General features: G+C 39.7%; 3 protein-coding genes, 1 non-coding gene and 1 pseudogene across 11 annotated transcripts in view; 2 read left to right on the top strand and 3 right to left on the bottom strand.

Annotated features, from left to right (window-relative positions):
• Positions 1–689: 689 nt before the first annotated feature.
• MATR3 (matrin 3) lies at positions 690–44,156 on the bottom strand. Of its 6 annotated transcripts, XM_032476850.1 has the most exons (19): positions 44,059–44,156; positions 42,800–42,837; positions 41,432–41,511; positions 40,570–40,652; positions 37,705–37,869; positions 16,317–17,406; positions 11,332–11,393; positions 10,305–10,346; positions 9,861–9,973; positions 9,416–9,468; positions 8,826–8,951; positions 8,152–8,277; positions 7,801–7,968; positions 6,543–6,674; positions 6,057–6,100; positions 5,569–5,944; positions 3,860–4,226; positions 3,242–3,363; positions 690–2,147 (listed from the first exon to the last, which is right to left on the bottom strand). In XM_032476850.1, exons 6-19 carry the CDS (start codon positions 17,226–17,228, stop codon positions 2,097–2,099), a joined length of 2,694 nt encoding a protein of 897 aa, XP_032332741.1. In that variant the 5' UTR covers positions 17,229–17,406; positions 37,705–37,869; positions 40,570–40,652; positions 41,432–41,511; positions 42,800–42,837; positions 44,059–44,156; the 3' UTR covers positions 690–2,096. The 6 variants fall into 6 exon arrangements, with proteins under 6 accessions (XP_032332741.1, XP_032332742.1, XP_014411052.1 ...); XM_032476851.1 differs by lacking the exons at positions 37,705–37,869; positions 40,570–40,652; positions 41,432–41,511; positions 42,800–42,837; positions 44,059–44,156 and adding exons at positions 25,715–25,812; positions 28,354–28,458; XM_014555566.2 differs by lacking the exons at positions 37,705–37,869; positions 40,570–40,652; positions 41,432–41,511; positions 42,800–42,837; positions 44,059–44,156 and adding an exon at positions 28,354–28,500.
• Positions 40,719–40,918, bottom strand: LOC116662841. The gene has a single exon (XR_004318931.1). It is a non-coding gene; the product is annotated as a small nucleolar RNA SNORA74 (small nucleolar RNA).
• A 24,198-nt stretch (positions 44,157–68,354) lies between the features above and the next one.
• Positions 68,355–68,764, bottom strand: LOC102520354 (annotated as a pseudogene).
• A 17,679-nt stretch (positions 68,765–86,443) lies between these two features.
• The window catches only part of SIL1 (SIL1 nucleotide exchange factor), a 210,392-nt gene continuing 185,872 nt past the window's right edge, over positions 86,444–110,963 (top strand). The window contains exons 1-2 of one of the 3 annotated variants that reach the window (XM_032476848.1): positions 86,544–86,645; positions 88,444–88,561. In XM_032476848.1, coding sequence (XP_032332739.1) covers positions 88,557–88,561 — 5 coding nt within the window. In that variant the 5' untranslated portion in view covers positions 86,544–86,645; positions 88,444–88,556. Of the gene's footprint in view, positions 86,646–88,443; positions 88,562–110,963 lie in introns of all 3 variants that reach the window. The other 2 variants (XR_004318735.1, XM_006180347.3) reach the window with 2 other exon arrangements.
• On the top strand, positions 98,796–99,343 carry LOC102520106 (40S ribosomal protein S13). Its single transcript, XM_006180335.3, has one exon. It carries the CDS (start codon positions 98,836–98,838, stop codon positions 99,289–99,291), a length of 456 nt encoding a protein of 151 aa, XP_006180397.1. The 5' UTR covers positions 98,796–98,835; the 3' UTR covers positions 99,292–99,343.

Here is a 110,963-nt window from a genome sequence, read left to right as displayed (position 1 = left end):
CTTTCACCATTAACAAAATTTTAAGTAAAATTATTTTTAGGATAGTCAGTACTACAGCTAGGCAACTCAAGCCTTAGCAGGGTCACCTTCGATGATGAATTTATCAGCAATGGGTTTAAAAAAAAAAAAAAAAGCTGTAAAATCAACACTAAGATGTTTCTACAAAGTTCCCTTCACCCAGGATTAACATCAGATTAAACTAAACACAGGTCGTGGGAGGAAAAATATCTAAAACTTTGTAGCTGGTTTAAGTGGAAACATTCCTAATAAACAAAGGTTTGGCATAATCTGGGAAACAGCTGTTACAGATTTATCACTAGCAGTTTATGAAAATTTCTTCTTTCTAGACGCTATCAAATGAAGATACTAAACATTCTTTTCTATAACTTGGTAAAGCCAACAAAGTTAAGACCTATGGGAAAAAGCTATCATTGACAGAAAACAATCAGGGATTCCATTGTATACGTAATGCTTTGTGTAACTGCTGTTAGTTAAAAGTTGGGAGTTAAAAGTGGGTAAATTAGTAAAGGCCAAACTTAAATTGCAGAAATAAACTGGCAAGGATTTTTTGTGCATGTTACATTAAAAAAAAGTCATACACCCTTCAGAGATAGAGCATAAAATTATACCCACCAATTTAATATATCCTTTAATACACTCAGACCTAAGAATTCCAAGAGAATCCCAGAAGTTCTTATTTTTTTTAATTAAAAACTCATTTGACAATAATCTCTTATACCAACAATCCCAATGTATTTTGAAAGGCTGGTAGAACTAATTCCTGCTACTCCATGTTATTTCCAACTTTACTGTTAAATACTTGGACATGTCTAAACATGAGCTTTTGCCATTTCTTCACCCTTAGCATTCTAAACTCCCAAGGTTTTAAAAAACCATGACTAGTCCCAGTTTCATTTGTGTAACAGGAACAAGAAATCCACCAGCACCAAAAGCTTTAAAATGCAGATCTTTAGTAGCAATCTTTAGAACACTCCAGATTAAAAATGTAATAATTTGTTAAAGCATGCAAAAAAGTGTAACAGTGAATAAAAACCACAACTGACAAATATTTTGGCTAACATTTCAAACATGTATAACCAATGAACATGGCCTAGGTTTCTTTTTTTATTGGTATTCACTTCAGAAACTTGAATCCACAGATATAAGCAGTATATAACCAGAAAGTTACAAGTAAACACAGATTATACATGCAAATTCCTGTTCACAAAGGTCACATGTGCAAGTATATGAATTAGAAGCGTGCGTCTAAGATTATGGCCAAACTTTTTAAAATGCAGAAATGTAAAATTACATCTTGAAAATAAGAGTCTACACACTTCAAAAATCAGATGTTGCTTATACCAGATGTAGGACAGCTACAGGATTCAAGTGACAATAAGATTTCAAGAAATTAATACTGGTCAAAGAGAATGTGAATATTTTTACATTTCACTGAAATACACTGACTACTAGAATACGAAATCTAGCAGGAACTTAGGGAAAAAATTACAAAATCTAAAGCCAATTACTCAATATTTCTTATTACCTAAACAACTGCATAACATTAAAAGAAAACCGCACCTGCATTTTAATTACTCATATCACATTAACGAAGGTCTCCAAAAATGAAATGAAACCAAAAAAGCTTCAAACTCCAAATGAAGTCTCCAAGGCTCAGAGTAAAATGTGGAATGTTTCAGATGAAAGTAATAAAAATACAACTGGTTTTGTTCTTTATTGAATGGAATCAAAATTTTGACATTTCTTTGAAGCTTGGAACTACTAAATTTCATTTCTCTGAATGGTTCTATGTATTTTTCTTAGTGGTGCGAGTTGTCTTAAGTAGCTTACGAAGTCAGTCTCTACAAAGAACTTCTGTCTGTTAACATTCTGATAAAACAAAAACAATTCTTCATTAACTTAACCGCATATGTATTTTTGCTATAACACTTAACACATGAACAGACATCTATTATTTTTCCACTAAAACAAAAGAGTACAATAGGTTTCTTCTAACTATCAGTATTGTATTTAAAAAAGGTTAACATTTAAAAACAAAACCATTATTTTCTCTGAAATCATTAAGCTTCTTGCACTTAAGCTTCCTTCTTCTGCCTGCGTTCTTCTGCCAATTTATTCAGAAATTTCTGAAAAGAGAAAATAAAATTGCAAGAATTATGTCACCTAAGAGAAATGTAACAAATGGATTAACTCAAATAAAATGCTCTATCCAAGCTTAGGGACTTGAGTCTAACTATAACTTCATCAATTTTAAAGATTCAGTTATTCTTAGTAGGCAGCGTACAAAACTAAATTGGACACCACAGTAAGGCATGGGAAAAAAATGGTAAAATGTGAAAAACGGTTATTTCAATGTGTAATTAAGACTAACTTACAAGATGAGAAAACAAAGACCATAGTCACATAGAAGAACTGCGGCTGCCCCAATGACTTAGTTAAAATGACATGTATTTATTCAATGTCCACTCCATTAAGCCAAACATAGAAAATATTTATATTAAATTGCTGCTACTATTGAAAAGAACCACTGTTCTTAATATTCTAGTAGCTTTATATTATAAATGTGTTATCTCAAGGATAACAAGGAATTACCCTACAAGCAGTTCTTTAATTCCTACTTATAAGTTTTCCCCCATTTTCTATTTTAATACTTAGTTCTTTAGCCACTGAAACACCAAATTTCAAAACATCCAAATAGAAATTTATTCTTAACTATGTTGTGCTTTATTAATTTATCTTTTTATCTTTGTCACAAAACTTTCTGAAGAATGTCATTATTAATAAATAATAATTTGAAGTCAAAGTAAAAATCAGTAAGTATGAAGGAATATGGCATTTTATAAAGTTGAAAAAGCTTTACATTATTCCACTTGGCTTTCAGGCCTCCAGTATCTTCCAAATTCAAGAAATTACCATCTAAAACCCATGTGAAATTCTTAAATAACTTTAATCACATCAATGAATTTATAACATTTAGAATTACAAATTTAGGATTTATCAAATTTATCATTTATTTGGAGTGTATTATAGAAAGAGACTGAATAGATCTTTCTAGAATTCATTAAACTGCTCAAGGCCCATCAATAAAGAGGAATGTTATCTCTAGGATAAAGCATTGTGCTCAGTCCATAAATGGTACTATAAACATTTCACTCTCAATAAATTTACGCAACTTGTTTGTTTTCACAAAAGAACTCTCCTCTTTTAGATTCAGCCTTACCTTTAATTTCTGATAATGAGGAAGGCTGCTGCAATGAGTATTCTTTGCAACTTCTTCATTTGTATAAAAGAGTGAACACAGCTTACAGTAAAACCCTGTTTTAGGTATCACATAGTCTATACCTAGAACACAAACATACATTCTTACAAATTCAATAAACTGAAGATTTTAATAGTGTTCTCAAATCTTTTTCTCCTGTCAATATAATCTGAACGAGATAAGATTTGCGACAAATACAATATGGCCTAAGCTAAACAAAACAAAAACCATGACATTGTTAATAGTTTGCACTTAATTGATGTTTAAGGTCCCACACCTAACTGTTCTCTTAAAAAGGTTGAAATATAACAGATAAACAAAACAAAAAGCAATGTGAAATTCTCAGAAACCTTCATGAGGAGAAAAGAGAACATATTATGGAATGGTAACAAAAGATAATACAAAATCAGGAGACACGGGTAAGAGGAAAAGAGAATATATCAGTTAAGATTTACAAATTGTTCTGCATAGAAATAAATTAAAAATATTATCAGAGCTTATGTAAGACCAATGTAAAAAATCTTATTTAATAAGATCTGGGTGAGGGTCAGAGGGGAATAACAAAGCCTTAAATCTCACCAACAGGAACATTGGGTTGATATGGTCCAATTCTATACTCATCTGGGATTGCATAGTCCTCCTTGTTTTCATCACTTTGGCCATCTGCATTTTCACTTGTATCTTTGTTGGGATCATCAGCATTCTCAGCAGATTCAGCGCCTGGTTCTGTATTTTCCTCATTTTTAATTCCATTTTCCAACGCTGCTTCATTTTCTTGATCAAGTTCCTCGATCTTGTCCACCTTAATTTCAACCAAACCATCATCATTTTTGTCACCAGATTTAAATGTCATGCCCGATTTACGAAGTTTCTGAAGTTCCGAATCTTCCTCATCACCAACCTCATCTAGAGTGACAAAACCTTCCATACTCCCTGGAAAACGACGCTGTTAAGAAAGACAAATTTACTCTGCAACAATTATCCTGCAGCATCCCTTCCATATGCTTTACTTGAAGGGAAAGGGATAGCGTCTTTGTCTTTATTCATTTTCTCAAAAAAACAAAATAAAGCCTAATTTTTTCCTTTCTCCCCCAAAATTACTAATCTTAAAAAAAAAAACCAAATAAACAAAAAACTTAAGCTTGTTTTAGAACTAAATAACTGAAGACTTGCCTCACACAAAAAGCCGAAAATAAACATGGGGACATTCATACTCTACATTTCTGAGACCACTATGCTGCCAGGGAATGTATCAAAGAACTGATTTGATTAAAGCAGCTGAATGCCTTTGGAAGTATCTTACGATGTAACTCTTGTTTAGGAAACATTCAATCTAAAGTAGCATTGTGGTTAAACATTAAGCTCTGGAGCACGACTGCTTAGGTTTAAATTTTGGCTCTGTGATTTAAAGCAGTATAACCACAATTTACTGAACTTCTCCATGCCCCAATCTCCTCATTCTTGAAATGGGGATAACAAAGTATCTATTGCATATGATTATTACACACAAAGACCTTAGGAAAATTTACAGCATGTAATAAATGCTCAATGATTATCAGCTCTTAAGAGTGCAAATATATTATGCAACAATCACCCACTTCAGCCAGAAAAAGGATTTTAAGACTGAATTATTTGAGTATGCCATCAAAATCTGGAGGTAAATATTAGCATTATAGTAGCTAAATATTGCTTAGAAGGAACCAGTGGAATACGATTACAAAAATCTCTTTTCAAGACCCATTTATCATAAGGGACTACAAAGGCATTTTAGTCAGTACACTATGAGTCTTTTGTGTTACTGTTCTTTTACCATGTATGTATTTTTATATTGACATTCTCTTCATACGATCTTATGTTTTAAAAGCTACTGAAGTACCTAAGCTCACAATTCTCAAACAGAAAAATTCTTCAGGCTCAATAATTTTTGTCATAAGCATCCTGGGTCAGTTAACTTATTCACCGCCCATCTTTTTAAAAATAAACTCAACTATAAACGCTGTCTACCAGTACTTACACACTATGACTACAAAACAGGTACAGATAGTTTTAAGTCCTTCTCCTTTATTACTAAGTTTCCTTTGTGAATTGACTCCCAGTTCTACAATTTAGTTCCATTTTATCTATTTTTTGCAGAGTTTAGATTTATATGTTTGTATTATGGTCCACATCCATTTTTTTCTAATATAAATAAATGACTGATTCTCTTTAATGTGACCCTACTAACAAATAATTTAAAACATTTATCTTCGTTTTCTACTAAAACAGGTCAATATACAATCTTCCTTTACCTTTTTAAGCTTCTTCTTCGCAGCTGCTGAAGCACTTGCATTTGCATCTTTTTTCACAGCTTTGTCTGAAGGTTCCTTTTTCCCATCAGAAGCCACATCCCCTAAGTTAGCAAGATCTGTCTCATCTCCCACTGAACTGCCACTTTCTAGCAGTGCTGCTGCCTCTTCTTCATCTACAAGCAGCTCATCTTCAGATTCAAGAAGCATGTTAGGTTCTTGTTCTGTTGGGTCATCCTTTGTATCTTTTTCACCATCGTCACCTGACTTCTCTTCTTGTTCTTTACCTTCGGTTGTACTTTCAGTCTTCTGGGAACCATCAGTTTTGGATTTCTTATCACTTGGAGATTCCTTGCCATCTGGAGAGTAAGATCTCTTTCTAAAAATCAAAAGATACACCTCAATGATTTCTCCTTAGTTAGAAAACAAAAGTTAAATACACTAGTATATATGTGTAGACACATACGCACAAACACACACAATGAAATTACCGGGATTTATCTTTCTTCAGTAAGTCAATTCCTCTGTTGGGAATCTAAAACACAAAATTTTGCAAAGTTAAATAAATGTATTAGAATATATTCATTTGTAGAATATGTAATTATCCAATAAACTAGTAATTAATGACCATCTTTCATATACCAACTAAGTTCAACCTCTGTAACCATACCTAAGAATTGAAGCTGCCTACAATTAACAGTTCATTACAATCAACATTTCAATAAAGAGCAATAAACATTCTGGTAACAAAACTCTGTTGAAATAAATCTTACATAAAATAGATAAAAGTAATACAGGTGCTTTATACAGAATATTAGTTTAAGAACTTCTGCCCTAAAGAAGACCAGAAAAAGAGAAAAAGTTACTCCCTTTTAATAACCAAATCCTATATTCTTAGCAAAAATATTTGTAAGAATGTGTGGCTTGAAAAGCATGAAAACAAAATTTATAATGACAGTGAATCACACGCTACATACCCTCAGTACCAATTTTTTGTATTTTTCAGACAGGTCAACTTTCACACATCTCCCCTGAAACCAAAGAGCCTTTTTCAAACAGTGGTCAACCATTGCCATTGCATCTTCTCTGGTCTCCATCTCAATAAAGGCCTAAAACAAACAAACAAACAAACAAAAACCCAAAAAAACGGACAGACACTATTTTCAGCAAATTGTATAAAACTTCAGTGTTTACTATTTTTTTCCATCTACGTGTTAGGAGAATTTAATCTTTAGCATAGAGTGTTAAGAGCTAAAAATCATCCAGTGAAATAAGGACAACTTATCAGATTTATAAAGTAGTTTGTCCAAATGTTAAGCCACCTACATGCAGTCTTTCTGTATTTAAAAAAAAAGTCCAAAACCAACACATAAAGTACTATGCTTAGAAAATATTACTCAAAATATATTAAGAACAAAAAAACTAATAAAAAAGTCTGGAAGGATACAAACTCATGCTGCTACAAAAGGGTTAACAAAAGAAAGAAAAGATGCTCTCCTTACTGTGAATTTTAAAAATGAAATACAAGTATGAAATAACTTAATCTATCCATTAAATTCATTTAATTTTGAAAAGTCTGTAACATCCAGTGCTTGCGAAGCACTCTCTCAGACAATGCTGCTATGACTATAACTGGGTACTGTTTGAAGAGCAAGCAATCTGACAAAATCAAAGTAAAGAAAGCCAATGTCAGGATGCAAAATTCCAATTCTGAAATTGTATCCTTCAATTATATGCATACAAATATGCATTAATTCACATACTGCAAAGTACATAACAGCATTAATGGCACAGCCAAAAAACTAACTCTCAATATCTATCAACTAAGGAAATTAAATTCATTACAGTACATTCAGGGGAATCATGCATAAAGTGGAAAGCAACAATATAATCCCATCTGAAGTAAGGGGGAAAGTATACCTATGTACACATAGGAAGATCTTTGGAAGCAAACTATGGAAATAAACAGCCATGCAAGAGATCAGATCTTTACTTTTCAACTTTATACTTTTCCATTATTTATTCAATGCTCTTAAGCTTCTACTATGATTTTCAAAAAAAACCCAAAAACTCACCATTTGGCTAGAAAATTTATCTATGAGGAGATAAAGGACCCCCCCCTACTCCCCGAGCACCCAAATTATTTCACTTGTTTTCTTCACTAAAAATGAGGAAATAACAAAAATCTTAAAGCACTTCCAGACATCTCTTTAAAAACTTCTTTATGTATATTACCTGACTTTTCATCCTCATCAGTATATAATTCTTTATTTTCCCATAAGGCTCAGCAAGCTTGAGGACAGCACTGTCAGAATAGCCAGAATGAGGTAAATTGCTGAGATGTATCACACGTCCAAGCTCTTGCTTTTGATCAAACTTCTGGTCTGGCTTCCCTTCAGGTTTCTTTAATTTAATAAACAAGGAGGGGGAGGGTAAGTCAAATGTTGGTAGGTATGCCGCAATTATTAGTTAATAGTTAAGATTATCCTAGTAATTAGTGACAATTCTAAATAGCTATTCAGTTAATAAATATTAAAATGATGTATTAAATGGTAAGTGACACAACTCTGGAAAGATAGGTATTACCTTTATTCTTTTGTACTTCTGGGATAAATGAACTCTCACTGGCTTGCCAAATACTAATGCTGGTGTGGTTGTGTAATAATCCACTGCAGCCTGAGCATCTTCTGTGGTTGCCATTTCAATAAACGCCTGAAATTGCAAAAAAATTATTTCCAAGAAACAACCAAATAAATCCCACATTGCTCAAAGTCTTTCCAGATACATAATCATTAAATAGAAAGCATTTTCAAAAATCTAAAGGCAGAACAAAAAAACCAACATTGCTAACTTACTATTTTACTAAAGATCATCTCAGATTTTATTACCTTCATGATACGAAAACTATCATTTATTATGCATACTGAGTTTGAAATAATAATTTGGCACCAATAAGGTAAAAGTTTGAAATGGCTTTCTAAATAATTATCCTTATATAACCCTCACAATAGTAGTATAGTAATAATAATGGCAATGTTACTGCTCAAGAATCACAATTTATAAAGTTATTAATAAACCATTAGTCCTACAATTTATTAGTTCAGCTATTGGCCTTCTCCTCTATCACATTCCATATTGATGACTTAAGATCGCACTGAGTTCTTTTTCTAATACAAAATTATGTAATCCCTTTCTAATACAGAATTATGTAATCCCTTTAGAATGTATTTCAGTGATGAATAAATACACTTAACTCATACCTCATTAATTTTATTTAGAATCAGATGATTTGAAATAACTCCAAATGGTTCCACCAGCTGTAACAGTTGATATCTCAAATTCTTCCCTCGTTGAAAATCCATGATGTGAACAACTCGGCTAGTTTCCTACCCATTAAGAAAAAATCAAGTCAGTAGGTAGGTCTCTTTAGAAGCAGTATGAAACAGGTTATGCATTAAAACTATTACAGTCTACAGTTAACCAGAACAGAGTAAACATTTAAAATAGTATCTCATATCATTCTAGAGAATTTAAAAAACCACACAGGGAAGGAATTATCACTGGAGTAAATCTCAAACTTTCAGAGAACAGTCTGTACTGATATTTAAAACTGTGTACACAACTGGATAGCAAAGTTCTTAAGACTCTGAAACAAGGTGAGATCTCTAGACCAAGAGCATGTAAAAATACATTTTAATTCTAATCCAAATCATATACAAAAGCCTAACAGTTTTCAAACCATCTTCCTATATTGAGGACTATGACACATACTCAAATTAGCCAGGATTTAGGTCAAACACCATTCTGCCAAATAGCAAATACACTAAAAGCAAGAGCTGTTATTACTGACCACTCTGCCTTTTTGCATGTGTCTTGGTCCTTGCAGGTTTCCATTTCCGGCACCTGTATGGGGAAAAACATGTTTTTCAGTCTTTTAATAAATATACCTGCTTTAACAGGCTATTTTTTCCTGTAGGTTTTGGGGGGGGGGGGTGACTAGGCTTGCTTATTTATTTATTCTTCAAGGAAAGACTGGGGATTGAACCCAGGACCTCATGCATGCTAAGCATGCACTCTTACCACCTGAACTATAGCCTCCTCCCAACAGGCTATTTTAACTGGAAAATGGACAACTTTCAAACACAAATGAAAGGATATTACAGATATCATTCATGTTGTCTATGCAATGCTATTTTTGAGTTAAATTTCAATAACACATCTTTTGCCTACAATTACTGCATTTAATTTTTATGGGAAAAGCTCTTAAGGAAAAGTAATACGAATTTTATAATCACCCAGATTTCCTCTTGGTCCAACTGCTGGTCCCCCAAGATGAAATGAGGGGGGTGGAGGTCCCAGAATTCCTGGTGCTGGGTTTGTAGATTGCTGCAACATGAATGGATCACCCCTAGTAACGTGAAGACATAAGGAAATAAAGCATGATAAGTAGGTCCACCAGAAATAATTAGGATTTATTGTTAAAACATCCCTACTATGACTATGATTTCAATCTTTCGGGGCATTTATGTATGAAGTTGTTAACTAGAGTAAAATCTGTAATTATTAAAAAATTACTACACAAAATAGTTTCTAAAAATTTTTTCACTCACAGTAACTTTTATCCAACTCTCATACTCAATGAAGAAATTAAGAAAATATTTTATGAAATGTTGAAAATTTAACCTGAATTCCTTACATTGATCTCCTTAATAAACAATAGCTTAAAAATTTTAACTTACATTGTGTGTCCTGTATCATTGTCAGGATTCCATTCTGGATAGCTTTAAAAAGACCAGAAAATTAACTTTAAAATAAAACTGTCCTTTTCACAAAGTAGCCTTGTTTGGCCTTTAAAATAGAGATTATTTATTAACAAAGTTATATAAGAGTCTAAGTGTTAGAAATACTATAGTTTAAAACATGTAATACAAAAACTTCAAAAGGAAAATTTCAGAACTTCAAATTAATCCAAATGAATGAAAATAAAGTTTTTCAGTATTGTTTGAAAATGTAGGTAATGTATGTTGCAATTAAAATTTTCCTGTACTTGTTAATTCATACAGAGGAAAAGCACTGCATGAGGGACTGGAAATGTGGGTTGTACAGGGAAACATAGGCCAACCACAGATTTTCTTTCTCCAGCATTAAATACTACGAGCAGAGCTGAGTTGTGGCACAAGACAGAAAGGACAGCCCCAACAGGGCACGGTATATGTAATAACTGCCACTTCAGTGAACAATGGGTATCATGTGATATTTAGGCAGGGAGATTCTTTAGGAATTCAAATTCATTCCAGCAGCTTAAACTCATAATCACAGCTACCTCTAAAAGCAAAAAATACATTCTGAACAGTTCTGCTTGACAACTTACTTGTAACTTTGAATAACTTCCTCTCTTTTCCATGTCTTCTATATTTTTAGAGTATGTATTACTACTGTTACTGAAAATGCTCTTATGAATTTGTTCTGTGTATCAAAGGCCATCTTTAAGTTTATTAAAAATTCTTTCAATCGTATAAAAAGAGCCAATGTTTAGTTACCCTAGAAATAATATTAAGTAACAAAATACCACTCTCATGGCATCTAAAATTCCATACACAACTCCAGATTTAAATATTTTGTTTGTTATTGGTATTGCCTGGACAGTATCAACTATGCAGTAATAACAAAGTGGATATTACAAGTATACGATAAACTCCCCCAAACCAATCAATGGCTGTTTCTGATTCACCATAGGGATGCTTTAAAGGTATTTCAAACTCCTACATTTCAAGAAGAAGCTGGCATCGACGACTGTGACTTGCTCCATTGATATGTTGACTCCACTCCTGCAGCAAAGTAAATTCGTAGAATTAACAAAAATAAAGCCAAGATATTTTCATTTGAACCATTCAAACTCTAGGATGTTAATCTATATGCAATATCATAGGCTGTAATAACACCTGCTCATTCACCAATTGCCCTTAATTAGTTTAAAAGCACTTCTTTTAATCCTTATAACTTGATCCTGCCCTCAAATACGCCATGCACATTCTTGGAAAAACTGGATAACTTGGTTAACTTACTAACAGACCTGACAGGAAAAAGATACAGAGTTAATAAAGATCAAGAGTAATAACTGACCTCAAGATCAGGAGACATATTAATTTCTGCTGTGGACCAAACTGAATTATTATTCATGTCATATTATGAGAACTGCTGTTTTATACAACTCTTAAATGTGATAAAATGTCCATGCTTCTATCTACTTTTCTAGAAAAGTATGTTATAACGTGATTAGGTAAAAATAGTATCTTTAACTTCATCCAGTCTTTGAGGATGTTCCAAGTGTACTATAGCCATAAAAAGCTACTAAGATGATTAAACAGGAATGACTTTTCTAGAAAAGGAGTGGCTCCCCATTTATCAAAAAACTAAGCTCCCATTATGTTTCCCAAAAATACAAAAGCAAATTTCAGGAGTGTTCATTTCTAAATTCTAGGAAGGAAAACATCATATTCCTTCATTATTTGCTCCTTTGTGATTATTTTAAATTTGACATGATTAATTTTTCCTATTTTATTCAATAAACTTTCCTTTCTTTAGTTAAAAATCAACATGTAAGTGATTAACATTTTAGGCAATGTAAGAAAAAGGAGTTAGGGAAAGTAGGCTTTGCTGCCAGACTGCCTGAGTTCAGTTCCCAAGGTGCCACTTACTAAATATGAATTCTTGGTCTAAGTTATTTAAATTCACTATAATTCAATATTCTCCTAGGGCTTTGTGGAAAACAGGTGAATTAATGAAGGTAACCTGCTTAACAGAACACTGCCAGGAACATAGGAAGCATTAATAATAAAATTTTTTTTTAATTAAAAAGAAAAGCAACTATTACTACACTGCTTATAAAGCTATCTTGTTTCTTAATTCCTGCTTTACAAGTATTACTGTTTCACAAACCCTCACAAAATAAGACAACTTTTCCAACATCCACGCTATCTAACACTTGGAATATAAAGCATGGTTAGGCAACGTTTTAAAAAGGGAGTCTCATTTAGAGCTCAACTGAAATAAGAACAAAATTACAAGAGATACCATTCTGAAGCTTTTCAAAAGTTATTTTTTATAAACTAACTTACATTTTACGAGTTTATACACACTTCTATGTCCTTTAAAATTAACTAAATTCCTGTCAAAGAGGTAAAATGGAACACATTCAAACAGAATGGCACTTCTCAGAACTTGGGGAGGAGCTTATTCTCAAAGCTAGATTGCCTTTTAAAAATAATGGCTAATAGCTGAGGAACTCAGAGACCTCTTCAGCTGGCTCTACAACCAGATATCTGGGATATTAAAAGTTTGTACTTGCAAAGACCCACTGACCTGTTGGAGGCCACTTTAAAAATGGCTATAACCAAGAGGCACCATAGATAAAGTTCACAAAATTCAGAAGCGGGATTAAACAAATACCTTAACATAGAATTTTGAACTAAAAATACTTAATTTAAAATATCCTTGAGAATATCCTTGAGTGTGTTGGGAGAGGAGTAAAAGTCACCCTATTAGGCATGCTTCTAGTTAACAGGAGATAGAAAGGGTATCTAGTTAAACAGAAGTAATTTATATCCAATGCCCCATGCTCTAAAGGTTCAAACCTGTGAAAAGTGTGGCTGGTCTTTCAAAGTACTAGAAGGAAGGCCAAGATCAAAGAATCAGTTAGGTACCTCCCAAGCCCACCCATTACTAATCTCCACTACCACACCTGGCCTTTTACTACTATTTGGTCTAAGGTAAGGAGTAAGAGTCAAAAGGATTTTAAAAATACCTTTATCTTTGGATTCTACATTGAGGTAACTCTCAGATCAGATTAACAAAGAAGAATTCACTTTTTGAATTCAGAAGCTCTGTAGGAAAAACTACATTCACTTTAACGTCACTGAGATACCTAAATTATATAAAGGAAGGATAATTTGGAGAAGCACAACTGGAATGGCAGAATAAAGAAAAACCTAACAGTTTCTAGAATAACACTAAAAGGAAAACTATGAACTCAAGTGATGAGACAGTAAAAGGGCTGTAGTGGGCAGTTTTAAGTGAAAGGAATTTTGAGGCAAGTTTAAGGTTGTGCAGAAAAGCAACATGATGTTCTAAAATGATCTAGAAAGAAACAAAAGCAACATCATCACTGAAAGTCACTTAAAATAATGATGAAAATTAGATGTTTTTTTCACTTAAAAGTTTATTTCATAGTAAGTAGAAGTTTTGATCATGTAGGCTATTTAATATAAGTGAAAAGAACAGATTTTCCAAGTTATGCAGCAATACCAGAGAGCAGGATTAAATGTTAAAAAAATTTTTTTCATTATCTATTTTCACACAGAATTTTTCTCTAAAACTCATTGATTTGATATCAGCTATAAATGAGAAAGATCACTACTAAAAGTATTATTTTTTTCAATAATGCAGATACCCAGAAACATCAGCTATGCTAGAAGATACACTGAAAGAATTTGGCTGCTTGAACAACTTAAAATTGGTCCAATTTACACAAATAAATTGTGTATCAATCAGAGGGCCTCTAAAATAATTCTTAAACGTTTCTAATATTTTGTCAAAATACCAAAACTAGCTAGGGCACATGCATTTTTACAGGCTACAAGTACCTCTTGCATTAAGTAGAGTGTCTTACTCTTAAATCCAAAGTTTCAACAAATATTTAAAAACTGTTCTTTTGTCAATTTAGATCCATTTACTATCATTAATCATTTATATCAATGTTCAGGAACTAGATGGTAGCAACATTTGGAGAGAAAAGTATAACTACGCATAAAAATAGAATTTTTTTTCCTGATTAAAGTCTTTCTTGGTTTTCTTTTGTGTTCCTTCACTGTTTTTTTTTTTTTTTTAAATGAGCAAGCAGCAAGGTTAAGTTACTGCTCAAAGTCAGGATAAGGAGACTTTCAACAATAGTTTTTGATTTATGACTCCAGTAGCAAAGATTTTAAGTCCCTCACAATCACTTGCATTTGAGACACTGTAACTAGCTATTTTCCTTGGAATTTAGAGAACCTATCTGAAAATATTAGTCATATTGCCATTTCTGCAAATAGGCAAGAAGTAACGAAATTATTTTGAAGTCACCAAGTTAAATGGACCTTTTCATTAAATCAATTCATACCACACCTAAAACTTGAAATTAAGTACTGAACAAAAACTAAATTCCATGATATACTTAGTGTATCCAACAAATGTGAAAAGTCCAAAACACCTACTAAATACAATTTCCTAACTTTCATGAGTTTGTGGTTCTGTCTTAAATGAAAATTAATCTATGAACATAAATTTACCATTAATTTAATTTGATGTGGATTAAAGATTAAAATATTCCTTGTGTACTTAAACTATGCATTAATTCCAAAGATTTTTGTATTATAGAAATATATATATTTAGCTAGCAATTACTTTTTAAAGTTTTCTTCAAAGTACTCTGTAAATTCAAGTAAGTCTCTTTTCTTAATTATGAGACAAAAATAATGAGATCCAAACACAGAAAAGGGACTGATGGGTAATACTTTTTAAAAGATTAAACACACAATCTCTAATGACCTATATGATTTTGCTTACTCAAAAATCAATACTCACTAAAAAATGCATTTAAGGGGGATAGATATGAAAAGAAAATGACCCTTCCAGATGTTACTGTAAAGAAAAAACCCTGTAACAGTAACCATCAAATCAGTTTCATGGCAGCAACATGTTCTAGTTAAGTATAGCACATCAGGAAAAATGGATGGTCAGATTACAGATCAAGCTAGTGGAGTGCTATAATGTCGACTTTAAGTCAACTGCACTGTATATTGTGGGGAAAAATCAGTGCAAATGATTAATACTGAAAACACTGAAAGAGAAAGGATAATGTACTTAAAAGGGCATTTTGAAAAAGTTCCCATTTTGCCAGATGTGATAATTAAAGCAAAGGAGATTTAGATTTTTTTTCCCTCAAATGACTGTACCAGAAGTCTAAGCCTAAGTCAGAAAAAGAATGTGCTTAGGAGGAACACAGAGCAGGATACTGCAGTAGCTGATTTTTCCAAGTCTCTAAAGGGACAGATGCAATATGGGACAATAAAAAGTGAGTTTTGAAGTATGTTTAAGAAAGTTGTGGAAAAGGAGAAAAAAATGATGAAAAATTTCAGTTACAGCATGAGAATTTGTGTTAAAGGGAAATTAAAAAAAGGAAGAATGAACTAATCTAAAATATGAAATATACTGAAACAAACACCAGGGCTCTACATTAACTCTTTCCCTGTAGCCACAGATAAGGAAAAAAAGAGAATTGTTCAAGAATACATCTTTACTACATACAAATCAGTAATTAAGACAGATGGAGAGCTGAAATCTAGCATCCTGAATGGCAGAGCACATTGACTGCAAAAAAAAAGGAAAAATACTTAAAACAATTCAACAAAGCAGACAAAAAAACCTGCTTAAATATACGATTAAGAAGAACATATTGATGCCAAAAACCAACAAGATAATCCCAGTGGATGACAGCTTTGTGGCCAGAAGTAATCTAGGCAGATTATATTAATGTAAAGCCCTGGTTTAAAATGCTCAAAACAATTACCTTCCAAATTAAGTGTTCTCAAAAGTATAAAAATTCTTGATCAACTCTGTCATCAGACCACAGAATTAGAGTAAAAGATATAGGTAAACACAGAATAGGCACTACAATGTAAAAGAAATTAGAAGTATCTGTTGCATTAACTCACCTTATTAGAATGAACTGGCAAATCACATATAGAGCACAGATGGGGATAACCCTTCGGTAAGAGTCCATGGAAGTCTTCAATATTGCTACTTGGAGGAGCGCCCCTCTTTTTCTCAAAGAGAGATCTCTCTTGTAAGGGGCCAGGACCACGTCCCATTCTCTCATACTCACTGTCAAATTTATGATAGTTATGCGAGGTCTCACCAAAAAAAGAATCATCCCTACACCTTTCTCCATCTCTTAATCTGTCATCTTCATAATCCATTCTGTCATAATAACCAGATTCTTGAGAACGACTTCCATGGTCATAATCAAGCACTGGGTTGAGACTAGGACCACGATCATCAAAACTATCTCTTCTAAAGTGCCTTTTTTCTTCCCAATCGTCCCTAGGTACTCTGTATGGTGGCTCCCGTGTAGCAGATCTGCCATCTCTACCATAACTCAATGTAGGGCCTTCTTCAGTTCTCCTCCTTTTAAGCTGCAGAAGGATTTGGGGCAAATTCTCAGGAGTAATCTTGTCCTCTGGATAACGACTCAGTTCATCTAAGTCTCTAGCAGACAGACCAAAGCTGGCCAAAATGTTACTGGCCTGGTCTGCATCTCCACGGTGTTGAGAAGACAAAGGGAGTGGACCTCTACTTCCAATGTTAAATATAGACTGCAAATTATGGGAAGAAGTACTAGCAGAAGACAGTGCACTATGAGCTCCTTGTTGATTCAATGAAGAACTCATTCCAAGATTCATTAAACTAGCAAGGCGTGCAGTACCCTGGTTCATCCTTCCAAGAGATGCTGGCATACTTAAAGACTGGGTAGCAGCAGCAAGAAGGCCTATTCCTGCTGCAGACAGGTCACGCCCATGACCCTGCGAGTCCCTACCGAGAGATGACTGCTGGAATGACTTGGACATTGTAGAACTATCTCTTGTCTAGTTTATAGATCAAAAAAACCTTTTTTTTAAAAGATGGCCAAAAAGAAAGCTCAAACTAGAAAACTAGGTTAACTTTGCTTCAAAAAATGGTAACGCCAAGAAAAAGGATCAATAAGGACTGTAGAATCTTCTTCAAGCTGAGAACCAGCAGACAACTCTGTAGAAAAATAAGCAATTTTAGTCATAAATCCCTTTAAGTAGATGCCGTTTTTTTTAGAAAAAAAAACTTACGCATCACGTTGATTTAAAAAAAAAACATTTAAGATCTCAAACTTACAAGGAATTACATATCTTAAACAGATTCCAGATGTATGCAGAGCCTGCATATAGATATTTAAAAAGTAGTCTTTCATGCTAAAGTTTAACTATTAAAGGGAATTTCATATTGAATTTAAAAACATATCAATTGAAGGGCTAGATGTCTGAACACATCAAAATTTCAATAAAAATATAGATGGGTCTTTTTGTTTGGAAGAATAAAAATACACCCTATAGTATGATGCTTAAGTTCCAGAAGACTAAAAACAAACAAAAAAATCAAGTCAGCAAGTCAGCAAGATGAATCAGTTGTATTCTACTTTAGAAAAACGAGACCTCTTAGCACTAACAGAAAGAACCAAGTAAAATCACAGGTAAATGAAGCTTAGGTGTCAAGTACCTAGTATAAGATCTAAGACCAAACATAATAGTTGAGACTTTTATGCAGCAAAATCAACTTGAGGTAAAGACAGATGTGAAGAAAAATAAGTGACTTCCTACAGTTTAAGGATTTCTACACAAATTTAAGCCAAAAAACTAACTGCCTTCTTACTGTTCATCCTATATTGGGCAGTGCTTATTTCATTATCAGGTAAGGAGAACTAAGTATGGCCAGTACAGAAAAAGGAGACCTCCCAAGAAAAAACCCAGATACAGGAAGTATAGGTGACTTAAAGAAGTGAAATTCCCCCAGGTTGCAGCCATCAATGAGCTCATTTAATGCTCAGGGCTACAACACAGCACCTCTAGAACTCAAAACAGGTGAAAATGAAAACGAGATCTTGCTTACAGACTTCTGTAAACTTTTCACAAGAACAACCCCATCATCTAGAAATTTTAAATTCTGAATACAATCCACCAAGATGTGTTTCTGGATGAAATTATTTTCATTTTCTTTGTTATTTTACCTCAAAAATTGTTAAGTAAGAATTTGCAAAGCATTTATGTTATCTCATAAACTGTTAATGATGTACATACAAATGTCCTTTATGAAACAATTTTATAATCACAACTACATACAGAGATTAAGTCTTAAATTGTTTGCTACAGAATTCTATTAGGAGGCATTGCTTAGTTGTTTTGATCACCCATACACCTAAGCACTGTTAGTTTAAAATATTAAACTTCATTAACGTAAAAACCAGGCAATATTCAATAGTTACAAGTCTATTATGGGACCAATTCCACCAATGACAGATTAAAGTAAGGTAACACTGGACGAAAACAGTGGTAAAGGAAGTATAAAAAAAAGTTGCAGGCCAGACTTAGTTAGATTTTACAAAAAGATGTAACAAAGTTAAAAAGACAAAGAAATGCCATCAGAAGTGACTGGAATTACAGATGTTTTTGCACACCAAGAGAGATGAATTTGAGAAAAGACACCAAAGAAACTAGTTCTAGATGAGATCCACTATGTAAACTACTTAGTGCTTTAGGATTAATAAAATAAAGACAAGAATAAGTGGACTTCTTTGGATGAAGGTTTCTTTGATATGTCTCATAAATGTCATATGGAATGGCAGTTGAAATACTGCATCAACATTGGTAGGACCCTCTAAATTTTCATGTATACTTTACTAAAAAAAAAATCAAAACTGGTTAAGAGGGTTTTTGAAATCAAAATTTTAAAGTATCAAGGTTACTATGAATTGCAGCTTTGCCTTTGATGTGACAGCCAGTTTTTTATATTATTAAAAAGCTCATCTTTTGAAAGCAGTATTCTTTTCCCTCATGGAAATTATACAGTGGCATTATGATCATTTATATTTTTTAAAATTGATCATATTTTAAAGAAAAGGTTGTTGTACTGGAGATCTCAATTACTTTGTTTTGCAGCATATATGAAAATGGTGGATCTGCAAAAAGGAAAGGTTAAGAGAAGTAAAAGATGGTAACCTTAGGACAAAACAGAAAATGGATGTCAGAAAAACTCAGAAAAATGGCAAGACAAACCATGTAAATCCCATGACAACTTGTAATTGTAATATTAAGAATAACCTTAGAATTTCTGTGACTGTTTCACCTTAAAATGCAGTCCCACACAAGGACATGAGAGCGGTATTACTGAAAAGTAACCTAAGTCAGACTTTCGTTTACAACAAATAAAAACTTACCACAATGCCGAGACATTAACTAAGTTACTGAAAATTTTTTTTAACGATTAGCTTCTTTTAAAATTGCCTTTCTATAGTACATTATACTAGAGGTTACGAAAATTTGAGAATAGTTCCTTTGAGATAACTGATCTAAAATGTTACTGTCAAAATCCAATTTACCCATTTAAATTCATTATACAATAAATTCTAAATGCTCATCAATGCAGAATCTTTCACCTCCAAAAAAGAAAGTACATCCTTCCTATCCCTCCCAACAGTAAACATTAATATTATCCATAATTAGGCTTCACAAATGCCATTATAACTACAATCTGATATTCAAATTCTTATTGAACAAGTTTAAAGCTCATTTTTATAGACAATTCTGAATAACTAACCTAGAACTTAAACCTAGTTCATGACATAACTGCAAGTGCTACTAAAAATGTTAGCTTTGTGTTCAACATTTGAATAAATTATCTGTATGGTTAAGAAATGTTTTGGGGGGGAGGGTATAGCTCAGTGGAAGAGCACATGCTTAGCATGCAAGAGGTCCTGGGTTCAATCCCCAGTACCTCCACTAAAATAAGTTAAAGTAAATAAATAAACCTAATCCCCCACCCCCCGCAAAAGAAAAACAAACAAAAAATAAAATAAATAAAATATTAAAAAAGAAATGTTTCAGTTAATCATATTAAAACCCACATTCCATTAATGTGAAACAAAGCTTAACACACTCAGAAAATTCACTGAGAACAGAGAGTTATTTCATATCTAGACTTCTTTTGTAAAATAAAGATACTTATTAGTTATATTATGCACTCTTTCTGAGAGTTATTTAGCAGAAAGTAAAATGAGCGTTAAGCAGTCTTCAGTTCTTTAAAAAAAATTATAGAAAAGAAAAGAATTTCGGCTTGTAAATCTAAAAATGCTGTTTTAAAGGTATCTAATACTACCATATGGATCTTTAGCAATTGTGCAAAATAATCACTTCTTAAAAACAACTAATTTTAAGATAGTATAATCATAAAGGCTTGTAGAGATACTCAGTGAAAAAACTACATGTTGACATTATTCTAACCCTTTAATTCCACATAAAAATTTATCAACAGTTAGAAAATGATAATTTCTTATAGTATGTTCCCTTTCTGAATTAAAAACAAAAAGGTACAACTTTCAGATTTTCCACATTTTCTATCAAAGTGAAACACTCTTGTTATTTGTTAGCTTATTCATGTGCAAATATACCAAATATATGTAGTAACCAACAATACCAATACAGTAAAAATGTCACTGACAGATGACAGAGATAGTTCACTATTAGTAATTTAAAGAAGCATCATTTGGAAAGGTAACTGCTTAAGTTTTGTCATCAATCACACAAAAGCACTGATTCTTGTGGTAAGAACTTTTCAACCAAGCACCTGCCTAGTTTCCAATTAAAGCACAGGGTTGGGAGTAGGTGGTTATAGCTCAGTGGTAGAGGGCATGCTTAGCATGCACGAGGTCCTGGGATCAATCCCCAGCACGTCCATTAAGAAAATACAGATATACATTACTGTATATAAAGCAAACAACAAGGACCTACTATATAGCACAGAGAACAAACTACATTCAACTTCTTGTACTATAATGGAAAACAATTTGAAAATATGTATGTATGTATATGTATAACTGATGCTTTGCTGTACACCTGAAACACCAATCGACCACATCTCAACAAAAAGTAAAAATTAAATTAAAAGAATTTAAAGTATAGGCTAAGGTTAATTATTGCTTATTTTTAAATTTCTCAAGTATTAATTTTATAATGGCTTTATAAATAACTTATCAACATAGTTTCCACTTTACAGTGTTAAATTTTCCTTTTAATAGTAGCTTACATCATTTCATCTTGTCAATATATTTTATAACTTGTATTTCATTTAAGGGTTTGACTTTTTAAAAATGTTATCTGAGAAATGATTCAGTTTTATATAGAGAGCTTGAGCCACTTTAAAACCTTATACTTGACTGAGTCTGTGTTCTTCAGTGCCATAATCTCATCTCAGTAGGACATGCCTTTGAGTGACTGAAAAAATCTTTCAAAAAAAATTTAAATGGTAAATCCCTCAGGAAATAAAGTCCCAGCTGTATTTTTTTTTAATTGAAGTATGGTTGATTTATAATATTATATTAGTTTCAGGTGTATAGCATAGTAATTCAGTATTTTTGCAGATTATACTCCATTATAAATTATTACAAGATAATACCTGTAATTCCTTGTGCTGTACAACATACCCTTGTTGCTTATCTAGCTCTAGTAATTTCAATTTTGTATAAAGCAGCATGCCTCTCATCACACAATAAGCAAAGATAAACCATTATAAAGTGTGGCACCCAGGTAGACTGAAAAAGAAGTACTAATATTTTTAAGTGCTTTAAGACAATCACTCTTAATCCGTATTACAGACCTTGGATTCAACTTCTAGCTTATTTCTTGATCCTTAGGCTAACAGTGCCTCCAGCTGCTAAAACAGAAATCTTCATGATAATCCGTAGAAAGAATTCCTATTCAAACTTGGAATTCTTTTCTTCTTCCTAGGTTTAAACTTTTTGCCTAGTGACTTTATCAATTAGACATTAAACAGTTTCATATTAAAGCAACACAGAAAACTTGTTAAGTAAACCCATACTACAGGATAGAACGTTATTCCAATTAACTGACAATTTTGACTCAATTTGATATACAACACTAACTTGGCTAACTCTCTACTTAAAAGCAAAATTTGTGGTTTTCCTCAAAATTTTTCACTCCACTCCACTTTGATCTACTCTTGGTTCCCAGAAACATTTGTACAACCTTGATTTGATATAAACTGAGATTTTTGGGGAGTGCAAGTGCCTGGATGAAAATAACTGTGTGACCTTGGGCAAATTACTTAACATTCCTGTGTTTGTCCCCTTACAAGTAAAATGAGAATAAAAATAACACGCAATTCATAAGGCTGTAAAGATTTAACAAATTAGTCCACATAAAACACTTAGAATGGTGCCTGGAACATGGCAAGCACCATAATGATCATCTATTTTATGTAATCTAATCCTCAAAACAAATGAGAAAACAAACTTCAGAGGTATAAGAACTAATTCAGAGACATATAAACTTTCCACTTGTACTGTATTCCCTATTTCGCATAGCAACTTTTAACATCTCATCTGTTTCTATTCAAAGCCAGAATTAAAATTTGAACTCTTTTACTCAACCAGAAGTCAACTTTAAAAGACCAGATTTAAAGAATGTTAGTAACCTGGACAAGTAAGAATGAAGAAGCAGATTCTAGTGAAAGTTAACAAATTAAACCTCTTCCCCCTTCATTCTCTATTACCAATCTACCTTTAAATTACCTTCTCATCCTTCAGAAATGCAGTCCTTACCTATTTCCTTAACCATAACCTTACTCTCCAGAGGATTACTCCTTCAATCTTCCTGCCTTTCAGATGGCCTCCTTGTATCCATGTTCAGCTTCCAATATAAACCTCCTAAAACATCACTCATTATTTTGTACTCTCCTACTCAAAAACACACTACTCCCTATTATTTACCACATGAAATCCACACTATGGTTTTCAACACCTTTCATATATACTGGTTACATCATACTTCTCTGAACCTATTTTCCACCATGTGCCAATACCTTAATACAAAGTTCATTTTATGAGCAGTTACACAGTCTGCCTAATACTTGTGCAATTTTAACTATTCGCTGAAATGTGTCTCTCCTTTCTCCATTGGGGGGTAATTAGGTTTATTTATTTATTTACTTATTAATTAATGGAGGGACTGGGGATTGAACTCAGGGCCTCATGCATACTAAGCACACACTACCACTGAACTATATCCTACCTCCTCTTTTCTTTTAATACTAGTAATTCTTTAAAGGCCCAACATCTCCCCTTTATATTAAGCAGTATACAAATCACAGTGCATACAAACACCCAAGTTTAGAAACAATATTAACAAAACCTTAGATACCTTCTGCCTATCAATTTCCAATGATTCCTCCTCCCCTTCTGCAGTCTCCTGTTTTAAAGTCTTACCACTTAATAGACGTATATCCTTTAAAAAAGGGTTAATTTTGCATTTCTTAATTTTATACAAATCAGCTTAATATGTATTGTTCTTACTTGCTTCCTAAAACAGATTTATTTATCAATTAAACCTACACTTTCACTGCAATACAGATGCCATTATGGCACATAAACTTACTCATTCTCCAAATGATGATTATTTAGACTGTTTCAAATTTATTATTATCAAGAATGCTGTTATGAGTATTTCTTGGTGTCTTCTAATGCTTATGTATAAAATTCCCTCAACTATTGTTCTTTTTCAAAATATCATAGCCCATATCAGGATAAATAGGTGAATATTAAAATTTTTCAGTTGTTTCACATCTTCTCACAGCAAGAAAATTTTAAGTACAAATGTGTGTACTGCTTTGCTATTACTGTTCCTTTCCCAACTACTGTATGAGTCAGGTGCTCAAACACTTGCCTTTAAACTTTCACAGATTATAGGCTCTTCTCCCATCATTCACTATACCAAAGGAAGATGTTTAATATCCTAGTGATTCCCACAGAGAAAGAAAAAAACCACACAAATCACCTTGAAAGACTAGAAAGTTATCTACCTTCATTAACAACCTATGATATTGCAAATCAAAGATCCCAACTTTCCATACTTGCATTTACTGCCTACCCACTATGACATCTACTATAGGCATCTCCCCAGCTCTTTGCTCCTCTTGTCCACCAGGACATCCAACAGCAATAGCTGGGAAGAACTATCCTTCCATCCCTCACCATGGGAACCCCCTTCTTTGTCTTCCTACTACTTTGCTTTTCCTACTAACCTACTAACCTTTGTTTTCTGCCTTCAGACAGGTATCAACCACCACAGGCTATTGGTACTCAAGACAAAAGAAACTCAAGAGATATGCCATTTAAAAACTCCCTAGGAAAAAAAGCAAGCATATCAATTAAACTTCAGAATAGTTTTTTAAGTCTTTAAATAACTAAATTAAAATTTTAAAGTTTTTAAAAATTAAAAAAATTACACCTAAGATTACACTGCTACCTCATGTAAATTTTAATTTCAAAGACTTCTGAGCATTATTTATAGAGAACATTAGGCAGGGCTTGATTTACAACTCAAAAATCACATGGGGGCTGCAATACATCAAAGATATTCCATCCATTCAGATCTGCCACAGTAATAAATTATATTCAGGTGAGGAAAGATAACACAGGATCTTAACATAAAACCTCTATTGTATTACAGTTTATACTTAAGATACATACCTTAGTAGATATGATCTGCAGTAAGTCAAAAGCTAAAATACTTTTAAAGGCTATATATCTACAGTTCTTTCAATTCACTGGCTTTTCTCTATGCTCTATCTTTATCCACTAAATAGCTTTTCTAACTATAAACCTCTTTATCAAGCATTTCAGAACCCTTAATCCCAATGATATAAAAGAGACCACTATAGGGGAAACAGTATAGCTCAGTGGTAGAGCATGTGCTTAGCATGCAGGAAGTCCTGGGTTCACTTCCCCAGTACCTCCATATCAATCAATCAATCAATCCATCCATCCATCCTAATTACCAACCCTCAAGAAAGCCACTCCATCGCTATCATTTAAAATTCTTAGCTATTTCCTGGACGGTGTTAACCTTGGAATAACATATATAAAACACTGAAATTACACTGTCTACATATCCCTGCCACCCCACCCCCAATAAACTTAGTACTGTCCCATCCCAAATCTCAAGTCAGTCAAGTATACCTAGAACCTGCTGCCACAGGAATGGACAGTTTTAATGTAATTCTAACTAAAAGAGACATACAAACACAGAACACAGACTTTTACCTAAAAGACGTACTAAGAGCCATTATCTAACAAGGCATTAAACAATTCTTCGGTCTTGATCATTTAAAAATCGCTAGTTCATACGTAATCTAATTAGCATTACTCCTAATAATTGGCCGTAATAATTACGTAATTCCTTTACATAAGAATGTCTTCAGATTCCTTTCTTTAAATATAATAACCAGAGTATCTTACACAAGTACTTCTTTTTGTCACTTCTGAACAGTCTGCACTTCAGATTTCAGGAAGCTGGCTCATTTCTATCTCAATTTCCCTCAAAAATACGTGAGATCCTAAAAAACAAAACATGAGATTCTGATCTTTCAAGCAGTTCTAGTATTTAGGGAAAAGTTTCACTTTTCCTCATTACAAAAGTAAATGTACCTTCTCGTAGAAATTTCAGAAAAAGAGGAAGAAAATACAAATGACCCATAATGCCAACATCCAGAGCTAAAACTTTATGGTTATCTCAATTTTACGCTTATTTACATGTGCTTTCAAAGAACAAAAAATCAAATTTTGTATCAAATTTAGTTTATTACATTTTCTTCTCAATACTATATTCCACTATAATTTTCCCATCGTTACTCTCCTTAAAGCATTGTTTTAAATAGCCATATAGATTTCCACTCGATGGCTACACTATAATTAGCAGATCTCCAAATGCTGAATTTTTTCGATTTTCAATATGCTTAAAAACCAACATTAACATTTAGGTACACAAATCTTTGACACACTAGTCCCCGAGAATAAATTCCTGTAAGCGCAGTTCTTCCATTTTTAAACCTATTTATTATAACACACAGAACCTGAATCAAGTATCCAATCAAAATTCAAGCGTTCCAAGAACACACCGCTTCCTTGGGCTTTAATTCTCTCCTCTATAAAATGAGGGATTTGAAGTACTTGTTATTTCTATTATTACATAAGACATTTTCCTTGCATTCCTCGGTTGTTAAAATTTGTTTAAATAAATTGACTTTAATTTGATTTAGTGTTTACACTTCCCTAAAAGCATTAGTAAAATCAGTATGTTTAAAGACTCTCCACATACACAATGTTCAAATTAAGGGTGGTTCAATCCTCCCAAATTTAGTTCAAAATGCTATGTAAAAGCAACTTCACATAGCTGAGAAGGGAGATATGTAAAAACAACCCCTTGGGTAAAGTATACATTAATGTTACCAGCATATAAAACGCAAGGTAAGATTTGTAAATTTAAAGCACATTCAACACAAACGCTTCTGGCCAACGATCTCTTTTCCGAATCTTACATAACCATCCAGAAGAATCTTCACATGGTACTTCAATTGCGTTTAGTTAAGTGGAAAAGTCACACGCAGAGTTTTTGCAACAAAGAACTGTCTCCCCCGGCTTCTTGATTTCCAAAACAATACTAACATTAAACAATTATATCGATAAGACTCGGTAGATGACTGAGCCATTTAGTTTCTAAAAGAAATTTTACTTCGAAAATGTGTGAAAACAGCCTAAAATATAATTTCTGCCCGAATACAACTGTTTAACTTCACCTGGGAGAAAACTGTTTTCTCATCTATTTAAAAATCTTTTATCAAGCTCCGCTCAACACGCAGCATCAACGCAAAATCTCATGACTACAGCTTGGGAAATCAACGACTCGCACTCTATTCCAGAGCGCTTCAGAGACTAGAATTTCGGAGTCGCCATAACCGTTCTAGAAATATCTGGTTGGAAAACTGTAATTGGTCCAATAGGACCATTCCACAAGATAGGGTCGCAGAACAGGATAAACATCTACGAGATATTCCTTCACAGTAAACGGAAAAAGTCCCTGTTGAACATATTATACGGCACAGAGCCGGCAGTGAAAAGAACAACGATGCGGCGACTACACCGCCGTACTCTAAACCCTTTGTCTGGAAACCGGAAGGTCCCACACGACATCATCCTCTCTAGAGGAACGGAGACTGATAGTATTTTAATAAAGAGGAAAAGGAATGTGAGGGGACTCTCTAAACAAGAACAAATCTGCCTCGCAGCATCTGCAGAAGGATTTATATACGACGCAATACGAAAAACAAGCGTTAACGTTTCATTTTTCGGCCATTTTTACGCGATGGCGGGTGGAGAGGGATTGTTTCTGAGGTCCGACTAAAACGCGCGCGCATGTATTGGTGGGCGGAGGACAGACGATTCTTAGGGGGCGCTATAAAGCGATGGGTGAGGAGAGGAGCGAAGGCCGCGACACCAAGAAACGTTGCTCGAACGGCTAAGCTTCTCAGTCCGTGAAATCCTCCATTTTAGGGCACATTTTCATCCACAAAGGGGGGGGGGGCAAGCATACGTGGGGCTGGCGCTATCCAAGGTCTTCGCTATCTTAACTATCCTCCCCAAACGGCAGGCCCCCTATGGACAGTCGGTCCCTCAGGCCTCAAGCGCTCGCTCCTCCCTCCCCCTCGGCGCTGCAAGCCCGCGTGTAACGGGCTCGTCGTCCCGCCCCCGCCCACAGCAAGCCCAGGACGCAGGAAGCCCTGACGATCGGCTGCCACCGGCGCCCCCCGACTCTCCCGCCGCACCCTGGCCCCTTGGCTGAACGCGTGTCTCCCTCCGGGACCGCTCACCTCCGCCGCCCGAGGAGGCTGGTTGCGCCGCCACTGAGCTCCTAACATGGCGGCCGCCGATCAGGCGGCTCACATACGCAGCGCGGAGGGAGGCAGAGAGGGGGAGCGGGAGCGAGCAAGAAAGGCGCGCCGCCGGCTCCCCGCGGCCCCTGTCGCCGTCGCTGCCTCCTCCCGGCAGATGCAGAGAGCCCCCGGCCACCCCACCCCGATTCTTACCCGCTTCACGCCTACCTTAAGGAAAGGAGAGGGAAAAGGAGAGGTACCTCTCTCCTAGCAAGCGGGACGCGGAGGCTCCCACAATCCCCCGCAGCAACGGCGCTGGTAAGAGGTGGCAGCAGCGGCGGCCGCCCAAGAACAAACCCAGTCTCGCGAGAGAGCTCGCCCCCACCCACCTCGGGTCCCGTTTCTGCGCGCGCCAGGCCCCTCCCCCTACTCAGCGCGCGCACGTCGCTCGCTCAGTTAGCAGCGGTCGTTGTTCTCTAATTCTGAAGTCCGCCTGTGGCGGGAAACGGAGATTTAGAGTTACAGTCGAGTCCCATTACCCACAAAGGATTTTTCCCACCTCTCCCCTCAATTGCGTACTGCAAAATTTAAATAAGTGTATGCATTAGAAGCGAGTCGCGGGGGTCCCTGGCTTAGACCCGATTTCTATCCTCTCTGGTGTTCTTCGATTATTTGCCAACGAGTGTTGGGGGCAGGAAGTGGGGACCGATAACATTTTGACTGGTTTTTAATCTTAGAATTCTGTGGAGGGTCATTGAGGCGGAAGATGGTGAAAACCCATCCCGTCGAAAAGGCCGCCGCCGCCATTTGGAGAATTTAAACGTAAAGTATTGAGACAAGTCCCCTCTGAGCAAAGGAATAGCACGTGTGAAAACCCTGAGGCTGACTTTGAAAAATTGTATAGATAAGGCTGGAGGAAAGGCCATTTCCCTGGGGTTTCAAATTTAAATGCAGAGCGGCAGGCAGTCATCTGACACCTGGGGTAAATTAGTGACTACAAGTCAGACTAATAGCCCTCAAATTTTAAAAATCTTGAGTGTGCTGAATCAGATTCGCGTCTTTGAAAAATAATTCTGGGTCCACTGTGAGGATAGTGGAGGGGAGAAAGATGGAGAAAAGAGACCGTTAGAAAACTAAACATCATTTAGGACAAAAGGCAAGGCATTAACTTGATTGGATATGGAAGTATGGATGAATGACAGCTCATTGGTTAGCAGCGCTATTGAGCAGCACTGGAAAAGGAATAGTTGGGGAGATAAGGCTAGTTGAGTTTGGCATCGATTTTAAAGGAGCTGCATTTATGGGTCTTGAGCTCAGGGGAAAAGGGTGTGGGTTAGTGGCAAATTTTGAGTTAATAACATAAATGAATGGGAGTTCAAAGCGGGGGATGGAGGGGTAAAGAGGCCTTAGGACCAAGCCTTGAGAAACTGAGAAGGTAGAGCTGAGTGGCAAAAGAGACAAAGTGATAGAAATGCAGGGACGGAGGAGAAAAAAAAAATGTGAGAAGAGGGGAGAGGCACAGAAATTGTACTCCCTAGACAGCCAAAGTACTTAAAGGACGAAATGATCAACAGGGCCAAATACTACCAAGGTGTCAAAAGTAAGACTGAAAACATCTATAAAAGATTTAGCAATGTGGACACTTAATTCTAGTTAAGTGGGAGAGGAAATCAGACTGGAGGTACTTAAGTGTATGGAAAGTGGTGCGATGGAAACTACTCAATGCAGAGAAGTGTTGGCTATGAAGAGATGAGAAAGCAGGGCTGGGGAAGGTTTTTGCTTTAGTATGGGAAAACTTTCAGCACAACTAAAATCAGGAAAGAATTAGGTGAAAAAACAGGTGAGAGAAAGGTTAATTCATAATGGACACTAGTGGGATCTGAAGGAGACATGCCTTTACTGTAACAGGACGATTTGAGAGGATGGTGCTGAGTTTTCATTAGGAACTACAATCAGGTGACTTCAGTTTCGTGACTAAGCCATCTGTTGGTAGGACTAGAGTTGCAGGAGGGAAAATTTAAAAATAGCCATTGTTTAGAGTGAAACTGTAATCTCACATATCCATGTATGTTATCATCTACAGGCTTTGTCTGAGAAGCATCCAGAACTGGGGCTCCCCTGAATGAGAGGGTTAAACCCACTAAATAGTTAACTTCAGAATGAAATTTGGGGGATCCTAAATGTTCAGTGAAACTTGGGTCCTCCTTCACTTGAAACCAGATCTGCTTTCTACTCTGTAAATCTTCTATTTCAATTGATTTTGGTCAAGACTTCTGTTTATGTTGCCCCCAGCTCTTAGACTGAAGTCTGCTCTTCTGGAGACAGAAACATGAGTATGTCTTAGTTCAGATATGCACTTACCATGCTTTTGTATAAGGCTGTAATGCCATCTGGTGATGGTATGAAGAAAAGGCAAACTTTTTCAATTAAGTAATTATTTATTAAAGATCTGCTTAGTGGCTCAACAGCAAAAAGACACACTGGAAACAGAAGTTTTTATGCAAGATTTCAGTCATCAAATGCCTATTTCACGAAGGACACAATACAAGGGAGGGGATACAATAATGGGTAAGACAAATTGCCAGCTCTTGAGGATCCCGGTCTGATAAACAGACAAGGAGTTTGGCCTCAAGTTGGACCTGGCTATGAGCAGAGATGGATCAATAGCTCTATTCACATTTCGGTTTCTTGGGAGTGGGTGTGGTACACCAGGGATGGTAATGAGGCTACAAAGCAAAACTTGTGCTGAGACTTTGAAAGGTCTAAATGACAAGTTTGGTGTAAGACAACAGGATAGAGTCTAGATTTGAGCTGATAATGAATACTTTTTAGAGCAGAGTTATATTGATTGAGGACATATATTTTGATACACCATAATCACCAAGCAGCTTATCAGCTGCATTATAATTGAGAATAAAGTACTATTATTCTTGTTTTACATAAGAGATTAAGCAGCTTGCCTAAGGTCATGTAATTAGTGACAATGGCAGGATTTGAATTCAGTTCTATATAAATCCAAATCCAGAGCTTTTGTGCATTATATTGGCCTGCCTTCAGCAAAGCTGTGGTCTCAGAATCCCCTGGTAGTCTACCCATCTACTATTTTAATAGATTTAAGTCCCAGAACCAGGTCATTTCAATACTTCACAGTACTAAAATACAGAAAACTATCAACCAGTGGCTCTTCTAACAGTGGCAAGAGAGCAGAAGTGGGCTTAAAAAGGAGGTTTTGAATAGGAATACATATAATCAAATTCAAAGAACAAAAATTACTTCCCAACCACTATTCCCTTACATAAAGGCAACCACTATCAACCATTTCTTGTGTACTTTAAGGATTTCCTATAAATATATAAACATTTTGTACATACGTGATTGTGAATTAAAGATTGTCACAAATTCTTTCCCATATTTATGGAATAGTGGAACCAGTTTCCACTTTACCTGCCATCTGGAAGGGCCCTGTAATTGGCTTTTACCAATGGAACACAGAAGTAACTTCTAAGATCTGCTTGTATCTTCTTGGAACCCAACTGACATGCTGTGAGAATCCCACCCAATGTGAAAAGGCCATATCAAAAGAACCAAGGTGCTTCAGTCAGCAGCCCCAGCTGAGCTCCCAGGTGACAGCCAGTGGCATCTGCCAACCAAAGTGAAGCCTCCAGATGGCTATAGGCCTAGCCAAGCCTGTGTGGAACAACACAACCAACCAGGTAAGCCCAATCAACCCACAGAATTTTAATACTGCTTTTAAATACAAAGTTTTAAAGAGGTTTATTATGCAGTGATACACTAAGCAAAGCTTTACATTAAAGACATTTTTCTTATTTTACTTACTTTCTTGACTATCTTTCAGTAAGAATGCCTAGTATCCCACTATATTGATGGTAAAAAAATTTATTTAATCAATGGTCTTCCAATGGACAATTTAGGTATTTTCCTATTTTCTATTTAAAGCAGTAATATTAAATTCCTGTACACACTACTCCATACATGTAAGTCTATGTGCAGCTTAAAATAAACCCCTCAGTTCCTAGACCTATACTGTCTGATGTCCAGTAGCCGTAAGTCACACCTATTTTCTGAATCTTACTATCTACATTTAGCTAGTGGACAGCTTGGCTGTCATTTCTGTCATTGCAGAAATATTTATCATACAGTGCTGCTCTAGAGCAGTGGTCAGGGAGTATTTCTGTAGAGGACCAAAAGATATTTTAGGCTTCGGGGGCCAAAGAGTCTGTCAGAGATAATCTGCAATTGTGGTGCAAAAGCAGCCACAACTGGTCAATAAATGAACATGATTATGTTGTAATAGGTATAAACATTAGAATTTCATTTAATTTTCACATGTCACAAAATATTCTTTTGATTTCATTGGAATTGCTTAGTCAGAGTGTAGTCATTTTTAAGTTTAAAAATTAGAGTGCCTCCTTTAAATATTATGCCGATTTACTCTGAGAATGAGAATGCCAGTTCTCCTATTCCTTTGATAATTTATCAAAATCTATTTGGAAATCTGATTGCTGGAAAATGGAATTCTAACTATAGATTGTACTTGCATAACCTAGGGTTAAGCAGCATATTTTAACTGTTCATATTTTTTGCCCATTGTTAAACCTTTACCTCTTGATTTATAGGAAATGTATTTTTAAAAAAGTAACGCTTTGCAAACATTTCTTACTGGTTTTGTTCAAGTTTTTCCATACAGAATTTTTTAAAATCTAGAAACATCATCTATTCTTTTTAAATCTTTATTTTGTTTTTTCACTTAGAAGGCAAAGCCACTACACAATTTTTTTAAAATATAGATACATTGTTGTCTTCTTGTACATTTTAAATTTGTGTCTCAGGGTATATTTCTGTACTCTTATTTGTTCCATTCATAGAGTAATCGATTCAGATGCCAGTACCGTTTTATTCTTTTTATAATGTTTTAACATCAAGTAGGATTAGTTTTCCTCTATGACACTTATAATGTTATATTATTCATAATGATTCATATTATGGTTTTAATAATAACAATGTTAGAATCAACTTGCCTATTTCCAAAAATAACAAGGTTATTTTTTTAAGGATTTTAATAAATTTAGTTTTCTTTACAATTATCTTTATGTTGAGATTTATTAGACATTGTATGACAACCATTTAAGATCTCTTTTGTGTCTGTCATTCTTTTAATATTTTCTTCATAGATAACTTATGTCCCTATAATTATTCCTAACTTTATTTTCCTTCCATTGTATCCTCAAACTGATTACTTGCTACTTCAATGAATTTTCAGTTGACTCACATAGTACTTACGTCAATTTACCATCTATAACTAATTTTTACCTCTTTCCCCATTTATACATTTATTTTCTTCTACCTAATTGCCTTTGATAGTACCTTAGTATCTTTGAATAAAGTTTTCTCTTTTGATGAGAATACTTCTAGGGTTTCCCTTTTAAGCATCACAAAGGCTTCCAGAGTAAGATGTATTTTATCAGGTTTGGAATTTTGATTCTCAGCAATTTTAATAAATGTCCTTTTAGCATGTAGGGACATCATGTAACTTTTACTGAGATCAATTAATTGGAAATATTTTTGATGTATTCTTCAAATAATCTAGGCATGACTTCTATGTTGTATTATTATATAATGATTTGTTTATAATGTGTATCTACTAAAGCCTTTTTTTTATTTTAAAATTTAGGTTCTTTTTTTTTATTGAGGTATAGTTGATCTACAGTGTTGTTCTACTAAAGTCTTTATGCTTCTAATTTAGCAGATATACACCATATATGCAAACAAAAGAGAATCCAACATCAATCCCATCCTCTAAAAATGTAAATCCTTGAGAAATTTTTAAATGTCTTTGAGATTCCTATTCTGACCCTCTCATTGAGGCCATAGTTTAGTAGCACATGCACTGACATATAACAGACTATTTAGGTAGCGAAATAGAAATGGCCCCTAAGGAAAGAGGAAAATTGTATATATGATGAATAGCCAGAGTTTAGAATCTGGGATCCCAAGTTCCTCTGAGCATCCCCAAGACTAGGGGTGGGGATGTGTGACCCATTAAGGCCTTCCAGAGGGACATTTAAAAAAACCTGAGACTCATGAGTGTTATGAAAAGAATGAGATACATGGAAACTCCTTTTAAAGCAAGGCTAAAGGCAATTTAAAAAAAAGGCTAAAGGCTATGTCTGTATATGTTCTACATATGTTAAAAGCGAAAGGAAGCCTCCTCAAGCTACAGTAATAGTGGCCAAGATACTGATGGCCTGAAACAAAGTATGTGGCATTTGTTAAATGTGTTAAGAGACTGGAAGAAGACAGGCATTTCAGTAGTCCCTGGAAGATGTTAGAGTGAATGAGGTTGATGATTGAAGCTATTGATGAAAATTAGTTGGAAAGGAACTATACATGAAAGCCTCAAACCAATCACTAGCTTTGAAGTCAGATTCAGTGACCACCTCAGTAGGTCCTGCACCAACTGGGTGACCTTGGGCAAATAACGGCAGGTACCCTGTAGGACTGTTGAGAGGATTAAGAAATGTGTAGAATGAATTTAGCAGTTCTGGTACACAGTCAACATGTAGTAAATGCCAATATTCTATGGTGCCACATGTCCTGGAGTGTTTTTACATAAATATCCTAAAATGACAAAACCATAGATTCAAAGATTATTTTTATAGAGCTCCAGTGTAAACATGTTAAAATTTGAATCTGGTTATAAGTTTTATCCTGGCACCTACTTGTCAGTAGGAGAATGCTAGCAAGAAAGGTTCTGCAAGTTAGAATTTGCAAATATGTTTCACAGATTTTCTTAACCATAAAAACGTTTACAGATTATCAAAAAGTTTAAAAGGCCACACATCTGTTTTAATTAACAGATGTTTCAAATTTGAACAAATCTCTGCAGTTCCATTATTTTCATATCATATTTTTTGAAGCTAACTTTACTTTCAAATAATTACTCACTGTTGTATCTTTACAGTCCACTAGAAAATGATTTGGAAACCTTTTTTTTTTTAATTAAACAAAACAAAATCAGCACTCTCATCGTCCTTACTGGGTTATTGTTAAAAATTAGGATATGCCTTTGGCCTTATCTATACTAGATACATTATGACATACTAATATTTACCAGTTGAGGCTCTTTAGTTGGCTGTCAGTAGAATTGAGGCTGCTTGCCTACGTAGGAGTGAGGTAAACCTTTAAAAAACCAATGTGGCCAGAAAGGAATCTGAGCATAGTAAACAGAGGGCTAGACTGCATCTTATTTATCACTTATCCCCAATATCTAGCATGGAGTTCAGTTAATAAAAGCTGTAGGGGGGAGGGTATAGCTCAGTGGTAGAGTGCATGCCTAGCATGCAAGAGGTCCAGGGTTCAATCCTCAGTACTTCCATTAATAAATAAATAAACTTAATTACCTCTCCCCCTCAAAATAAATAAGTTAAAAACAACCAAATTTAATAAAAGCTGTAAGCCCGTAAAAAGGCTATGAGTTAAACGACCAGTCTTCTGACAAGACGAGTAAATTGCATAGGTTATTAACCCAGCCCTGGGGATATTATGTACACCAATCAGAGGGAGGTTAGGGATCTGAGAAACTATATATAAAGAGTCCCCTGGAGGAACAGATCATGATTGGGCCCTACTATACAAGGGCAAGAAATGGAAGCCCAGCTCAGAAAAGGGTAGAGTACCATGGAAGTAGGGTCAGCATACGCTGACAAAGAACTTTCTTGGGGTGCCCAGCATATTGTAACCATTAGCTCCTGGATTTCTCCTCTAGAGAATTACAAGTGAGGAGAAGGAGAGTTAGATCTACTGTCTGCCATTCTGGTGAAGCCTAGATTCTAACTCTGAGGCTCTGTGACTTGAGGACATCTACCCTGTCCTTCCACTCATTAGTACACTAGGGCCTGGTCTTGGCTCCTCCCTTCTACCAGTAGCTGATACAAAATTCCCATCTGTACTGTGAACTCAGGGTAAAAATCATCAGTCCTTTGGAGACTACAGCACCCACTATAAAAGACAACAGGTTCAACCACTATTCTGTACGAAACAGAATAAACAAAGACCATAGAACAAGACATGTTGAATATTAAAAACATTATGTTTATAGAATATAGGATGACAAGGATCCTGGTTAGCATACATGTATTGTTCTATCAGCTGACAGGGCCTAGAAGCCAACACCACCTCAATATTTAGAGCACATCTAGTGCCCAGATCTTGGTTCCCTAATACCATTCTCCAATAAAGGAACCAGGACTCCTTGGATAGATGGCTGGCTCTGGGACAGTAAAGATATAAGATGAACCTGGAGCATCATTTAGTGCCATAAAGTGACAGGTGTTTAAAAACATCAACAACGCCACAATGATGGGGGCATATCAAAGGGATATAGGAACCAACTGAAAAAGCTCCCAGTGGCCAAAGATGGAACACTTTGAGCAAAATTAAGTATTACTGGATTATTTCCATAAGTATAAAATATTGAAGAGTCCATAGTGGTATAAATAAATATAATAAATGTGGGAAGAGACCAATTTCTTTCTATAGAATTCCAGTTAACTGATGTAGCCATTCTATCCTCAAGAACAGCACAACATCCTTCTTCTTAAGTGTGGGCTGCACAGTGACTTCATTCCAAAGAGCACTGTACTGGGTAGAGGGGGTAACTGTACAGAGGCAAAACCTGGCAAATAAGATCTCAGCCAGGTGATCAAGGATAACATGAACAGTAATAAGTCATGTTGCTATTACGTACTCTCGATAAGTGATGAGAATGACATTTTACCTCTGTGGTCTTCCTTTCAAAATCCCTTAAGTCCAGCCTAATTATGGAAAAACTCAATCCTAATTGAAGGGCATTCTACAAAATACATGACTCAAAGCTCATCAGAAACAAGATAAGTCTAAGAAGCTGGCACTGCCAAGAGGAGCCTAAGGAGACATAATGACAGATACCCTCAGTGGGATCTTGTAATAGATAAGGGTGAAAACTAAGGAAATCTGAATAAAGTATGGACTTTATTAATAATAATGTATTAATATTAGCACATTGTGACAAGTGTACTATACTAATATATGGTGTTAATATTAGGAGAAACTGGGTGCAGGGTACAGGGGAATTCTTTGTATTGTCTTTACAACATTTCTGTATATCTACAACTATTCTAAAATAAAATAAATTTCAAGGTTCACTTTATCACCCCTTTCCCAGGTAGAAGTTAACCTTAAAAAGCAGTATAGAATGTTCTTACACCCCAAAGGGCCTTTAATGGAGAACTGGGAGAGCCAAAATAACAGGGGCTCCTTTGACCCAGGATTGAGGATCCTAAATTGAAAAACATACAACCTAGCAAGTTGACTCATTAGAAGTGTTCCTAAATAGCAGTAGAGAAAGGTGTTGCTAAGCAGACATTTTAAGTATTACAGTTGATTTGTTAATTCAGTGAAATTGTTTACCAAAAGAATACTGACCAGGTCCATTAATGGAGCTGTTCATAAAGCCCTAATTAAGCAACAAGATTCACAGGCGTCATTGTCACTCTTTCAGGTTCTTAATTTGTTTCTTACCAGGTTGTTTTCTCTTTTGCATGGGTTCCTAGACACTGAGCCACTTTTTTGTGTCCTTTTGGGGCCTGCAGAATTTATCTCTGGAATTTTGTTTTCCTGATGAAAATCTGAGACATGATCCAAAATTTCAGTGCAAAAGTTCCACAACAGTAGTTTCTTTCATCCCTGAAAGGGAAATAAATTATTGACAGGAACCATGGATAGCACTTAATACTCAGGGCCCCCTAGTCATCATGCGTTAATTTTCCCTGTTAATATGGTACAGGACCTGAAACTTGAACAGAGCAACAAAAAGGAGCACTTTTGTTTACTAACTGCTATCTATGGCAGGAGATGGCAGCTTGGAAATTTACAGACCAATAACCCTGCCAGTACAATTTCAGTTTTCATTGAAGCATGGGAAAAGGGTGATGAAGAAAAAGATGGATAAAAAGCTACTTTGAAATGTGTTACTTCATCTTCTTAGACTCACCAGGAAATTAAAAAAATTAAATCAACAGGGAGTAGTAGGTGACTAATTAACTTCACTTATCAAGTAGGAAATCCCATTAAATTATTTTAATGTGCATGATTAAGCCACTGAAACCTCTTGGGGTATTGAACACATGCAAACACCAAATGAATTTTCCCTTTTCAAGTAAGTGACAACATAGGGGCCCCTCCCTGCACCTGGGTAGCTTTACCATGCTCAGGAAAGCAATCTGTATGCTCAAAGGAACTTGAGATACCAGATTTTAAACTCTGGCTGTTCATCATGTATAAAATTTTCCTCTTTCCTGAGAGGCCATTTCTATTTCACTACCTAGGTTGTGAGGTTGTGATTAGGCTCTGCTGAAAACTGAAGACTGCTGTTCTTTCTTAGGACCTCTTCCTTAGATGTACGTTAGAAGATGAGAGAACTATTGTGATATAAATAACCCATTCTTTGGTTCATTGCCGGTTTAAGCACACACACACACACACACACACACACACACACACACACACACACACAGCACGGAGAGGGAAATAGCTCAGTGGTAGGTCCTGGATTCAATCCTCAGTACCTCCATTTAAAAAAAAAAAAAAAAGCCAAGGAAAAAGTATCACAAAAATTCCAAACACAAGAAATAAGGACTATCCTACCACTAATTTACTAATCTCACCTCAGTCCTCTAAAAGGTGAAGAGTTTAACACTATATGGTAAAGGCCTGCTATAAGGCAAAGGTATTGATAATATGTAATTTTTTAGGAACACATGTTGGTACTGGCCCTCAGTGTATCACTAATGAGTTGTCAACACTCAAAGCCTGAATTTCATTCCCTAGAATAGGGGTAATTCTTGCCTACCATCTGGTTTTGAAAGGCCCCCAAGCTTAGAATGGTTGGGGAAAATTTTTTGTTGTGACCCTGAAAATTTTATGAAATTCTAATGTCAGTATCCATAGTTTTATTGGAACACATTAATTCTCATTTGGTGACATTTTAACTATGGCTGCTTGCACACCACAACTGCAGAGTTTAGCTGCAAAAGAGACTATGGTGCACAGACCTAAATTAGTATCTGGCCTTTTACAGGAAGTTTGCCAACCCCTGCTCTAGAACAACGGTGTATAAAACTTTCTGCATTGGTGGGAATGTTCTCTGAGCTGGCCAATAGGTACTAGATACTGAGATGAAGATGTGTATTTTATTTCTCAGTTTAAAGAAACATGTATTGCTCAGCAGAGCTCTATAAAATGAGGGCTTAGTTTAAGTCTTGGGCTTTAAGCATTCTTCTCTAAATTCTAGTACACCCCATAATTTTTTCAAATTTTAAGTTTTCTACCTATAAAGAAAATCTCATTCTTGCTGTCTTTCTCCTTTATTCTCATACTACTACCATACTCTCCATACTTCTGACAGATTTGGAGGTGGCGGGGGTGGTTTCCCACAAGGTAAATCTTGTCACCAGCTGGGTGTACTATAATCTAACTCAATTCTGACTATCGAGGTGTACTATAATCTAACTCAATTCTGACTATCGACACCTAGAGATAACTTCAGATCCCACAGGATAAGGGCACCATCCTACAAGACTGCCCCTTCTCCACTTCAGATGCCAATCACAAGTCCAGGTTGTTAACCTATGCTTCTGACAGATAGTCTTTAATTCAGAGATTCTCACAAACTCTGACTGTGAGATGACTACTTTTTGCTAGAGTGGCTCAAAGAGCTCAGGAAAACAGCTTACTGTTTACCAGTTTATTATAAAAGGATATGATAAAGATACAGATGAACATCCAGATGGAAGAGATGTGTAGGACAAGTTACAAGGGAAGGGGTATCACTCTTCCAGAACCTCCACATGTTCACCAACCTGGAAGTTCTTTGAACTTCATACTATTGAAATTTTATGGAGGCTTCATCCTGTATGTGTGATCATTAACTCCATTTCTAACCCCTCTCCCCTCTCTGGAGAATGGGTATGTGTCTTATGTGGTGGTGGTGGGGGAGCAGGGGAGGCGGTGATGATGAAAATTCCAAGCTTCTGGTCATTGCCTGGTCTTTCTGGGGACTAGACTGATGAAAACAGAAGACATTCCTAGAAATCTTAAGAGTTTAAGAGCTCATTATCAGGAACCAGATTCAAAGTCCAAATATTATAACTAAAGATGCTCCTGGTGTTCTGATCACTTAGGAAATACAAGGGTTTTAGGAGCTATGTGCCAGGAACCAGGGCATATATATATATATATACACACATACACATACATGTATATATATAAAATGTATGTGTGTATATATATTTATAAAATGTATGTATGTATTTTTCTATTATTCCACACCATCTATCTGAGCTGAAGAGAGTTACTTAGGACCTACGTGGCAAACAGACTACATACATTACTTATCTTGGTGTCACAAAGGGCAGTCTAGACATCTGAGGTCCCAATGGATTGAAGATTTCTCACTCAGGTGAAGGCGTCTAGGATTCAAAGAGGAAAGGAATGACAGGCTATCCTTAAGACAGGGTGCTTTTCTAATGGAAAAAACTGTTTGCACCCAGACTAGGACCAACTCCATAGAAGGAGTTACTCCACTCTCAGAGGTACAAAATACTGCCCAAAGGTACTGAGCCACAACACCAAAACAGAGCCGGAGCCAGACCTTAACAAAGGCAGCATTTGCTCTTCCAACAGTGTAACACCATCCAAGGCATCACACTAGCCTGGATAGCTGACAACCGCTGGATGATTCCTGAAACAGTTTTCCTATTTGGTTTCAGATATCCAGCTACCCCATGTAGAAGACATGGATATAGGTATCCCCATGAATTGAATGTTGACTACAGAACAGAGGCCTGGAAGCACTGATTGCAGACCCTGCTGTCAAATCCTTTAAACAAAACTGGAAACAGGAACTCCCTTCCCATGCCTTCAGTCATCTTATCCAACATTCAGGGAGTTCTAGCATGTGCTGGACACTGTGCTTGGGATGTAGCAGTGAACAAGGCAAGAGATACTATCCTTTTTCTCATGGAATTTATAATCTCATAATTTCCTCAGATGGAATGATACAGATAATCCCAAAGATCCCACATGCCTTCAGACCATAATCACCAAAATTCTACTCAGCATTTTACTGCCCAGAGGCCAAATTTGTAAGGGGCAAATATAGTTGATTTTGCCTCCCAGTTGTTTCCTGATGAATTCCAACTAACAAATCTGGCACACAGTCAATGTTGGAATGAGTAGGGACAATTACCTGGTAGCTCCATGCACAACTGTCCACCTGTCACTAATCTCTCTTCAGGAGGGCCAAGGATGCCCTACTTTCAAGTCATCCTAAAAAGAAAAAGATGTCAGCATTCAACACTCTAGTTCCTAAGATTGCTTTTCTGTAGGGATGGAAACAGAATGCTGCCGGCCATTTATGATTTACCATATTTTTTATATCCTTAGCCATTATTTTATTTCCCATTACTTACGTTTTTCTTGTCTGTTACCATTAAAGCTAAACATCCCCCAAGCCCTCTAGATTATTACTCATATTAAAAACCCATATGTAAAAGGCTATTCACAATGAACATCTGAGGGATTCACACAAAGCACTCAACATTTAGCTAAGAGAATTCTTTAAAGGGAAAGTCAATTAATAGAACAAAACTAACTTTGATAAATAACTCCTCTGCCTCCCAACATCCTCACCAGTTCCTCCTGTAGAAACTAGGATGTCACATAAGCAGCAATTAAGTCAAACCTACTCGACAATCTCCAACATCACCCTGAGTGATAAATATTTGCCTAGAACTGAGAAGCATCTCTTCTCAGAACATTAGCATTCCAAAACAAAGTCACTACAAAGGGGACTCAATATTTACTGCTCCAAAAAGTGGCAACAACTCTGTTCACTCCTGAAAATCAGTAAGAAACTAACAAGAATATTCTGTTAACCTAAAGCAGAAATTAGTATTTAGGCCTAGTATCTAGAGCCCCTCAATCAATTGCTGTTTTTACATTTTATTAATGAGCTAAAGAAGAATGCCTATAATTTTAAAAACAAATTTACAGTAACATTTCCTTGTAAGACATGACATTCTGACAGGTAACTATAGCTATGAAGTCCCTCTACAAAGGGATTGTAGCTAGCTTTGTATTGTGGGAGAGCTGGAGAAATGAACTTTGATTTCAGTGAAATTAGCATAAATTCCATTGACTTCCACCCTATATAAGGCCTTTTGAGCACTTGGTAGGGACTCAAAAAATAAAAGCCCAACTTTTCCTCTCTACTTACATATCCCTCCATGGCCTGATTACCTTTGTTCTGTTTCCAAGTTATGATTCAAGGAACTTCATACTAGTCAAACCTGTCAGACCAGAACCATTCAGAAAGGTCTGGATGTTTAGGTTTCTCCCTGTAAAGTCATGCTGTTACAGATTTAACTTAATGAATAAGCAACTATGCTGGCACTCTGGTATAGTTAACAACAGAGTTGGCATGAACTAGGCCCAGAATGCCAACCAGCTATTGGCTGCTGTTCTCCCAGCAGTGTAACACATGCCTAGGTACACGGCAACCTAGGCAGCTGCCTACAGCTGGGGCCAAATGTAGGTAAAGGAGTCTCCCACTCACCTGGGGCTGCATCTGCCCAAAGTACACAGCTGGCACCTCTGCAATCAAAACACTCTAGGTTAGAGTCAGCCAACAGTTAGTGAACACCTGTGTGGAATTCAAGACCGCCCCCCCCCCCCCGCCAAAACAGTGAGGCCTAAGCCACAAAACCAATAGCAGACAATAAAACAAATAGCTTTACCTTGGTTAGCTTTATTTTCATATGTCATTTTTACTTGCATACAGTTCAATAGCAGCAAATTAATAACCTCATCAAAAAATATCAGGAAGTTTGGCTCTGTCACCTAACAGCCAAGTGATAGCAGGGCAAGAAACTTAACCTCTCTGTAACTTCAGTCTCTTCATTTATAGAATGAAGGTATTAACAGTACTTTGTACACAGGGTGGTTGGGAGATTTAAATGGAATATAATTAAGCTCATAGGATAATATCTGATACAGACTGTGTACTCTGTAAACTCTTGCTATTATCAGGAGCTGTATTCCAGGCAAGGAGATATGAATACTAGTGAGAAAAGAGGGGAAGATATCCTGGGAGAGCAATGGGCAGTAAAAAGTGGAAAGGCAGGTTAAAACTAGATCAGGAGGGCCTCAGTTATAGTACCTCTTGAAGAACAATAAAAGCAGCACTTTAGAAAAATAATTGGACGTAGTAATGGGTGCAAAAGCAACTGGAGGCAGTTAGGTTGCCATTCCTGTTAACGACCTCAACTACTGGTTAAAAGCAATGTTTACAAAAATGATAATAAACATTCGTACCCAGTCACCCTTATTTATATAAGGTGAGGGTATATAAAACCATACTTTTTTCCCCAGCCATCCTCTAATTTCACTCCTAAATGCCTCCAAACAATTTAAGAGGAAAAGGAAAATAGACGGGGATCATGACCTAGGCCTAAAAACGAATCTAAAAATGGCCTGTCGCTTTTTGGGGCTGGGGTTGAAGGGGACTGACAGAACTCCGCCTGAACACGTGTTCCTCGCAAACCTTCCCCAAGTCCCTGGTCCCGGCGCCTGGGGAGAGAGGCTCTCCGAGACCGGCTCTAGGTGACTCTTCAGGGACAATAGGGATGGCAGAAAACAGGGGGCGGCTCTTGGGGTATGATCCCCCAGCATCTCTTCAAGATGCCCTGCAAAACTGGAGTCACGATGGAGCGAACTCCAGTTTCGTCCTGTGCCTCGGAACACGCTTCCTCACAGCTGCCTCTCGCCCCTGGCTCGTAAACCTCCAAGACCTCTCCCCACTTGGCCCTTACTCACCCGCACGTGTCCGGAGCTCGGCGGGGACACTGCAGCTCAGATAGAGGCCGCAGGGGAAAGGGCAGCCGGGAGCCGAGGGGAGCTCCTCCCCGGGGCGGCTACTGGGCGGGCCATCAGTGGGCGGGGCTCATAAACCCCGCCCAGGAAAGGCCGGTTTAGAAAAGCGCGAAAGCTGCGGCTGTGGTGAGTAAACTCTTTGTAGGAGCTCCAGACCCCGGAAGACAAAGAGTGGGAATTTGAACAAGGTCTACGTTTCTTTGACACCCTTCCTATTTGTTACCTACGCCTGGAAAGGGCGCTGGTTTGGAGCTGCTGAAGAGAAAACCTGAGGTGTCCTGGAGGAACGTCACACCGAGCGCCGCTCGTTCCTGTCACTCGTGTGGCGCCTTTCAGTTCCTGTAAGCTCAGCCCACGGTTTTTCCACCTCCCACGCAGGTTCTCTTTCTGACTTTCTTCAGAAGTTCTGTCATCCAGCCAATGGATCTCCCACCCACACAGGTCACCTCGGTTTTCAGGATCTCTCCAGGAGGTTTTCGGGTAGATTATGCCTGTCACAGCCTAATCTGCGGGACCACATCCGTGGGGCCCTGCAGTGGAATCCTTAGCTGAACTGCAGGAGCTAAAGAATACTGGCTTTCTCTGCCAGACTTGCCTTTCACTGTGGCACAGCCAAATAAGCCACATCCTTGGTCTACACAGATTGCCTGCCCTCCAGGTTATCAGCATTTCTTTTGAACACTAAACCTTCCCACACTAATTGGAGTCAATACGATTCTGTCCTGCTGAACAGTTGATGAAGCTGAGGCCCAGAGGGGCAAGGCCCAGCAGCACTAATTCCTAAATCCATTCTGTAATTCTCCAAAGTCTGTACCCACTTCGTTCCTCCTACCCTCCCTCCAGCCTACCGGCTCTGCTGATCTTTTGCTCCTGGCATCTTTGTCTGGGGAGCCCCTGGGAATCAGCCAATGCCCTTGTCATCATGCTATTTCCTCAGCTATTTTGTGATGGAAAATACGTGCTTCCTGTGCACCCCAACCCTCGCAGAACTCCACTGAGAAAGCCCAAAGTCCTACATTGATTCCAGCAAGAGACCCTAGGCTTTAAGGCCAGAGAGCCTCAAAAGTGGCAAGCACAAATCCTTCCCAGTCTTCATGAAGTTGGACATGGGCTCTGGTAGGAAAAAGGCTTACATAAATACAGTAATTAAAAATGTCACATGATCAATGCTGGGCTGGTAGGCAGGAGCTCTGCTTTGCAGTTAAATAGGAATGTGGCTGAAGACTGCTGCCATAATCAATGCCCACATCCAGCTGTCACTGTGTGTTCATAAAGGAGGGTTATGAGAGCTATAAAACTGGGCAGATTAGGTGGGTAATTGTCCTGCAGAGCTCTGCTAAAGGAGAAATTGAATTGGCATCTCATATATTTTGCTTTCTTTTCTTCCAAACACACAAAATGGAGAAGGCAGAGCTACTCTAAGGATTCATGAAAAGGAAGGATGAAGTTTGAATGTGTGCTTTCAGAGAAGAGATAGGAAGTAATTGAGAGATACTAGGGCCTTTGGTGAGAGAGGGGCCAAATGACCTGGAGAGAACTGGACTCACAGATCCTTCCAGGGAGAAGGCAGGATTTGTGTGGAGGGAAGGCCAGCCATTATAAATAAAGCTGAGAGGTGGGCCATGTTCTCATGTCATACTGGAAGTGTGGTCAACTTTTATAGGTATAGGCCATTCAGTGTCCTTTGGAGGAAAACCAATATTATGATTTCTTCATTTCCTTGTTAAAAAATCCTTTAGAGTCAACTTTCTTAATCCCCATCTTTTAAATTCTGAATTATTTTGGTAATTTGACTTATGTGGTCTTTTACTTACAACATCAACCACTTTTCTACCTTTTTGTTTCTTAATACTTGCAAAGACAAAATTATCAGGAATAATAACAAAAAAGAAAAGGGAAAATTTCTAGGAAATAAATGCAGCCAGATGAAAGGTCCCTAATCTTCTTGCCTGCCTTTCCCTTTCTCCTTCATCTGTCCTCTCCTTTTTGCTTCCTTACTTGAAGACTTTTGCACCTGAGACTGCTCTTTTCCTCTCCTCTCTGGACAGGAATTATCAATAGAGATATATTTAATCATTTGTTCAGTTAGTCAATCAGTCATCCAACATTTACTGAACATCTACCATTTACTAGACCCTGTTCAGGTGCTGCAGATAAACTCAGAGCAATAGAGATTCCTGCCTACCTAAAGCTTGTAGTCTAGGTGAGGAGAAAGATAAGCACTGTAGGTATTCTTGGACATATATCAGGGGCAGCTAACTTAGCCTGGGGAGTCCTAGAGATGGCAGTATACCCTCTAGCTGATCCCAAAGGCTTACAGTAGAAGAAGGAGTTCTCTTGCATCCCTGTAATATTCTTGCTGCTGCTCTGTAATACCAAAGTTCTACTAGGGCCCTGCAGTGGTCCTTATTCCTCAAAAGCATAGTTGGATTGGCAAGGATATAGAGAAATTGGAATTCTCATACACTGCTGGTGGGAATGTAAAATGGTGCAGCCACATTGGAAAACATTATTGGCAGTTCCTCATACTATTATACATAGACTTACTTTATGACTCAGCAATTCCGCTTCTAGGTATATACCCAAGAAAATGAAAATGTATGTCTACATAAAAATTTGTACACAAATATTCATTGTAGCATTATTCATTAGAGCTAAAAATTTGAAACAACCCAAATGTTTATTAACTGACAAATAGACAAAATAAAATATGGTGTATCTATACTGTGGAATATTGTTTGGCCATAAAAAGAAATGAAGTACTGATTCATGCTACAATCTAAATGAACCTTGAAAACATTACATTAAGTTAAAGAAGCGAGATCATATACTGATCACTTCCATTCAAATGAAAGTCCAGGACAGGAAAATCTATAAAGACAGAAAGTAAAGGAGCGGAGTGGTTGCTTAGGTCAAGGAGGGGACAAGGGGATAGCTAAAGGTTATGGGGTTTCTTTTTGAGGTGATGAAAATGTCCTAAAATTGTGGTGTTGGTTGCACACATCTGTGACTATAATAAAAGCCACTAATTGTAAAGTAAATTGTACTTTAAATGGGTAGATTGTATATATGTGAATTATATCTCAATAAAGGTGTTAAAGCAACCAACAATGAAAGGCATACTTGGGGACCTTAAAGATCTGCAATACTGATTAAAATTGTGGGCTGCATGATCATTGCCAATTTTAAATTCTAGAAAGCACTTTTTATTCTTGGTCTTGTGGCCTTTCAGAGTTCCTTCCTCAGTATACAGAGAAACAATGCATTTTGGTGGGCAGCACAAAAAGATGCAGAGAGATAGACTGTACATTCTCATACTTCTCTCTAACTTGACTCCCTCATAATGATTTGGTTCAACATTTATGTATACCTACTGTGTAGAAGGTATATGGACCTGAAAGAGCTAGAGTCTCTTTATTCTTTCCAATGCTTGAAATTAAATTATTAATATAATGCCCTCTGTATAACAGATGAAGTTCTTTAAAAGGCAGTCAATGTGGTACAAAGAATAATTGCAAGGCATTCTGGTATTCTGGGCTCCTTCTATAGCATGTAGGGAAACATGGTCACATCACCTAGAGCAAGACTAATTCTCAGTTCTTATTGATGTCGAGCAAGTTCCAAGACTTGGCTTCCTTCTCACATACCTCCAATCACCCCTTCATTTGGCTTCTAGACTCAATTAGTTAGTCTATTTTCATACCCCTCATTTTCTCACCAACCCCTCCTCCACAGTGTCGAAATTGGCCCTCCAATACTGAAACCATTTGCCGGAAATTCATTAAGCTGAACACATGGGAAATTACAGAGGAGATTTCACTTGTCACTTAGGCTCAAGTATAGAAAGTAATTTTAAAAGGACAGTGGCAAGAGGCTATTTTTATCTTGCTTGTTTGTGCTGAGTTTTCTTATCTTGCTGTCTCTCATTCTCTTCCTGGCTATCTCTCTCCTCTTCTTTGCTTCTTCTTTAAAATAAATGTTGGCCTTTTTAATCTTTGTTTTGGGTTCTCTAATTTTGCTTTCAAGAGTCTTCTGTCTGCCTTACAGTGGTGAATAAGACAGACATGGCACTTACCATTATGGAGATTACAGTCTGATGAGGCAGGTGGACATCAGGTAGACTGAGTTCAGTTGTAGTCACAGGAAAGCCTTGAGGGAAGTCACCAGCACCTTTCGGATGCTAAGTTTAACCTGCAGTAAATGGGCAGGTGAAAGTAGCCAAAATTCTGGCATGTTTGTGGGGTTAAAGAATAAACTAAATATATCATAAGGAATGCAAGTAAACCAAAGACCCAGATTTCTGTGTGATATATACAAGCCTCCAGGATAAAGAGAACATGAATTTGAGAGTCAGAGGTGGATCTGATTCTGACTCCACCACTTACATAATAGCTGTTTGACTTCAGATAAGTGACCTCGGGACTTCAGTTTCCTCACCTATAAAATGGGAATCATAATCTCCACATTTTAGGTTGTTGTGATGATTAAATGAGATAGCATATACATAAGGGACCAGACAGGTGCCCGACATATGTTGCTTCCTTTTCTAGTACCTCATTATCCCACCTTTGAATTCCACAATTACAAAAAAAAAAAAAAAAGGTTCAGTCTCTCAGTTGGTGGGAAATGAGCTTCTTCATTTGGTATTTACCAATTATGTGTCCTGAGAAACAGGTTGTTACTATATTAGTTCCCATCAGTTGTACTACACATAGAATTTATGACAGATTACTCTCTTATTCTGGGGTAAAGGAAAGGCACTTTAAAAAAATAAAATTATACAAAAAGACTGAAATAAGATATAACAAAGGACTTCCTCGCTATGAGGGCTAGAAATGTGAGCAAATGCCGGAGAGAGCTACAGAATCTTTTTTGCTAAGAGTATCTGTTTAGACTGGGCTGGGGCAGGCCTACTTGGAGGGTGAGAATAAACCTGCCAACCTCTTCATGTCCCATTTAGCCTGGGGAATCTTTTCCAGGGGGAATTGCTATACCTTTTCCTTTTCTAAGCCAGGCATGCTCTGGGGAGCCGATTACTGCCAAGAAGGCTTATTGCTCACAAGGAAAGGAAAAATGGCAGCTGCCTTTTCAGCCACTTAGTAAGTACACTAAATTGAGAAGCTGCTGATTTGGTTTACCTGATGCCTCCTCCCTGATAAAGAAAAAAAATCTCTTCAATCAGAGGTTCTTTGAAACTGTAAAAGGAAGCCTGAGCTCCAACTGTGGAAATTGGCAGAGGCAACACTCAAAGGAATAAGCCGGGCTCAGCAGGCCGGCACTAGGATTCCTGGATTTCCTCCCTCGCCCCCACCCACAGGAAATTTCAGGTTGCCTTTGTTCTGCTGAGTTCCTTTCAAAGGACATTATTTTAGCTGTCCTTTTTTCCCTTTACCATCATTTTTCTTTTTCTTCCTTCTCTCCACCCTTGTATCTCCTCCTTTTCTTTTTTTCCTCCTCCCTCCTGTGAATCTTCATACCTGCTGTTAGATCTCATCGCCCACCCCACTGGGATTTCTGTTTCAAAAACTTTAGAATTCCTTCTTGATCTAAAGTAACGATATTACACTGATAACAAAGGCAATGCTGTGTATATTTAGAAAGCAAGGTTTCCCCAAGTGTAGGCAAGTACATTGGGAGACGATCTTTCATCCAGGATTTTCAGAGCCTCTCATATGCTAATTAATTTTGAATGTCCACGAGGGGTTAGAGTATTGGAATCTAAATTTCTCTAACTTCCTGATCTTTTTTTTCCCTCACAGAGCATATCCTGGGACCTGTGATCTTTGGAACACATTTCAGAAACACTTATGTGTTAGAGCTTTTTTTTTTTTAATGCTGTAACATTCATCATCACTTAATTTCTATGACCACTTTATGATAGAACAGGAAAGTTATAATAGCCTCACTTTATAGATGAGTAAAACTGAGGCTCGGAGAGGTTACGTGCCTGGCTCATAGTAACATAGCTAGCCAGCAAGCAACAAAGCTATGTCTTCTTATTTTTGCCTTATTTTCTCTGCACTGTCTTGTACTACATTTAAATATAATATATATGTGACATCATAATATGACATATGATATATGATACAGGATCTAGAAGACATAATACTATAATTGGAGAATTATGACATTCATGTTTTCCCACTCAACTAAATATGTATTGTACATCTGTTCTGTGTTTATCACTATTCCAGGTTCTGTGGACAGAGCAGTGACCAATCATAAAGGCTAGGAATAAAAATAAAGAAGAGGATAGGCAGATGTGGGAGTTGCAGATAAAGAGTGCAGGTGGTCAAGGAAGTCTACACTGAAAAGGCTACATTTGAATTAAGACCTTAAGGAGATAAGGGAATGACCATGCAGAGATTTAGGTTGCCTGGGAGGGGGCTCCAGCAGAGAGAAAAGTAAGTTCAAAGGGCCTGAGGCAAGAGTGAGCCTAGGGTGGGGGTGAACTGGGGAGAGGGTAGGGTGTTCGGAGATGAGGTTAGAGACACTGAGAGGGTGGGGTCCAGATGTCAGATCTTATAAGGAAATGAAGTGATGTAATGCGGATGATATGCCATGATGTAATAATAATGTACCATATGACAGGTCTGTTATGTTGCTACATAACAAATTACCCCCAAACTTTAAGAGTATAAAACAGCAGAAATTTATCTCACATAGTTTCTGAGGGTTAGGAACTGGGAGCAGTTCAGCTGAGCTGACACAGAGTCACTCATGAGGCTGCAGTCAGGCTGTCCACTAGGACTTCAGTCATCTGAAGGCTTATCTGAGGTTGGAGGATCTGCTTCCAAGTTCAGTCATGTGGCTGTTGACAGAAGGCCTCAGTTCCTTCACGTGAGCCTCCTCATAGGGCTGTTCACTACATAGCAACTGCCTTCCCTCTGAGAGAAAGTGACCAAGAAGGAAGCTACCATATCTTTTATAATCTAATTTTGTAAGTTACATATCATTACTTCTGTTATATTCTGTTGGTCACACAGATAAACCTTGGTACTATGTGACAGAGGACTACAAGTTTGTGAATATCAAGAGATGGGGGTCATTGAGGATCCCCTCAGAGGCAGGTTACTGTAGCTGGTTTGAGGATGAAAACTTTCTCAAAGTAACCATTACTTCAATAAATATCAACCAATATGTGCCAGGTATTAGCATATGGCCTCTAAAACACTGGAGCTCACAACTGTATCTAGGTTGAGGCCTGAACAGGGACAACACAGAGAGCAGGAGCTTCAGAAACCCACTGAGGATCTTCAATTCTGGAGGAGAGTGCTTTTTTCAAAGCCCCACTTCCTCTAGGCCTGACCTCATTATTTCATTCACCCAATTAACAAACTGTGCAATAATCCTAGTTAAACTTGTAAAGAAAAAAAATGTTCTCAGGAAAGCTATAGAACTTCAACGGCAGGCTAGGACCTCTCTGGGCAATTTAACCTTGAAATGACACTGGACTTTTATGAAGGGCAAAGCCAACCCACCCACCCCTCCGTACCCTTAATGCACCTTCTTGTGAAGGCATCCTGCCTAATGTAAAAAGAATGATGACAGGGAAGAGAGCATTTGTTCTGTCCCTGAGGCCCAGTATTGGGTCTGTTCAGAGACAAAGACATGGCTCTCCTGAGACTCAGGCAGGTCCCCTGCCAACTCCTGCTAGGTTCTGCCTTAACTATGCAGCCGGAGTCAGACAGTTTCACAAGTTGAGCAGCAGATGGCATCGCAGCCTCAGGAGCGAGCAGCCTAGGCTGCTGACAAGAGCAGCAGAGCTATTGAGAACTCAAGACTCCAGCTTGGCATCTGGGAGCTTTTGGGGTGGGGCCTCCAACTCCCCAGCTCCCAGCTCAGGGAAATTTCTGCTCTCTGCCTGCAGTTTAGGATATGGTCAGGCTTGTACTTCAGAGAGCAGAGCTTGGAGCCCCCCATTAGGAAACTGATGGGTCTTTTCTATGATCTTTTCTGAGAAAGATGAAAATCAGACATAGCTATGCCCAGAGCAACTGTGTTTTTCCATCGCTGCCTATTCCTTGCTTGTGAGAGTCTGAGTGGAGTATATCCCGGTTTAGGGGCTGGCAGGTCCCTGGCAGAAGCCTGCTGGGATGGCCAGATGGGGCTAAAGAAAATTTGAGGGATCAGAGGGCTCTGGAAAGCATCTAGGGAATCCCAAAGGCTCAAAATTGAATTTTTTTCTCTCCAGTGACCCAGATGAAGAGCTATACCCCGGAGCTTCCTCCCAGAAACAAACCAGCAGGGCTCAATCCTGCAGGCCTTCTATTTGTGCCTCAGTTTCCTTCCCTCTCCCTGTAATTCTGACTCCTCCTCTCCCTTCTCTCTGTTCCACTTTTTCTCTCCTTCCTTTTTCCTCTGTCACCTCTGTGCATTTATGTCTTTCCTTCTGTGGATTGCTTTCTTTCTCTGCTCTAAGACAGATATCCTGGCAAAGTGCTTGTGGGCTCTGGGCTGCAACACCATTTCCTGTATTTGGAGGCTTGGACCCTCTCCACTTGCCCCCCCCCCCCCCCCGCCTTTCTGCTGCTGTTTGATGACTAGTCCCAAGGAAACCCGGACAAAGCAAGGTCCAGAGGTCACCAAGAAAATATACTCTGCTCCCTTAAAGCCTGTGTTCCTTGCTTTGTAGCTCTGAACAGGAAAACCCTCGGGGGCTTCCCATTAGACTGAGATCCACTGAACTTCCTGTTCACTAGTCACCCAAATATGCCACTAGAATGTGAACTTGAGGGCAGGGCCCTGTCTACCTTGTTCACTGCTGCTGTATCTACAGTATTTAGTACATAGTAGATAATAACTATTTTTTAAAATAATGAGAAGATGGATGAAAGGATGAATGCTGAGCTCTGTATTAGGCACTGGAGTACAGACATTGAAGATACCATCCCAGTCCATAAAGAGAGGAACACACAGAGAAGAAATAATCCAGAATAGTAACTATGAGGATGGTGGTGGTAGAAGCAGCAGTGGGTGTCTGAGTCTGTAATGTGAAGACAGAGAAGGCTTTGTTCACTCACTACTCCAACAGTTGTTCATGTAGAGCCTACCAGTACTGGGGTATGAGTTATAGCAGGGAATAAGGTAGGCTCCCAGTTGGGTGTGGGAAACATATGAATAAATAAATAGTAACAAACAGGATAAGTGCCGTCCTGGGGGAAACAATGGATACTGGGGGCAGAAATCAGAGGCAGCTTATCTAGTCTATGGTATTCTGGAGGGCTCAGTGGTAAAGGGAGTTTGAGCTGAGACCTGCCTGAAGGGCTAGTAGAAGTCAGCTGGGGAAGGAGGAGGGAAAAGAGAGTCTTGGGCCAAGGGAACATCATGTAGGGTCAAAATACAACAGACACATTTCAAGGAACTCAGTAAATATGTCAGGAAATCTGGCTGGAGCACTAGTATGGTGGTTGGCATGCCTGAAAGACACAGTTCAAAAGAAGTGGATGGGAGTGGGGTGGAAGAGCTTAAAGCCAGGTGAAGGAGTTATGGCTTTACCTTGAGGGCAGGAGAAACCTTAAGAAGGGAGGTGATAAGATCAAGTTTGAATTTTAGAAAGATTGCTCTGGGTGCAGGGTGGGAAATGGATCTTGTAGGGCCAGAGTAGCATCCTAGAGACCAGTGAGGGACTAGTCCAGGCAAGAAATGATGACCTACATGATGATGATATCAGTGGGAATAAAGGTCATGTTGGAGTCAAGACAGGACAATTAAGAGTCTTCCTGGTGAAAAACTTGGGGTAGAGGGGATTCTGGCATTCCATAGAAAGAAAATTCATGTGTAAAAATTTCAGGAACTTGGCATGTTCTGAGAAGTTTGTGTGGTTATGTAGTTTTAGCTTTTTAAAAACTTATTTATTTTTTAAGTTAATTTTCTAGGGAAGAGGTAATCAGGTTTATTCATCTATTTATTTTATGGAGGTACTGGGGCTTGAACCTAGGACCTTATGCATGCTAGGCATGCAGTCTACCACTGAACTATACCCTCCCCCCTGTATTTTTAGCTTTGAGAGGGCCTAGGCGTAAGGAATTGAGGTAGAGAGGAATTAACTTTTGCTGGAAAACCTTCGAAGCCCAGGGTGAGAACAGACCCCATTTTGTTAGAGTTGAGGGAGAAGAGGGAAGGTATGGCCTCCAGATACTTGAATTATCTGGAAGACTTCCTTAGGTCTTGGTCCATTCAGGCATTTTTAGAACAAACACATCACCCAGAACCTTGAAAGACAAGGATAAGCAGTATCCAAAGAGGTGAAGGAAGATGTAGGAACTGGAGGAAGAAAGTGGACCAACACAGGGAGTCAGAAGAATGGAAAGAGACTTCCTGCCAAGCACAGCAGGATGAGCAAGGCTGGGTATGATAGGTCCCGTAAGAACCTGGAAATCTCTCTTCCAGAATTGCCCAGTCCCTGGATTTTTCCTGTTCTGTCTCTAGACCTCAAAGCATCTCCATTTTTTCCCCAAAGAAGAGATTTGGAAAAGGGCAGAGAGCATGGGCTAATTGCCGTAATGCTTAAGAAATTGGGCTCTGCTTTTTCCTTGTTTTGCAACTTAGGGCAAATCACTTACTGGAGTCATTTTCCTCACCTGTGAAGTAGGGACAATAATAATACCTACTTCATCAGTGCTGAAAGGTTGTAATGTGAACAGAAAGCTTACATAGTGAAGGTTCTCAATAAATTTTTGGTGTTACTAAGATTTTGATATGAGCCAAATGGAGTGGGGGAGTAGGGTGAGGATCAAAGAGGGGGACAGAAAGAGATACAAATGGATGTAAGTGAGGAGGGCTGAGCAGAAGGAGAATGAGTTCCAACCTGTGCATCCACGGCCTATGAGACAAAATTCTCCATCAGTGCTGGTTCCTACCTACCTGTTCTGCCTCATCCACTGCTCCCAAACTCACTTTACAGATTAAACATAACACACACCACCTGTGATTCCCAGCACATACCAATTTCTTCAAGCCTTTACATGAGCTACAATTTTGGAGAGAAAATGGGTCCTCAAACTTGTCTTCATACCAAATATAAGGAAGCGTTCAGAAACCTGGAATAGATGTTGGGAAGGGACTTAGGGTGAGTCTACTGTGGGAGAGGTATGGAGGACTAAAGGAGGGAGAAGCAGGGGAAAGATGGTATGGCTCAAATAAATGGCATTTGATAGAATATTTATATGAGACAGAGAGGCAGGCAGGCCAGTACGCATGCTTCTCTAGGTAGTGAGGCTAAAACTGGAAGAGAAGAGGGAAAAAGGAAAGGTTTAGGGGAGTCCCAGCATGTACCTGGTTGTCCCCACTCTCCCTTTTTTCTTTTTCCTTCTTTTAGGGTCCAAGTTCCCTGGGAGGGAATTGCAAGCCTGAGAGTGTTCCCTGGGACTTGTTTCTGTTAGGAGCTAAGGCTCTAGGACACAAAGGTCCCATTACTATTCAATGTGGAAAGTGCCTTATAAAGACTGTGCAAAGGGCTATGGGAATCTAGAGGCACAAGTAGCTAACCCAGCCTGGGACCTTAGGAAGGATTCGAAGAGGAAGGGAGCTAAGCCTCCAGGCAAAGGAATAGATTATCAAATGCAAGAAAGTTTCCAGGCAGTGAGCACAAGATGAAGGGAGGCAGGACCTGCCTGGTCCCTCTGAATGTGGAATGTATTCTTCACCCCTCTCCTTTCCTCCATCCAGAATTGAGCTCTTGTGCCTCCTTCTCCCAGCCCACCCTTAGAATCATTAGTTATTAGAGCTAAAAGAAATCTTGGTGACTTGTAGGTAATCCCATTCTTTTGAATTTTATAGTTGAGGAAACAAAGACCCAGAGGGAGGAAGACCTTGTCTAAGGGATCTCAGTGGATGAGGAACTTGGACTCAGAACTCAGGGTTTCAGATTCACCTCTGCTCACATTTCCCCATGCCACATTGCCCCCGTCTTCCACCCCCAACCCCAAGGGCTGGGTTTTTTTTTTGTTGTTGTTGTTCCAGGTGAGGGCAGGGAAGGAAATTTTTACCTAAACCTCTGTTGTCCAATAAAAATAACCACAACAACTATCCTTTATTCACCATTTGCTGTGTGTCAGGCACAGTTCTAGGTTTTGGGGACATGAATAAAACAAAGTTTCTACTTCCATGCAGTTTACCTTCTAGTGTGGAGACAAGTTAAATAAACAAACTTGTATTGTGTCAGGTGGTAAAGGTGGTAAGTGCTATGAAGAAAATTGATGTTGGAAAGTGGGTTGAGTATGACTATAAGGAGTCTATTTTAGATATGGGCATGTGTTAATTATCTGTTATTGCATAACGAATTGCCCTAAAACTTAGAGGCCTAAAAAAACAATAAACATGTATTCTCTCTCACAGTTTAGGAGGGTCCAGAATTTGGGAGTGGCTTAGTCGGGTGGTTTTGGCTCAGGGTCTCTCTTGAAGTTGCAGTCAAGATGTCAGGGCTGCAGTTATCTGAAGCCTTCACTAGGGCTGAAGGATCTTCCAAGATGGCTTGCTCACATGGCTATTTGCTGGAGGCCTCAGTTACTCAGTATGTCACTCTTACTGTTTGAGTAGCCCCATGATATGGCAGTGTGTGATCCACGAAAGAGAGCAATAATTTTACATGTACAGAAAAGTTGCGAAGATAGTGCAGAGAGTTCCCATATACACTTTATCCAGCTTCCTCTAATGTTAACATCTTACATAACCACGGTACATTTGTCAAAACTGGTACACTACTATTATCTAAACTATAGACTTTATTCAGATTTCACCAGTTTTTCTGTCAATGTCCTTTTTTTGTTCGAGGATCCAATCCAGGATGACATGTTTCATTTAGTCATCATGTTTCCTTAGTCTCCTTTGATCAGTGACAGTCTCTCAGTCTTTCTTTGTTTTTCATGACTTTGACAATTTTGTAGAGTACTTAAGTGGTTTGTGGAATGTCCCTCAATTTGAGTTTGTCTGATGTTTTCTCCTGATCAAACTAGGGTAATCACAGTGCCTTTTATGACCTTGTCTTGGCAGTTACACACTGTTTTTAAGCCATACTGAATTATTTAGAAAATAGTCAGGCCAACATTCAAGGGGAGGAGAATTGAGTTCTACTTCTTGAAGGGAAGAATGTGGAAGAATTTGTAGGCATATTTTAAAATTACCACAGCACAGTCAGGGAAGGCCTCCCTTCCCTGATAAAGTTATACCTGAGTAAAGACTTGAAATAAGCAAGGGAGCAAGCCATGGAGATATTAGGATAAAGCCTGTGGACACAGGGGATAGCCAGTGCAAAGAGTCTGAGGCAGAAGTATGTGCAGCAATGTTTGAGGAATGTCAGGAAGCCGGTATGGCTTACCAGAGAGAGCAAACAGGAGAGTGGTAGGGCATGAGGTAGTAAAATTTGTGGCCTGGGGATTATGGAGGTGATATATGATATAGGACCTTGTAGAGCATAGTAAGGATTTTGGACTTTATGCTGAATGAAATGGGGAGCCATTGAAGGGTTTCTGAGAAGAGTAAACATGATTTTAAAACACTTACCCTGGCAGCTATGTGAATAGACTGTTAGTGGCAAAGGCAGAAGGTGGGTGTCAAATGAGGAAGAACTCAGTGCTCTTCCAGAAGGAGGCACTTTCCATAGTCCAGGTGAGAGATAATGCTTATTATCTCATTTAATCCCTAAGTCAAGGGTCATTATGAGGTTTAAATCAGGTAACAAATTTAGGGTACTTAGCACACAGTAGGTGCTAAGCTCAACAAAGTCTCAAGGAATAGCAGCGTCTAGAAGAAGTAAATGAGTATCTATGGTTCCAAACAATGTCATTCTTTTATGCCCAGCATATAGGCTGTCTCTAGGGATGCAAAGAAGAAAAAACAGAGTTCTTAACTTTGAGGAGCTCAGAGTTCTGTGAGTTGGACATTCCTGCAAGAAATAATCCCAACTCAACTATTCGAGTATTACAATTGACTTGGCACAGGGGGCTCTGGTTGTCCTGGGAAGAATGCTTGATTTGGGGAAAGTACCAAAGGACTCTTCTGACACACAACTTCTGCCTTTGTCACCTACAGTCTACTCTATCAGGGCTGTCTGAATCTCGAGGCCCACACTCCCAACCGCCCTGATATACTGCCAGCCATGTTTGGTGACATGGTTTTCCTATACTTAACCCATGGCCTTGCCAGTTATATCCTCAGCAGACCCTGCTATGCAATGGACTGAGAGTTTTCATAACCCTAAAGAGAGAGGGAAAAGCCAGGCTTATTATCCTCTGATTTATATTTACTGCAAATAGCATACAAATAACACATAGAGTGGGAGAGGAAGTAACTCTCTGTTGGTTATGGGGCCCCTGTGGTAAAGGCTTTGGTGAGGTTACTCTGGATGAGGGTGTGGGAAGGTCAGTGTTGTGGTCCTGAGACCCCTCCCCTACAGACCACCAGCACTGGTTCAAAATCCCCTGCAAAAAACTCTGTCCTTTCATAGGTGGAGAAAAGCACCCGCTGTAGGGAGAAGGCATTGACACAAGAAAACTTCCACTTGGCCTCTGAAATCACCAATAGCAACTCAGTATTGAACTTTCTCTTAAAGAGAATCAAAGAAGCAGGGAAGCATAAGGAACAAGAATGAGGGTGAGACAGAGAAACTGAGGAGGATACAATTAGAGGATGCAGAATTAGTAATGGGACAGGAAGGGGCAGAACATCCGAGGGAAGTTAAAAAAAAAAGAAACAAGCTGGAGAGTAGGGAGGAGATCACACACTTCTTCCTCACTAAAGAAACGTCAGCTGGTAACAGTCCCCTGTGTCTGCAGTGACAGAGCAGCTCCAGCACCTGCCCTCAGATTCCCCCTCGTCATCATCCTGCGTGGGAGACAGGGTGGCGTTCACTCCTCAGGGTCTTATCCCTTTGTTCCTTCATTCCTTCAACAAATAGTCGATAAGAACCTACTCTGGGTCGGAAACTGCTCAAGATGCTTGGACTATAGCTGTGAACAAGGCAATAAGCACACAAGTGAGTTAATAATTTCATCGTAGATAGTGGTCAATGCTGTGAAGAAAATGAAACCAGGTTACAGGATGGGGTGTGTTGAGGAGGGTGTTGTCATCGGTACAATGGGGATAATAACAGGACCGTTCTCGCTGGGTTGCTGTGAGGATTATAGGAATTACACATGAAAGCACTTAGCACAGAGCCTGGCACAGAGTGCGCTCTCGTCCATCTTATCCTATTGTGGGCAGGGTCTGTTTCTCAGAGGAGATTTTGTTACCTTTATTGGATTGTGCTCTCTTTGAAGGAAAGGGCTATGAATCTCTCTTGTTTTCTGTTGTATGGACAATGCCAGAGCACAATGCCTGGCGTACAGTCAGAATATACTTGTTGGATAGAAGAATAAATTCCCATTTTACCAATGGAGAAACCAAACCTGAGAGTTTAGGGGATTAAAATTATCCAGCTAAATTAGTAGCAGAGGAGGAACCGAAATCCAAGCCTCTAGATCGGAAAAACTTCAAGCCCAAGGATTCTTAGAGCTCAGTGCTGATGCCCCTTGAGCCCACCTGTTTTCTGGATATGGGCAGATGGAGAGTGGTGGGACGTGATGGGAAAAGATCCAGAGAGGTCTTTGGTAACACCTTAGGTGGATAAAAGGGGCCCTGTGCCTTGTGACTCTCCTTAGTCTCCCAGCCTCTCCTGCCCAGCTATGGAGGTGAGGGCCTGGCACTCACCCAAAACACCTTTGACTCTTTCTCACTCCCGCTTCTGTGGGCTGCTCCTCAGCAGCCAGCCACACTTGGCGCAGAATCATTCCATCCCTTTCTCCACTAAACCCTTGACTGCTGAGATGGCTGTCCTTCTTTCCTTCCTTGCCTCCTCTTTCTTCCTAAAGCTTTCCCTTTCTCTCTGTCTCTTTCCCTCTCATTCATTCCTCTTTCCAGATCTCTGACTTTCTTCCCTCCCTTTCCCCTTTTCCCTCCTTTCCCCTCCTTTCCCCTCCTTTCCTGCCTCCCTTCATAAAGCAATAGCCTTACTTTTTCCTCCCTAAACTAAAGGGCAATAGTGTAGTAAAACAAATTGCTGTCAACAAAGTACATTTTCACTGTATTCAGACTCATGCAGAGAAGATTTATCAGGGTCTCTCACCCTGCACTGTTATGTAAATGTGGTGAGCTAGTGGAAATATGATATTTGAGGAGCCTGAGAACAAAGTCACCATAAAAACTATCAATTACCTACTGGGGCTTGGATTTGGTTAACTCACTCACTGCCTTGCCTGCCTCCTGCTTTTCCTCCTCTGGGGGGAAAACTTTATGACAGGTGGTGACAGCTTATAAAAGATGCTTTCTGCCTCTTTGGGTCCTTGGAGGTCATCTGGAGAATCAAATGTTTGTAAAGTGCCTGAGAAATTATAAAGTGTGACATAATTCAAGAGTATTATTATTTCTGTTGTGATGTGGGTCACCTCTGTGCCTCTTCAGGGTTGCAGGTGTCTGCTCTGTCTGCAAGCCTGGGTTATGTTGGGTGTCTGTCACCTCTTTTTGCTGGCCTGCACCTATAAGCAATGTTTCTTCTTTTCCTGGGCACCCCAGAAGCACATTAATGTTTGTTTGTTCTAGAAATTTAATAGGAAGATAGGCTCTTGAGGGGGATAAGAATCCTTGGAGTAGCCTTCCATGTTCCCACCCCTCAGGAATGGAGAAGGAGCAGGTCCACAGAGGCAAGGGGGATAGGAGGGAGGCTAGGGTCAAAGTTCTCAGCCCCAGGCAGACTTCAGGGCAGTTGTACTGAGGGCCTCAGGATTGCATATACTGTTCTGCATTACTCAGAGGCTGTGCTTGAGGAGGAGGTCAGCTGTCCTCTGTCCCCAAAATAGGCAGAAAAGCCTGGTGGTTAAGAGCCCAAGATCTGAGTCTTGGGGTTGAGCCCCGGTCTGCTACTTTCCAAATTGATTCCCCTTTTCTTTTCTCATTTCCAAAATGGCAGTGATATTAGTATCTCCCTCATAGAACTATTGTGGGGAATAAATGAGAAAACTTGTGAAGCCCTTAGCATGTAATAAAATAATTTTGTTGTTTTACACATTGCTCAGAATGCTTTCTACATCATGGGCAATGCTTCTAAAAGGCCTGGCCACGGGGATACAGACCTTACCTGGATACCTCCCCCAGGAAAAGACCCCAGGTCTGGGTTGTGCCTACTTCCCTAGAGATCAGGCTGTTTCAACCCAGCAGCCCCTGGGGGCCAGAGTTGAGGGTCTGGAGGCAATGGAAAGGCAACAAGAGTTTGGGGGATGGTGGATGTCTCTTACATAGAAATGTCAAGAGTCAGAGCTAGAAGTAGAGGAGGTGGCGGGGGTAGGGGGAGGAGGGAAGAAGATAGGATGTCTCTAAGCTGCCAGCATCCGGATGGGGCTGCAGCTCTAGGGCTCTGGCACTTCCTGCCACCCCCAGTCTTGGTGATGAGTCACTAGAGGGAGGAGTGATGGAGGCATCATGCTCTGCCCACAGAGTATTGGCTGTTCCCCAAAAGAGGACTAGTGGGAGGGATAATGTGATCCAGAGGCTTAGGGGCCGAGAGGAGCTGGGAAGGAACAAGGGGAGAGAGGAGGAGCTCCCGAGGCTCACCTTATCTCTTGCAAGTCCAGGGAGGTAGGCGCCATCCTCCATCTCTTGTGCCAGCTTCACTGCCCATCCTGGCCACAAATAATCAATCCATAATTGTTCTTTTAACTTCTGCCTCTGCCTGTGTTGGTTTGGCTCTATCCAGTCTTCTCCGCCAGGGTGGGAGGGGGCAGTACTTCCCATTGGTTAGGGCACCCACAGTGAGGGAGGGGACATCCCTTTTCCAATGGGCCAAATCTTAAAGTCTCCTCCTCTTTAGAAGCCTTTTCCTCTGCTCCTGAGCAAACTGTCCAAGACTCTGTTGTACCACTTCTTTCATTTTGTTGGTATTTTTTTTTCAGGAATGCCTGATCCCTCAGCTGTCTAGCTCTTCAAAGTCAGGGACTTCTTTATGTCCCTAGTGCCCATCCAGATGTTAGGCATAAATGTATGAATGTAGCCTTGACCCATAAATACTATTTTTTACTCTCTCCTCTAGTTACTGCTATTTCCTGATTATGCTTTATAGTTTCCATTAACTGAACACTTCCTATGTGCCAGGTGTCTTTACATGTTAATTTATTTAATTCTTATACTGACCGAATGCTTATTTTACAGATAAGAAAACTGAGTTCAGTGAGGTTAAGTAACTGGTCCAAGGTCATAAAGTCAGCAGGTGCCAGAACTGAGGTTTGCCAGCAAAACAAACATCTTAGTTGTAACAATATCTACAGAATTTTTAGTTAACTTTTGACTTGCCTGCTGCTTTTCTTCACATATATATATATATATAATCTTTACTGAGGTGTAATTTACATACTATACAATTCACTTAAAGTGCACAATTCAATGGTGTTTAGTATATTTACAGAGTTGTGCAACCATCACCATAGTCAATCCTAGAACATTTTTGTCACTCCAAAAAAGAAACTTTATACCCATTTGAAGTCACTTCCCATTCCACATCTCCCAAAACCCTCACCCCTGCCTCTATAGATTTGCCTAATCTGGACATTTCATGTAAATGTAATCACACATTATGTGGTCTTTTGTGAGTAGCTTCTTTCACTTAGCATAATGTTCTCAAGGTTTATCCATGTTGTAGCATGTATCAGTACTTCATTTCTTTCCATTGCTCAATAATATGAATGGAATCAAACAATAATCTCCCATTGTATGGATATACCATAAAATATAATATTATATTTATCCATTTATCAGTTGATGAAAATTTGGATTGCTTCCACTTTATGGCTGTTATGAATAATGTTACCATGAACATTCATGTACAAATTTTTGTATGAACACCTGTTTTCAATTCCCTTGGGTATATGTATATCTAAGAGTGGAATTGCTGGGCCATATGGTAACTCTGTGTTCAACCTTTTGAGAAATGCCAGACTGTTTTCCAAAGCAGCTGCACCACTTTACAATCTTACCAGCAGTGTGTAAGGGTTCCAATTTCCCCACATTCTGTTCAGTACTTGTTATTACCTATCTTTTCTATTATAGCCATCCTAGTGGTTTTACGTTTCACTTCTCTGGTGACTAATGATGTTGAACATCTTTTTATATGCTTATTGGCCATTTGCATATCTTCTTTAGTGAAATGTCTATTCAGATCCTTTGCCCGTTTTTAAATTGGGTTATTTTTCTTTTTATTATTGAATTGTGAGAGTTCTTTATATATTCTAGATTCAAGTCCCTTATCAGATTTATGATTTGCAAGCATTCTCTCCTATTCTGTGGGTTGTCTTTTCACTTTCTTGATGGCATCTTTTGAAGCACAAAAAATTTTTAATTTTGATGAAATCCACTTAGTTTTTTTTTCCTGTTGCTTGTGCTTTTGTTGTCATATCTAAGAAGGCTTTGCCTAACCCAAAGTCATGAAGATTTACATTTTGTTCTGAGTTTTATAATTTTAGCTCTTACATTTAAGTCTATTACCCATGTTGAAATAACTTTTATATATAGTACAATGAGAAAGTCCATGTTCATTTTTCCACTTGTGGATATCCAGTTGTCCCTGCAACATTTGTTAAAAGACTATTCTTTCATTATTGAATTGTCTTCACATCTTTTTTTGAAAGTCAACTGATTATAAATGTGAGAGTTTATTCTGGAGTCTCCAGTGTGTTCCATTGATCTACATGTCTATTCTTATGCTAGTACCACATTGTCTTGATTATCATAGATTTGTAATAAGTTTTGAAATCAGAAAGTGTTAATACTCCAACTTTATTCTTCTTTTTAAAAATTCCTGTGCTCTTCTGGGTCCCTTGCACTTCCACATGATTTTTAAGATCAACATGTCATTTTCTGCAGAGAAGCCAGCTGGGATTTTGATAAGGGTTGTATTGAAACTGTAGATCAATTTGGGGAGAAAGTCCTCCTTCTTAACTAGGTCATCATGCCATCTATCAATCCCAGTACAAAAGGAGACAGCAGGAGCATAAAAGAGGAGGGAGAGAAAGAGAGAGAGGGAGGGAGGGAGGGAGGGAGACAGAGAGACAGAGAGACAGAGAGACAGAGACAGAGGGACAGAGACAGAGAGTGAAGGGGTCATCCATATGAAGCAAGTAGAAGTGAATCCAGATGTAGTGAGATCCCAGGCCAAACAAGAGGCAGAATCATGGGAACGCTGAATTCTTCCTTGCCAGACACATCTTCATTAACCTGATTTCAGCCCATAGATTGAAGTTGCTATGGCTCCTTCCTTCCCGAGATGATTCTTTCTTTTTCCCTAGGATCTCTTCCAAATACCTGAAGGTTATGAGAATGCCTTATATGCCTTGATTTGTGGGATTTAAACATCAATTACCTAATGAGACCCTGCTGAAAAGGCCCATATCTCAATAATGAAATGAAATGAAATGAATCTCATTACTTCCACCCCCCTTTCTGCAGTAGGAATTGTTATAGCCCCTTCTTGGTGAGTTTCAGGGAAGTTGTCCTGCCCTGGGAACTCTGTTCTAGGGAGATCAGCATATGGATATTGTACATGGGTCTCCAAGGTGCTCTGGGGTGTGCAGGTGTGGGGAATGGAGCTGCAGCTCTCTTACAGCCCCATGATCCTAGGTGGATTCAGTTGGGCCCACAGCATCTTGCTACAGTCTGTACCTTCTGTACTTCAGCCAGACCATCTTTCTTGCTAAGAGCTGGTGAGGGAATGAGGATGTGAGAGTTGGGGGTATAGGCTGGAGGAGAAATGAGCTTAACTCCCTCCTAGTGGATGGGAAAGGATGATTGAAATTGCTCATTTAGCAAATGATTTAGCCTGCTGCAGAAAATCCTATTAAATGACAATTCTTATGTTAGTCCCTGGCTCCTGGGAAGAGCAACTCTGGGCTTTTGTGAAGACCAGGGCATGGTCTCTATGAATCCGGTTAAATAATCATCACCAATAAGACACTAAAAGTCAGAGGCAGGGAAACTTCATCAGGTTTCCCTGCTTCTTCCCACCCCTTCAGCCTATTCCCTCATATCATCAGTCAATTATCTGGTTAGTTGAGCCTTTTCTCTGCCCATCATAATATAAATAGCAAGCATTTTATGGGTCCCCATTAAGCAATGTGATCAGCATCAATTACCTAATGAGACTGTGGAAAGTCGTGATTTAAAATCCTGTTCTCAATTGTGATTCAGCTTTGTCTGGAGCCAACATGATAATTGTAGTGACATGCAAACTAATGGCACTCCAGATGTGGGGCCTCTGCTCCCAGCTTGGGTTTGGCTCTGGGGGAAATTTACCCTATGCCAAGGGGCCTAATCTCTGTACTTTGTTCTGAAAGGGAGAGTTTTTTGTCCTACCAGCCTTCAGCGTGTGATGGCTAGATCCGCCTAGTTCTGCCCTGTAGCCTCAGGGCCTCTGGGCAGGGACAAAAGAGGATGAGACTAGAGGAAAATACAGGGGCACAAGATGCTATCATTTCCTGAAGGCAGAGAGTTTAGTCTGTTTTTTTCTCTACTATTTCTATAGAGCCTAAAGACTACCTGGCACATAGTAGGGGCTCCATAAATACTTTATGAATGAAAGAATAGAGTCCCAGCATGGTCCGTTTAGCCAGCAAGCTCTTCTGTTTGCAAGTTTAGGTGTAGTTCCCTGGAAGACAAGGAGAGATGTTTGTGTTTAGTGATGATCCTTCTAGCCTGAAAAGTTAGTAATTACCCCATTTGGGCTGGTGATGAGACACAAGTATTCGATGTTAACAATCTGGAACATTTCATCTTTCTCTCTGGGACGTCCCCACCCCTACCCCTAGACATCTTGGTTAAGGATGGCTTTTTTTTCAGAGCAACACAAGTGGTTCCTTTACTTCCTCACTTTTCTTAGCTTCTCCCTTGGATAAGAAGTAACTTAAAGCTACTCGCCAAATTCATTTGTCAATTTTCAGTTGTCATTTAGTCTGTGTCTCAGCAGCATTTGACCTAGTTGATGACACCTTCTTTTGGAAATACTTCCTTCACCTGGCTTCCTGAGCACTAACAAGCTCATGGTTTTCCTCCTGTTTTCCTGGCAGCTTCTTCCCCTATCTTTATACCTTCTACATGTTCAAGGCCCCCAGGGATCCATCTTTTACCCAATTCATTTCTAAATAATTTTCTCTAGCATCAGTCTTTAAATACTTCCTATATGTTACTGAACTCAGGTTCAGCTGCTTGCTGCTCAAAGCCATTCATCAAGAGATAAGAGTCAGTAGAAAGGAAAGATGCTTTAATTAGAAAAGCTGACAATCTGACAAGAAGGTGGACCTATGTCCTGAGACCAACTCCAAAGAGTCTACTCAGCCATGACAGTTCTTAAAGGGGAAAGAGAGTGGGGAGGAATCTCCGTGAATCATTGAGGCAGGTGGTTGGGTTCTGCATCATTCTCCATTGTGTGCAAACTGGCTGCACTTTTCTCCTCAGATGTTATCTTGCCTGGGCGATCTGCCTGCAGGATTGCTAAGGTGTATAGTCATTTTTTTAACTACTTAATTCTTCTTTCTTCTTTTTATTTAAGAAAAGAATCAATAGGTTAGGCAAGGCATGGTGTGCATTCAGGAGAGCATAGGTCAGGAGTTAGTTTAAATTGCCTAGTGATCTCATTCCTGTAATTAGGTTCTCTCAAGGTTAGAGGGGAACAAATGGGCAAACAGGAAAGGAACAAAAATGCTGCTTTCACATACTGATGAATATATCTCTAGTTAGGACCTCTCTTCTGAGCTCCAGACTCAGGTATCTAATGCCTACCTGAAATCTCCACTTGTATCTTTAACAGGAATCTCAAACTTGCTGAGTCCAAAAGAGAATTCTTGATTCCCTGAGCCTCCTTGTTCACCATTCCCTGCACAATTCTACAGTCCAGTTCTTTCCAAGAGGCATCTCCATTTACCTGGATGGTCAAGTCAGATACTTAGGGGTCAGTCCTGAGTCCTCTTTCCCTCAGTCTCCATATCCAATCTATCAGTTAGCTCTGTAAGCTATGTTTTCAGACTATATTCTGCATCTGACCACCTCACGTCTACTTTATCATTACCATCCTGGTTCGAGCCATCATCCTCTTTGACCTAGACTTAATGTAATGACTTCCTAACTGGTCTTCCTACTTCCATCCCTGCTCCTTACCTTTAAACTCAGGTGTCAGAGTAATCTTAAGAATATTAAATCAAGTATGTCTCCCTTCTGCTAGAAGTTGTCCAGTGAAAAGATGCTCAGTAATATTGTTCATCAGAAAAATGCAAATTAAAATCACACTGAGATACTGTTATGTACGTACCAGAATGCTAAAATTCTGACAACACCAAATGTGGGCAAGGATATGGTGGTGGCAATGTCACTGGGAAAAGGCCTTAGGTAAACTGTCAGTCTCTACTAAAATTAACATATACCTTCCCTATTATCCAACAATTCCACTCCTAGGTATATACCCAAGATAAATGAGTGCACACATGGACAATAAAACATGTGCAAGAATGTTCATAGCAAATTTATTCATAATAGCCCTAAACTGGAAACAACCCAAATGTGCATCAATAGGAGAAAGGCTAAATAAATTGTGGTATATTCATTCAATGAAACACTTCACAGCAGTGAAAAAAAAAGAACTATGAATATATATAAGCTGATGTTGAACTTTTGACAGAAAAAATAAATTTCTGTCCCTTTAAGTCACCAAGGTGTATAAATTTGTTATGGCAGTCAGAGGAAACTAATATATTTATTATGATTTAAAAGGCTTCATATGATAGGTATAGAGTTTCAGTTTTATAAAATGAAGAGTTCTGGAGATTGGTTGCACAACAATGTGAATGTATGTAATAATAATTGTATATTTAAAAATGGTTAAGGTGGTAAATTTTATGTTATGCACATTTTACCACAATTTTTAAAAAATCATAGGCTAAAATAAAATAAAAATTAAGTTAAATTAAAAAGGCTCCACGTAATCTCACCCCTGCCTACCTCTCCAAGTAGTCTTGTCATTTACGTCACTACAGGTTCATGACTTTGAGCATATCAAATGTGCCCTAATCTCAAGATCTTCACATTTGCTGATCCCTCTGCCTGATAAGTTCTTTCCTTTAATATCTCTGCATTGATCTCCCTTCACTTCATTCAGGCTCTGTTTTAATACCACTTTAAGGAGGACTTCCTGGACATCTATTTTTTTTTTTAGTTTGGATATTATTAGTTTGTTATAAAAGAGAGACATGACTTGGAAATTATTTACATGATGAAAAGATTTCAGAACTTCAGTGGAATGGGCAGCTTCATGTGATGCCATTTTAAGAGTGACATTTCAGTCTACGTATTTTCCAAGAATGTCACCATCTCTAAATAAGAAATAATCCTTGTCGTCTACAACTACTTTGGTGCCTCCATACTCTGGAAGAAGAACTTTGTCTCCAACTTTCATGCTAACTGGTTGAATCTCTCCACCATTTCCTTTAGAACCCCATCCAGCAGCTATTACTGTTGCCTGCAATACTTTTCCTTGAGATTTTTCTGGAAGCATAATGCCTCCTTTGGTTTCAGTTTTGGCTGCAGTCCTTTCAACTCATACACAGTCAAAGAGGGGAAGACACTTTCTAAATGCCTGTTCTGCCATGACTCCGGCTGCCACCGTGCATACTCTGCTCTCCCACCACCACTGCAAGGAGAAACCTGCAGTCCTGGACCACGATATTTAAAATATACACCATTCTATCATTTGCTATCCTCTACCTTGTTTTATTTTCCTTCAAAGTATTTTTTAAAAATAAATTTTTAACCTTAAAATAGTTTTAGATTTACAGAAAAGTTTCAAAGACAGTACAGAGTTTCCATACAGTGCACACCCAGTTTCCCTCCTTGTTAACAATATCTTGCTTAAGTATGGTGCACTTGTCACTAACTATTGAGCCAATATTGGTATATTATTATTAATTGAAGTCTATATTTTTTTCAGATTTCCTTAATTTTTACCTAATTTTTTTTTCATTTCCAGGATGCTACGTTCCATTTAGTCATCGTATCGCCTTAGACTCCTCTTGACTGTGACATAGATTCTCAGACTTTCCTTGTTCTTGATGACCTTGACACTTTTGACGAATATTTGTGAGGTTTTTTGCAGAATGTTCCTCAATTGGGATTTGTCTGAGATTTCTCATGATTAGATTAGGGTTATGGCTTTAGGGGAGGGAACTACAGAAGAAAAGTGCAATTCTCATTACATCATATCAATCAGCATGACTTATTACTGTTGATGTTATTGTTGATCACCTGGCTGAGTTTAAGTTTGCCACATTTCTCCACTGTTAAGTTACTCCTCACCTCTTTCCACATTGTTTTCTTTGGAATGAAGTCATTATGTACGGCCCACACTTAAGGAGGGGGAGTTGTACTCCACCTCCTTGAATGTGGAGTATGTATGTAAATTATTTGAAATTCTGCAAGGGAGATTTGTCTCTTCTTCCCTGTTTGTTTATTTAGTCAATTCATTTAAGTCAGTATGGACTCATGAATACTTATTTTATACTTTGGATAATACTTAATTTTATTGCTCAGATTGTTCCAATTTTGGTTATTGGGAGCTCTTTCAAGTTAGCTCTTATGTCCCTTTGATCACTTCCATTGTTGTGTTTTTGTTTGAGTCCTTCCTTTCTTTCTGGCACTGCAAGATGCTCCAGGCTTATATATTTCCTGCCCCATCCCTAGAATCGGCCATTTCTCTAAGGATCTCTGGTTTCATTTGTTACAAAGAAGTTTCACTACCTGAAATTATATTATTTCATAGCATTTTATTTGTATCTCCCAGTAGCACATTAGATCCCTAAACAGGACCTTTTTTGCTTCTTCACTGCTATCTCTCCATTACCCTGAATAATATCTGGCACACAGGAGGAGATCAATAAATGTTTAGTGATTGAATGAATAAATGAGTAAGGCCAAGTAGTATATCTTTTTATATACATATTCTTCATGTGCTTTGACAATCACAAGAATTTGATGGAAGGATAGATATAGTTGGATGGACATATGCATGTATGAATCAAAAAATGAATGAATGAGTGAATAAAAAATGGATAGATTATTGGATGTACGTATGAATCAAGAAAGAGATGGAAGTTAGTATTGCCACTATGCATTCCTGTTATTTGTGATAGAAACTGGGTGGTGAGAGGCCTCATTCTTGATTCCATTCACACTTTCTTCTCCCACATTCACTCAACCACTAAGTCTTGACAACTTTACAGCTCAAATACTTCTTAAATCCACTTCCTATTTTCCATTTCAACTGCTAATGCCCTAGTGCAGGCTCTCTTCATTTCTTGCCTGGATGCTGCTATGGCCTCCAAAGTCATCTCTGCCTTCAGCATTGTTCCTGCCCCATCACCATCCTCATTCCAGCCAGAGGGGTCATTCTAAAATTTGACTTTGCCTGTGTATCACTCCTCTGCTTAAATCGTTAGGTCCTTAGGACCTATGATAACATGACATCTCTTTCTAGCCTCTCTGCTGCAGTTCTCTACCTTGCACTGATTTGTATGCCTCTGAAATATCAAACTGCTTGTAGTTCCCACCAGGGATCATGCTGCTTCCCTGCTCTGTCCTTTGCTCATACTAGTCCCCCCTGCCTGGAATGCCCTTTCCTTACATCCATAGCTCAAAATTCTTACCTGTTTCAAGATGTGGAAGGCATGTAACTTTGCCATGGTGATTATGCTTATTAGCAGAATCAAGACTAGAGTGCAAAATTTAAGGAGAATTCTGCAAGTGACAGTAAATTCATCTTTAAATTTTGTGACCTAGGTACCTCACTGGAGTCACCCTTTTTCCAGTCCTAGTCTCTTCTCCTAGATTGGGAGTTTCCTGAGAGTAAGAACTTTGTCTTCAATTCCTATAATTCCTCACACAATGGAAGGTGCTCAGGAAGTGTGGGAGGGAGGAAAGGTGAATTAGCAGTCCACTGACTTGGCCTTCAAATCCAGACTCTATTTCTTACTAGTTATGCAAATCTGAACAAGTTCCTTTCTGTTCCTCAGTTTCCTCATCTGTGAAATAATAATAACAACAACAACAACAACAACAACAATAATAATAATAATAATATTGCCATTATAGGATTGTTTATCCATTTTAAGGGAAGGTATCCATTTCACCAAAAAATTTAAATTTATTGACCTGAAGTTCTTTACAGTATTTCCTTATTACTTTAAATTTTCTACTTTATCTGCAGGTATATTCCCTTTAAAATGTTTTGATATTTTTAATTTAGTCCTTCTTTTTTTCTTGATTGAGCTTATCAAAAAGTTTTCTTGATCCTCTGTAGTATCTCTATTTTCTAGTTCATTAGATTTTGACTTTGTCTTAAGATTTCTTCTTCCTACTCTCTTTTGGATTAGTCTGTTCTTTTTAAATTTCTTGAGTTAAATGCTTTTTTCTAGTTTTTGCCTTTCTTATATAAGCATTTAAATCCACACATCTCCTTTTAAATATCACTTTATCTGCTTCCCACAGTTAACTTTAATTTCTAAATATCTCAATTTTGATTTATTTTTTGTCTCATAAGTATAGAAGCATTTCCAAATGCATGGGACCCTTACTATATTTTTGTTGTTAAGTTCTATTTTGATTGAAGAAAGTGGTCTATTGATTTTTTTTATAATATCTGATGAGATGTGCTGTCTGTTCTAGTATGTGATCAGTTTTTTAGATGTTCCATGGGTGCTTGAAAGGATAATTGTTGGCTGCCTTATAGATTTATTGTGAAGATAAATATTAGATAATACCTATAAAGCACTTAAAACAATGCTTAGCACTGAGACCTCGATAAGTGGTGGCTCCTATTGTGTTTTGTTATTATTGTTGGTGGGTGACAGTATTAGTCATTTCCCTTTGTGTCACTAGGTGCCCTGGGAATTAGGGAAATTGAATCCTCTCCTGTAAATCAGTGCTCTACAGTTAAGTGTCTACACTGGCTATAGGGTTGATTAATCTTTGACACACACATTAAGCAATCAGCTCATTACAGTAGAAACAGTTTAGAGTCTGAGTCAGACTGACCTGCCCTGGTGTCCTGACACAGCCCCTCACTACCTGTATGACACTCCTCCTCCCCAAAACTCTATTTTCCTTATTTGGGTATGATCTTGGACTTGCAGGATTGTTGGGGAAATTAGTTTAAATGCCTTCAGCATAGACCTGTACACAAAATAGACCTTTGATAGCATTACTTTATTTTCCTTTCCTTCCACTGAGCCTGCAGGGACAGAGAGGAAGGGGAAGTTAGAGCTGTAAGTTTATAGCTGGTTCCCCCTTTCTTTCCTGGACTTCTCTCCTTAGAAAGCCTCCTTTTCATTCCTTCAAGGCTGCATTTCTCTGATGCTTCTCCTCAGGGACCAGCTTGAAACGAGCCTGACTGAGGGACAAGGGAGAGGGAAGGGAAGAGGATGTTGACATATGCAAATCAACATCCAGCCGCCTGCCAAATTAGTGTGACACCTGCTTGGACAGAATTTTCCTTTTATCTCCTATCTGGAGCAGGCCAATTAATTTTTCAGGCTACCGGTTATGCCATAGATGACAGCTCCTCAGACCCTCGATGAGAGCAGGGTCGACCTCTTTGGCAGCCACATAAAATCGGAATTTGCCTCTGCTCTTTCTGGGGTCCCCAGATAGGCTGAATGTTTCAGGGACACTTCTGCCTTGCCCTAAGCTTTTGCTGAGCTTCTCTCAACATCGACTTCGAACTTTCCTACTTTCTGTCCTTTAAGCCTCAGTTTCAGTATGCAAAATGGGTGGACTGGTTTTCCTACTTTTGAATACAAAGAAGAGGAGGCAAGAAACACAGAGGGCAGAGCTAAAGGGGGCAGAATAAGGGAAGCCCGGACAGGGGTGATTCAAAAGTACTCTCAGACAAAGATAGTCACTTTGTCTCCATTCTCACCACTGCCTGTAGTTCCTTTGCTATGTGTCATTTCATCCCTCACACTCTCCCATACATAGCTCAGACAAGATTCATTTTCTCTGCTCCTGCCTCCAGGCTGCTAGAGAAAACCACAGAACCATGCTTACTGGCTCCAATATCTGATTTCCAGTCGTGATCAGGCCTCCAGTGCCACTTGGTAATCTTTATAATCATCCCCAGTCCTTAAACTCTTTTATTCTCCCGCTATTGACATTTGGGCTTGTTTCCAGTTTCAGCTATTGTTAATAAGGTTGCCATGGATAGTCTCATACATGTCTTTTTGTGGACATAGAATTTTCTTTTTCTTGGGTAAATATCTAGGAGTGGAATTGCAGGTTAAAGGGTAGGTGTACATATGTATACTCAACTTTATAAGTGCCAACAACTTTCCAAAATGGTGTACCAGTTGGGGCCCTTATTAGAAAGAAAGATCCCTGGGCTCTGTGCTGGACTCACTGAGTCAGAATATTCCAGGAATAAAGGCTGGAAAGCTGTATTTTTAGGAATCTCCTTCTGTAATTTTAATGCAGCTAATTCATTAATTGGCATTTGGAAACCACTGGACAACACTGAGACTCTTTACTTTCTTGTTTTCCATTCCCTCCTCAGTAAATGTAATTCTGGCTTCCATGTTCATCATGTATCATGGTTGTAAATAAATAGTTGACTAATAGTGATTTAAACAGTATGGACATTTATTTTTCTCACGTAACAAGAAAATCCAGAGCTAAGTAGCTTCAGGTTTGGGCAATTTAGCCACTCAGTAATGTCATTAAGGGTCCAGGCTTTTCTCATTTGCCATCCTCAGGGTATTTGTTCCATTCTTGGGCTTATCCCCTCATAGTCCTAAAGTGGCTGCCACAGCTTTGAACAGCATGAGCTCACATACAACTTCCAAGGCAGGAAAGGAAGGGGTTGAAGATACCTATTATATTGAAAAGGAAAATATTTTCCAAAATCTTCCAGTCTTATTCTCAAGTCCCATTGTCCAGAACTAAGTCACTTGTCTACCTTTAGGTTTAAAGGAGTTGGGGAAGGAGTATTGAGAAAGTATCTGGCGCTTCTTTTTGTCTGATTTATTTATTTTTAGTTTATGCAAGATTTTAGTTCTTTATCCTTGGCATTTTTGAGCCCCTGTAGTGGGAGATAGTCCTTGCCAGTCGGGAAGAAGGGTAGAAAAATAGCTTTGGGATAAGTAAAAAACAGTGTCTTCCACAAGACATCACTAAAACGGCTCTTACGAGGTCAATTTAGTTGCTAGATCTAGTGACTTCTCTCCAGTTTTCCTGTGGATGTTTTCCTCATGACGTTTTACATTTTTGGATCTTTCTTTCCTGAAACTGTTCTCTTGTTTTCTGCCATACATTTTCTCTACCTCTCTGATCACATCTCCTTGGGCTCTCCTCCACCACCTTTCTCCTCTTTATATGGTTGGCATTACCCTGGGTTTTTAACCAGACCCTGTCTGGGCACCTGTGAGCAACTAAACGAAGCAATCCACCATAACCATGTGACCAAGACCTAATGAGAGCTGTTTGTGGTCTACCCCTTGAAACTTTGTATATGGCCATGGGCTGCCTTTCCCTGCTATAGTTCTGATTCTCCCTTTGCTGTCTCTCTCTTCTCTCCATTACAGAGCTATTTCTTTTGATAAGGTCCTTACCAACTTTTTCTTCAGGACAGAATTTTTTTAAAAGTTGATTACAACCTCCCGTACTGTAGGTCCTGGAACTGAAAGGCCCTTTGTTTTCAAACATTCCCTGGGGTTTTGGATAGAAGCTGAATTGCTCCACAAAATAAAGGTATGATGAATTTGGAGTCCCAGAGTTTAAAAGATCAAGGAGAGTGACTAGTGTCAGTTGAGAGCTGAGTGATGGGAGAGTTGAGAAGGACCTACCAATCATGGCTACATAAGAGAATTTGGGTAGACATATCTAGAACTACTTTTCAAGTGAAACGATATGTGTTGTGACCCCTCCTCTTGACTGTACAAACTTTTATGTAAAACTTCTGAAGCCACCATGTAAGTAGTGTGACTCGATTTCACACTGACGCCAGGGAAGGGGCAAGGTTTATGAGGCTGGCAGTGTGGATAGCCCCAGACTATTGAAGCGTCTCTCTGATCCCTCAACCTCTGGCCTCAAACTGCTTCCCGCCCACCCTGACTGTAAGCTGCCCAAATGATCTTTCTACAACAGAAATCCAAGTTAATTTCCTTGCTTAAATCTTTTAATGACTCCTCAATCAGTACTTCTCAACCTGGGGTTCATGGGTCATTGGGGATGCATTCTCATGGGTCTTTTCTACCCTCTAAGAAATGTACTATTTAATTTCAGGATTAAGTTTTAAAAAGTGAGCATAGCCTCTACCACCTTGAACTGGCATTCATCTGAGACCCACTGGGTCTCAGAGGCTCTCCGTGGTCATCTCCACTGGTAAGGTGACATTTAGTCCCAAAGGTTCCCACCATGGCACATGGCTGATTACCAGTGTAGTTGGAACTGGGGACCTGAGTGGGCGGCAGTCACTGTCAGTGCCCGAGTAAGGGTTTCTGCAAAGTTGGCAGGAAATCATTGTCCTGAAGTTGGTGTGTACCATCCATGTATGTTCTTATACTTTCTCCAATGCATTTCTAGAAATATTACTTGGCAGTTGCTTTAGAATAAATGGCTTCTGATATGCAAACAATTTTATTCTTACAAAAAAATTAGCATAATCTGTTATACCCGGATGACCACCTTATAACTAAGCACTCTGAGGAGATTTTAGTGTTGGTTTACACTTGTGTTTATTGACTGAGTTGGTGCCAAGTGATCTTCTGAAATGACAGCATTTAACTTTTAATGCTGTAATTATTTTTATCTCATTGTTCATAGATATATATATCCTCAGCACCTAGTACAGTGTCTGGCACATTGTAGGTATTCAATAAAGCTTTGTTGAATAAATGAATGAACGAAGTGTCTTAAACTGGTTTCTGATATCCTTGGGGATTTGCTACACTTTGAAATCTCCTTAGCATGGCATGTGAGAATCTTCACAATCAAGCTAGAAATGCTGGACTAGTAATTTTACCAGACAGTCTGGGCAGGATGTGGAGGCATAGTCCTTTTTAGAAAATAAAAAAGCAAAAGTATAAAGGATTTATGTACATTTTGACAGGGCAGACGTGATATGCAAATTACCTGCAAATATAATTCAAGTGACATGCAACTCCTCATGCAAATGAACATCCTGTCTTTGGAATCAACTGCAGGGGCATTCACTAATTTGTCTGTGGTACTGGCAGTAAATCTTTCAAAGGCTTAGAATGCAAATTGCTTTCTTGGGGAATGTGTGTGTCCTAGGGAGGAAGAGGTCTCTTAAGAGCCTCTGGGAAGGGGTCTCTCAAGATGTCAGTGTGCTGCTGTAAGCCTGCAGCTTAGTATGAAACTTAATACAGTTTACAGCTTAATATGACATTATTCTGCCATGATATTCCAAAGTCTGGCCTTTTGGATTTGGTGGAGGATCAGGGACAATGAAATGCAACTCCTTGTACCTCTTCAACTCTTTGGCTACCTCACATCTTCTGTCCCACCCTCCTCACACCATCCAAGCTCTGATCTACTGGAGCAGAAAGTAGGGAGTCAGAGATCCCTGGGCCAGGTCCTCACCATAGGACCATAGAAGAGTCTATGATAAGAGCTCTTGTAAATCATGTCTGAAGGAGGTCAAGAGCATGATGTGGAGTTCTGCATTTCCTAATCTCATGACAAGAATAATTTAACTGAATTTCTGCTAGACCTATTTGAAAAAGATGATTAGTTACAAGAAGCATGGGGGCTTTCTGAGAAATATAGCTGCTTAATTTCAATGCCAATGATGTAGTATCTGACTAAATTGGAAGCTTACTTGGAAATCTAACAGGAAAAATGTCAACTGTGATATTTTTCATTATACAAACTTGTTCTTGAAGTAAAAGGAAATTTTTGGTTACACAGACTCTTCTACAATGATTATGAAAATGTTGGGCAAATGAAATGCAATAGTCTCTAGCAGATATATTTTAATGTAACTCAAAATCTGTTTTTTCTCTTGACATCTTGCTTTGCAATCAGACCTGGGTTCAAATTCCCACCTCCTGAGTATACAAACTTGGGCAACTTACTCAAGTTTTCTGAGGTTCAGTTTCCTCATCTGTAAAATAGGAATAATAGTAGAAACCTCATGAGGTTTCTATGAGGGTTAAATGAGGTAATGCCTGTGTTTAGCATAGTGTCTGGCTCACAGTAAGCATTCAATAAAAGAAGTTATTTGCAGTGGTCATCTGTGGATTTGCTTCCTAGAGTCCAGTCACCTATCATCTGATAGCTGTTCAACATTTCCTTCTGGTGAAACATCATTCTTTCCTCAGTCTGTGTGGTTCTAGTGAAACTGATTCTACTCTTAGCACCAGGAGAAGAGCCTATGACTTAGATTTAAACCAATCAGACCATTCCATCCTCCAGGCCATAGTGATTGATTAAAAAATGGAGACATACATAGAGTTATCATATGACCCAGCAATTTTCTCTTACATATATAACCAAGGGAATTGAAATAGGTGTTCAAATAAAAACCTGTACATGAATGTTCAAAGTAGTATTATTCATAACAATAAAAGAATGGAAACAACCCAAGTGTCCATCATCTGATGAATGGATAAACAAAATGTTGGTATAGTCATACAATGGGAATATTATTCAGCCATAAAAAGGAATGAAATACTAATTCATGCTACAACATGGATGAAATTTGAAAACATGAATGAAAATTGTGCCAAGTGAAAGAAGACAGGCCATATGTTATATGATTCCATTTATATGAAATTCCAGAATAGGCAAATCTATAGAGGCAGAAAGTGCATTAGAGGTTGCCAGGGATGAGAGGGAGGAAGTATGGAGAGTGACTGCTAATGGGCTTGGGGTTTCTCTTTGAGGTGGTGAAAATATTTTGGAATTAGATAAGGGTGATAATTGTACAACATTGTAAATATACTAAAAACTCCTTAATTGCATACTTCAAAAGGATGAATTTTTAGTATGTGAATTATGTCTCCATTAAAAAAAAAGCTAAAAAAAAAAAAAAAGGGCACATGACCCAAGCAGGCCAATGAGAGCCAATAAGACTCAATCAAATCCTTTAGAGCTATGAGGGGAGCAAACTAGTTCTCCTCTTACAGGACTTCAACTTGAAAGAATATAGAGTCTGAACATGCTGATCTATCTTGCTACATGTAGAGCCTGAGATTGAATTATCCAACCCAGGTGATAGTAGAGCCAAGGCATGGAGAGATATCAAGACCTGGTTACACACTGGAGTTTGTCTGGGACTTGCCTGGTTTTAGCACTGATAGTCCTGTGTTCCATGTTGGTCACCCTAGTTGGATCTCTAAATCTATCTCTGCTTGAAATTCAGGACCGTATGTAGACTTCCAAATTATATAAATTCCCTTTTAGTTTTAGCAAGTGTCATGAGCTGGGTTTTCCAGAGGCAGGCACCGAATCTGAGTTTAGGGTTCCAGTTGTTTATTAGGGGACAATACCTATGAAACGAAGGAAGCAGAAGACTGGGTGGAGGAAGAACTCAAAATATGATGTAGGCCCTTGGCCAGTCCAAGAGAGAGTTCTGGAACTAGCAGTGCCCTTTAGAAGGTCCCATACTGAGCCAAAATGGCTGGGCCATTATAGTCTTCCCTGCTTCTTTTCACCTGTAAACTTATAGTCATCTTTCAAGTATTAGCTTAAATGTTACTTTTCAGGAAAGTCCTATCCTGAAGCTGTCAGTGATATTAAATCCCCTGGCACCTGGAGCGTGTGTAGCAGTTTAATTATTAATTATTGTTTTGTTGTATGTCATCTTGCAGTGTTTAGCTTTGTGAAGGAGGGACTGTTCTGGTTAGCTATTTATAGATAACAAACTACCCCAAACCTTAGTGGCTTAAAACAGAGGTTAGCATAGTAGGACCCATGTACCAGATCCAGTCTACAACCTGTATAACTGAAAAACTGAGATTTTTTTTCAGATTTTTGAGGGGTTTTAAAAGAAAACCCCCAAATAAGAACAATACGTGACAGAGATGGTACATGGCCTGCAAAGCCTAAAATATTTACTGTCTGGCCCTTTATAGAAAAGGTTTGCCAAAACAACCATTTTGTTATATCTCATGGTTTTGTGCATCAGGACTTCAGGAAGGGTTTGATTGGATGATTCTTTTACTCTATATGATATTGACTGGGAGCTCTCAGTGGCACTCAGCTGGAAGCTGGTCTAGTCTGGAGCATCCAAGAAGGCTTCACTCCCATGTCTGGTACTAAGACAGCTGGAAGGCTGGGCTCCGTTGGGCCCTTCTCCCTTCCCACACTGTCTCTTCCTCAGGGTGGTTGGACTTATTAAAGAGTGGCTCAGGGATCCAAAAGACTGAAATGGGAACTCTCAGAGACTAGGCTTATAACTGGAGAGCATCATTTCTTCTGTAATCTGTTGGTCAAAGCGGTCACAGGCCAACCTAGATTCAAAGGGAAGGGAAATATACCCCACCTCTCAATGACAGGAATGCAAAGAAGTTGCATTGTTTAATTTACGTGAGGACCAAGTCAGCTCACTCACTATTATATTGCTAGTGATTATATGAATGCAATAAATTTCTTGATTAAGGGATACCCTCTGGTAGATAGAATCTGACCTATTTGTAATACAAATATATTAGATTTGCAACTAGATGAAATATGAGGTCTAATTGGACTCTCAGAAGCACTCCATTCCGCATGTTCCATTTTTGGGCTACCATGGGTCATCTCTGCTGTGCTGCATTTCTCAGTGTATTTGAACTTCAGTTTCCTTTTAGGTTAATGAGGGACAATGTAACCTGCATTTCACAGGATTCCTGTGAGAATTAAATGTTCTAATGAATGTGAGAAAGAGTTATACACAAAAATTCTGTTTAACGTTAGGTTGTTATTATTGTCATTGTTCCCCAGGGTGAGGAGTGGAAAAGGCCACAGCCCCTAGATCCCCAGCCCCGGAGAAGGACCCCTCAACCGCTCCACTCTTCAGCTCTTACCACTGCCAATTCCTGAGGAACAGGTGTTAGCAGGGTTCCTATGGCTATGCAATTCAGTTCTAGCCAAGGAAGATTTATTTCTCCACAGTGGCTCTAATGATGGTTCAATGGGTCTCATATTTCCATAATGATTTTGGTACCAATGCCTTCCATCCCAGGTGTCTCTGCAGAGGCTGTGGGGAAACGGGAAGCCACACTAGCTAAACAAATAAGAGTGGTAAGTTGCATGTGACCAGCCCCTTGTGACCTGAGCGGCCTACTGTGTGCTCTAATACATGGAATAATAAAGACACTGCTGAGAAAATCCATGTTCAACTTGTCACCCTCACCCAGCTCAGAAAATGAAGTATTCTTTTCCTCAGAAGAGCCCCCTTGAAACTCTCTGTCCCAGGCACAGTCCCATACCTTTCATTTTTTGTTCATCTCATTTTTGACTGGAGGGTGGGTTTGTCTGCCTGAGTAATACTTCTTCCAACTTTTCCACGAAAGCTCATATACAGTCTGGGCGTGACGCATCATGTGTGTGGTACGTGTAGGTCTGGGAGTGGGATAATTACTTAGAATGTAAGTAGGGATATAAAGCGGGATCCCCTGTGCGAGTCTATAAGAACCCACAAGTGTATATGTGTGTAATTTAACTTTGCCCAGCCTCTAGCACAATGTCTGTGTAGCCAACAGCCATAGAAAAGAATAATACTAATAGCTAAGAACTATTCAGCTCTTACTGTGCCAGGCACCAGGCTGAATGTTTTATACTATTCCATTTAACCTCCATAACAATTACTGAGTTGAGTACTAATATTATCTCCTTTTAACAGATAAGGAAAGGCACCTCTAAGGTTGATTAAGGTTAAAGTAACTTGCTTAGCTGCTAGTGAGGGGCAGTCAGGACTTGAAACCTCTGTCTAATTTCAAAACCCCTTCCTACACTGCTCCACAACCCCAAATCTAGGTTCTCTGCTGACAAAGATACTGGATCTGATGATCTAATGTTCTGTGACATGCCACATGGGAAACCTTATGCTCTACGTGTAATCTCCCAAAGCTTTGGTGCATGGGAACCTTTATTAGGGACAATGTCAGAGGAGGGAAGGGTTCTCTCAATATCAGCTTTCTGACTCAGGATTGTGCGGGCATGGTCAGTTGTGGTACCCACCATGCCCAGGATTCCTTTGTAATGACACCCTTCCTTCTGCAGCCCTCTGCTTGAAGTGGCCCTGGCCCTTGTGTAGGGGATAGGCACAGACTGGACCAGGAGAGGGCCCACATAGGCTACCTATCCTCCAACAGCCTTGCAGTGGCCTGATTCTTTGGGCTCTTCCAGGTGTGTACAGAGGTAGAGGCTGTAATGTACTATTCCAGTTAACCTGGCTCACCCCAAATTTAGAATGTACAATTAAATTGTCCTGGCCAGTCACACATCTTGGTGTGATGCAGACATCAAGAGTGGGAGAATAAGTGGTTCGTGAGAAGGAGAGTTGAGAGAATAGCCTGTTTTTAGACCACCTCGGTTCTGGTTCCAGTCCCTGCTTGTCTGACTTTACATCAGTCCTTTACCATGGGTCTGAGCAAACCTGAAACAGTCTGTATGATTAAGGGGTTAGGAATCTGGAAGCTTGAGGGGAAATCCAGGAAATGGAGATATGAACTGTCTGACTGGGTACTGTGCAAGGAAAAGAAAAGATAAAAAATGATCCATGGAGGTGACATTGTTGATACAGGGCCTTGAGGGGAAAGAACTGCTCAGGTAGGTTGTTAAGTTGTCTGCTGCACGATGTGTGATATTAAAGTTCTCCTGCATCACCCCTGTGATAACTTCACTAAATTCTGCATTTCACCCTAATGCTTTTGCAGTCTGGATTCTTGCTGGAGAAATGGAGCAGAATGAGGGGATAGCTGATATCTAGGTATACTCCGTCTGTCACCAGTCTGGTTTCCCTAGGATCTCTGGTTTTCAGGGTTATATGTAAATGCAGGATGTTTTCATTTATCTACCCATGTAAACATGACTGTGTGATGTGAGTATTACGAATCTGGATGTGTAAGCTCTGTGCATGAGTGTCGGTGCTTGTGCCCGGATGTGGGGTTTGTGGCCAACTGTATTTTCCAGAGGTGGCTGGCATGATATATCCCATCCCACACATTCTCTTTACAAGATGATGGTGACACTCCTCCCATCGAGCAGTGGGCTCTCTTTCCCTCTCCTGAAATGTGGAGAGACATTTGTGACTCCCTCAACCAATAGAGTATGGCAGAGATGGTGCTACATGACTTCTGAGGCTAGATCATAAAAATATGATGTGCGTTAATGCTTGGTTCTCTTGAGATGCTCTTTCTTGGAAATCAGCCACCAAGTTGTGAGGAGGCCAAACAGCTACTGGGAGAGGCCACTTGTCAGCATCCTGGCCAACAGTGCCAGCTGAGGTCCCAACCAACAGCCAGTGTCAACTGCCAGCCATGTGAGTGAGCACCTTGCCTTAGCTGAGCCATGCCAGCTGACAGTGTGGGGAGCCGAGTCGATTCCTCCTTGCCAAGCCTTGCCCAAATTGCTAAATAAATGATTGTGAATGCTTTGTTATGTGGCTATAGCTGTCTGCCCTAACTATGTGTGTGTTCCTGTGATTCAGTGCCTTTGTGGGTGCCTGCAGGCAGTACATTTGTGTCTGATGTCTGTGTACTTGAGTAGGTGTGTGGTTGAAGTTGTTTTTGGAGGTAGAATCATGGTTTTTGCAGTTTAGCTTTGGCCTCAGTGGGAGCTGTTTGGTAAGAACCCTTTGAAATCTTGTCTGTCTTCTAAGTCTCTTCTTTTGCGTGTCTTCTCTTTGAACCAAGGAGGCCTGTTTTGCTGAGAGCAAATGCAGCTTAAATTTATTGACCTTTTTCTGGCCAAAACCCCTGGAGATGCCAAAGCCTGCTAGCAGGTAGGAGGCTGCCATTCAGAGGCCTCACATCCCTTTCACAGGGTCTGAAAACACTGTTTTTAAAATTTTCATTTTCTGTTACTGAGGCCTTCAGAAATGCACCAGAGACAGAGCAAAACACAGACACTGGGGTCCTTGACGTCTCCTGAGATAGAGAGAGCTACAGTTCTTTATTAATTTTTTTAAATGGAGGCATTGGGATTGAACCCAGGACCTTGGGTATGTGAAGCATGCACTCTTACCACTGAGATATACCCTCCCCAGAGAACTAGAATTCTTGATTGCCACCAAGGAAGCTGCTTATATGGGCTCAGGTGTGCCCAGGTCCCAGCGTAGAGGTCATCTGCCCAGGTCTCTGCCCTGCCTTGGCTGCAGTCACCCACTCCATCTGAGTGTATCCCAGGAAGTAGAGGACCCTGGTTCAGATGTCCAGTTACTCTTGGTCTCCTTGGCAGTGCTGCTCAGGTTTTTGCTTCTTCCATGTTGGCAGCTTGACTTAGCTTTTCTGGGAATGCTCAGAGCTTTCTCTGGCTTCACACTCCTGCCCTTGCACTGCCTCTCAGGACCTCTAAAGCACTGCTGTCCAATAGAGCTTTTAGTGATCATGGAAATGTTCTATAATCTGCACTGTCCAATATGGTAGATATTAGCCACATGTGGCTCTTGAGCACTTGAAATGTGGCCAGTGTGACTAAGGAATAGAGTTTTAAATTTTATTTAACTTTATTTAATTTAAATCTAAATAGTACACATGGCTACTGGCTACTGTATTAGACAGCAGAACTCTGAAGAGTTCAGGGAGAAGAGTTTTTCTTTTAACTGTAAAATGGGGATAAAATCTGCCCCATCTGCCTCAGAAGGCTGTCTGGAGCAAACAAGATGATGACTATGAAAGAGTTTTGTTATTCCCATAAGGGATCTGGAAAGAAAGACAGCAGTGTGAACTAATGGGCTATTCTTTTAGCTCTCTGTTAATATTTCTGTTTTACGGCCCTCGTTGGACTGTTTTGATTTGGTCTGTTTACATTTCTGTCTCTCTCATCTGAGCCTGAGATCTTTGAGGGACTGTTTCATAGCTGTATCCTCACAGCCAGTGGCTGGCATGTAGCTTGGTACTCACGTTCCAGTAAAGAAAATGTCTGGAGTCCAGGAGTGAATCCTGGAAGCAGAATTTAAAGTGTATGGTGAAAGCTGGAGTGGGGGAGGTTCAGAGAAGAGGAGGCAGGACAATAGGGTGGTGACGCAGAGAGCAAGGGCTTCTGTTCCCCACACTAAACATTTTAGCTTTATTCAGAGAGAGCAAGGAGCCAATTCCTGATGCCAGGAATGCTTTCACACAACTAGGTATCAGGCTTGTGGGAGGTTGAGGAAGACTGATCAGAGGAGAAATGATCTACCCAACACATTTTGCTTGTTGAGGAAGGCCAGATTAATCATATAAATCTCTGCCTAACCAGGGCTCTGGGGGTGGGGACTATGGTTTCCTTTGATTGGTGGTGGCAAGGTTGAAGATGGTTCCTCAGGCTCTGTACCCTTCCAAAGTTTTGCTTTACTGGGGATTGGAAGAGGGAACTTGGAAGCTCTCCAACAGAGCTGCAAGGGAGAGAAAGCTTTTTAGTTGTTGTTTACCTATTTAAAGGAAAATCTAAAACATTTCTGCTCAGTTCCAAGAATAATACAGGGAAACAAAGAGAGAGACTACTGTGATTCCACCACCCATTCTGATCCCTGGACTTCAAACTTCTCTCCATTATAGTCACCTTCCTTGTTTGGGGGCCATGAGAATGGAGGTAGTCTGCGTAGGCCCGGCCCTGCACACTGATTCTAGCAGCTCAGCAGGCTTGAGCACAGAGATAGTTCTCCTGGGAACGTGGTTCTCAGTTAGGGCTTTTCAAGGTTTGGGGACTGGGGGACACAGGATTTCCCTTCCCCACACACTTGTGCTGGTTAGACCTGTCTCAAGAAGGAAGCCAGGCTCCTGTGAGTGCTGGCAGCTCTGTGTCCAGCTGGACTCTTGGCTCATGCATTTCTTTATTCATTTTAAGACTTGAGCTTATTCTATTTTTAAGCATCTTAATCTTGGAGTACTTTATTAATATCTTTTTATAACTTGTGTCAGGCTCAATTGTAATTTATATGTTCATTCTGCAACATATCACTGATGCAATAGATATCCGTTGAACATTTACTATCTGTCCTCATGGTACTAGGCAGTGACACAAACTAGAATTATTCCTAGGCCCAGCTACTCACACTGGGCTCCTGGGTGTTCTATGGGAAAAGTGAGCTGTTCCCTGTCCTTTCCCACCCAGTCCCAGGGAAGTGTCTTATGTAGGCCTTTCTAATAAACTGGCACTACCTACTGCACTATTGCCCAGGGGTTGTTCTCCCTCCCTGGGCTACTAACCACTGTTTGCTCACGGTTGCAAAGTCAATTTCCCATTTGCTTGAAGTAAACATAATCAAGAAAACAGATTAACTGCTAGAAGCTCACATAATACATAGAAGAGGGAAAGGATCTCCAGAGATAAGTTGATTATTTGTTCTTATTTAGATTATCCTTTTCTCCACTCGGAAATGACCAGAAATCACTGTGTCTGGACTCTAAGGGAGCCCCCCTTCCCATTTGACTGGGCAGGGTAAGCAACTCTATGCAAGGGGAAGGTCTAAGAGATGATATCCTGGAAAGAGAATAGGATTTTTGCAGGCACCCATATCAGGCTTAAATTCCCAGTTCTACTACTTTTGTACCGTATGACCTTGCTTAAGTCCTTCAACATCTTTGAGTCTCAGCTTCCCTATCTATAAAAAGGGGAGGGGGGTGACAGTTATAACCTTAAAAAGTTATAAGTAAATATAATGTATATACAGCACCTGGCAGATATAAATGAGGTATTCAGTGGTAGAGCAGAATTAGAGCTGCAGATGACTTACTTTCAAAATAATTGGTCGTTGTCAATTCACACAATACATAAGTATATAAGTAGGTGACTTGTAGGTGGTCTATTCTGCATGAATTTTCTAAGGACTATTTATTGCTTGAGACTAGGCTTTGTACTCAGTGACACCAGTTTGATTTATTTTTACGCCCTACCACCTCTAAATTCTTTCTGATGATCCTTCCCCTACAAAGAAATTAAGCTATTGGGAAATCAAAGACAAATTTCAAAGTTCTATTTTCCTCTAGTTTAGAAGCAAAACCAGGCCTACAGCCATCTGTTCCAGGCGTCTCTCACGCCGGCGGAAGGATACCGGAGCGAAGGAGGTTTGTCCTGGTGGACGCTGAGCGGCGGGGCTTAACGGAAGCCGGAGAGGGGCGGGGCTGGTAACTCTGAGCGCGAGAAAGGGAGTGAGGCGGCTGCCGGCTGTTCTAGAAGACGGCAATTGGGCGAAGAGGCGAGTGTCGTAATAGCTACGCGCTCATGGCGAGTGACGGAGGCCGCCTTTTCTGCGTATCGGGAGCTGGTTGTCGCTGCGGCCGCCTGGAATTGTGGGGGTTGTGTTTGCCCCTCGGCTGCCAGGCGGGAAGCCGAAGGTAGGGGCCAGTGTGGGCCGCTCGGCCCTGGGCCTGGGCGGGGGGCTCAGGGCGCTGCCCAGGCCTCCTCCTGCCAGCGTCCCCGGGGCCTTCCCAGCGCTATTCCTAGGTCCCCTAGTGTCTCCGAAGTGGGCCGTACAACTAGGCCCTCAGTGTTGTCTGCAGACCTGGCCTCTCAGCCCAGGGGTCGCCTTCCCTGCCTTTCCCACTGTAAACGTCTCCAGTAACCCTGATAAGTGCTAGGAGATGAGGCAGTGGGTTTCCGAGACTGGCTTTGGCTCCGCAGCCGTTTTAGTTTTCTTCCCTGTTCCCTTTTCCCGGCCACAGTTTCTGCGTTTGTGTAACCGCTCCAGAACCTTGCTGGCGACTCTTCACTATAGGGAATTGCACCCTACCCGCGTCGTATTTCCATTCCTATTGTGTGTTTTCCTTTGCGTTAGGAGATGAAATACTTGACTTTAAAGTAGGGTTACAGACTTTGGTGTGTTTGAAATCACCCAGGAGGTTTTGCATAGCTCTGGGTTCTATTCACAGGAATTTTGGATAAACGGGGGCATGGGCACCTGGCGTCCTCCTCAGGTGGTTCTGATTCAGGTGGTCCTGAAATCCTCCCTCTGAAATTCTCTGCTTCAGAAGGCAGGAGAAAATGAAATTGGAACCCTATTTCAGGGGCTCCAGATGGGAAAGACAAGGAGTCAGTAAATGCTCAATATCTAAGAGGCCAGTGGGGGCTTCTTTGCACTATAGCAGCCAGAGGGCTTAAAAAAGTTAATAATAATTTAAAAAATATGACTTATATGTAAGATTAGTTTTCTAATAGATATTTAAAAATGCTTGACCTCCATTCAAGTCCAGCTGGCTTTCTGACCTAAATAAAACAAAATTGACAAACTACTTTGGGGGCTTGAGGAAGTTAGATTAAACCGAGTCTAGGTAGGCAGGAAAAGAATGAATCTTACATGTTGGCTAAGAGAAGAAACTGATGTTTATAAACACTTGCTTTGACAGTGTGAAAAATGCGTTGTTTTGTATCTGTCTGTTTAGCTCTCAACCCAATTAAGCTGTTTTCTTTTCTGGTAATAGCCAGATTTGGAGATTGGATAGGATTTTGATGGGAACCAGGGCATGAGGATATCAGGATTGATATCTGTATAACATGGATCAGGACTTGGTTTGGAGCTTCAATTGAGAGCATGGCCTTTAGGTTTTTAAGATCTTGCTACACCAGATTTGTTTTAACCTTTCTTTTGGATGTGTAGTGAATTTAATCTGCTAGTTAATGCATGTGTGGTTCTGATGAAATTGGCAACAGGAAAGACTTATTGCCCCATTATACAGATGGTGGGAATGGGGAATATGTTAGTAGGGATGTGGTAGCCCAGGAATGAGAAGTTGCCTTGTCTTCTGATTCTTGCTTTCTTCTCCTTCCCTGGTGTCTTTGAATGCCTCCTATTCTCTGCAGAGGCCGACTTTGAGTCCAGGTGTGTTTCATTGGCAGGAGAAAAGGCTAATTGCCCCTCACTCTGGCCTAGCTCCTGACGCTGAGGGCTGCCTTTTCTCTTGAGTGGCTCCTACCCTTCTTTCTTCTTTCAAGCTGCCGGGGAGAGGCCTCCACCTCCTTCATTTCACCCTTTTAATCGTGTGAATCCCATTATTTTGATTTCTCCTTTTCCCAGAACTCTTGAGTGCCCTTGCCTCCCCCAACCTGATCTCCATTGGCCTGGTTCTGTCTTCTAGGGCCCATGTGGCTGGCACTCAGTAAATGTTAGTACCTCTTCTGTTCTTTTCTGCCTTGTAGCCAGAGGAGACATAGTCCAAATTTACCAGCCATGGGAACGTTTGTGCGCCCACTTGCATTTCAGTCTCGGGTTGGAGGTGAGGCCGACTTGCATTCCTGTGTGTTCTGCTGGCATGAGGTAATTTCCTTCTCCTCCCTTAGCAACTTTTATCCGCTATTCTCTTTGCCTTTCTAAATCTTAGGGGTGGAGCATGGCAGCAGAAGCTGGCAAGTAGCGCCAGAAGTTGGAAGCCATCAGTGATAGTTCAGTGTTTACGGGTAGGTTGTTAAATGGATTGAGGGAAAAGCCTCTGAGAGTGTGATAGAACCTGGCAGGGGAGAGCTGAAGAAGCTTCTGGTGTCTGCATAACAGAGGCTCCTGGAGCTGGCTGCTTGTTCAAGTTTTGGCTCTGCTAGCTTTTGGTTTCAGGTCAAGGGGCATCCCTTCCAGGTGCCTCCGTTTCCTTGTCTGCGAAATAGTAGTAAGTAACAGTGGCCACTTGGTAGGGTTATTGTGAAGATTAAATGAGATAAATTGAAAACCACATAGCTCATTACCTGATGTGCATTAAACACTATTATCATTATATCACTTTTAGAATTTATAGATTGTAGATGCAGAGTGGAAAGGCATGTAACACACCATTTTCTTCCCCTTTCAAATGGTACTCCCCTAAAAAAAAAAGAGACTAAGTGAAACTGAAAAATAACAAAATAGGTTTCAAATAGACATTCCAGAACTTAATTCTCAATGAATGCTGTTCTCCTTTAGAATGGTATGTGTAGGTGTAAGTGGTGGGGGTTAAGGGTAGCATCACTTAAGAGATGTGGACTTTGTCCAAAGTAGTTTTTTTTTTTTTAATTTTTTTTTGGGGGGGAGGAGATAATTAGATTTGTTTATTTTTAGAGGAGGTACTGGGGATTGAACCCAGGGCCTCTTGTGTCCAAAGCAGTTTTGAAAATCCACCTCTGAAATTGTCTTCAGAAACATTTTTGAACCATTTGAGAGATCAGTTTCATTAATACATGGTACCATACTGGTTTTTTTTTAACCCTAAATGGCATAGTTAAGCAGCCTTGTCAGCTGACTTGTCTTCAGATGAATTAACAGTTCGTTTTAAGTAGGCGTAGTTGGTTTTTGGTGTGTGTTGAGTATGAGTTTTGATTCTGAGTCTTATCACTTATTAGCCATATGACCTTGGACAAGTTATTTCACCTCTTGGGCTTGGTTTTTACTGCATAAAAATGGGAATAATACTTTGAAGAGTAGTTAAATGTAGTAATACATATGAAAGTCCTTGGGACGTGGGGATGCAGTAACTGTTTTCACCCTCAAAGGATGAAGGTTTGCTATTAATGAGAATATTCAGAAAGACATGATAGTCTCTAAAGGCAAGGATGGATGACTTCTAATTGTCATTTCATTATGTTTGTGGCCTCATGCTGACCTTCTCATCCTGCCTTCTATCTTTTTCTTCATTATCTATCCTTTCTTAAGTGAAGCTGTGCTGCAGAGGCTGTCTGCCAGTCTCTTGGAGTAAGCCTCTTTTCAGGAGAGCTAATCTGAACATACTTACAATGCCAACCCCTTGGTCATGGATTCCTGGGGATTTTTCTCTGGGGCTGCAGCTGGTGCTTAGATCATGCTCTGTAGTGCAGGCATCTCTAACTCCTGGATTTGGTGTCAATTTGGAGACCTGTCCTTATGGAGCTAATCTTTTCTCTTTCTGAGCAAGAACGAATACTTCATTCTTCTCTGAGTCGGCCTTAAGCTGTGAGCCTTAGTCGTCTGCAGCATAGAGCTTCTTACTTTAATTATATGTGGTCTAAAGAAGGAATATCCTGCCTTTTTCTTTGCTTCATTTACTTTCACCAAGGGTTTTACTGCTAAGTGGGGGAGAATTGCCTGTTGTCATTCAGGTGGGGCTTTGGGTAACTCCTGATTCCTAGCTTCAGTAATTGAGTTTGTCTTTGGGATAACAACCTCGTAAAAGATTCAAGCTACTCAGAACACATGTGAAGAACCTGCCAGAATTTTCTTAATTTGTGGAGGGTTTACACCTGGCATCCTCACTTGATGCAATTTTCTACCTAGGAGACAGAATCCAGGAGCAACTGACTATGTTTAGCATTGACTTGTAGTTCTTTCAGTTTCCACCAGGCAGCTCATAGACAAAGGTGTGGTTGTGTTGGCTGACTGTCTGCCCGCATTCTCCTAATAGTGCCCTAGTCACTATTTGAGGCATGGAGGATTGTCTTAGTTCAGTTATGGGCTGCTATAACAAAATACTACAGACTGGCTGGTTTAAATTACATTTATTTCCCACAGTCCTAGGGGGTAGAAGTGCAAGATCAGGGTGCTAGTATGATTAGATTCTTGTGGAAAGTGGATCGGCCCTTTGGACGTCTAATCGAGTGTTTCTCATCCTTTTGTTCATTATTACCTTTTGAGACTTTTCCCCCCCAATTGCCTCCCTCCCCCACCCTACCCCACCATGGAATTTTAATACCACAGGTTGACTGTGTCCGTTTATGTACTGTGGCCCTTTGGAGGGTCACAGACTGCTATAATATCTAAGATTTTTCTTCCTCAGGAATAATTTTTCACCCCTTTGGGGGAGACTTTGCCTTCATTGAGAATGCATGGTGTTACCCTGTATTCTGTCACTAATATATAGTCATCAAGGCTTGTTTCCTATCTAGAAGTTCCCACTATCACCATAAGCATTTTCAATGCCTCCAATACCAAACTGGTAAATCAGGAGAACGTTATCTCATCCAGTCCTCGCATCAACCTTGTAAGGTGGTTGGTATTTTACAGATGAGGTAACTGAGGCTGTGATCTGATTAAGATAAAAAAGTTTGATATAGCCAGTCTTTAAATCCAGTTCTGACTCCAAAGCTATTTCTGTTGCACTGTGCTGCCCACTCCCACCCCTCAAGAGTCTGCAGTCATCAACAGGTTATTTGGTCATTCAGCTTATTTTCTCAAAGCCCTATTAGGTGCCATGCCCAATTGAAAATGTTGGGGACACTGAAGTGAGAGTTCCTGCTGTTAAAGGGATAACTGAATTTTTCCAGGTTGAAGATACCTTAGAGATAGTGCCTTTGTTACCCTCTCCTGTTTGGACCTCTTACTAGATGGCTGGCTTTAGCTAATGGCTGTCATGGAAAGATTTGAGCTAGTTGGCCTTAAGGAAGGTGAAAGCTCTGGATTTGTCCTTACTACTTCCATTTTCCAATCAGCAGAGCTGTTCGTAATCACTGAGCATGTCGTGTACAGAGTATAACCAAGAGGGTGCAGCAGGCCTAGTAAACTATTTGACCATTAGATGTTTGTGAGCATGATGATTTGTAAGAATGACATCTGCTTTGCTTATTGATAGTCCTAGTAATTCAGAGCAGAAGTTATTTGTCCCTTTCTGAAGTTATTCCATTTTGCCTGCCTCAAAGCCTAATAATGTTAAGAGAGTTGGAGAAGAAATGGAATTTGGGCAGAGGTGGTGGGAGGGATATTTTTTACCTGGATTTCTCCAAAGAGGCTGGAATTGAGTTTTTTCTTCTTTTTTAAAAATTGTGTGTGTGTGTGTGTGTATATATATTTAATTGACGTATGGTTGGTTTACAATGTCATGTTAATTTCTAGTGTTGAACATAGTGTTTCATTTATATACATATATTCCTTTTCATATTCTTTTTTATTATAAGTTATTACAAGATATTGACTAAAGTTCCCTGTACTGTACAGTAGAACCTTGTTTATCTATTTTATGTATAGTAGTTTCTGCAAATCCCAAACTCACAATTTATACCTCCTCCACTGGTAACCATGTTTGTTTTCTATGTCTGTGAGTCTTGTTTCTGTTTTGTAAATAAGTTCATTTGTGTCATTTTTTTTAGATTCCACATATAAGTGATATCAGATGGTGTTTTTCTTTCTCTTTCTGTCTTCGATTAGTATAACAATCTCCAGGTCCATCCATGTTGCTGCAAATGGCATTATTTTATTCTTTTTACGGCTGAGTAGTGTTCCATTGTATAAATACACCACAACTTCTTTATCCATTCATCTGGTGATGGACGTTTAGGTTGTTTCTATGTCTTGGCTGTTGTAAATAGTACTGCTGTGAACACTGGGGTTTATGTGTCTTTTTGAATTAGTTTCCTCCAGATAAATGCTCAGAAGTGGGATTGCTGGATCATATGGTAGGACTGTTTTTAGTTTTTTGAGGAGTCTCCACACTGTTCTCCATAATGGCTGCACCAAACTATTCCCATCAACAGTATAGCAGGATCCCCTTTTCTCCACACCTTCTCCAGCATTTATCATTTTGGACTTTTTAATGATGGCCATTCTGTGAGTTTATTTTTTATTGTTTTTATTTTCTTCCAAATGTTGGATTTTTGAGGTGTTGCATTTACCATCTGCTGCTCTGGTGTTTCTTTGGTCCTTCTTTCTCACAGCTGAGTCCAGGTGTTCTGGACTGGAAGTTGGAGTCTTAGCGTAGTGTTTCATGTTTAACCTGTGTAACATGTCACATCCACAGAGAAATGGAAAGGAGTATGTTTCTGAGGTCTGCTTGTTGGCTATATCTTGACTAAAGAAATTCTTGATCCTGCCTTTTAATTACCATTTATTAGTATCACAGACAGAGGAACACAGCAGTCAAATGAACTGATCCACGTCTAGCCACTTCCCTTTCTGCAAGTCACCTGCCCCTTCTGTCTTGTGAGAAGGAGGGGTTCTAGAAGATGGAAGTAGAATGAGAGATGCATCCCAAAGTTCTGGTGAGGAAGGCTTAATGCCAGTGGACTTTTAAACGGACATTTCTTTGCATTTTGGAATAGTTTCATGCTTATGCTTCTCATTTCTGTGAGGCTCCCAAGGAGGTAGCATCTTTCTGACCAAACTCTAGAAAACTGTCAGGCTTCAGTTCAGTGGCAGTAACATAAAGTAGGACAATCAATACAGACAACATTGATCGGTCATGCTTTGAATCCAGAGAGTAGTAGGCATTGGAGTCATAAGAGGCCAGCTCCTATGCAAGGTTTTGAGGTTGATTTTATGACCTTCCCCATCTCATACTCATGAGGATTGGATTTGATTATATTCTTGAAGCAAAGTCTCCATCCTTGGGCCCAGCTGCTGAAGTCTAAGATTATGGTGTTTCTGTGCTGGAAGAGATCATCCAAGGGGGTCTTTTTTTTTTTCCTTTCAATTTTTTGAGGCAGGGAGGTTATTAGGTTTATTTATTTATTCATTTTAATGGAGGTACTGGGGATTGAACCAAGGACCTCATGCATGCTAAGCACGCACTCTACCACTGAACTATACTGTCCCCTCCAGAAAGTCTTAATTTCATTGCAAACATCAACACTGAGTCGGCTTCATATCCAAGGGACTGCTGTTTGTAGTACCTTGGTGAGTGAAGAGTCGGGAGATACCCTTCTAGTTCTGTCATCACCTAGTGCTTCAGTTTTGCTTTCGATGGGTTCCTATTTTACTGACTATAAAACTGAGCCCCAGAGAAGTGAAATAGGCCATATATCTTTTTTAGGGCCACCAATGTGTTAGTGGCAGAGCTGAAACTCAAGCCAGAGGGCCTGCAGAGGGTGGCCTTAGAAGTTGTTAAAATTAGAGCCTTGTAAAGATGCAAGATGCTGTTGCAGTTAAAAGTCTCTAGGGACTAAGAAGGTCCTGCCTCCACTGACTGACTTGTTTATTAACTTAAAACTCTCACTGGTGAAGTTTTTGGCTGTCATGCTGATTTTTCTCATGTTCATGTTGAAGTGTGTTTCCTTTTGCTCTTACCCCAAAGGAAATAGATTTGAAGTTTCCACCTGTTTTAGAAACAATGAAAATAGTGCCCAGGCCAGACTGCTGTGAGTGTGAAGAATGGAGTCAGTGAACCACTGGACGTTACCTCATGACCCAAGCAAACCTTTAATACATTTCTGAAAGAAGAGAGTAAACGAATGAATGGTATGCCAGAGTGGTTTAAAACTACTCAGGGGTCAGGTCACTTGGTTTTATATTTTGCTATTTACTTACTAGTTATCAGATCGTTAACAGGTTACTTATTTTCTGTAAGTCTTGATTTCATGACCTGTAAAATGGGAATAGTAATAGCTACTTTAGTAGCTGTCTTAAATTGAGAGAATATATACAGAAAAGTGCTGCTTCTGGTACAGTGTAAGTGCTGTGTATACTATCAATAATGACAACAGCCGCAGTTTCCAATTCCTGACCCGAGACTTGGTTAGAGGGTAAGTTATGCAGACTGTGTAAGTATTACCTTAACAGACGCATCATTGTCTGACTTCTTCGTTGGTTGGCTTATTATTCTTATCAGTTACAGTGATCACAGGTAGCTCATGCTGAATAAGTAAAAGTTGGGAACAGCAAGGAATTTCACAACCTATCTGCCATTTCCTTCCTTACTTAACTTAGTTCTCACCTTTCTGAGGCTCTAAAAGGCTGTCCTAGCCAGGGGCTTCTGTTTCTTGTTCAGTGTCTGACACAGGGATTTCAATGGAGCAGGTCTGGTTGGTCCTGAGCCTTCCTGGGCCCTCTCCTTGTCTCTTGCCTTCTGCTCTTCAGCCAGACATGAAGCAATTAGCTCATTAAGGGAACTCTGACTTCTTTGTCATGGCTTTTTTCTGATTTATATGCCCATTTCTGGCCTTGTGCAAGGTCAGGGAGCCACAGTCAATTATGTGATCCAGATTTTGTGCTCAACTTGGCTCTCTGCTTTTGAGATTTGCAGCTCGTTCAGTGTAGCAATGGAGGTGGAAGTAGGGGAAAAGCCCCTGAAGCTACAACCCCCCATTATTCTGATCTCAAGCTGAGTTTTTAAAAATCCTGAGCATCATGACTATAGCCTGTGCCTTACTTCTTTGAATGAAACAAATAGGGTAAAACCTCATTATTTCATTATTTGGGGGAAAGACCAGTCGGAATAGGTAAAAAAAAAAAAAAAAAAAAAAGAAAGAAATTAAAATGTGTTTTCAAGGAAATGCCATTGTCTTAGATTTTGGGGCAAGCCTCTGCATTATCTTTGTCTTCTAGTCTTAGTGCTTCCTCTGTTTCCTGGAACTGCACCTGAGTTATTATAGGAGCTTCGTCCTATTTCCTCCTTTGGCTTCCTCCAGGACACTGTGTATTTCTGCCCCTTAGGGTCTTCCAAAATACAGTGCTGATTGGAGAACACTCATGTTTAGAAGCTTTCAGTGGCACCCACTGGCTGCTGAATAAATTCCAAATGTGTCAGTTGTTCTCGTGTTCCATGCCTATTGCTGCGTATCTCTGTCCACTTTAATTATATCATCTCCCATTACTCACGGGTACCCTTTGCTCCTGATAAACTGATCCAGGTGCTCCTCTAAGCATGCCTCATGTTTGCAAATTTGCCATTTCTTTTGTCCGGAGTACTCTCTCCTTAGTCTTCTACTTTATGCTGCAGATCTGCCTTCTTTAGTGAGCCTTGCCTGATACCTCCGCATCTGTATCCCCATAGCAACACTTTGATTACAGAATTCAGCATACTTTATCCTGGTTAGTGTTTGTGTTTTTTATTATATGACCTTCTCAGGGACATAGACGTGCTTTATTTTGTGTTTCTAGCATAATGCTGAGTATAACATGGATACCATAAGTGCTTGTTGAATGGATGAATATGTGAATGCCTGAGAAATGGTAATAGTCCTGTTCAAATCCCATTTCTTCCCTGAGATATTCCTTGATCCCTAATCACAGTGAGTTTGGCATGTTCAACTCTCAGAGTCCTTTGTGTCTGAAACAGTCTGATTCTTTAAAGTAAGTCTTACCTTTCCGACTTGATTAGAAATTCCAGGAGGGCAAAAATGCATCCTTTATTTTTCTTTGTGTACCCAGCCCCCAGCACAATTCCTGGCACACAGAGTGTGTTTAATAAATGCTTTTGAATCCAGGAGTCCAACTATTTGGTCACCTGCTGTGCCTACCAGTTGATCAGCCTTCTCTGTCACTCACTGGCTAGGGGTCTCCAACTCAAAGATGTTTTCAGGTAGGAAACAGTGTGAGACAGCAGGGAACATTAGACTGTGCCAAACTGGAGTGCTTATGTGCTTCATGGGGGACATCTGCTGCTCAGCCTATTATTGCCATGGGTGAGTGCGGCTCTAGTGGTCTTTGCATCTCATACTGCAAGAGAAGCCAGAAATCCAGATTTTACTGTGAAATCTCCAGGAACTACCAAAGCACATCTGTGGACTAGATTTGACCTGTAGGTATCCATTTGTGACCTTTGGGTAGAGGCTGGAATTTCACACATTTAAGTTCCTTGTGGAGGAAGAAAGGGAAGGGAAGGTATAACCTGAAAGTATTTTAGGAAGTTTTTGTGAAGGCCTAGCTTTGGTTAAGAGTATCCTGTAATTTTCTATGGGTAGTGACTTAGTCTCTTGGGCTGAGTCCTACAGAGACCATGTATGGACTGGGTTTCATCTTTCCTTGTTTTCAATTCCCAGAAAGATGGTGACCTAGGGACTTAAGTAATTTTTGCCCTTTTTGCCCAGCCTCTGCTGAGGCAGGTTTGATGGTTGTTCTTGCTTCTGTCAACTTCTAAGGGCCTGGTGGTCAGGCTGTTCCAGCACAAAGTCCCAGAGACTGTTCCTGTTAATGGCTTCTCTGAGAAGGAGTTCTGGATGAACAAGCACAACAGAAAGGGAAATAGATTGTACAAAATCATTGCCTAAGTGTGGTCGGCCAAGGGGCAATGCAGTATAATAGTCAGAATGGAATCTGCACCTCCATGGAACCTCCTGCAGGACAGTATCTCATCCTCTGGCTGTCCTGTTCTTTTTGTAGTCTCTAAGGGCCCCTGACAGTGCTTACTGCTTGGCATTACTTTCTGGTTCTGAAAGTGTCACCACTAATGGTATCCCCATCTGAGGTAGAAACTAGCTGATTGAAATATCTAGAAGAATACATGAGAAACTGAAAAGAGTGTCTTTGGTGAGGGCTCCTGGGTGGCTGGAGAATGGGAAAGGAGGGAGACTTAATTTTCACTGTATATCTTGTGTGCTTTTTCTAATTTGACCTATGTACATATATTGTTACATTTTTTTTAAAGTACCTAAGCAGACCCAAGTGTGATCATCTCTTCAAATTCTGCTCTGTTCTTACTTTATTCCTAAAACATGGGTTTCTCTGCAAACACCTGGACCCAGTCACTGTAGACTGCCTTTTAAAGGTGACAGCCTTGCCTCTTTGCCCCCAGAAGTGTTTCAGGGTTTCTCACCTAGAGATCTTTGGAATGATAAATAGGCTTAAAGTATGTTCAACATTTTACTGTTTTTAAATGGCTTTCAGATACATTATTTTATTTGATCCTTACAACATCCCCATTTTATAGAGGTGGAACATTGAGGTTTGGAGAGTCTAAATGACTTACTTGAGGTCATACTGCTAGTCAGGGTAGAGCCATGACTAATCCAGCTTGCCTTACTTTTTGTATTCATGCTTCTTGCTGTAAGTTCTTATGGCAGTGAGGTAGTCTTCTCTTTTTGGAACTCTCTTACAGGTTTCCAGAGCTATTCAATTGGGGCAGTAGTGGAGCTTTGGTGTTTCCTCTTAGCTCTAGCCTTTTCCTCTTTAGGACTCTCAATTACCTTAATCTGTCGTCTTTGGGGGAAAAAGGGTGAGTAGTAGGTTTCTCCATTTTCTAGATAAGGTAAATTAAGGCTCCAGTGGGGTGATACCTTTTAGGGAAGCCTAAATTGACAGTCTGATTTCCTTTTCTTTGCTGAGTATTCATGCTGCTATTAGTCAGAGGGCTTTGTTTCCAGGTTACAAATCTTTTAGCAAAGAAGTAAGTGTGGAATAGAATTGAAAGGACTCGTATAGTCCTTGGATATAATTTAATGTTCCACATCCCAGAGAGAGTAAAGTGCACAAGATGGATTTGGATTAATATCCTGACAGCATATGGCTTGGCATGTAGGGCACTCCTGGGAGACCCTTCTCACCATACACAGCCCACCTTTGCCGAGTGGCCTCTTCCCACAGGTCTTCCCAGCAGCTGTTGTGCACCTGGGTGAATCATCAGCTTCCTTACGTGTTGAAAAAGACAATTTTAACTAATGAAAGCCCTCATATGGGAGGCAAAATAAACAGACAACCCTGAAAGACCGTGTATTTTAGTACTTCTTAGCTTCCCCTGGGTTTGTTCAGGGTATTCACATCCATTAGAAACACTGGCTGGTCTCTTCAGAATGTAATGTTGAAAATCGTCTTGCCCTTTCTGCTCTACTGCCCCTGGTGTCACGGATGTGGAATGTCTCTGGAAGCTTCAGAAAGGCTGTGAGCACTATGGAGGGAAGGCTCAATTGCTTCTAAGAACCAAATAGACTTTTCGCTGCCGGACCGTCGCCATCATGGGTCGCATGCACGCTCCCGGGAAGGGCCTGTCCCAGTCAGCTCTGCCCTACCGCCGCAGCGTACCGACCTGGCTGAAATTGACGTCTGATGACGTGAAGGAGCAGATCTACAAACTGGCCAAGAAAGGCCTGACTCCCTCACAAATTGGTGTGATCCTGAGAGATTCACATGGTGTTGCACAAGTACGTTTTGTGACGGGCAATAAAATCTTGAGGATTCTTAAGTCCAGAGGACTTGCTCCTGATCTTCCTGAGGATCTTTATCATTTAATTAAGAAGGCTGTTGCTGTTCGGAAGCATCTTGAGAGGAACAGGAAGGATAAAGATGCTAAATTCCGTCTGATTCTGATTGAGAGCCGTATTCATAGGTTGGCTCGCTATTACAAGACCAAACGAGTCCTCCCCCCCAGTTGGAAATATGAGTCATCCACAGCTTCTGCCCTGGTTGCATAAATTTGTGTGTACTCAAGCAATAAAATCATTGTTTAAGTAGAAAAAAAAAAAAGAACCAAATAGAAATCCTTGACTTTTTACCTTTTCTATTCTTACTTAAATCAGAATTAGGTTGCCTTCAAAGAGAATTATGGGCATTACTGACACAACTCAGAGTACTCAGAGGCTCCTGGTACCTCCTTTGCAGTCTGTGAAGAGAACTTGTTGGGGACATGCAGAGATCACGTTCAGGTTATCTTTTCCTCATCCAGCCCTAACCTTTGCTATGCTAGAGTTGTCCTAGAGGTACGTACCAGCTGATGGCTTAGTCAAGGCCTCACTAGTTGGCAGCTTTGTAGGTCTGGAAACTCAGTTCATCCAGGTTTAAGTTTCAGTGGGCTATCTCAAGCATATGAAATTCGTGAGACCATCAAGCCACTGTTCCATTTAATTTATTAACTCTAAGAAACATGACTACCAAGTTTATTTGTATGGACAGGTAGGAACACTGTTTCCACCATAGGAAAGGTGAACCAGGAGCCAATTCAGCCCTGGAGGAAGTCAAGGTTAAGTATCGTGGAAAGCTCTTAGCCATAGGTCAGATATACCCATATTTAAACCATGTACTAGCTGCGAGACTTCAGATGAGTTACTTAACCGCTCTGCTCCTATTTCTTCTTTTGTAAACCTCCCCCCCCTGGGGGTTTTCAGAGATGTACATAGTAAGCACTCGGTAAATATCTTGTCCTCTTTATTCCCCTCTCTCCTTCCATCTTCTCTTCTCTCCTCCCAGCATTGTCCTTCTAGGGCTGTGTCTGTATTCTGACCAAAATACACTCGTCAGTCTCTCAGGCCACCAGGAATGTATTGGAGAGTAATTCATTCTTATTCTCTAGGTTCCTCTTTATGTATCCTTTGCAGACCGCAGCCCTTCTTTTACCACAGGTTACAGTAGGCACAACTAGATTCTGGCTCTCTTCAATCTGTTCCAACCTAAGGAATCTTTGTGGTTACCCTTCAGTCTGCAGTTCTTTGCTGAGCACCCACTGTGTGTCAGGTACTGCTTGGCCATGGGGGTATAGTGGTAAGTGAGACAGATATGATCTCTGCCCTCAGAAACACCTTTCAAAACCCCCTCCTCATATGGGTTACTTCTGTGGATGATGATCTTACTCATTCTTTTTTGCTTCATACTAATTTTCTTCTGAGTGCAGTCTTCTCTCTAGACCTAGGAGACAGTGCCCCTTTGTACTGCCTGGGCCTTGCCTGCTGGCTTGCCTGTTCCCAAGTGGTGAGAATAGAGGGCTGAGGTTGAAGGAAAAAGCCCCGTGGGCTACTACTGCCTCAGCCACACATGTCCTAAAGGCCTGCACTTGGCACTCTTGAATGTTCCTTTTCTCCTTGCACACAGATTATAGTGTTCACTGGTAATTTAAATTCAGATAACCTTCCGCCCCTTCTCTGCCTTAAAAAAAAAAAAAAAAAAGAGCCCTGTGTATTACAGGGTGGAGAACAAAGTGGGGCAGCCCTGGTCTCCTGGTGGGGTTTGTTTTATCATGTGTGTTTTTTATGCAGCCTCGGTATGGGTTGCCTTTCCTTTAATAAGGCTAATGTGTGATTTAGGCATATTGATATTCTGCAGTCACAGAATCTCACATCTTTCTCGATTTTGTCATAAGTAGTGTGACAGGTGGATTAAATAGTCTGACAAGAAGTGGAACTTGCTTCTTCACTTTGGACTCCAGACTGCATCCTGGCCCCTAGGGACCCTACTTAAAGAAGGCCTAGCAGCCAGGTTGATGGGTTTCTCAGTTTCAAAATAGGGGCCTGAAGATAGTCCTCTGCTCCCCTTTCCTCTCCCTGTTGCCAATTTTACCAGCAGTTGCCAAGAAGCGTGTATAGGGAAGCAGGCAGAATGGCTCTCTGGACGCCATTTATTTGAGAACTTCCAGCAGAGAAGTGTGTTTTCCTCTCCTTTTTCTCTTGTGGTGGTGTGTAGCATCGTGATTTGGCACTGCTTGTACGTCTGTAATACTGAGTCCTGTACATGACTCCTCTGGCCCTGTAGGGGTTTTCAACAATAAATTGCTTGCTGCTTGGTGTTTCCCCCAAATTCCATCACCTTCCCAGAAACGGAGGAGTGTGTCAACAATTAGGGACCTAGTGGAACTTCTGTTTCAGTCACTGTGACCACTGGAAGTATGGTGGTTGAGCCCAAATAAGCCATGTTTCCCACTGCTGCTGGGGCTGGGCATTTGCTGCAGTTGGTTTTAGCTTTAAGTGTCACACTAGAGGCTTCATTGGAAAGGAGAGAGCACTGTGTAATTATTGCTTATGTACCAGTTAAACCTATCAGCCAACAGATGTCAAGTGCAGAGAAAAAGTGCAGTAATGTTATTATAATGGCATAATAGTTATAATAATCAGCTGGCATAGCATTTGATAAGAAGCAGATCCTGAAATGAGTGCAAGGTAGGGGTTAACCTTGAACTACAGTACAATGAATGGATGCTTAACCTTGTAAGAGATGCCGTGTGGATGTGGATGATTCAGGTATAGAGTTTACCGCCACTGCATAGGTAGAGGAGCTATGGAGACTTCAGCTGGGGTTGTCTGCCCTGCAGGTACTGCCTTATGGTGTGATGGAGCACACACCATCCTTTGATTTAAGGTTCTCTGGGTTGCAGGATTACAGTCCTAGCACCCAGCAGCAGTGGCTTCTGGGAAAGGCAGAGACTTCATCCCTATGGGCCCATTTGGGATTTTTAGAAAATCTAGCCTCATCCTCATAGCTATAGGTGATGAGCTCTGCTCCTTATAGTGAACTGTCTCCATACCTAGGATGTGGGGTTGTACCTCAGTTATATACATACTAATTGTGGTGGGCTGTGCTCGCAGAAGGCAGCCTCTCCTTGATGTAGCTACGTTCTCACTCTGGTTAGGAAGGTGGTGGTGAAGGGGTGAGGAGCAGAACTGGGTGCATAGATGACCCACAAAGGCAGCCCTGGGGTGGGAGAAAAGAGTGTGTGGATTCATGCAGACCTGGGTTTGTTCCTGACCTTGTCATTCACTAGCTGTTGGACAAGTTGTTAAACCTCGTTGAAGCTCAGCTACCCGTCTTTATGTGTGCTCATCTGTGCCTTATTTGTTTCTCCCTAGCAGCCCTGTCTGAATTACCTATCACTGTGCCTGCCATTGAATAGAACTCAGTAAATGCTTCTGCTTCCTCCACCTTACCCTACCTGCCTATCCTAAAGAGTAGAAGGGCATAGACAAGACCCTTCTGCTTGTAAAGTGAATTTTGGTCTCAATTAGAGCTTGGTGTGAATTTCTTCAGGCATGGGTGTTGCTTCTCTGAGCTACAATCTGTAGAGCTCTTCCGAAGCTGCCTCATCGGGGGATTTTTGATATTTAATGTTTGTGCACATCTTTGCTTCATCCAAGGAGTAAAAGATGGGGTTTAAAATCCCTTCAGGGAATGGTGTACCTGCTTCTATCTCAGCCTCCTGCAGCCCTCCTCCTTTCCCGTTTTTTCCTTTGGGTGGGTCACTTGGGGGTACTGCTCTGAGGAATACTTGTTTCTTGCAGAGTCTGCTAGTTGTTTGGCTCAGTCTCTTTACTGGGTAAAGGTTTTTGTGTTTCTGTACGACTGGGACTTTGCTGTGGACTTTTATTTTGGAAGCTTGGAGCACGCAGAAAAGGTGATATCTATTTAGACTGTTTTTGGCTGTAAGCCAGGTTATCACTATGGCTACCACCAGTCTAGAGAATGGCAGGACATAGAAAGTAACTTCTGGAAGAAATTTGGGAAAGAGGAAGGGGGAAGGGGAAGAATAATTTGCCTTAAGGTCATAAGAGGTGAACAGCTTCTCTAAGCAGAACCATTTGATTTGTACAGGTCTTCATTTTCTTTCTCTCTGAAATTTTCTTTCAGTCAATAAACATATAGTGTCTGTTATATTCCAGACACTATGGTCAGCCCTGAGATATACTTGTGACCAAGTCAGATACAGTTCCTGCTCAGAGTATTGATGAATATAGACATAATCAAATTATAATCATACACGTAAATGTAAAATTATAATTGTAATCAATGTGTGGAAAGAAAGGAATGTGGTTCCATGAGAATTTTTGACTTGGTCCTGGGGTTAAGAGGGTATCAGGTAATGCTTCCTTGAAGAAGTGACATTTGAGTTAAATTGTGAAGAACAAACAGGTGTTTACTAAGCAAAGTGACATGTGGTTGAAGAGCTTTTCAGGCTGAGAGCTCAGCTTTTACAAAGCCGCCTGAGTGGGGTAGGGGTTGAGGGGTGCAAAGAAGCATAACTTCCATGAGGAACTGAAAGAAATTGTGGCCAGAGCACAGAGAGTGAGAGGAGATAGGTACAGGTGAGGTTGGAGGGATTGGCAAGGGCAGGCCTGGTCAGCCACGGCGAGGTATCTTGCCTTGATTGGAAGAGCAGGAAATCCTTTGAAGGGTTGTTAGTTGTGGTTGTGGTAGTGAGATGATTGAATTTGCAGTATGAACAGATCATTCTGTCATGGTACATTAGATGGATTTTGATGAGGGATTGAGAATGAAGACCAAAAAAAGAAAAATTACTGTAATAGGTTACTTGTTTTCCTTCAGTCAACTAAATGGTAGTCTTGAGATTGGACCCTGTGAAGTGTTGCCTTGCTCCTCCTGAGTCAAGTCCTCTCTCAGTGCCCACTGACAGTGTGGTGTTGGGGCCACCTGGTCACTCAGCAGATGTGGTGGCTCAGAGTGCTGGCATTTGGCATCTTTACACCTTCCCAGAAAAAGGCCTGGAGGTTTCAGACCTGTCACTTATTAACATATGACAGCAACAGAGCACTTCGTAACCTGTGTCTTACCATCCCTCTGTTGGTTGTCACTACTGGGCGAGGGCTACCCCTTTCACCTTGGACCACTTAAGACACTGACACAGGCACCTCCCTGAGATGTGATACGCCAAGTTAGCAAAGCCAACACCTGAGGTTCTTAACACTCAGTTCTGGTTGATGTTGGTGTGCACATTCTCTCTTGGTAGCAGCCAATGTCTAGGGGCCAGAAATGGGCTGTAATTATTCTTCCCACTGTGTAACCAGGAAGACTGAGGTATAGGAGGGACCTGTGGTATAAAAAAGCCTCGGTCAGTGTCACACGCTGTCAGACCAAGTGCTAGGTGTGTGGAAGGCGGTCCTAGACCCCAGACCAGAGCCCTTCCTCAGCTATACTGTGGCCTTGCCCACGTCTCCTTCCACTTACACAGCTGGAAGGCCATGGTACATAGTGGTTAGGAACATGATCCTTGGAATTGGGCAGACCTTAACTAGGAATCTTTGTTCCACTCCTTATAAGCTATGTGATCTTGGACAAGTTACTTCACTTCCCTGACCCATAGTTTTCTTTCTTTTTTTTTTTTTTTTTTACATTTTTTATTGATTTATAATCATTTTACAATGTTGTGTCAAATTCCAGTGTTCAGCACAATTTGACCGATAGTTTTCTTAGCTCTAACTGGGGAAATAATAATAAGTATCTACCTTGCAGGGTAATTGTTGTGAATTATCAGTTAGAATATATGAAAGGTGCTTAGGTTCCTTCACAGGATAAATGCTGAGTAAAAAGTGGTAATGATTGTTGGTAGTTTATTTGGCTAACTTTTGTTTGTCTTACATGTCTGGTATGTGTTGGGCTCCATCCTAGGCATGGCATAAAGAAGTCCTGGTCTTGAGGTGCTCAGTTTTCTTGTCACTTTTTCTGCTATTTGTCTGGTTCTGCGTGATCACATTTCAGTAAAACAAGGAATCACCTCGGGAGGGTCCAGATCAGATATCCACTTGGTGATGCTTTGTCTTCCTCCGGGCCTCTTCTTCCTTCTGTGGCCCATAGCCTCCCACATGCTTTGATTCCTGTTTGCTCCCTTCTTGGGAGTGGAGGGTGCTCAGCTCTTGGTAAGGTAGCCCTGCTTTTTGATAGGACTGCACCATCTGGAGCAGCCTTCTCTTTTTGCTGCTGCATGAGTCTCCATTTTTGGTGGTGAACATTCCTGGCTCCTATTCCTTAAAACACTCTACTGTTGCTGCTACTTTTCCTTTGTAAAATATTGTGTAAGGTAGTTGACATAAAAGAGACCATGAAAAATAAGCTGGGTTGTGTTTTCTGTAAAGGTTTGTTCAGTATTGAGTTAGTGAAATAAAATGCTCTCTGGTAGTCTTGAGGGTGGGGAAGGAAATGACCTTTGTAATGGGATTGTATTTGATGGAGGTCTTGGGGAAAGTTGATTTATTTGATTCCTGGGTGGGTGAAAGTGAGGATGGGGGAAGGACAGAGCCTTTCACATTTTCTGAACTGGAGCCTATATTCGCTGAGAAGATGAGATGATGTGTTGGTGTAGAGTATCTCAAGCTGGATATGCAGGCCCTGACCTGTGCCCATGCTTTCTTCCTCATTCAGGGGGGTAGGGGTTTGTATGTCTCTTGATGAGTTAGTATGTCTCTTCATTCACTCACCATTTAGTAAGCTATGTGCAGTGCATTCTGTAGGAAGAAATAGAATTCCTTTTCTGCTAATTATTAGTTTTTGACCCTATCCTGGAACTTCTGTGACTGAACTTTCCTCATCTGAAAAAGATGCTGGGGCAGTTAGGATGAAACGAGATAATGTAAATCGTGTGCCTGGCATGTGGTAGGAGCTCAGTGAATCATGAGGATTCTAATGCCTTCAAAGAACTCAAACCTCATCAGGTAGAGAAGCCAGTTGGGACCAGAGGTGCTGGGAAAGGCTGGCCAAGGGCATGGAACTATGAGATTGGAATTGGGTTGTTAGGGAATATTCCTGGGTAAGGTGTTTGGAGTCAAGCCCCAAACTATGTTCCTCACTGGGGAACATGAGAATAGATGGAAAGCAATAGACAGGAGGCTTCAGTGGTAACCCAAAAGAACTATTGTCTCTTTCTTCCCCGTCAGGAAAGGGGTTGGAATTGTTAGAGCAAAGTGGCTGGGGCCCCGGCTCTTTTAAGTCACAATGACCCGGGTTCCAGCCCTGACCCTACCATGTACATGCTGTGTGGTCTTGGGCAAGTCACTTCATCTCCTCTCTGAGTTTTGGTGTCCTCATCTGTAAAATAAAAATCTACCTGTAGTATTGGGTGAGGATTGAATAAAATAATGTATGTATAATAGTTGGCACAGTGCCCTTCACATAGTACGTATTCATTAACTTACAGATGAAGAATTTCTCTTAGGAAAAGAAACTCTTCTGAACTTCTGTAGCCAGATAAATTTTTTGAAAAGTCAGTCTACATCCTGGAATTAGTTATCAACATTCCACAGTAAGTTCTTAAGGAGCACACAGCTCTCCTGCCTTTCACTGTCTGCTGACGTACCATCATACTTAGAATAAGTTCTAAACTCCCTTCCCTGGTTACAGACCTTTACTGAGCAGATCCTTGCCTGCCTGCCTTGGCAGCCGCATTTCCTGCACTCTTCCCCTCACCTTTATGTTTTGACCACAGTGACCTTTCTGTTCATCATGTAGAAGTCCTTTGCTCCAACTGTTGCCTGGAATACTCTTCACTCATCTTCACTTAATTGGCCCTTGTCATTCAGATTTCATTTCTGCTGTTACTTAGGAGGAAGGTCTTTCCTTGTCTCCTGTATAAAGTAACCAGTTATGTCACCATAACAGCCATCTGATAATTTTTCTTGTTTGTTTGCTTCTTGTTGACTCCGTTTTTCCTCTACCACAATGTAAGTTACATGAGAACAGAGACCATGTCTGTCATGTTCACAGCTATATTTCCAGAGGTATGAACAGTGTCTGGCATATAACAGATGATCAGAGAACATTTATTGAACGAATGAGCTTGTGAATGAGAATGGATTTTTGGTATTACTTAGGCTGGGTACATAGGTTCTCACATTCATAATGCTTTGTTTCCTGAATAAATGTAATCAGGATGATTTTCTTTCTTGTATATTACTTATTAAATGTCCTCCCCCTTCCCCTCAACTATTAATTGGAACCTTCTAAGGAGAGGCTATTTTTCTCTGGCTTCATTTTATGTAGCTTGCTTTCTTCCTGGCTTTTTGTTATTGGAAAGGGGAGTTTGTGGTTATTGGGCTTTGGGCATTGATTTTTAGGTTTTCTGTTATACGGAAGCAAGCTTTAGTGCATTTACTTGGAATAAAACAAACACAGAAGCTCACCAGGATGGCAAATTTATCTCACGCTGATTTTCTACTGACACTTTTTACAATATTACCTAAGTACTTAGACAAGGGCGTTAGACGAGAATTGACAAATTGACAATGGACAGATAGATACAAATTCACAGAATGTGAGTGAGTAGCAGGGTGAGACATGGAGCGGGCAGAGGGAATAGTGCTTCTCTTTTCTGGCAGTGCCCTGCTTTTCTCATGGGAAATACTAGTGTTATGAGTGAGACTCTGGTCCAGTTGACTGTTCCCCTTGCAGAGGGCCTGTAACCTAGGGAGCTGTAGGCTGTGTATAGGCTCAGTGCTGGTGTGCCCACCTGGTAGGTCCTAAGCAGTCTTTTTTGCTTTGTGAGGGAAGCGCTCCAAGCTCCTAGATTAAGGAAGGTGCAGAACTCCAGGCACCTTTGTAAGTGTTTGGATCCTAAATGTTATTAGTGCTCAAAGACCTGGTCCTGGATTTAGAGAATGAAATCCCAGGCATGTATATGAGCAGGAGAGGGTGTCTGGAGCAGGGTAAGCTAGCAGACATGGGCTTACATTCCTAAAAAAGGTTCTGTGTTTATTGAGAACTGTAGCCCTGCAGATACTGGTCTTCATTCATTTCCAAGGCCCCCTTTCTCCCACTCACAGCTGCCTTTTCTGTCTCCTTGTCTAACCACATGGTTATATTAACCTACCTTAGATATTGTTGAGTGTTCACTATCTATAAAGCTCAGTAAAGGAAAGACATTGGACAACTCCTTGTCAGTTGTCTCCTTTGCTAATTTTCCTCCTTTGAAGGACTTATCCCTGTGGCTAACTCAGGGTATTTGGTCACTCTTGCTACTACTAAGTCAGCGTCTTAACTTGATACTATTATTATTGACCGTCCTCCATCTATCTGGGACCATCTTTAATTTATGTTTAAAGTTACCTAGAAGCCCACTTGTAGTGAATCCCCCTAACTCAGTTTTTTTATGTAAGAATTTCGGCTATAAGCCAGCAAGACAAGTATTTGGAGATTCTGGTACCAGAAGGTGGCTTTTTTGGTAGAACAGCAAGTGGCTCTCTGAAGCAGCTTTCTTTTGGCTCAAAAAGCATTACTTCTCACTTCTTTCACCCCCTCTCTTCCAGTTTTTCCTGAGGTGATGATCATCTCTACTCCTTTAATCTCTCTCACTTGCTGTATTTCCTGACCCTTCTGTTGTTTCTGCAATTCTTGTTCAAAGGAGTGTTTTCTTTCAGAATTTTCACAGCTTTCTTCTGGACAGGATTATGGGTAACATGTTATTAGGCTCCATCTCCGTTTCCCCCAGGCTATATAATCTGTTTTTCTGTGTGTGTGATTGTAGAAATTTGGGATGGGAAAAGTGCACTGTTATACTCTCCCACCCCGTTTTGACTGTAATCCATGATTCTGAGTCATTTAGAGGTGGATCAGCCAGGGAGTCCCCAAACCAGGGATGATGATGGCCTAAGTTTCAGGTAGCTTGTTAGGCTATCTATCTACTTATTTATTTATTTAGATTGAGATGTTTTTTAATTTGGGTTTTTTTTGTTTGTTTGTTTCAGTTTATTTTTTGGTTAAAAAGTAAACCAACATGTATCTCTTTTTATTTTTATTTGCATTGATTTTCTTTTCTTTCTATAAATCCTGAGTGAGAACTTCAAAATCATTGGCCAGTCTTTGTGTTCAAAAGGATTTGAAGGATCAGGTCCTCCCAGTCCTGTCCCCATTTTCTTCACCTGTGCATCTGGTAGACTAATAGACTATGAGAAACAGCTCTCAAATGTCTCTCTTCTCTTACACATGCTTGCACACACATGAACATGTTCATTTTCTGAGGAATGAACACGTCTCTGAGAGGAATCCATCTTGTTTCATGCAAATGCCCTCCATTACAGCAAAATTCAGGAGACTTTGAAAAAGGTAGAATTAGTGAGGTTTATTCCTCCCTCCTCCCCAAAGGCCTCAAAGCTCTTAAAATAGACCTTAAAAAACCTGCTACTCAGAGCTTCAGCTCTGAAGGCAGACAAATTGCAAACCTGGTGCAGTAAGACTCCTCTCTTCTGATCTTTTTCCTTTTTCTCTCTCAATTTTTTTTTAACATCCCTTTTCATGGTCTTACCTAGAAGGTTGATTCAGTCCTTCCTTGCCAGCTCTTAGCAGGAGAAGCAGCAGGGCTTTGAGCCTTAATTTATGGTTTACATTTCTTCTCCATTCCCTTTCTTTGCTACCTCAGTTTCTCATCCTGACCCCTACCCCATTAGAATGGACAGTGTCCTCTTATGTGATATGTAGCTTTGGAATTTGATGTCATCAGTACTAGCCTAGTGATTTGGGTAGAATTTGGGAGCCTGTTTTGTGCATGTGCTGCTAGATGAGGAAATGGGTTTTTTTTTTCTCTTTTGGTACCATCTTTCTTTTGCCTTGCCTGTCTAGCCCCAGTGAGCTCTGTTGCTAGGGGAAATGGAGAACTCTTTATCTTGATTAATTCTGGGGTATTATCTATGAAATTACAAAATAGCGTTTCATAGCAAGAAGTCAGAGTTTCCCTGCAGCTCCCATGGAAGGAGCAGACCTTTCAGTTACATTTTCAACATCTTTGGGGGTCCGTTTGAAGAAAGCTGAAGCAATAATTAGGACTAAGCAAAGAAAATGAATTTGGAGCCAGAGTATTTTAATAAGAAGCTTGAAAAAACAGAATCTTTTGATACATAATAAATAGGAGCTTGAGCTTTGTTTTCTTCTTACTTATTCATTCTCTTTTTGCATTATTATTATTTTTGGTTTTCTTCCCAAGACTTGGAGACTCTGTTATTTCCTTGGTAGTAGAATGAGGATCTTGTTGGTGACAGTCTGCTGAGATTTAGGCAGGTAGAGGGAGCAGAAGTGGGCTTGCTTCGGGTACTGCTAAATCCAGGGGTTTTGGTTCATCTGGAGAAGGGGTAAACTTCCTTTCATTTTTAGATTCATTTGTATTCCCCCAAGGAGTCCTTGGAACTGACTGTATTTTCCAGATGATTCTTTCTGAGAAATGAGGAATGAAAGAAATTTCCTGGATGATTCAAAAGCATTTTTGCTAGTCTTCCCTAGCAGTTAGAGCCTCAAGCCAAAGATATGTAGGTTTGTCTCTGTAAGATCTTTTCTATGTCACAGTAGTAAGGCCCCCAATTCATTTGGGAGCCAGGTGGTTTGATATAGTTAAGATCTTGGGCTTTGGAGTCAGATTTGCTTTGTAATTCTGCTTTGCCCCTGAATAGCTCTGTGACCTTGGAAAAATGACTTTACCCCTCTGAGTCTTAGCTTTCTCTTATGTAACAATATAACAATGGTACCTATGACATAGGGCTGTTGTGAGTCCAGTGTCTGGTGAGTAAATAATTTCTAAATGTAGTTGTTATTTTAAGACACTGAAGGAATATCAGATTGAACCTTCTTGGCAAGAGAAAAGAAGGTAGGAAGTCGCTAGAAAAAACATGAAGGAAGG

This window comes from Camelus ferus, chromosome 3 (genome assembly GCF_009834535.1).
Source record: "Camelus ferus isolate YT-003-E chromosome 3, BCGSAC_Cfer_1.0, whole genome shotgun sequence".
Taxonomy (NCBI): domain Eukaryota; kingdom Metazoa; phylum Chordata; class Mammalia; order Artiodactyla; family Camelidae; genus Camelus; species Camelus ferus.
Note: the sequence above shows the minus strand (reverse complement) of the source record. Positions and strands in the feature narration are given on the sequence as shown.

Bases quoted from the DNA above. Each gene is read 5' to 3' on its own strand.
- LOC102520106 (XM_006180335.3), top strand. From the start codon at position 98,836: ATGGGTCGCATGCACGCTCCCGGGAAGGGCCTGTCCCAGTCAGCTCTG.
- MATR3 (XM_032476850.1), bottom strand. From the start codon at position 17,228: ATGTCCAAGTCATTCCAGCAGTCATCTCTCGGTAGGGACTCGCAGGGT. The intron at 7,969-8,151 runs GTAATACCTATC...ATTAAATTAAAG, and splicing joins AGAAGTACAAAAGAATAAAG to AAACCTGAAGGGAAGCCAGA. The intron at 6,675-7,800 runs GTAATATACATA...TGTTTGTTTTAG, and splicing joins TGATGAGGATGAAAAGTCAG to GCCTTTATTGAGATGGAGAC.